Raw genomic sequence first — 144,179 nt, forward strand, 5'->3', positions numbered from 1 at the left:
TTGATAAAGATGAGGTTTAAGCATTATTAAACTGTTTACAAAGTATAGGCAATTGTCTCAGATACTGATTGGAGTGTGTCCACTTTTGGTTAACTTACCCTAACGATGTCGCTATGAAACGCTTCTTGGATTTTCTCCACCCGGCTACAAAATTTGAAATAAAAACTGTCCTTAAAGGCCTGAAAATTCATTTGTTTCTTCTTCTCAGTATGAGAGAAGTTGCTATATTTATTGAATAAAACTTTTTCCATAAAGTCAGAGCGGATTAAGATGGAATCTCGACATAATTTATAACGTCGTACATCAAAATAATTATCATTGCGGGATTAATGTGATGTAGTAAAGTAATTGAAAAATATAATCTGCTTTAATTAAAAAGCTCAAGATCTGTTTCCTAGTGTCGTGTCTTTGGCTATGCAGGATTAAGTGATATGACATGCTGTTCTATAAAATAATTTCTCCGTAATTAATATTACCTGATTGAGCTAATCATGTAAATGTAATTAACTAGAGAGTCGGGCACCACAAAATACATTTATAGAGCTGTTATCTTCCGAATAAACTCTTAAAGACCTAGTAATATTTTACATCAATAGCAGTCAATATTAATCGTCATCTTAATTCAGTCTCATCTGAAAGTTGTAAATTCTTGATTATCTGCACGAACAATGGCTAACAAGTTGACAGGCGGCTCTGGCAGCTCCTGGCTGGCTGACGGCTCTGGCAGCTCCTGGCTGGCTGACGGCTCTGGCAGCTCCTGGCTGGCTGACGGCTCTGCCAGGTCCTGGCTGGCTGATGGCTCTGCCAGGTCCTGGCAGACTGACGGCTCTGGCACCTCCTGGCTGACTGACGGCTCTGGCACCTCCTGGCTGACTGACGGCTCAGGACAGACTGGCGGCTCTGACGGCTCAGGACAGACTTGCGGCTCTAGCAGCTCAGGACAGACGGGAGACTCTAGCAGCTCAGGACAGACGGGAGACTCTAGCAGCTCAGGACAGGAGGAAGGCTCTGGCAGCGCTGGACAGGCGGGAGCACCTGTAGGCAGAAGACGGAGAGACAGCCTGGTGCGGGGGGCTGCCACCGGAGGGCTGGTGCGTGGAGGTGGCCCTGGATAGACCGGACCATGCAGGCGCACTGGAGCTCTTGAGCACCGAGCCTGCCCAACCTTACCTGGTTGAATGCTCCCGGTAGCCAGGCCAGTGTGGCGAGGTGGAATAGCCCGCACTGGGCTGTGCTGGCGAACCGGGGACATCATGCGTAAGGCTGGTACCATGTACGCCAGCCCGAGGAGACGCACTGGAGACCAGATGCGTAAAGCCGGCTTCATGGCACCTGGCTCGATGCTCACTCTAGCCCGGCCGATACGAGGAGCTGGAATGTACCGCACCGGGCTATGCACACGCACTGGGGAGACTGTGTGCTCCACCGCATAACACGGTGCCTGCCCGGTCCCTCTCTCCCTCCGGTAAGCATGGGAAGTTGGCGCAGGCCTCCTACCTGGCTTCACCACACTCCCCGTGTGCCCCCCCCAAAATTTGGGGCTGCCTCTCGGGCTTCCAGCCACGCTGCCATGCTGCCTCCAGCTCTGACTTGGGATGGCGACATTCCCCTGGCTGTGCCCAGGGTCCTTTACTGTCCATAATCTCCTCCCAAGTCCAGGAGTCTTGTGTTCGCTGCTGCTGCTGCTGCCCGTTACCACGCCGCTTGGTCCTTTTGTGGTGGGTGTTTCTGTAACGGCAGATTTCCTCTTCGTCTGAAGAGGAGTAAGGATCGGACCAAGATGCATCGTGGTAAGTGTTCATGACGATTTATTAAAAAAGAGCTGAACACTGAAATACAAAACAATAAACGATGTGATGAAAACGAAAACCGAAACAGTACCGTGTGGCGACAAACAGTCACACAGAAACAAACACCCACCAACTAACAGTGAAACCCAGGCTACCTAAGTATGATTCTCAATCAGAGACAACTAACGACACCTGCCTCTGATTGAGAACCATACCAGGCTGAACACAAAAACCAACATAGAAAAACAAACAGACTGCCCACCCCAACTCACGCCCTGACCATACCAAATAAAGACAAAACAAAGGAAATAAAGGTCAGAATGTGACAATATGACAGCTTGTTACACAAAAGAAAAGGGGCTGGGTTTGAGTGAAAGAGCGGGAAGATTGAGGAACAAAGGGCGAAGCTGTACTATCGTAAATACAGTATCTTATGCATTCTAAATTACCGCCCATTTGGAAAAGGAAAATGCAATAAATATTTACTCTGAGCTGCGCTTCGGTAGGTTGGTGGTAGATGGATGGAAGGCCGTGTTGCCCAACCGAGTCCTTTGTCCCTTGAAGAATGTCTCTGAATGGTAAATTGAATACGTTGTAGTAACGTCGTTGTGTGGTTGGAAAGGATACTCTGTCTGTTCCTTCCTAACCCTCATTTGCAGTGGCTGTTGCTAACTAAACGGCTAAGAGGTATCACTTCTGTAATGAGTAAGAGTTCAAAGTTCATACCATTCGCAACCAAAGCTCACGATGATGTTGGCTTCATTCTGTAGTTATTATCTGAACCATTCTGACATCGGACCGTCGTCCTCACGTCCTCGGAACAGGAGGTTATATTGTCGTCAAGGGCTTATATAGGAAGGGAGAGGAGGGCGTGTTTGAAAAGTTTTATAGCCCATGTCCCTTCACAGGGGCGGGCCACTGATTGAGCAGAGCCCTATCTTATGAAAACCCAAAATCACATTTCATCCCATCACGAATAATTTCATATTCAAACATTTATATTGAACAACAATTCCATGTGAATCCGATAACTCTGATGTGTAGAATTTCCACTGTGGAGTTTGTCATCTTATCATTGATGAGAATGTCTCAGATGACAACCGAACTGACATCATATTCATTAAGTACCACCGCATATGTTTTATTGGTCAGATTACCAGAATACAGTTCATTTCCCCCCACCTTCTGATGTTCCCAGAATCTCTATGTTAACCAAGGGTTTTGCAAATGTAACATCAGTAGGGTAGAGAGGGGAAAAAGGGGGAAAGAGGTATTTATGACTGTCATAAACCTACCCCCAGGCCAATGTCATGGCACTAGTCAATGAATGTCAATTTAACTCATTGCCTGCTAATATATTCCTTTTGCGCATGTGAGAATTTCTGTGGAGAAATGCTTGGACCTTTAATTAAGGCTATTTTCAGGGAATTGTGTCATTATTATGTGCCAGATGTAAGACTACAAACCATTGTAATTGGGTTATTTGTGGGATTTCTTCATTTCAATAGCATTGGGTCTGTGATATTGACAAAAATATGGGTTTCCGATTGTAATTCAAGTATTGGTATGTTTTGCCTGGATAGATACTGCCGCCAGTGTTTGTTTAAGATATAAATAGAATGCTTGAACGACTTACTTAGTTCAAATTGAAAGGCTTATTTATTCAACATAAATAGCGAGGCGATTTCGATGTAATACGTTGTCTGTTGCCTAAATGTTCTGCTGGAAAAACATATTGAGAATGGAGTCGTATTTACATAACTGAATCAAATAATCGACAGTTACCTATATCTAATGAATTATAATAATAGCGGATAGGTAATTGCGATAGAGCTGTGACCATGATCATAATTGACATCTAAACATGGCTAGGTAACACCAGTGAATTTGAGCAGAAAGTTAATGTATTCTAACATTATAATATGTTTCCATTACGTGGAACAATGTCCGGTCATTAATAAAGTGGATTGCAGTTTGAGTTTGAGTTTATTTATATTTTTACAGGGATAGTGCACATTAATCAATGTTTCAGTAAAAGAGCTGGTTTTAGCCAGCCAGCTAATTTTTAACAGCAGTCCCTGGGCAGGTTATTAAAAACAAGTACAATAACAATACAGACAATCAATGAGCAGTGAGCACACGCAGAGCAGCATAGAACAAACAAAGCGTAGCACGCAAAAAACAACAATACAGATTTCACCAGCTACAGACAACATGGGAAGTGGCAATACACAGCTAGGGATTATTTTCACTAGTCTGATTGGCCTCTAGCCATGTCTTTTTTTAAGCTGTGATATGTGGTACAGTTGTGTGTGTCTGATGGCAGGGTATTCCAGACATGGGAAACTCTCACATAGAAAGCAGATTGACTGAAGGTGCTTTTCCTGTAGGGAACTATACAGTCACCTCTCATGGCAGAACTTGTGGATCTGCTGCCATAGGTTTGGGTTTTCTGTTTAATGTTGTACAGCAAGCTTGGGCACAACTAGTCAAGCAGTATGTTAAGTGGGGGAGTACCATAGATTTGAAGTACAGTTTTGCGACATCTGTAGTCAAACAATTTCGTATATATTGGAAATTAGCTAGGTTGAATTTGGTTATTTGAGTTACCTTTTTCATATGCTTTGAGAGGTTGGAATCAAGTATGATGCCAAGGTACTTAAAATCAGATACCACCTGACACTTCTCCCCTGACACATAGACATCTGGCTCAGTGGCATCAGTTGCTCTCTTTGTGAAGAACATGCAGAGAGTTTTTTTCACATTGAGATGCAAACATGAGTCACTGAGCTACTTTGTAACCTGGACCATTTCGGTTGTGAGTTCTTGTGCAGCTTGTTGTTTGCTCTTTGCATGCACATATATCACTGTATCATCTGTATACATTTGAACTTCAGACCCATTACAGACAGAAGGCAGATCATTAATGTACAGGCTGAACAGTATTGACCCTTGGGGCTCGCCCACATCATAGCGGGAGACAGTTAGAGTTCTAGATTTGTTAAGCAACAGGTTTATATTCTTAATAAATTAATGCAACAATCTATGAGAGATATAGCCTTGAATCGTAAAAACTGTATGCATCTTTTATTTTTCTTAATGGGTTCGTGCAGGTGACTGTGCATCATGACCTCCCCAGACAAATTTGAAGAATGCTTAGAATAAGTGTTGGAGGATGAAATGGGAGACAGTGGTAAGTTTCTTGGGAGGAGGTTGAGCCAGTGCTATAGCAGCTGGTCACATGCAGGAACCAATGCAATTAATTATTGCTTTTATGCTTCCTGTTTTATGAAGAATGTATGCATTTTTCATGTGTATTAATGTTTTTAAATCTTGTAATTGTCTTTTAAGGTGAGAGAACTCTCAAAACGTGGGAATGTGAGAGCAAAATTGCATGATTATGTTATAATACTGTACTTGCATCAAATGGTTGTTTTATGCAACGGAATAGAGTGTTAGTATAACTCTATTGTGTCTGTGTGAACTGAAAGTGGGCCTCTGGGAGATTTTACACTGACAGGAGATTTACATTGTCTTTGAGTGATACCGCATTCCAGAGCATGAGTTAATGTTTCTGTTCTATAAGGTACCAGGGAGAGATGGCTCAGAGCCAGACCCTGGTTTCCAAACAACGAGAACAGTTTTTACAGCAGATACTGGCTGCTGTGAATTATAAGTACCTCTCATACACATTTTAACCTTGTGACCCATTCCATACATCTGTTGTTTGTCATGTAGACTGAAGGGGGTGTATCTTGGCTATAAAATACCTTTATACCTTTGTCTCAGGGTTCTCATCATCTGAGGGTGATTCGTTGACCAGCAATCATTAATTAATGTTCACTTTATATGTGTGTGTTGTATTGACCTGCTCCCTTATTAGTAAGTGAATAAAGATTTAGTTTCAGTATAACTCTGACTTGTGTGATAAATTTGTCCTTCCTTATTTGATAGTAAAGAAATTAACCACCACAAGCATTTATTTGGGCTGCAATTTCTGAGGCTGGTAACTCTAATGAACTTATCCTCTGCAGCGAAATTAACTCTGGGTATTCCTTTCCTTTGGCATTCCTCCCGAGAGAAAGTTTCATCATAGCACTTCATGGTTTTTGCGACTGCACTTGAAGAAACATTGAAAGTCATTGACATTTTCCGGATTGACTGGCCTTCATGTCTTAAAGTAATGATGTACTGTCATTTCTCTTTGCTTATTTGAGCTGTTCTATTTTCCATAATCATGGTAGCTTTCACATTAATGTAGAAGTGTTTAGAAACATATTGTATTCTTATTCACAATAAAAGTGACACAATACATTATTTACCATTAATTTCTATTGGGCACAAAATGATCTGAAACACAACCATAACAAACTGTTATGACTTCTTTGAATGGTGAGTGGAGGAGTCAAGCGCAGAGAGCAGGTAATTCCGTACGTGGATCTTTTATTCCAAAGACAGTGGAGACACGGACATGCAAAACACAAGGGCGCATGAAACAACCCGTCCAAAATAAACAGGACTAAAACTGTCCGGAAAAATAGAGATCACACTAATCAACCAACACCAATAAACAGAGAACAAGCCCGCACAATACCCAGCGGGCCTAGGGCCCTTAAATAGCCTACAAACAAAACTAACTCAAAACAGGTGTAACCAATTAGACCCAACTAACAGAAACAAAAGGAAAGTGAATCGATGGCAGCTAATAGGCCGGCGACGACGACCGCCGAGCGCCGCCCGAACAGGAAGAGGCACCCTCTTCGGCGGGATTCGTGACACAAACAGCAAATGCATCCAACAAATTTATAGTCAGAAGCTTGATATAGTCATTGAGGGCTATGAATATGGGACCAAATAATTAACTTTTTACTACTTTAATACACATATAAGCTAATTTGTCCCAATACATTTGGTCCCCTAAAATGGTGGGACTATGAACAAAATGTGGTGTAATTTCTAAACGGTTCACCCGATATGGATGAATATACCCTCTACAATTTAACTTCTTAGTCATTGTATCATTTCAAATCCACAGTGCTGGAGTACAGAGCCAAAACAATACAAAACGTGTCACTGTCCCAATACTTTGGGAGCTCACTGTATTATAAGGACATTTTCTGAAATGGCAATGCACATTTTTTTCTCCCCTTTTTAAGAAACGCTTCTAACATTTTAGTAACGAGAAGTGTATTCCCTTGTTTTCTTTACTAGTAAAACATTGTAATTTGTTACAGATAAGGACAGTCTTCAAGTATTCCAGAAAAAGTATACATGAGTTCAAATAGTTTCACTTCATGAAAGGTGACATGTGTCTAATAAGTTACTCTACCAGATGTTTTACTAACACATATTTGGATTCACCAAAGTGAGGGTGTTATCAACCTTTGAAATAAATTACAATTTTTGGGGTAGTATCCTGAACTGCAATCGGTGTGCATAACTCCTAGTTTTTATGGATAGCTCCCATTGACATCAATCAACCATTGAAGGAAAGTTAATTTGGAGCAGAGAACAAAGTTACTTCGAGGGATAGAGCAATCCATCCTTATGTGCTGTGCACTTTGCCAAAAACTCTTTAAAGAATGGAAAGATGGGTAAGATTAGGAATTAGTATTTCTTTCCCCGAATTTACATTAAATACCCCCTTGAGCAGTTTTATTTCTCAAATGGAGACAAGTGACTATTTCATATTTGCATAGTTTCTGTGTATCCGGCAGCATTTTTTTAATACTTAGAAAATATAGTGCTTTTGAATAATAATATCATTTTTCAATTCATGGATAACTCCCCAAAGCCTCTTTTCCTTATGTATGAATGAATTTACTCAATGCGAAAGTCACTAAACAGCACTTATTAAGTGTCTCAGTTTAAATGTGTCAATAGAACACTACCTTGTCACATTCAGACCAACAAGCAGAATGTTTTCAAAAGTATTAAATGACCTTTTTATTAAAAAAAAAAAATGTACCCCCTTTTTCACACAATTTTGTGATTACGATCTTGTCACATTTCTGGAACTCCCAAACGGGCTCGGGAGAGGCAAAAGGTCGAGTCATGCGTCCTCTGAAACATGACCCGCCAAACCGCGCTTCTTCACACCCAATCGCTTAACCTGGAAGCCACCTGCACCAATTTATCGGTGATAATCCAAGTTAAGCCCCCCCGGCCAAACCCTCCCCTAACCCGGACGACGCTGGGCCAATTGTGCGCCGCCCTATGGGACTCCAGGTCACGGTCGTTAATGACACAGTCTGGGATTCAACCCCAGGCTGTAGTGACACCGCAACACTGCGATGCAGTGCCTTAGACCGCTGTGCCGCTCGGGAGGCAGCAAATGACTTTTTTGCTGAATGTCATTCATGTTGGCATGTACACAAAAACATGCACGCACGTGTGCACACACACACTTGTATAAATCGATGTTGAACAGATCCCAGCTGCTTTTCCCTGAGAGTGTGAGATGGCTGATGAGCAACATCTTGCGGCTACTTGCCTGCTCTCCTCAGCACAGACATAACTCCAAACACCTGACTATGGATGAGACAAGTCCACTCAGAGGAGGGTATACCAGCCCTCCAGCGCTGGAGTACAAAGACTGCATTCTCTCTCATTTTCTCTCTGCTTCTCTTTCTCGCTCGCTCACTCTCTCCTTTTCTCTACTCTCTCACTCAACCCCCTCTCATTCTTCTTCCAATTTATTTATCCTCACTCTATCCCCCTCTCACCCATCCTCCTCGACTTCCTACCTGTCTGTCATTCCCAGGGGGAGCCAGTCAGCTAAATGAAAGCATATCAAAGCCAACAGCTCTGTCAGGAGGTATAGGAGCGATACATCCACCAAGGACACTATAATTGGGACTAATTGGCTTCTTCCAAAGGCCACTAAATTGTGCAGCTCACTAATCTTCATTATACCGAGCACAGGTGCTAAGTGATCAACACTTAAGACATGAGGTGTCTAAATGAAGTGAGTGATGTTATGTATAGTGTCCATATTAGGACAGCCTGAGACTGATGCTGTTTCTAATATGTTCACTGTAGTTAAGTATTGAATTTAGGCCTACCTGGTTCCGGTTCTGATTTAAATTCGTCAAATCAGAAAGGTTCCAGTGTGTCCAACAACGTGGACTGAAACCAAATGAAATGGCTCTTATCAACTGCAATTGTACCGAGAGGAAGTAGCCCAGACAATCTTTTTAGGGGTCATTTTTGTATTGGTACAGTACATGCTAGATAATATTTAATCAAAGCAATTTATTTATAAAGCCCTTTTTGATAATATTAAGAGATACAACAACAGAGACAAAGCACACAGAACAAAAACAAGAAAAACAGCACCCACTTACACATATCTACGTGCATATATATACACATACATACATACATACATACACACACATACCCATGCATATACACACACATACGCATACATACACGCACGCACACACACACATATACACACCCATACATACGTACACCATTTTCCTCTTCCCGCTCTGTGCTTCTCTCACCCCATCACCATCATTGCGTCTCTCAATACATACATTTTAAACAAACTTACAAACAGAAATTAAACAAAAAAGCTCAGTTTAAACCAAGAGGTTAGGTTCCACACATGGAACGTACAGTGTAGTTCTGAAATACATAGATCCCCGCCATTCTAAGAGAATCCTTGCAGCATAATAGCTGATACCTCAGGTTCTAGGTAATTTAGATAAGGTTCCCATACTTTGTAGAACTGGTCTGTTTTAGAATGCAATGTACATGACAGATATTCCAGAGGCACCCATTCAAATAGTATCTTATGCCAATCTTTAATAGAAGGAACCTTATCACTAATCCACTGTAAAAGGATGTTTTTCCTCGCTGCGAAGGTAAGGATGTTGTAAAGCCTCCTTTTACCGACAGAAGTAACATGTCTACTAGGGAGACCTAACAGTAAAGAAACTGGGTCCAATTCTAGATCATCCCCTAGGATCTTTTCAATTTCTTGCAGAACACCAGACCAGTATCTTTGTATTTTGGTACATGACCATAAACAATGTGTTAGGGTGCCTGTATCAGTTTTGCATTTAAGACACTGAGGGGAAGAGGAAGTGGGGCTGAAAGCATGTCTGCGATTTGGGGATATATGCAATCTGTGTATTATTCTTAATTGGATTGCTCTAGTACGGTTACATATAGATATTGTTTTTGCATATCTCCAAATGTCCTCCCACATCTCTTCGTCAATAGTAACAGACAATTCTTTCTCCCACACTTGTTTCACCCTCCGTGTGTTGACAGCAGAAAAGGACCTTAAAGTATCATAAAACAGACTTACAGACATTTTCATTTGTGGGAAAAAAAGCATTCTTTCAATGACAGACACATCAGGGTTACCAATTAAGGTGGTGCTCTTCAGAATATAATATCTTACTTGTAGGAAGCGGAAAAAGTCCTGCTTTGGGAGTCGATATTTCTCAACCATCTGCTCAAATGACAACAAAATCTTATCAGCAAATAAGTAATTTAGCCTGCGTATGCCCTTATTAAGCCATAAGTTAAAGCCAGCATCCAGCAATCCTGGACTGAAATCTGGGTTGTTAAGAATTGGGGTAAGAGCAGAGGTTAGTTTGGACCTTCCCAGGAAGCGTTGAACTGACCTCCATACTTTGAGTGTGTTAAGTATAACGGGATTATTGCAGTGGTCTTCTACAGACTTGAAACTTCTGAAAAATAAAAGATCCTGTAAGGGGTATTTTGAAAGAGAAGTCTCAATGTCTAACCAAATAGAGGAGTCATCATTTGTGATCCAGTCAGAAATATAACAAAGGTGGGCACACCATTGATAGAACCTGATATTGGGCAGGTCCAAGCCGCCCATAGAACTTGGCAGCTGCAATATTGCCATCTTAAGTCTTGGCTTGCGTTTACTCCATATAAAGGAACTTAGCCATCCATTTACATCCTTTATTACCTTATTGGAGAGTAATACTGGGATCATTTGGATTGGGTAAAGTAGTCTAGGTAAAATGTTCATTTTCAAGAGGGATATTCTACCCAACCAAGAAATCGGGAGAGAGTTCCAGCGATCCAGATCCTGTCTTATTGTATCAAACAAGGGAACAAAATTGGCTTTGTACATTAGCTGGAATTTAGGAGTTACAAATATACCCAGATACATGAAACCTGAGGGAGACCATTTAAAAGGGAAGGGGGGAAAAGTATTAGGTACAGAGTGTAGGCTACCAAGTGGCATAGCCTCTGACTTAGTAAGGTTAATCTTGTAGCCTGAGAATTCGCTGAATAATTAAATAATATTAATAAGAGATGTAATTGAAGTCTCGGGACTAGAGATGAATATCAGGACATCATCAGCATACAAGCTTATTTTATGGTGAACATCACCAATGAGCAGCCCCTGTATAGCAGGTGTTACCCTGATGGCCTCGGCTAGTGGTTCCATAACGAGTGCAAAGAGGAGGGGGGATAAAGGACAGCCCTGTCTGGTACCTCTGTGTATAGAGAAGCTATTTGACCGTAGCCCATTAGTAAGGACAGCAGCCTGAGGATCATCATATAAAACTTTCACCCATTGTCCCCCAGACCAAATTTATTTAGAGCAAATAATAGGTAAGACCACTCCACACGATCAAATGCTTTCTCAGCATCTAGGGAGAGCACAAGACCATCCACAGCACTTTGTTGGTAGGCTTGAATTACATTAAGAAGCCGCCTGACGTTGTTGCATGACTTACGGCCCCTAATGAAGCCAGTTTGGTCTCCTTTCACAATTAGTGGCAGTGAGTCCTCTAATCTTGTGGCTAGAATTTTAGAAAGCAATTTTCTATCCACATTCAGAAGGGAAATTGGTCTGTATGAGGAACAAGACTCTGGACATTTTCCCTTTTTGAGAATAAGTGAAATGTTGGCTTCTCTCAGCGTTTGAGGGAGTTGGTCATTTGAAAATGAGTGGTTAAACATATCACGCAATGGCTCAAGGATCAGGCCATGGAACTCTTTATAGAACTCACTACAAAACCCATTACAAAACATTTTGCAGATTCTTAATTGCGAACATTATCTCTTCCTTGGTAATAGGGGCATTAAGGAGGGACCTCTGCTCTTCGGAGATAGTAGGGAGCTCAATCTTACAAAAGAAGTTCTCCATTAATTTGGGTGCATCCTTTGGCAGTTCTGAGGCATAAAGGTTTGTATAAAATTTCTTAAATGAGTCACTTATCAATTTATTTTCATATAAATGATTACCATCAGAATCACTAATAGTAGCAATTGACTGAGAGTCAGCCCTCTTTTTAGATAGGTATGCCAAGTACTTTCCTGGCTTATCGCCATGTTCATATAGCTTTTGCCTGACAAATCTCATTTTCTTTTCAGCGTCCTGTGTTAGGAGAGAGTCTAACGTTGATCTAATGACTGATATTTCCTTTAATAGGGCAGGAGTGGGCGTTTTAATGTAGTCCTTCTCTTTAGTTCCTAATTCACCCTCTAACATTTTTTGCTTTTCCCACTTTTTCCGTCTCTTAGTAGCTGTGTATGACATAATCAGACCCCTGGCATACGCTTTACAGGTCTCCCAAAGGAGCGAGGGGTTATCTGTTGATTGAGAGTTAATAGAGAAAAATGCTTTAAACTCTGTTATAAAATATGATGTGAATGTATGGTCTTTAAGAATGGTTGTGTTCAACCTCCAATGTCTTGACCGATTGAATGCCCCGTTGAGTTTTATGTCCAGGATCACCTCAGCATGATCAGATATGACTATGCTTCCTATCCTAGCGGATAAAACAGACTGCAAAGACATCTTGGGCATAAAAAAATAATCTATTCTAGTCTGACATCCATGAGGTGCAGAGAAAAAAGTGAACTCTCTGTTGGAGGGATGGAAAGCTCTCCAGACATCCGCATACCCCAGATCATCACAAATAACTTTAAGTGACTTAGCTTGAGGAGAGAGTGAAGCTATAACACTGGGAAACTTATCAATAAGGGGGTTCAACAAGCAGTTAAAATCTCCTCCAACCACTGCAGTGTCTGAGTTTAATTCTGAAAAGTCTAGAAATGCCTTAGTGAGGAAATCAGGGGGGTGAGCAGGGGGGAAGTAACTATTCATTATGGAAATGTTCTGCCCTTGTAAAGTACCATTAATTATAACAAAGTGACCAAATTTATCTTTCACACAATTCAAGACCTTAAGTGGTAAGTTCTTTTTCACCAGAATTGCTACACCTCTACTTCTGGATGTAAATGATGAGAAAAACACTTGACCAAACCCTCCTTGTTGTAATTTCAGGTGCTCCTTATCATCCAAATGAGTTTCTTGCAACAGGGCAATATCAATATTTTCTTTTTTTAAAAAGACAGTACTTTCTTCCTTTTAATGGGGTTATGGCTCCCTCTAATGTTCCACGTACATACACGCAGTCTGTTATCTGCCATTGTATCTTGACCATTCAATATCCAGAATGGATCCTACTGTAAAAGTGGGGTGGTACCTTTTTCCATGTGTTGAACTCTCCTCTATCTCACTGAGCATAAACAAAAAATATGAACCCTGAACTCGAACTATACTAAACCCAAAAATTAAACATGTAAAAATCCAAAAGGGGTTTTCCCACTAGCTAACATGCAGGGGATTTCAACTCTCCAATGTAGACTCTTAAGTCCGCATTGCCGCTCAATAGCCTCATCCTTTATATATATGGAAAAGAAAATCAATAGAAGATTGAGGCTCTTCCACCTAAAACCAAGCCTGGGCACCAATATGGATTCACACATATCTCAGCCTGAGCTATAGCGGCTATTACTTTAGCAAGAAAAATAATAAAGATACGAATATTACTGAGCCGGAGTACGTGAGGACTCACACCACTGTTTCATGATCAGATTCAACCAAAAATAAACAAAGTTATTCAATGCTGTTGAGGTGCAGCTTAAAGTTATTTACCCGAGAGAGTCAATAAACGCAGCAGCCTCTTCAGGTGTGTAGAGCTTTTTAGGTGATCCGTTGACCATAATCTTCAATGTGGCCGGGTACAACAGTGCGTAGTCCAGCTTCATTCTCCCGAGTTGAGCCTTCGCCTCATCAAACGCTTTGCGTCTTCGTACAACCGCTGTGGAATAATCATTGAAGAATGAGACCTTTGGACCTTTATGTTGACTATCATCAGAGCCGATGTTTCTAGCCGCATCCATGACGCGCTGCTTGTCGGTTAAGTTGTGGAACTTTATAACCACCGGCCGTGGGCGCTGATTGGGACCGGGTATCGGTGCTTGAGAGCGATGGGCTCTGTCCAGCTTCACACGACCAGCCTTAGTGTCCATTTGTAGGTAGCCAGGGATCCATTCCTCAAAGAATTTTACTGAACGTGTCCCTTCAGAATTTTCCGGGAGTCCCACAACACGAATATTGCATCTGCGTCCTCGATTATCCAAGTCGTCAATGTGCTCCGCCATTTCGCACACCTGTTTCTCAAGTGCTTTTATCTTAGCGTCCATAGATGTAGTTGAAGTTTCCACTGCAGCAATTCTTCCTTCCGCCTCAACAACACGTTTCACAACGCTCTGTATTTCAGCTGAATGGCCTGCTATTGCTTCCAAGACCGTTCTTATCTTAGCATCGATCACTTTAGTAATGTTATCAGTCATCTTTTGAATCATCAGGTCCATTGTGCCTGGATCCGCAATGGTGTTAGCTTCGCTAACGTTAGCTAGCTCCTCATGCACATCCACAGGGGTGGTGGTTTTGGTCGACTTCTTAGTAGTTCTATTGGGCATGTTGTCTGAGATTTTTGCGAAATAGTCGTCAAGACTCAATATATGGTAACTTATTTAGCCAATTCTACCACTTTTTCAAGCTAGGAGATTAATGTAAGAATATAAATTTACGAATGCCACGAGAGCTCGCTGAAACACTGTGTTCTCTCTACGGCGCCATTTTGTCCCCCGATAAAGCCCTTTTTACATCAGCAGATGTCACAAAGTAATATACAGAAACCCAGTCTAAGATCCCAAACAGCAAGTAATGCAGATGTAGAAGCGCGGTGGATAGGAAAAACTCCCTAGAAAGGCAGGGACCTATAAAGAAACCTAGAGACGAACCAGGCTCTGAGGGGTGGCCAGTCCTCTTCTAGCTGTGCCGGGTGGAGATAAGAAAGGTTTCTTATGCCATTCACCGCATGCCATGTTTGCCCTAATGCTTTTGTTGTGACAGAGAACTTTGAAGCCCAAATGCATGGATCAATGGCACTCACACTGAACCCAATTTTATTTTCTCAGTAACAAAGAACAACCCAGGGCCGTAACTACATATCAGGACATCGACGTCCAGACCTCAGTCTATGCTATATATTTGTACACAATAATGAAAACCAATTACGAGTCAACATCTAAATATTGCTCCCAATGTTGACAAAGCTCAGAATGCTTATATTCTTGATCTGACTGAAATCTATTTTCACCTGCCTCTTTACAAACGAGTGGAATCATGAACCGTGAGATTGTTCGTTATGTTCGCATGCGTTCCCCGGAGTTGGCTCCCGGATATGCCTTTTTAGCAGCACATTCACCACTTTCTCAAATGGCTAACTTGTGGGCCTGAGAAGTGAAACAAACTACCCTATCTCACAGTCGGCTCAAGTTGACACCACACTCCAAAAAGCAAGTTGTGCAGGCTCTAGTTTTGTCTAATCTTGATTATTGTCCAGTTGTTTGGTCCAGTGCTGCAACCAAATCCTAGTTAAGCTGCAGCTGGCCCAGATCAGAGCTGCACGTCTTGCTCTTCATTGTAATCAGAGGACTGATATAAATACTACGCATGCCAGTCTCTCTGGAGAGGTGAGAAGAGACTGACTGCATCACTTCTTCTCTTCATAAGAAACATTGTGTTGAAAATCCCAAATGGTTTGCATAGTCAACTTACACACAGCTCTGACACACACACTTACCCCACCAGACATGCCACCAGGGGTCTTTTCACAGTCCCCAAATCTAGAGCAAATTCAAGAAAGCGTACAGTATTATATAGAGCCATTGTTGCATGGAACTCAGTTCCATCTCATATTCTTCAAATAAACAGCAAACCTGGTTGAAAAAACAGATAAATCAACACCTCACGGCACAACGCCTCTCCCCTATTTGACCTAGATAGTTTGTGTGTATGCAGTGATATGTAGGCTACGTGTGCCTTTTAAAAAAATGCACTTGAGCTGTTCTTGTTTATTAATGTTCTGTTTTATGTCATGTTTCATGTTTTGTGTGGACCCCAGGAAGAGGAGCTGCTGCTTTTGCAACAGCTAATGGGGATCCCCTAATAAAATACAAAATATCAAACTGACTTAACAGTTGCTGTTGCTATGTATCAGTATGAATTGTTTCTCATATTTCCCCCCGTTCAAAGGTATAACATTACAATTGTAGAGCTAAGGCTATGTGTTTGTAGATTGACTGAGGTAAGTGAACATACATCAGCCAAGGCAATAATGTCTGGGTCATTTTTGCTTGTTTTTGCTGTTCTTCAATTAGCATTTATATGTTTATTTTATTCTATAGAAATGCAGTAATTTAGCCCCTTCCAGACCTCAAAAAAACTCAAACCCTGGTTACGTCCTCAGAACCACCTCCGAGAGCTTAGAAGAAATCAAATTAAAATATTAAAGAGATTAACAGTAGCCAGGGTGGTCTATTGTATCCTGGCTTTAATCGCAACCAACAAAATGAAGAGGCAACCTTATAATGTACATATTGAAAAGTATTAAGTCAAATAAAGCTAGTCAGATCATCAATGACTGAAAATGTTTCTTAGGGATAGCCTGATTTTCTTTCAATTTTCACCTAAATGACATACCCAAATCTAACTGCCTGTAGCTCAGGCCCTGAAGCAAGCATATGCATATTTCTGGTACCATTTGAAAGGAAACACTTTGACGTTTGTGGAAATGTGAATTGAATGTAGGAGATTATAACACAATAGATCTGGTAGAAGAAAATACAAATAAAAACCAACCAGTCTTTTCCTACTACCAACTTTGAAATGCAAGAGAAAGGTCACAGTTCTTTGATATGCTTTCATCACTCTTGTTGTAATTCAGATAGTGTCCTTCTAGATGGCAGCAGAGCATGTGCAAAGTTTCAGATGGATAACTTGAAGTATGAGTGAACTACAATACTTTTAGTGTGAAGTCCCCAGGTATATTTGAGCAAACTGTGAAGGAGACATTCACAATCATATAACATTTTTCTGCAAGTATATCGTCAAATCCGTATACTTGGACTTTGATTTAGCTTTCCAAGAATTAGTAGCCATATTATAAGTTCAACATTTGCAAAACAACCACTTTTCATAACTTTGAATGCCCTTATAATTTTTGTCCAAAATGAAAAGGCATGCTGTCATACAAGGTTAGTAGCTACATTTTACGACAGGAACATGGTTTCCGGATACTCCCGTAAAGCCCAACTCATTGGCTATCTAGCTAGCTTTGTTTGACCCCGAGTGGTGCTTATTTGACAAAGATACAGTTGTTCATGTGATGACCGCCGGCGTCATCGGCGTGCCATGATCGCTCTCTGAACAAATATGGTGTCCTATAGGATATACTACACCCCTAATGATATAGTGAAGTCTTGTTACCTTCTAGGATCTCTGAGGAATACATGTGAATGTGATTTGACTCGTTGAAACAACTTTTAGGGTGAGATTTTCACAGATTCCTTTCTTTGCAAATTGAACAAGTGGAAATACAAAATCAATCGGGCATGCTATATGGACCTTTTTAGGATATTATTTTATCTAACAAAATGACACTTCATGTTACCTCTGGGACCCTTTGGATTATAAATCAGAGCAAGATTTCAGAATGTAAGTACACATTTTACCTTCAGAGGTGAATTTATCAAACCTATCGCGGTGAAAAAAATGTTTTGTTGTTAGGAGCTCTCCTCAAACAATAGCATGGCATTTTTTCGCAGTAGTAGCTACAGTAAATTGGACAGTGCAGTTATATTAACAAGAATTTAAGCTTTCAGCCGATATAAGACACACTTATATGTCCCAACATTTGATGTTTCTCTAAAATCTGCAATCTTGACATAACGCGCTGCATGATTTACAACTGTCCTGTGACGGGACGCCAATCCTTAAAAAGTTGGCCCCAGAGCTTACACTATTTACATTTACATTTTAGGAGGCATTTTTATCCAGAGTGACATACAGGAGCAATTAGAGTTAAGTGCCTTGCTCACAGGCACATTGACCGATTTTTCACCTCGGGGATTCTTAACCGCTAGGCTACCAGCCCTCCATAACTATTCCTAAGACTATTCAGAGTTGTCTACGGACCAAAACACATAGCGTTTCTGCAGTTTGTTGTGCAATTTGAAGGGACAATAAAAACACATTGCCAACTGGTGAACATTACTTCACCCTCATATAGTCCTGGGCAACGGAGACATGATGTTGCTAGGCCAGCTCTCCCCTCAGTATCAGAATAACTTAATTTAGAGAGAGAGAGAGATGCCTTGCAGGGATGCCAGAGCGGAGGAGGGCTACTATCAGGACTACCAGGTTCCACCTCACCAGACTGGCTCTCATTACACAGCTAGCCCACGCAGAGAATGGGTTTCAATTAGCATGTCAGTCAGGCAGAGAGGCCCGAGACTGGGCCACCACGGGGACCTGGCACTCCCAACACCACAGGCAAACAAACTCCCAGCATTAATAAAAGGGAGAAAACACAGACGGCAGAAAGGTCGAGCCACTGTGAGGGAAATTGGAAAGTGGCCGAGCTACCTCTGCTACGACGGCACAGCGTGCACTTGAGTGATGGGCAATAGTATACACCACCTCTCAACAGCTGTGCCGCTGCTTTCGACCGTGGGTCCTCAGGCCAGTTATTCGACTGGTTTTAATGAAGGGGGAAAAGGTGAGATGAGTGTTAACATTTGGAAGTTTGGCTCCAGGGGAGTGACTGTCTCTTCCCTGTGGTGGCTGGATGTGATACTTGTATAATGGTGGGAAGTGTGCCAACTTGATCTCACAACAAACTCTCACATTGTCCAAATTGTAACAGCCTGATAAATGCTCACATACTCTGAATAATAACAATGAGTAATTATTGGATGGATTTCCAAATGACCAAGATTTACATGAAATAGCGAGTGGTTAAGGTTAGGGTTTGGTTAGATTTAGGCAAAGGCTTAGAAAACCTGTATTAACACTTGTGGATTATGGGTCCTGCATGTTATGTCCCCAGCCAACCAGCCTACAAGCAATGAGAGGGATGATGTTTGTATTAACACGCTGGTGAGAGATGCTGACTCCACAATGGGTCTGCTCTTGAGGTCATTGTGGAATGGAAGAGGGTGCAGAAAATGAAGGCCATAATTAGACTTTCTGTCTCTTGCATTGTGTGTTCATGTAACAGCAAAGCACCGTCAGTGGTCAATTTATTTGACCAATGTGCTCCACTGAGCCGTTTGGTACTTTATACCAGCAGAGTGGCATTTTAATGTATGAAGAAGACCATTACTCTCAGCTTACATTGTTCTTTGACCCAGTGTATGATGCTTTTTTGTTTGTGTAGAGATTTGGGAAATGTATCATGGCACTGTTGCACATAAGCAGTTTTTGGCTTGAATTGTTTGTTGTTATATCTTCTCTGTATGCGTTACAATGACTGTGCTCAGATGATACAGCAAAATCGTCTTACTTCAGGAAGGTAACAACAAAGGAAGATAACTGTACTGTACTCTGTACTCTTATTTCAATGCAATATTTATTTTCTTTGTTTCCACAAAGTAGATATTCAAAGGAACAAAAGCTGGAGTGTTCTTCGACAACAGATATATGGTCAAGGACAATTGTAGGGGCCCAGACTTGTTCACCATACATTATAGTTTGCTTGCTTCAGGAAGGTAAGAATAAGGTATCTATTCGTCACTGAGTCTCAAAGTAGCAAACATAAAAGTGAGAGGTCATGATGGAGCACGAGAAAGATGAGTAGGGAAATATATACAGTGCCTTCAGAAAGTACTCAGACCCCTTGACTTTTTCCATATTTTGTTACATTATAGCCTTATTCTAAAATGTATTAAATAAATACAAATCCTTAGAAATATACACACAATATCCCATAATGACAAAGCAAACAAAGTTTTTTTACATTTTTTTTTAGCAAATGTATATTTAAAAAAATCTGAAATACCTTATTTACATACGTATTCAGACCCTTTGCAATGAGGCACAACATTGAGCTGAAGTGCATCCAGTTTCCATTGATCATCCTTGAGATGTTTCTACAACTTGATTGGAGTCCATCTGTGGTAAATTCAATTGATTGGACATGATTTGGAAATGCACACATCTGTCTATATAACCATGAGGTCGAAGAAATTGTCCATAGAGCTCTGAGACAGGATTGTGTCGAGGCACAGATCTGGGGAAGGGTACCAAAACCTTTCTGCAGCATTGAAGGTCCCCAAGAACACAGCGCAGCTGCGGTCCCCATCCAACCTGACAGACCTTGAGAGGATCTGCAGAGAAGAATGGGAGAAACTCCCCAAATACAGATGTGCCAGGCTTGTAGCGTCATACCCAACAACACTTGAGGCTGGAATCGCTGCCAAAGGTGCTTCAACAAAGTGCTGAGTAAGGGGTCTGAAAACGTATGTAAATGTAATTTTTTTAAATTATACATTTGCAAACGTTTCTGTAAACCTTGTTTTGCTTTGTCATGATGGGGTATTGTGTGTAGATTGATGAGGGGGAAAAAACGATTTAATCAATTTTAGAATAAGGCTGTAACGTAACAAAATGTGGAAAAAGTCAAGGGGTCTGAATACTTTCCGAAGGCACTATATCACTATATATGCCAAATCCTATTGCTTGTAATGTACTGCAATGCTTACTCCTTCACATAGCTGAGTGTGGTGTTGTGTGCATGAATTAGAACATAATCATCTAAACACTATTGGGTTCTTCTCTTGAAAAATTAAGTCCAGGCACCATAGGCTTAAATTACATTCTTGCGTGTACTGGGTATTTTTGTCATCATAATGTCATGAAGTGTAAATACTTATAAATGGACATACAGTATATCCATAATTTCATAGCTCACTAACACTGAATCACACATCAAGTAAAAGCCCATTTCATAAATAATCTTACAAACTGGACTATATGTAGTAATTTATACTGAACAAAAAATATAAAACATAACATGAAACATTAGACCAACACTTTACATGAGCTGAAATAAAAGATCCCAGAAATTTTCCATATGCACAAAAGGCTTATTATTTCTCGCAGATTTTGTGCACAAATTTGTTTTGCATCCCTGTTAGTGAGCATTTATTATTTGCCAAGATAATCCATCCTTCTGACAGGTGTGGGACATCAAGAAGCTCATTAAACAGTATGATCATTTCACAGGTGCACTTTGTGCTAGGGATAACTGGCAGTCCGACGGACTAATCTCGGTTTGGCGGATGCCAGGAGAACGCTACCTGCCCGAATGCATAATGCCAGCAGTAAGGTTTGGTGGAATAATGGTCTGGAGGCTGTTTATCATGGTTTGGGCTAGGCCCTTTAGTTCAATTGAAGGGAAATCTTAACGCTACAGCATACAGTGACATTATAGACGATTCTGTGCTTCCAACTTTGTGGCAACAATTTGGGGAAGGCCCTTTCCGGTTTCAGCATGACAATTGAACTGATTGCAGAAAGAATTAGTGTCACGCCCTGACCTTAGAGCTTTTTATGTCTCTATTTTGGTTTGGTCAGGGAGTGATGTTTTTGTATTTCTTTGTTTTGGCAGGGTATGGTTCTCAATCAGGGACAGCTGTCTATCGTTGTCTCTGATTGGGATCCATACTTAGGTAGCTTTTTCCCACATGGTTTTTGTGGGTAGTTATTTTCTGTTTAGTGTTTTGCACCTTACAGGACTGTTTCGGTTATTCTCTTTGTTATTTTTGTTTAGTGTTCAGTGGAAATAAAAAGTCATGAACACTTACCACGCTGTGCTTTGGTCCGATTCCTCTTCAGACGACGAAAACCGTGACAATTAGACAGTTCCCAAACGTAACAGGTGCAGATGATCTTCTGATATACCTGACCAATATTGAAAACTCAATGCCCCCTTTGCTAAAAATATTTTCAGAATACTCAGAAATCGTGGGATAAAACGAAATAATGGCATTAGGAAAAATAAAAATAATAACACAAAATCTACAACAATTTTTGAAATACTTAAGTCTGAGGGTGGTTTAACATTCAAAACTTGGACATGTATCAACTCTTTAACCAAGGATGTTACTTCTGACATATAGATAAATGCTCATCCCCAGAATATTTTTACATGTCTATTTTCAAAGGAAAAATCTAAGAACATGAACAACTTCATAGTTAATTAAGAACACTATAACAATATGGAAGCAAATTAAACATGTTCTACAAGAACCAATATCAATCCCTAAAAACACAACCTTATAGAACAACCCTTGGATAGCTTTCCAGAATTCACCGATAAATTAGTCCACATGGAAAACTAAAGGCATAGAAACTGTAAATGACTTGGTAAAAGGGAAGTACTTTTCAATTACAACTTTAAAAAGCCATTTTGGATTGACTAATGTTGATATTTTCAAATACATGCAATTTAAAAGTTTATTACCAAAATGTTTTGGACATCAGATCAATCTTTAGGGAATCCTATTTGAGTCAGAAAAGGTTATTCATATGATTGGTAAACTATACAAAACCTTGCAGAGAGCCTATCCAACTGACAATCTCTAAACTATTGGATCCAAATCTTAAAAATAACTGATATTGGCACAAGATGGAGTGAATGTTGTAACATAACTAATGAGATTACAGTTAATTAATCTTTTTGCTTAATCCAATATATATTAACATATAGAATGTATTATACAATAGCCATGTCTGCAGTGTAAAATTAATAATGACTCAATAATCCATGCTTTCTGGGAATGTTTTATAAAGTCCAAAAGTTACGGGCAATGTTAGAAAAGTTCTGTCAGAAGTATTACAATGTAAATATACTTTTAATCCATCTGTCTGCATTTTTGAAGACATGTAATATGAGGGTGCAGTGAGATACCCAATGGGTTGGACAACACATTTCTTGTCAATCATCTTAAAAAAACGTATACTGGAAATCAGCCAATCATCCATTGTTAAAGCAATGGAAAGGTCAAATATAGACTTCCGAACTTGATCCGTAATGTTATATTTTATTTTGTTGTGACTTGAGCGATATCTCTCCCTCCATTTTACAGGTAAGTTCCAAAATAAAGGAAACACTTGAGTAAATGAGGGATACAAAGTATATTGAAAGCACTTCCGGCATGGCGGCCTTAAGCTAGGTCGCTACCATGCTTCCACTTACAGTGGTTCCTCCTTTAAAAGTTGCGAGCTTACACCACGGGACTTAGAGGTACCCAGCGCGTCATGGCTTCACTGCTCCACACCACCACAAGAGGGAGTTAGAGCACTCATTATGCATTTGGGTCCCAAGATTTATATATGACCAATAATATTGAGTAGTTCCAATGACAAATTTGACGTGAGCCGCCCATCCCTGGGTGAAGATGGCTGACAAAACATTACTGTGGAACCAAATGTAAGTAGTTATAACGTCATAACGAGTCAAGCAAAAAATGAATTTGTAATTTGTGTTGTTTAATGTTTTAGGGACTCCTGAGAACTGGCAACTGGCCGTCGTCTTGTGAAACAGTGGATGTAAAGAATCTAGCTAGCTAAAGCATTTACTGCAAATTGAATGTATAATTTTGTAAGCTTGCCTTGCAATGCAGCTGAAGTAACATAGCTAGCTAACTATTTACTTGCTTATTGTGTAGTGGAGGATAAAAATAACTGTCTATAGATGTCTAGCTAGCTACAGTAGCCGATCTGTGTATGAACCCTAAAATTTTAGATTCTGAACTAATATTCATACCAATCTATGAACCTCAGCTATCATAGTTGTTGTATCAACTTCAAGTCTGAATGGCATTAATCAAGCCTATGGATAGAGTAGAATATAATAACTTTATTGTGCCAAGGATGTAAGTCCTATATACATGTACTGTAATTATTACCACGCATGAGATTCCCACATTGTAGCCTGTACATTGAATACGCTGGGAGTCAGGAAGCAGGTGCAGAAAGTGAGTTTAATGAAAAGAATAAGGCAGATAAACAAAACAGGAGAAGCGTACTGAACGTGAGTAAAACAAATATTGCTTGATGACTGAGGCTATTGAGGGCTAAATATAGGGAGAATAATCAAGGTGAGGATGAGGTCCAGGTCTGCGTAACGATGGGGAGCAGTTGTGCGTAATTATGGTTGCCAGGATTGTTGGTTAGTAGACCGGTGATGTCATGCGCTGGAGCGGGGGAGTGGGAGTAGGTGTGACAGCACACGCCAATGACACACGGATACAGTAACAGGATGAGGACACCCCCGAGGGCAAGGCACTCCTCTGGCTATGCCCCTCCCACTCATCAGGTACTGGAGCCGACCGCCATGACGTCAGGAGTCCAGGAGAGACCTGAAGGCATAAGCGGGGGTCCCATCGATGTCCAGGGAGAGGTGGAGGTTTGTCGTGGGGGATGGCATCAGCCAGGGGACCAGGAACCCCTGGCCTGAGGAGGGAAACATGAAAACAGGGTAAGATCCGGTAGTTGTTGGGGAGTTGTAATCAGTATGCAACCTTGTTGACCCTCTGGAGGACCTTGAAGGGCCCCATAAACCGGGGCTCAGAGTCCGGCAGGGCAGGCAGAGCGGGAGGTTCCTGGTGGAGAGCATCACGTGGGAAGCCTTCCAAACCTCCTCTGTGCACCGGAACCACTCGTCCACCACTCGGGGTCCGTGCGGCCAGGGCCGGCTGATATCCCAGGACGCAGTTGAAGGGAATCAGCCCAGTGGAGGTGTGAAGAAGTGAGTTCTGGGCGTACTCTGCCCAGGGAAAAAACTGGGCCCACTCCCCCTACCGGTCCTGGCAGTGACTCCTAAGGAACCTCCCAGCTCCTGGTTGATCCAGGACATTACATAGAGGGTGACATCATGAGCCAAGGTGGGCCACCAGTACTTTGCGGAGATGGATTGAATAGTGCAGGTGATACCTGGGTGTCCAGCAGCGGGGGATGTGTGCGCCCAGGTCAACAGCCAATTCTTTACCCACATGGGGATGCAAGTGCTCTCCGGAGGGTAGGTAGCAGGTGCAGGTTCCCTCTCCAGAGCCTGGCAGATGTACATGGCTACATCCCAAAGCACGGGGGCAATGATTCAGGAGGATGTAATGATAGGCTCACTCAGGACAGGAACATCTCCCGAATCGTGGAGACTGGACAGGGCATCGGCTTTGAAATTCTTTGAACCTGGGTGATATGAAGAAAAAGACCCACCCTGCTTGACATGGGTTCAGCCACCTCCCTGTCCGTATGTATTACAGGTTACGATGGTTGATAAGGATGAGAAATGGGTCCTTGGCACCCTCCAGCCTGTGTCTCCACTACTCTAATGCCAACTTCACAGCCAGGAGCTCCCAGTCACCAACGTCATAGTTCCTCTCTGCAGTAGACCATTTCTTTGAGTAGTATGCACATGGATATAAGTTCTTTGGTTACCTTAGATCTGAGTGTTTCAGCAACGGGCGGAGATGAACCCTGCAGAGGGTGCAACGGGAGAGGGTAGCGGTTCTTGGTGGTGATCGAATTGAGGCTATCGAGGGCTAAATAAAGGGAGAGTATTCAAGGTGATGATGAGGTCCAGGTATGCGTAACGATGGGGAGCAGGGTTGCGAATGATAGTTGCCATGAGTGGTGGTTAGTACACAGGCGACGTCGCGCATAGGAGCGGGGGTCGGCGTGAAAGGTTCTACCTTTATTGTGTTCCATTGTCTTGTCATTGTTCAGCATCGCTCTTCCTTTCTGGAGTACAATAGTACAATGTGTAGGTGCCTTATTTTGCAAAGCGGGAGGGAACTCCTGTCTCACTTTTTTCATGGTGCCGGCCAGATTTGTTTTCTTTGCAAGCAACTTGTTCGCCAATGACAGTGAGCTGAAGGAATTGTCCATGGTGACATTTCTCCTCTTGCCAAGGTAAGGTTCCACAAGCCTTATCACCACATTCTCTGACACTAGCTCACCTGCTGGCAAATGTGGATACGTTCCCAGATATTGGCAGTTCAGCATGTACAATTACACAGGTTCTCACTGTGTAGCCTACTCCAAGTAGGCCAGAGTAGACTGATAACATACCATTTTTAGATTATAATCAGAATAGATCAGTTCAATAAAATGGTCCGCCTTGTTCTTCCTTCACAACTGGTGATTATATAATTAAGCAATAAGGTCAGAGGGGGTGTGGTATATGGCCAATATACCATGGATAAGGGCTGTTCTTATGAAAGTCAAATTTTATTGGTCATATACACATGGTTATCAGATGTTACTGCGAGTGTAGTGAAATGCTTGTGCGAGTCTAGCGAAGTGCTTGTGCACGCAGGCTGTGGTATTTTGGCCATATTCCACAAACCTTCGAGGTGCCTTTTTGCTATTATAAATTGGTTACCAACATAATTAGAGCAGTAAAAATACATGTTTTGTCATACCCGTGGTATACTGTCTGATATACCACAGCTGTCAGCCAATCAGTATTCGGGGCTCGAACCACCCAGTTTATAATTATGCATCCTTTGCTTCCCCTCGCTCATCGCCTCACCCATTCACCCCCTTTCTCTCCATCAAACTTTACTTAATTAATTTAATCTGTTGTTATAGTATGTGTGAAATTAGTTTTGGTATAATTTATGTAAAGTTTTGAGGCAATTATCCGGGTGATTATCAGCTGGGTACTGCACTTTTAACTACCGGGAGAAGGAGGGGGAACGGGGGAAAACCATTAAAAAAATGACATGCCCTCCTAAAACTGGTTATTACTCCAGTTCTGTTTGCGATATTAAGATTCTAACACTGACAATGTGTTAATATAGACTTACTTAGGATAAGTAAAGAATGGAGGGGGGCATGAGTAATATATTTTTTAAATTCATGAGCAGTCAAAATGACTACTTAAGTGCTTCTAGTGTTAAAATAAATTGCTAAGAATGTGAGATTAGGGTTAGAGACTTCCCTAGCGGGTCTCGAACCCAGGCCACCAGCACCAATGACGACCACCCTAACCACTGTCAAATGAAGGGATATCTCTAGGGGATGTGCTTATTGGGCCAGTATATTTTGGCCAAAACCCTAAATCCTAACCCCCCCTCCCTAGTAGGGTGACTACCCTAGCGGGTCTTGAACCCAGGCAACTTGCACCTAGGCACTTGTGTAGATCTGAAACAACTTGATATGTGTAAGCAATACGGTAAATGCCATTTGAAGTAAATCTCAGCTCTGTTAAAAGTACACTCAATATTTTTTTTTTATTGATCATAGTCATTCATAAGTATCATTAAGTGTCTCCTGACCCCTCCTGTCTCAGCCTCCAGTTAGGGTCAGTTTGTTATATCTGGAGTACTTCTCCTGTCCTATTCGGTGTCCTGTGTGAATTTAAGTGTGCTCTCTCTAATTCTCTCTTTCTCTCTTTCTTTCTCTCGGAGGACCTGAGCCCTAGGACCATGCCTCATGACTACCTGACATGATGACTCCTTGCTGTCCCCAGTCCACCTGGCCGTGCTGCTGCTCCAGTTTCAACTGTTCTGCCTTATTATTATTGGACCATGCTGGTCATTTATGAACATTTGAACATCTTGGCCATGTTCTGTTATAATCTCCACCCGGCACAGCCAGAAGAGGACTGGCCACCCCACATAGCCTGGTTCCTCTCTAGGTTTTTTCCTAGCTTTTGGCCTTTCTAGGGAGTTTTTCCTAGCCACCGTGCTTCTACACCTGCATTGCTTGCTGTTTGGGGTTTTAGGCTGGGTTTCTGTACAGCACTTTGAGATATCAGCTGATGTACGAAGGGCTACATAAATAAATTTGATTTGATTTTGATTTGATTAAAACAGGTTACATTTGCCCCACCAACATTAGACAACTTTACAGAAAGCCCTTAAATTTACATCAACTTACAGTTTTGATTGCATACATCCTCAGTTTGGAAAATACATGGGCAAGTCTTTCCGTTGGCATATGGAGAACACCCTGTACCTCACCAAGCAGGTGAAACAGGAGGAGGTGATGGGGCAGTTCAACCCATTGGGCGACAAAACAAAATTGAACTGGATGATCCTGTCCTGGGTGATGTCTGGACGACCAGAGAGGCTATAGTGGTAGAGGTCACATCTGGGAACTTGGCAAACAACTGTGCCTCATGGAGCAAGTTCAACAAGGACATCAATGTCAAACTGGACTTGTTCCAACGCATGCAATGGTTCACCAGGGAAGGTGCCTCAGAGAGACATCCACTATACAGCTCCTTCTGCATGTTCCTGTACACAGCCTTCACTGTGGAAGACCAGGCTGACCTAAAGAAGCTGAAGGAGGTCTACATCTGTGGCATTTTCCCTGCTAACCCCACCAAGCAGCACATCCGGGAGCACTGTAGGACTAAGGTATCACATCCAAGAGAGCTGATAAAGAGAGTGGAAGATGTCCTAAAACACTTCTACCTAACCAAGGACCCCAACGATGTACTGCTCTTCAAGCTGTCGATGCTGAAGATGTGGAGAATCCAGCATGTACACATCCTGAGAGGCTGCCTGAGTGACCCTGCAACTCAATCACGTCAAGGGTGAGGGGGCGACTGTGCCCATCTGGAACCCTGTCAGGGAGGGCTAACATTTTCATCAGGCTCGGTGAGTGACAGGTAACCGTGTCTCCACCGAACTGTTCCAGGCCCAGGGTATGACTGGAGTGGCACGTTGGAATTTCCAGAGGTTGGTTGACCTGAAGCGCCTAATGTGGTTCTACCTGTTGTTTTTGACTCGTTGCTGACGGTGAAGCTGAACATGGCCTCTGTGAAGGTGACAGGGCAGGCCAAGTATTCAGCGATGCACATCTCCAACAGGGACACAGGAGAGAGGTTTGGACTCCAATATGTGGAGCCAGGATGTCAACCTGTTCAGCTCTGCTGGGACAAGCACAAGGTGCAGAAGACGAATCCTTACTCCTGTGGCTGTAGAGCCAGACCAACCTCCAGCAGCTCAGCCACTGTCATGCATGGATTACTCTGCCCGAGTTGTGGTGTTCAGTGGCCCTGCAACTCCTGCTCCTTCCACAGTGGCCATGGAGGGAGACATCGCTCAGGTAATCCAGAATGATTTCACTCACTCAATTTACTCACTCACATAGTTTCATGATTAGTTTCCCTAAAGTTAATTGGGCTTCTATTTCAGGAAAGGACATATATCCATAACCTTCTGGCTCTGGCGGCTCTACTCTCTACTGATACTTATCCAAGCCCAGCAGCGCAGGCCCAGCCCTTACTGGTTGCCCTTTCCCGCTCCTCTTTGGCACCAGCAACTACAACAACAAAAGAGGATTGCTCTGAAGAGTTCCTGCTTGATATAAGTAATTCATATTATATCACCAACATAGTTATGTGTGCTGGCAGTAACTAATTCTGTCTCATGCACACACACACACATAATGTAGATTAGTGTATAGTGAAGGCATTGTCATATAAAATAATATTGTGTGATGGACAGAGCCCATGAAAACTGCAATTGATGGGCTCCTGTCCAAGCACCATGGGGAGAAAGACAACCTGATGTGGGTGGATGAGGATTATGATGCCCTGGTTCAGAGTACATGCATTGACCCAAACAGCCTTTTGCACCCTACCACAATGCAACATATCTCCAGGTATATAAAACATCTGGCCAAGCGAAAGAACACCAGCTCAGCACTTAACACCAGACAAAATAACCTACTGGAGACACAGCAGCTGTGGCAGTGTCTTACTACAGAGAGTGAAACGGTCAGTGTCCCAGTCACACCCATCCCACCTTCTCCAGTATACCCACCAGCGGTGGGTCATCCCCAGGATGCAACTCTGATGGTGGGTCCTCCTCAGGATATCCCTATGACCCAGGCCTCAGTTGACAGGATGGTGAAAGAAATCTTGGATAATCAGCAGTAGCAGCAAAAAAAGTAACATAAGGAACTGTTTAGCATGTGGCCAGCCAAAGTTCCGCTACCTCGGTGATGGCTCCATCATTCATTTATTTCATCAGACTGGAGAGGTGAACAACTTCTACTGCTCTTTAATCTTCTTGAGTGTAGAGGGCAGTATTTTGATGTTTGGATGAAAAACGTACCCAAATGAAACTGCCTATGTCTCAGGCCCAAAATCTAGAATATGTATGTAATTGTCAGATTAGGATAGAAAACACTCTAAAGTTTCCAAAACTGTCAAAATATTGTCTGTGACTATAACAGAACTGATATTGCAGGCGAAAACCTGAGGAAAATCTGGAAGTGCTGTTTTTCCTGAAAGCTCTCTGTTCCATTGCATGCCTTGCCTCCATTTAAAGGGATATCAACCAGATTCCTTTTGCTATGGCTTCCACATGGTGTGAACAGTCTTTAGACATAGTTTCAGGCTTTTATTTAGAAAAAATGAGAGAGAAAGATCACATCGCGTCATTGGATGGCTGGATGCCAGCAGCGTTTTGCATGCACCAACAGAGTGGAGCAGACATTTTCTCTATCGTCCGGTTGAAATATTATCGATTATATATTGTAAAAATAACCTGAGGATTGATTATAAAAAACGTTTGACATGTTTCTACAAACTTTACGGATACTATTTGCAATTTTCGTCTGCCCCGTCGTGACCGCTCGAGCCTGTGGATTTCTGAACATAAGGTGCCAACCAAATGGAGGTATTTTGCATATAAAAATAATCTTTATGGAACAAAATGAACATTTATTGTTACTGGGAGTCTCGTGAGTGCAAACACCCGAAGATCAAAGGTAAGCGATTCATTTTATTGCTTTTCTGACCTTCGTGATCAATCTACTTGGCTGCTTGCTGTTTGTAATGTTTTGTCTGCTGAGAGAGATGTCCTTACATAAACGCTTGGTATGCTTTCGCCGAAAAGCTTTTTTAAAATCTGACACACCAGGTGGATTAAAGGTATCCCAGACATAAGCAGCAGATGGCCTCACAAATTCAAGAATGCCATTTGAGGAGTTTGCTGCTACTACCTTTCAACGAGAGCTGAAGGCCTCAAAGTAGAGGGGGACAGTGAGGAAGGGAAAAAAATGAGGAAAGAAAAATGAGAAAATTCTCAGAGAAGCATCCCTCCGGCCGTCTGTGCAGGTTCTGCCACCAGCCGCTGAAGCATGGCCCCAACAGTCCTCACATCCACACTGGCTTACCTGGAGTGGCAGGAAAATATATCTACTGCCCTGGCAAAGAGTTTTCCCTGATGTTCCATCAGTTTGCCTTTTATTTCGACATAAATATAACGTGAATATGTACTAAATTTGGAAAATAATCGCTATAGTTAGTGTGAAAAGGTTTGTTGTCCTGTTCTCAGTGTATATATTATTGTTCATTGTTATTTTGTGTAAATGCTGTACAAAGACCTCCATTTTATTCTAGTTACTGTAAATATGCCCTAAATTATAAACAAATTGCTATAGTTAGTGTTTGAAAAGTTTGTTGTTGACATGGTTGCATTTGACATTGTAATGCATATCTTGTTTATGAAGACAATATCAAGAAAACAGTCATTGCTTTACTTTGAGGTGGAAAACAATTTATTTGTACAAATAAAAAGCAATACATTAAACAGAGCTTGGAATATAACTGCCAAGGCAGAATATTAACTTCAGATTTAGCTTTTATTGACCTACGCAGAAGATAATCAGAGTGAGTCCGCTCCTGTCCTCTACAATTATTTACCCTGAGGGAATAAACTCAATTATAATAAAGAATCAAAGACCAAACGTTTTTATAGGCTGATTAACATTCAAAACTATCATTAGTAAGTTGTATAGTAAGTGTACCAACTTCCGAGGGAATAAACTCTCGTGTTTATTTTCATAAACTTATCAAGTATTGTAAATACTCAACAAGTAGTGTCCTTGGAGGGGATCAAATCATGTCTCAAAAGCAGGCAGAAAGGGTCAAATAAGGTCGCATAAATTGTACTACAGCCATACATGACCAGCCTTTTCATACTGATACCCCATGGAAATCAAAACCACAGCCCTGGCTGTGGAGAGAATAGTCAAAATAACTGATACATGCCGTGAACCAAAATAATGGCGTGAACTAAGAGGTTGAGTTAAAATCGCAGGTGAGGACATTTTGAATAATAATTACTGAATAAATGAACATGCACACATTGTCAAATCAAATGTAATTTGTCACATACACATGCTTGTGAATAAATACTATGGCGAGTCAGCCAGGAGTCGAACCTAGAACCTTCTGATCCGTGGTCAGACGCGGTATCCTGTGAGGATCCGAATGGATCAGATCAGCTTGGCAATGGATGACAGTAACCAGACCCTCTCTCACCCACAAAGGGGAGGAAGGAGCTACTGGCGGGTTGACAGCTCACACCCTGTCGTAAATTAAAGGAGAGGAGAGAGAACATCCCTCTCCAAAATCCACACAGGAATGTTATTTTGTCTACACAGTCTTCCCGCCGAAACTCGAATAGTTTAAAAGTGAATACTGGAATAATAACTCTAACATAAGAACGTGGGGAGTGGTCAGAGATGATCTTTAGAAAACTAATGTCATATTGGTTTTAATTTTGTGATGTCATTAAAAGTGTTATAAAGGAAATACTGTAACTTAAAGTATAAAAACTACATGTACTAAGTCTCCATCCTTAACGTTGTATATGAAATATGAAAGTATGAAAGTATTTTTGCTAAGATAGGAATGTGATTTTAGGAGCCATAAGAGAATTTGTCTTCTATAAACTTGATACAGTATGTAGCCACGCCCCGAGTGAGGTCAGAGAGCGCATCAGCCTGATGGAACCGCCCATGTTGACCAGAGTGTATAAAAGGATTGGTGAAGAATTTAACATTAGACCAGAAAAAAGTGTGAAGAGGTAGCTACATGTTTGAAATGGTTGGAACTTTGAACCTCAACATGAGGTGAAGAAAATAAACTCACCTCCCAGACCAGGATAAACGGGGAGCTGCAGCCCATGTCTAAAGTGGTTTGAACTCTAAATATCAACACGAGGAAGAGGCGAGAAACTCCCCTCTCACACAATCACTGGTACAGCTGATTAGCTATACTAAGAAGAGTATATAATAAAATGAATTTAACCTGTTGTGACTAGGGGGCAGTATTTTCATTTTTGGAAGAAAAAAACGTTGCCGTAGTAAACGGGATATTTTGTCAGGACAAGATGGTAGAATATGCATATAATTGACAGCTTAGGATAGAAAACACTCTAACGTTTCCAAAACTGAAAAAATATTGTCTGAGAAAAATCCAATCCGGAAGTGCATCCTGTTTTGAAAGCGCTGCGTTCCAATGAGTCCCTATTGAGCAGTGAATGAGCCATCAACCAGATTACTCATTCTCCGCATTCCCGAAGGGGTCTACAGCATTGTGATGTAGTTTTACGCATTTATGTTGAAGAATACCCGTAAGCGGCGACATTGCGCAAGTGGTCCTGATGCTTCCAAAGAGATTCTTGCGTAAAATACAGAGGTAGCCATTACTCCAATCGGTCCTACTTAAAAACTAATTGTCCCGATGGATATATTATCGAATAGATATTTGAAAAACACCTTGAGGATTGATTATAAACAACGTTTGCCATGTTTCTGTCGATGTTATGGAGCTAATTTGGAATATTTTTAGCCGTTTTCGTGACTGCAATTTCCGGGCAATTTCTCAGCCAAACGTGAAGAACAAACGGAGCTATTTTGCCTACAAAAAAATAAAAAAGGAACATTTGCTATCTAATTGGGAGACTTGTGAATGAAAACATCCGAAGCTCAAAGGTAAACAATTTAATTTGATTGCTTTTCTGATTTCCGTGACCAAGTTACCTGCTGCTAGTTGGACAAAATGCTATGCTAGGCTATCGATAAACTTACACAAATGCTTGTCTAGCTTTGGCTGTAAAGCATATTTTGAAAATCTGAGATGACAGGGTGATTAACAAAAGGCTAAGCTGTGTCTCAATATATTTAATTTGTGATTTTCAAGAATAGGAATATTTTCTAGGAATATTTATGTTCGTTGCGTTATGCTAATTAGTGTCAGGTGATGATTACGCTCCCTCATGCGGGATGGGGAGTCATTAGAGGTTAAGTGGGACAACTGTATTATTCTCATCACCCAATGGCAACCATCGACACGGCTTGCTAGCCTATCTTCAAAGGAGCATTGTCCAGAGTGAACAACAGTAGAAGAGATGGGTCCGGACCCTTTCGGGACAATCAGAGCCTTACAAGCGTGCTGCTGAAAGGCCCATCATCCTTCCTAAGGAGGGCTGGTCCAACAGCGATAAACGGTAGGGACCTTTTCCTGATGTATTAAGAGTGTATGTTTATTCTGTGGTATCATTTAGTTAGCTAGTAAATAAATAATTAAACCAATTTGTGTAGTACTGAATCATAAGTAAGGCTGAGGTTTTGCAGATGCAGGAGGTAATGACTGTTCAGAATGATGATATGAGACGAGGTTATGATTAATACATTGACTGTTTTATTGATGTGATAATAAATAACTTTAGAGTTTAATTGGGTCACAATTAAACACAGTTAGTTGATTAGATAAATAACAGTCATAAGAATAATGAAAGTAAAGTCACGACAATGTAATCATGTGCAGTATGTCAAAGTGTGTGAAATGTGTACACCACCATTCAAAGGTTTGGGGTCACTTAGAAATGTCCTTGTTTTCGAAAGAAAAGCTTTTTTTGTTGTTAATTAAAATAGCATCAAATTGATCTGAAATACAGTGTATACATTGTTAACAGTGTGCTCCTAATCTCAGCTTGTTACCTGTATAAAAGACACCTGGGAGCCAGAAATCTTTCTGATTCAGAGGGGATCAAATGTTATTTCCCTCATTAAAATGCAAATCAATTTATAACATTTTGACATGCGTTTTTCTGGACTTTTTTGTTGTTCTTCTGTCTCTCACTGTTCAAAAATACCTACCATTAAAATTATAGACTGATCATTTCTTTGTCTGTGGGCAAACGTACAAAATCAGCAGGGGATCAAATACATTTTCCCTCACTGTATATATATATATATATATATATATATAACACAAATGCTTGTCTAGCTTTTGCTGTATATATATACATATACACACACACACACACACACACACAGTGGGGAGAACAAGTATTTGATAAACCTGCCGATTTTGCAGGTTTTCCTACTTACAAAGCATGTAGAGGTCTGTAATTTTTTCATAGGTACACTTCAACTGTGAGAGACGGAAACTAAAACAAAAATCCGAAAAATCACATTGTATGATTTTTAAGTAATTAATGAGCAATTTATTGCATGACATAAGTGTTTGATACATCAGAAAAGCAGAACTTAATATTTAGTACAGAAACCTTTGTTTGCAATTACAGAGATCATACGTTTCCTGTAGTTCTTGACCATGTTTGCACACACTGCAGCAGGGATTTTGGCCCACTCCTCCATACAGACCTTCTCCAGATCCTTCAGGTTTCGTGGTTGTCGCTGGGCAATACGGACTTTCAGCTCCCTCCAAAGATTTTCTATTGGGTTCAGGTCTGGAGACTGGCTAGGCCACTCCAGGACCTTGAGATGCTTCTTACAGAGCCACTCCTTAGTTGCCCTGGCTGTGTGTTTCGGGTCATTGTCATGCTGGAAGACCCAGCCACAACCCATCTTCAATGCTCTTACTGAGGGAAGGAGGTTGTTGGCCAAGATCTCGCGATACATTGCCCCATCCATCCTCCCCTCAATACGGGGCAGTCGTCCTGTCCCCTTTGCAGAAAAGCATCCCCAAAGAATGATGTTTCCACCTCCATGCTTCACGGTTGGGATGGTGTTCTTGGAGTTGTACTCATCCTTCTTCCTCCAAACACGGTGAGTGGAGTTTAGACCAAAAAGCTCTATTTTTGTCTCATCAGACCACATGACCTTCTCCCATTCCTCCTCTGGATCATCCAGATGGTCATTGGCAAACTTCAGCCGGGCCCTGGACATGCACTGGCTTGAGCAGGGGGACCTTGCGTGCGCTGCAGGATTTTAATCCATGACGGCATAGTGTGTTACTAATGGTTTTCTTTGAGACTGTGGTACCAGCTCTCTTCGGGTCATTGACCAGGTCCTGCCGTGTAGTTCTGGGCTGATCCCTCACCTTCCTCATGATCCTTGATGCCTCACGAGGTGAGATCTTGCATGGAGCCCCAGACTGAGGGTGATTGAACGCCATCTTGAACTTCTTCCATTTTCTAATAATTGCACCAACAGTTGTTGCCTTCTCACCAAGCTGCTTGCCTATTGTCCTGTAGCCCCTCCCAGCCTTGTGCAGGTCTACAATTTAGCCCTGATGTCCTTACACAGCTCTCTGGTCTTGGCCATTGTGGAGAGGTTGGAGTCTGATTGAGTGTGTGGACAGGTGTCTTTTATACAGGTAACGAGTTCAAACGGCTGCAGTTAATACAGGTAATGAGTGGAGAACAGGAGGGCTTCTTAAAGAAAAACTAACAGGTCTGTGAGAGCCGGAATTTTTACTGGTTGGTAGGTGATCAAATACTTATGTCATGCAATAAAATGCAAATTAATTACTTAAAAATCATACAATGTGATTTTCTGAATTTTTGTTTTAGATTCCGTCTCTCACAGTTGAAGTGTACCTATGATAAAAATTACAGACCTCTACATGCTTTGTAAGTAGGAAAACCTGCAAAATTGGCAGTGTATCAAATACTTGTTCTCCCCACTGTGTGTGTGTGTATATATATATATATATATATATATATTTATTAGGACTGGAATCTGCCATTTATCCCCTGTTTGATAACAACAAAGAGAATTAAATCAACCAATATGTCTGTTTTGTGATTGAGAACCTCAATGTCAGACTTTCCTTGCTGAAGGAACTGACCAGAGACCCCAATAGCCTATTATTCTCTGATGAATTACACTGGTGACAGCCTAAAGTAAACAAACGTTTGAATCTCCCCACTGGCCATTGCCCTCTGGGCCACACCACAGATTGACTGACACTTTCTTGTGATGAAGGGTTCCCTTTGAATTCAAGTTCCAAGCCTTGGAAATTGGCACAGAGTAAATTATATTTCACCTTCAGACACTGGTAAATATTATCAAACCATCCCTCTGACTCAGAAAAGGGCAAAGAGGACTTAAGCAAATAAATGCATAAAGACAAATGAAAAACAACAGCCGCTCCAAATGAAGACTTTTATTGAATTTCCAATTTTCTTGTGGGTCGTCTCTTGCAGTACTCATGATAAAAACAACCAGAAACCATTTATTATTTGACAATGTATCATGATTTTCACTGCCTAGAACATAGGTTGATCAAATTTCACGCCGTTCTGTGATTTGGTTGCATGTGTCATGACATGGCCCTTTCTTGGTATAGATGGCTTCCCCCTCTCTCACTCTCTCCTACACCCAGGGTCTGTTATATCAGGTAGTCAATTCCTGACGGAGACTCTCTCCCCCTGGCCATGCAGAAAGAGAGTCCACAGAGTGAACAAAGGATTTCACGTGGCCAGACTCCTAAATCCTCACTATGGGAAAATGAAACTATATGTCCACTTGTGAGAATGTGGGAAGGGTCCGTGGACACTTAACCTTTCTGCGCACGGAACCCGCTAGCGGGCTGAAATTCCACAACATACGGTGATCGCTACATAAATAGTCATATTAAACATTCATGAAAATACAAGTGTCTCACATGTATCGAAAGCCTAGAATCTTGCTAATCCAACTGCGTTGTCAGATTTAAAAAAGGATTTACTGCGAAAGAATACGATGCGATTATCTGAGCATAGAGCCCCATAAAAAAAACAATTTTAACCAGCACAGGCGTAACAATCACAAACCGCATTAAAATAAATTGTTTACCTTGGACGATCTTCGTATGTTTGCAATTCCAATGCTCATTGTTACACAATGAATGATCTTTTGTTTGATAAAATCTGAGACTATCGATCCCTACAGAATAAGTGCAAATCTTAGACACTAATTACTGGTCTGCAGCTAGAAATTATGTTAACCTGGGACGAGAATACCAAAATTTGCCGAAACATTTATTCTATGAGAACATTTCTGAATGGTTCTCTGAAGTATCCAACGAACCACGACTTTGATCTTCAGGGAAACAGAAAGCGAGAGAGACTCAGAACTCTCCAGCAGATGGACCGGATTCCAACAGAGAAGATCACAACGACACATGGGCGTCAATATATATTAATTGCAATTATTCACGAATGAGTTAGCGTTGATGTGCAAAGGATTAGCATTTCAATTAATATAATTATTAACTGTCTTTAGTGATACCTTTTGTCTTTCCCGCTTCTTCCTCAGTCCACACCCACTTCCCTTTGTCCACCAAGCCATCATATTGGCTTAGCCCACTAGGGAATCTTCCATATTCTTGTTAGTAACCAATATCTGCTTATAGCTGTGTAATCCATCACACACAGGTCATTTCACAGTTCCTAAACCGGGCAGCTTCAGCCATATATTACTTTGACCACCAAGCATGCCCTCTGTATTATAGAGGAGCACAAGCAAGATGGAGTCTATTTCCTCAAGCCACACAGTGTCCCAGCTAGTCATATTTCTACTTTAGGTACCACAATCCTGTTGAAAATACATCAATATACCACAGAAGCCAGTGTACCATAATAATAGTTTTTTTTTTGCTGAACTAAAAATAAATGTTTATTTTTCCGTATGTGGACATAAGTATTCATTTGGATTGAATTATTATTAATTTCTCAAACTAACACTAAAACGTATGTATATTAGAGAAGACGATGGTAAACACCTGAGTACGTTCACTGAAGCAATGCATGTGGACAGGGGCGGAATTATGAGCGGGCACTAAGGGGCTTGGCCCGCCCTACAGTACCTCCTTGCCCGTCTAAATAAAATATTGATAATTTATTTTACCAAGACTTGCACCGATGGGGAGCTTTGCTGCACATCTATTTTCTGGTCTCTCCAGATATTTTATATTGGGTTCAAGTCTGGGCTCTGGCTTGGCCAGTCAAGGACATTGTCCCAAAGCCACTCCTGTGTTGTCTTGGCTGTGTGCTTAAGGTCATTGTCCTGTTTTAAGGTGAACCTTCATCCCAGTCTGAGGTCCTGAGCGCTCTGGAGCAGGTTTTCATCAAGGATCTTTCCGCACTTTGCTCGGTTCATCTTTCCCTCAATCCTACCTAGTCTCCCAGTCCCTGATGCTGTAAAACATCCCCTCAGTAAGATGCTGCCACCACTGTGCTTTCACCAAAGAGATGGTGCCAGGTTTCATCAAGATGTGACGCTTGGCATTCAAGCCAAAGAGTTCAATCTCGGTTTCATCAGACCAGAGAATCTTATTTCTCATGGTCTGAGAGTCATTAGGTGCCTTTTGGCAATCTCCAAGTGGGCTGTCATGTGACTTTTACTGAGAAATGGCTCCCGTCTGGCCACTTTACTGTAAAGGCTGATTGGTGGAGTGCTGCAGAGATGGTTGTGTTTCTGGAAGGTTCTCCCATCTCCACAGAAGAATTCTGGAGCTCTGCCAGAGTGACCATTGGTTCTTGGTCACCTCTCTGACCAAGGCCCTTCTCCCCTGTTTGCTCAATTTGGCCAGGCGGCCAGCTCTGGGAAGAGTATTGGTGGTTCCAAACTTCTTCCATTTAGGAATGACGGAGGCCACTGTGTTCTTGGGAACCTTAAATAATGCAGAAATGTTTTGTTACCCTTCCCCAGATCTGTGCCTCGACACAAACCTACGGATAATTCCTACAACCTCATGGCTTGGTTTACGACAGGTGTGTGCATTTCCATATCATGTCCATTCAATTGAATTTACCACAGGCGGATTCCAATCAAGTTGTAGAAACATCTCAACGATGATAAATGGAAACAGGATTCACCTGAGCAAATGTTTGAGTCTCATAGTAAAGGGTCTTTGTAAAGGGTCTGAATATTTATGTGAATAAGGTATTTTTGTTTTTTTAAATTATACATTTGTGAAAATGTAAAAAAAACAGTTTCACTTTCATTATGGTGTATTGTGTGTAGATTGATGAGATTTTGTATTTATTTAATATATTTTAGAATAAGGCTGTAATATAACAAAATGTGGAAAATGTCAAAGGGTCTGAATACTTCCGAAGGTATTGTATTTCCTGAGGTTTTGAAAGACAGACACGTTATTCCCTCTGGTTTTTTTGCCATGTAGGAATGTGTAATTCATGGGATATAGTAGTAAAAGCCTAATTCAATATTTTATCAAATAATTTAAACATATATTTACTACCTAAATGTGTCCTAAAATGGTAAATCAAATAGCTAAATGATCCATGGAACAACCTTCTTAAAACATTTCCATATGTCAGCTTAGAACCCCACCTCCCTTTAATAATTATTTGTCCTGTCGCAAATCTTAGATATGTAAATATCTAGCGTTCTTCACCTGAGATGGAAACAGACAAAAAAATATTGCCGCAAATGCTATCATAAACTCTGAGATGGAAACGTTACACTGTAGCTTGTGATCCAAGGTTTTAAAGAGAGCTGTTACACTCGGGGGAGTGCAGCAGGAATCTGACGAAGTTGACGTCTTTCCCTTGGAGGATGGTGGTCCTTAGGTGGGGAGACACATTGGCTGCAGAAGACACGTAGGGCTCACAATTGGGACAGTGGGGGCTGCTGAGGGGAGGACGGCTCATAATAATGGCCAGAATGGAGTGAATGGAATGGTATCAAACAGATGGTTTTCATTCCAAGATGGCTTAGCAGTCAGACGTCTTTCCCCTTGTCTATGTCATGTCCCATGTATATATCTTTTATATCTTTTTTCTTCGCATATCTTTTTTATATTTTTCTAAACCTCAACTTAAAAATACTCTCCTGCCAGATCCACACCACCAAATGTGGTGTGGATCTGCTTTTTTTCTAAAGTATTTTTCTTTACTTCAGAATCGGGATACCCAACAGAAGCTAGCCAGCTAGCGTTCATCAGCTAACCTTTAGCTCGGAAAACTCTCGCCAGTTTGCACAATGTGGTTCAAACCAGAGCATACCGGACCTATTTTCTCTCCATATCCCCGGACTCCCACCACAAGCTCTGAACCTTTTCACCTGGATCATCGAAGCTGGCTAGCTGCAATCCGAGTGTCTACTACTGGCTAACGTCTCTGTTCCGAAGCAAGCACCAATTAGCCTGGAGCTAGCCCATGCTCCCGGCTAGCTGAAGAGTTCCATCAGCCACTCCTGGGCTACAATACCTATTTTGCCAATTGCCCTGGACCCATTCTACTGCCAGTTCGGAGCCCCACTGGTCCTTCAAGACTGGACTACCAACGTATTCCGCCCGAGGGGTTATTCAACTGGCTCCTCCGATGCGACGTCCCCTGAATGCCCACCTGCTAGCCTGCTAGATGTGGCCCGCTAGCTGTCTAGAGCATATCGGCTGTTAGCTGAATAGGTCCATTGAACAATTTCCACTATACCTATTTTTGCCAATTGGACTGGTCCCCCTTACCACACGGAACCCTACTAATCCATCGCGACTGGTCTACCGAAGTAAACACATGAGGAGGCTCTGCACGAGGAGGCTATAAATAGACTTCCTCCATCACGACATCCCTCTGCTAGCCACGGGACGCTAGCTGTCTGATTCGCCGTGTATCCAACCAGTCAAATTTTCAAATCAAATCAAATTTATTTATATAGCCCTTCATACATCAGCTGATATCTCAAAGTGCTGTACAGAAACCCAGTCTAAAACCCCAGACAGCAAGCAATGCAGGTGTAGAAGCACGGTGGCTAGGAAAAACTCCCTAGAAAGGCCAAAACCTAGGAAGAAACCTAGAGAGGAACCAGGCTATGTGGGGTGGCCAGTCCTCTTCTGGCTGTGCCGGGTGGAGATTATAACAGAACATGGCCAAGATGTTCAAATGTTCATAAATGACCAGCATGGTCGAATAATAATAAGGCAGAACAGTTGAAACTGGAGCAGCAGCACGGCCAGGTGGACTGGGGACAGCAAGGAGTCATCATGTCAGGTTGTCCTGGGGCATGGTCCTAGGGCTCAGGTCCTCCGAGAGAGAGAGAGAGAAAGAGAGAATTAGAGAACGCACACTTAGATTCACACAGGACAGCGAATAGGACAGGAGAGGTACTCCAGATATAACAAACTGACCCTAGCCCCCCGACACATTAACTACTGCAGCATAAATACTGGAGGCTGAGACAGGAGGGGTCAGGAGACACTGTGGCCCCATCCGAGGACACCCCCAGACAGGGCCAAACAGGAAGGATATAACCCCACCCACTTTGCCAAAGCACAGCCCCCACACCACTAGAGGGATAACCAGTCTCACTACTCACTGGACCCTTATGATCACTCTGCTATGCATGTCTCACCTTAATGTCAATATGCCTTGTCCATTGCTGTGCTGGTTAGTGGTTATTGTCTTATTTCACTGTAGAGCCTCTAGCCCTGCTCATTATACCTTAAGTTCCATCTCCCACAAATGCAATAACATCAACTGGTTTAAATTATGTTTCTAGAGACAATATTTCTCTCATCATCACTCAATGCCTAGGTTTACCTCCACTGTATCCACATCCTACCATACATTTGTCGATACATTATGCATTGAATCTATTCTATCGCGCCCAGAAACCTGCTCCATTTACTCTCTGTCCCAGACGTACTAGACGACCAGTTCTTATAGCCTTTAGCCATACCCTTATCCTACTCCTCCTCTGTTCCTCGGGCGATGTAGAGGTTAATCCAGGCCCTGCAGTGCCGAGCTCCACTCCTATTCCCCAGGTTCTCTCATTTCTTGACTTCTGTAACCGTAAAAGCCTTGGTTTCATGCATGTTAAAGATACAATTATCGTTAGTCCAGCCACAGTGTCTGATTTCAAAAATGCTTTACAGCGAAAGCACCACAAACGATTATGTTAGGTCACCACCAACTCACAGAAAAACAGTCATTTTTCCAGACAAAGAGAAGAGTCACAAAAAGCACAAATAGAGATTAAATGAATCACTAACCTTTGATGATCTTCATCAGATGACACTCATAGGACTTAATGTTACACAATACATGCATGTTTTGTTTGATAAAGTACATATTTATATCAAAAAATCTCATTTTACATTGGCTCGTTATGTTGAGTAGTTGCGGTGATTGTGCAGAGAGCCACATCTATTTACAGAAATACTCATACTCAGAAATACTCATCATAAATGTTGATGAGAATACAAGTGTTATACATGGAATTAGTGATATACTTCTTCTTAATGCAACCTCTGTCAGATTTTTAAAAAACTTTACGTAAAAAGCAAACCAGTACAGCGTTCAGACAACAAAGCAGCAAAAAAGATATCCGCCATATTGGGTGGTCAACATTAGTCGGAAATAGCATTTTTAATATTCACTTACCTTAGATGATCTTCATCAGAATGCACTCCCAGGAATCGCAGTTCCACAATAAATGTTTGTTTTGTTTTTGACATGTAATTTATGTCCAAATAGCTTCTTTTGTTACGGCATTTGGTAAACAAATCCAAAAGCGCGTTCAGGTCCAGCCGAACGTTGGACGAAAAGTTCAAAAAGTTCCTTTACAGCCCATAGAAACTTGTCAGGATGTGTTTATCAAAAATCTTCAATAATATTCGAACCGGAGAATTTTTATGTCTGTAGAAAAGCAATGGAACGAGAGCTAACTCTCGTGACCGCGCCTCAGAGCCTGTGGCACTCTGCCAGACACCTGGCTCATTCCTCTCTTGTTCAGTCCCACCTCACAGTAGAAGCCTGAAACAACTGTCTAAAGACTGTTGACATCTAGTGGAAGCCTTAGGAAGTGCAACATAACCAAAATCCCACTGTATCAACAATAGGGGCTCAGTTAGAAAACAACAAGCCTCAGATTTCTCACTTCCTGGTTGGATTTTTGTCAGGTTCTCTCCTGCCATATGAGTTATGTTATACTCACAGACATCATTCAAACAGTTTTAGAAACTTCAGAGTGTTTTCTATCCAATACTGCTAATAATATGCATATATTAGCACCTGGGACAGAGTAGCAGGCAGTTTACTCTGGGTACCTTATTCATCCAAGCTACTCAATACTGCCCCCAAGAAGTTAATGATATTCACATCACAACAGATTTTTTTCCCTCTTTATTTTACCAGGTAATTTAACTGAGAACACATTCTCATTTACAGCAATGCCCTGGGAATAGTTACAGGGGAGAGGGATGAATGAGACAATTGTAAACAGTGGATTATTAGGTGACCATGATGGTTTGATGGCCAGATTGGGAATTTAGCCAGGACACTGGGGTTAACACCCCTACTCTTACAACAAGTGCCATAGGATCTTTAATGACCTCAGAGAGAGTCTGGACATCAATTTAACATCCCATCTGAAAGACAGCACCCTACACAGACCAGAGGAAAGAGTGCCTCCTACCATCCAACAACACTTCCAGCAGCATCTGGTCTCCCATCCAGGGACTGACAGGACCAATCCTGCTTAGCTTCAGAAGCAAGCCAGCAGTGCTATGCAGGTGGTATGCTGCTGGATACTCACAGACTCAGAGACTGCATGAGCAGAGCACATGTAGAGCAAGCTGAGAGTGACAGACAAAGAGGACAAGTCAATAGATTTACTAATGGAGTAAGTTATTTCTGATTTTGGGTTTCAGGCAGGGCAGGGCCAGGCCTTAAACTTTGAATCCTATCCTGTGGGCAAACTACCTCTACCAAACCCAAATTCCCCCATATGACATCAGGGTTGTGTTCAGTATGGAGAAAACATTTTTTAAACGGTGTGAAACTGAGGTACTAACTTGCCCAATGAGAACACAGATATTAGTTTTCCATTACAAAGCATTTTGCTATCGTGTTCCCTACTGAACACAACCCAGATCTGAGTAATGCAAGATGAAACAATAAATCAACCCTGGATTGAGTCCTAGACACGGAAAGGCCTTTGTTCACACAAAAAACATGCTTTGGCAACTAGAGATTCAGTGCTAGATAGGCATGCAGGTTAATTTCTTTAATATGCTTAAATAATATTTCTTCATTACAGAAGTCTTTGAATGATTTTCAAAGCTTTTGTGAAACTATCAACATGCTCCAGTGAAGGCCAAAATGAGGATAAATCTGCTGTAATATAGCCTAATTTATTCTATCTTCCCAATTAGCCAGGACGACTATTGACAGATAATGATCCAACCTGGATAATTAACCGTCTTTCTAAATTGTATTAAAAAGTCTACTCTCCATGGTGGGCCCAGTCTGGCACTAATATGATAGATGAAACAGCGATAAACAACAGCAGTCAATTACAGCAGTTATAAATAACCTCAACTAATTAAGGCCTTCAGGTAGGTTTGCGAATGGAACTGCGGTCCCTCAGTTGACAACATTAATCCCTCTGCAGCTTTCCAATAGTTTCACTGTGTTCCTTTGACTTTGTCTCCTTCCCAAATGGCATCTTATTCACTATATTAAGGCCATAGGGCACTGGTCAAAAGTAGTGCACAATGTAGGTAATATGGCATTTGGGACTTAACTTTCTTCTCCTTGTCCTATCTCGTAACTATTTCCAACCAATCCTATACTGTAAATTTCCACTTGGCACACAAAGTCATTTCAATGTGGATAATTGGGTAATATTTGGTTGAGACATTGCTCAATGGGACTACAGCATTGGCCAAATGTTTTGAGAATGAACAAATATACATTTTCGCAAATTCTGCTGCCTCAGTTTGTATGATGGCAATTTACATATACTCCAGAATGTTATGAAGTGTGATCAGGTGAATTGTAATTAATTACAATGTCCCTATTTTCCATGCAAATTAACTGAATCCCCAAAAAACATTTCCACTGCATTTCAGCCCTGCAACAAAAGGACCAGCTGACATCATGTCAGTGATTCTAGCGTTAACACAGGTGTGAGTGATGACGAGGACAAGGCTGGAGATCAACCTGTCATGCTGATTGAGTTCGAATTACAGACTGGAAGCTTCAAAGGGAGGGTGGTGCTTGGAATCATTGTTCTTCCTCTGTCAATCATGGTTACCTGCAAGGAAACACGTGCCATCATCATTGCTTTGCACAAAAAGGGCTTCACATGCAAGGACATTGCTGCCAGTAAGATTGCACCCAAATCAACCATTTATCGCATCATCAAGAACTTCAAGGAGAGCGGTTCAATTGTTGTGAAGAAGGCTTCAGGGCACCCAAGAAAGTCCAGCAAGCGCCAGGACCGTCTCCTAAAGTTGATTCAGCTGCGAGACCGGGGTGCCACCAGTACAGAGCTTGCTCAGGAATGGCAGCAGGCAGGTGTGAGTTCATCTGCACGCACAGTGAGGCGAAGACTTTGAGGACGGCCTGGTGTCAAGAAGGGCAGCAAAGAAGCCACTTCTCTCCAGGAAAAACATCAGGGACAGACTTATATTCTGCAAAAGGTATAGGGATTGGACTGCTGAGGACTGGGGTAAAGTAATTTTCTCGGATTAATCCCCTTTCCGATTGTTTGGGGCATCCGGAGAAAAGCTTGTCCGGAGAAGACAAGGTGAGTGCTACCATCAGTCCTGTGTCATGCCAACAGTAAAGCAACCTGAGACCATTCATGTGTGGGGTTGCTTCTCACCCAAGGGAGTGGGCTCACTCACAATTTTGCCTAAGAACACAGCAATGAATAAAGAATGGTACCAACACATCCTACGAGAGCAACTTCTCCCAACCATCCATACAATGCCCTTTCCAGCATGATGGAGCACGTTGCCATAAGGCAAAAGTGATAACTAAGTGGCTCGGGGAAGAAAACATGGATATTTTGGGTCCATGGCCAGGAAACTCTCCAGACCTTAATCCCATTGAGAACTTGTGATCAATCCTCAAGAGGCGGGTGGACAAACAAAAACCCACAAATTCTGATAAACTCTAAGCATTGATTATGCAAGAATAGGCTGCCAACAGTCAGGATGTGGCCCAGAAGTTAATTGACAGCATGCCAGGGCAGATTGCAGAGATCTTGAAAAAGAAGGGTCAACACTGCAAATATTGACTATTTGCATCAACTTCATGTAATTATCAATAAAAGCCTTTGACACTTATGAAATACTTGTATGCTAGTTATACTTCAGTATTCCATTGTAACATAGTATCTGACAAAAATATCTAAAGACAGTGAAGCAGCAAACTTTGTGAAAAGTAATATTTGTGTCATTCTCAAAACTTTTGACCACAACTGTACAGTTTAATGCACCCTCTCAAAACACAAACAAAAGTTGAATTTCCAAAGTATTATCACTATGCTTTCAACCATTTAAAAGTACAGCACAGTTCAAATAGTAATCCAATGTCTGATTGTTTATTTATTATCATCGTGCATCTGAAAGTAGAATTAAATGACCTGGATTGCAGTTTAGATTACATTAAAGACATGGTGCAAGTGATCAAAGCCACCAGATGTAAACATTTAAAAGACGTCCAAGCAGATCTCCTGCTTGGATAGCACCATCTGAGTCATTGGCTTAATCCCATTCTTTCACTTTTATTTTTGAATCCAACATATAATTTGTTAACTTGTAGACAAGTTAATAGGCTAAATTGATTGTATTTCAAAAGTGAACCACATACAACATTTGAAGAAGATTTATTTTCTGCTTGGATAGTTCCAGTTTGTCTGCAAATTAATAATTGATATGGTGGATTCATGTCTCGATCTTAAACAAAATCAAAGTTAAAGAATAGCACTAAATCAAATCAAAGTTCAAATCCACTTTAAAGAAAGTTTGGTTTGATTTAGTCCTATTCTTTAATCCTTAACTGGCACACTAAGAAATAAATATTGAAATAAGTATTGAGAATACTGTGTATTTAATATTTAGTATTTTAGTATTTAGTATTTAAGCCTTAATATGGGCCATGAATGAGTAAAGTTGATTTGCATTACTTAAAATGTGATATATAACACATCGCAAACATCTCAACCAGCCGGGTGAGTTGCCCAATTAGGGTAAACTCATTTCGTATTGAAATTTCCATAGATTTTTTAAATCTAATAAAATTATACATTAACTAGCATTATGTCTGCTAAATGACTCATAACAGAAGACAGGCCTAGCATTATGTCTGCTAAATGACTCATAACAGAAGACAGGCCTAGCATTATTTTAATGGAAAAATCAAACGCCTGGTAAAACATTTTTCAAGAGTTCCTAAAATTATAAAACAGCATTTTAATAATTTCATCATTCTGAAATTATGTTTTAGAGGCCAACAACATTTTACAGTCTTGTAATATCCTGATTAGTACTGAAAATGTGTGATTAATGATGTTCACTTCCTGGTTTTCAACCATATTTGAATGTGTGTAAAAATACAGGACTCCAATAATGAAAACCACTTGATCATTTTACCAAATGGCATTGGTTGAGATGATAAAATGCCAAACAAAATGAATGTGTTTAATTTAACTTAAAATTGGTTGTCAAAATGAGCTCATCTGTCTGTGGCACAGATGAAACCATCCAAGCAGAAAATACAACTCCTTCAAATGTTGATATTTGGTTGCGTTGACAACCAAACACAATTCCATATCACAAAATATCATAACATTACATTTGAAATTAACCAGAGCTTGCAAATTGCATTACTTACCAACAACACTACAAATATAAATTAAACTACATCACATTTTGAAGTTTTACTTTCCTTGATATGTCTAAGGAAAGTCTAAATAAGTTGTGTGGTTCAGAGGTGCAGTATGTATTTAGTTTCACAGTGCGAATGTTTTCTAGCTAGTTTCTCTCACTGGCTTTAGCCACGGTGGGAGCAGGCCTGTCAAGGCAAGTCCAGGAGGGTTGCCTAGCAGTACGTGCCTCGCAAATTCACAAATTTCTATGATGCTACATGACCAAAACTATGTGGACACCTTCTCATCAAACATCTCATTCCAAATTCATAGGCATTAATATGTACTTTGTCCCCCCTTTTCTGCAATAACAGCCTCCAATCTTCTGGGAAGGCTTTCCACTAGATGTTGTAACATTGCTGCGGGGACTTGGTTCCATTAAGCTACAAACGCATTAGTGAGATTGGGAACTGATGTTGGGCGATTAGGCCTGGCTCGCAGTCGGCGTTCCAATTCATCCCAAAGGTGTTCGATGGGGTTGAGGTCAGGACTCTGTGCAGGCTAGTCAAGTTCTTCCACACCGATCTCGACAAACCATTTCTGTATGGACCTCGCTTTGTGCACAAGGGCATTGTCCTGCCAAAACAGGAAAGCACCTATCCCAAACTGTTGCCAAAAAGTTGGATGCACAGAATTGTCGAGAATGTCATTGTATGCTGTGGTGTTAAGATTGCCCTTCGCTGGAACTAAGCGGCCTAGCCTGAACCATGAAAAACAGCCCCAGACCATTATTCCTCCTCCACCAAACTATACGGTTGGCACTATGCATTCTGGCAGGTAGCGTTCTCCTGGCATCCGACCAAAGCCGTATTCGTCCATCAGATTGCCAGATAGCTTCAGCGTGATTCATCACAATTCATCACTCTAGAAAACGTATTTCCAGTGCTCCAGAGTCTAATAGCGGCACTCTATATACCATTCTAGACTACGCTTGGCATTGTTTATGGTGATCTTAGGTTTGTGTGCGGCTGCTCAGCCATGGAAACCCATTTCATGAAGCTCCTGATGAACAGTTATTGTGCTGACGTTGCTTCCAGAGGCTGTTTGGAACTCAGTAGTGAGTGTTGCAGCCAATTCTTACGAGCTACACGCTTCAGCACTCGGCAGTCCTATTCTGTGAACTTGTGTGACCTACCACTTCTTGGCTGAGCCGTTGTTGCTCCTAGATATTTCCACTTCACAATAACAGCACTTACAGTTGACCTGGGCAGCTCTAACAGTGCATACATTTGACCAATGTGGCATGCAATGGTGGCATCCAAACGGTGCCACGCGATTCTACTCCCAATGTTTGTCTATGGAGATTGGATGGCTGTGTGCCCAATTTTATACGCCTGTCAGCAACGGGTGTGGCTAAAATAGCCAAATCCACTTATATGAATGGGTGTCTTTTGTATATACAGTGTATGCTAGATTTGGACAGAACAATTAGCTTGTAAGCATTATGGCATTCACTAATTCTAAACTATTTGCATATAATAGAATTTCGGTACATTTGTGGACGAAGATCCTATTTATTCTATCTTTAAATCACTGACAACGATGAGATCGCCTATAGGGAGGAGGTCATAGACATGGCAGTGTGGTGCCAGGATAAAACTCTCTCTCAATGTAACCAAAACTAAGGAGATGATTGTGGACTACGGGAAAAGGAGGACCGAGCACGCCCCCACTCTCATCGACGGGGCTGTAGCGGAGCAGGTTGAGAGCACCAAGTTCCTTGGTGTCCACATCAAAAACAAACTAGAATGGTCCAAAACACACCAAGACAGTCGTGAAGAGGGCACGACAAAGCCTATTCCCCCTCAGGAAACTAGAAAGATAACCATATCTACATATACAGACACCGGTTAGTCAGGCTGATTGAGGTAGTATGTACATAGCCTCACTACATTTAGTACATTTACTGTTTTATTTCTTTACTTGCCTATTGTTCACCTAATACCTTTTTTTTCACTGTTGGTTAGAGCCTGCAAGTAAGCATTTCACTGTTGTATTCGGCACACGTAACAAAAAAAAGAACTTTGATTTGATTTGCATACCGCCCCAACAGATCCAAAGATGACCCAATCTCAACCGCACTACACACTTCCCTTTCCCACCTGGACAAAAATGCTGTTCATTGACTACAGCTCAGCTTTCAACACCCTCAATGTAACCAAGACAAAGGAGATGATTGTGGACTACAGAAAAAGGACGACATAGCACGCCCCCATTCTCATCGAATGGGCTGAAGTGGAGCAAGTTGAGAGCTTCAGGTTCCTTGGTGTCCACATCACTATCAAACTATCATTGTCCAAACACACCAATAGAGTCGTGAAGAGGGCACAACAACGCCTAATCCCTCTCAGGCGGCTGAAAAGACTGCATGCTTTCCCGAATCATCATAGTGGGATGACCACACAACATATCATCACGTGACTCCAAGTTTACTTCGATATGATGGTTATTATATCAATATTTTTTCGCATAATACATTAAACAACACTAAAAGATCCCACCATGTCGAACGAAAAAAATCTTCTTCAGGCATTTATTAAATTGTACTGGCATTTCATATACACTACCGTTCAAAAGTTTAGGGTCACATAGAAATGTCCTTGTTTTCCATGAAAACAGACATGAAATGTCCATTTGCAGCTCCAATTTGGCTCCAATTAAGCATCCGTCCAAAGGGTATGGCATTGCATTGCAAAATGGAGTGAAAGCCTTCCTTCAAGATCCCTTTTACCCTGTACAAATTTCCCACAACCAAAGAACCCTCAAACCGTTCAAATGCATTCACCACTCCAAGTATCTTTTCATTTTTTCTGCATCTCACAAATGTTCTTCTTTGTGATCCGAACACCTCAAACTTAGATTTGTCTGTCCATAACACTTGTTTCCTATCTTTCTCTGTCCAGTGGCTGTGTTCTTTTGCCCATCTTAATCTTTATTTTTAATTGGCCAGTCTGAGATATGCCTTTTTTTGCATCTGGTGTTTGGCAGGTACTATTTAATGAAGCTGTTTCTCAAACTAGACACTAATGTACTTGTCCTCTTGCTAAGTTGTGCACCGGGGCCTCCCACTCTTTCTATTCTGGTTAGAGACAGTTTGCTCTGTTCTGTGAAGGTGTAACGGTTTTCTAGTGGTGATGAAGGAGAGTCGGACCAAACTGCAGCGTGTCGATTGCGATCCATGTTTAATACAACAAAGAAACACGAACTTACAAAAAAACAATAAACAAAACCGAAACAGCCTATCTGGTGCAAACTAACAGAGAGTACACATAGGACACTAAGGACAATCACCCACGACAAACTCAAAGAATATGGCTGCCTAAATATGGTTCCCAATCAGAGACAACGATAAGCATCTGCCTCTGATTGAGAACCACTCCAGACAGCCATAGACTTTGCTAGACAACCCACTAAGCTACAATCCCAATACCACCACCAAAACCCCAAGACAAACACACCACAATTACAAAAACCCCATGCCACACCCTGGCCTGACCAAATACATAAAGATGAACACAAAATACTTTGACCAGGGCGTGACAGAACCCCCTAAGGTGCGGACTCCCGAACGCACCTCAAAACAATAGGGAGGGTCCGGGTGGGCGTCTGTCCATGGTGGCGGCTCGGGCGCGGGACGTGGACCCCACTCATTTAATGTCTTAGTCCCCTCTCCCTTCGTCCCTGGATAGTCCACCCTCGCCGCCGACCATGGCCTAGTAGTCCTCACCCAGAACCCCACTGGACTGAGGAGCAGATCGGGACTGAAGGACAGCTCGGGACTGAGGCAGCTCGGGACTGAGGGGAAGCTCGGGAGTGAGAGAAAGCTCAGGAGTGAGAGGAAGCTCAGGAGTGAGAGGAAGCTCAGGAGTGAGAGGAAGCTCAGGAGTGAGAGGAAGCTCAGGAGTGAGAGGAAGCTCAGGCAGGTTGATGGATCTACCAGATCCTGGCTGGCTGGTGGTTCCGGCAGATCCTGGCTGACTGGCACTTCTGGCGGATCCTGGCTGACTGGTGGGTCCTGGGAGACTGGCGGATCCTGGCTGACTGGCGGATCCTGGCTGACTGGCGGATCCTGGCAGACTGGCGGATCCTGGCAGACTGGCGGATCCTGGCAGACTGGCGGATCCTGGCAGACTGGCGGATCTAACTGATCCTGGCAGACTGGCGGATCCTGGCAGACTGGCAGATCCTGGCCGACTGGCAGATCCTGGCCGACTGGCAGATCCTGGCCGACTGGCAGATCCTGGCCGACTGGCAGATCCTGGCTGACTGGCAGATCCTGGCCGACTGGCAGATCCTGGCCGACTGGCAGTTCTGGCGGATCCTGGCAGACTGGCGGATCCTGGCAGACTGGCAGTTCTGGCGGATCCTGGCAGACTGGCGGATCCTGGCAGACTGGCGGATCCTGGCAGACTAGCGGATCCTGGCTGACTGGCGGATCCTGGTTGACTGGCACTTCTGGCGGATCCTGAAAGACTGGCGGATCCTGGCTGACTGGCGGATCATGGACTGGCGGATCCTGGCTGACTGGCGGATCCTGGCTGACTGGCGGATCCTGGCTGACTGGCGGATCCTGGCAGACTGGCGGATCCTGGCTGAATGGCGGATCTAACTGATCCTGGCAGACTGGCGGATCCTGGCTGACTGGCGGATCCTGGCCGACTGGCAGTTCTGGCAGATCCCGGCTGACTGGCGGATCTGGAAGAGTCTGGTTGACTGGCAGATCTGGAAGAGTCTGGTTGACTGGCAGATCTGGAAGAGTCTGGTTGACTGGCAGATCTGGAAGGGTCTGGTTGACTGGCAGATCTGGAAGAGTCTGGTTGACTGGCAGATCTGGAAGAGTCTGGTTGACTGGCAGATCTGGAAGAGTCTGGTTGACTGGCAGATCTGGAAGAGTCTGGCTGACTGGCAGATCTGGAAGAGTCTGGCAGACTGGCGATGCTGGGCAGACCGGCGGCGCCGGGCAGACTGGCGGATCCTGGCAGACTGGCGGATCCTGGCAGACTAACTGATCCTGGCAGACTGGCGGATCCTGGCTGACTGGCGGATCCTGGCCGACTGGCAGTTCTGGCAGATCCCGGCTGACTGGCGGATCTGGAAGAGTCTGGTTGACTGGCAGATCTGGAAGAGTCTGGTTGACTGGCAGATCTGGAAGAGTCTGGTTGACTGGCAGATCTGGAAGAGTCTGGTTGACTGGCAGATCTGGAAGAGTCTGGTTGACTGGCAGATCTGGAAGAGTCTGGCTGACTGGCAGATCTGGAAGAGTCTGGCTGACTGGCAGATCTGGAAGAGTCTGGCTGACTGGCAGATCTGACGACGCTGGGCAGACTGACGACGCTGGGCAGACTGGCGGTGCTGGGCAGACTGGCGATGCTGGGCAGACTGGCGATGCTGGGCAGACTGGCGATGCTGGGCAGACTGGCGATGCTGGGCAGACTGATGGCGCTGGGCAGACTGGCGATGCTGGGCAGACTGGCGGCACTAGCTGCTCCATATAGGCTGACAGCTCTGGCGGCTTCTTACAGACTGACCGCTCTGGCGGCTCCGTGCTGACTGGCAGCTCCTTGCAGACTGGCAGCTCCTTGCAGACTGGCAGCTCCTTACAGACTGACAGCTCCGTGCAGACTGACAGCTCCGTGCAGACTGACAGCTCCGTGCAGACTGGCTGCTCCATGCAGACTGGCTGCTCCATGCAGACTGACAGCTCTGGCTGCTTCATGCAGACTGACAGCTCTGGCTGCTCCATGTAGACTGGCTGCTTCATGCAGACTGGCAGCTCGGGCTGCTTCATGTAGACTGACAGCTCTGGCTGCTCCATGCGGACTGACAGCTCTGGCTGCTCCATGTAGACTGACTGCTTCATGCAGACTGGCAGCTCGGGCTGCTTCATGTAGACTGACAGCTCTGGCTCCTCCATGCAGACTGACAGCTCTGACTGCTCCATGCAGACTGACAGCTCTGGCTGCTTCATGCAGACTGGCAGCTCTGGCTGCTCTATGTAGACTGGCTGCTTCATGCAGACTGGCAGCTCGGGCTGCTTCATGTAGACTGACAGCTCTGGCTGCTCCATGCGGACTGACAGCTCTGGCTGCTCCATGCAGACTGACAGCTCTGGCTGCTCCATGCGGACTGACAGCTCTGGCTGCTCCATGCGGACTGACAGCTCTGGCTGCTCCATGTAGACTGGCTGCTTCCTGCAGACTGGCAGCTCGGGCTGCTTCATGTAGACTGACAGCTCTGGCTGCTCCATGTAGACTGGCTGCTTCATGCAGACTGGCAGCTCGGGCTGCTTCATGTAGACTGACAGCTCTGACTGCTCCATGCAGACTGACAGCTCTGACTGCTCCATACAGGCGGAAGACTCCGGCAGCGCTGGAGATGAGGAAAACTCTAACAGCGCTAGATAGGCGTGAGACTCCGGCAGCGCAGGAGAGGAGAAAGGCTCTGGCTGCGCTAAACAGGCGGGAGGCTCCGGCAGCGCTGTAGAGGAGGAAGGCTCTGGCTGCGCTGAACAGGCGGGAGGCTCCGGCAGCGCTGTAGAGGAGAAAGGCTCTGGCTGCGCTGAACAGGCGGGAGGCTCCGGCAGCGCTGTAGAGGAGGAAGGCTCTGGCTGCGTTAAACAGGCGGGAGACTCCAGCAGCGCAGGAGAGGAGAAAAGCGCTGGCTGCGCTGAACAGGCGAGAGACTCCGGCCGCGCAGGAGAGGAGAAAGGCTCTGGCTGCGCTGAACAGGCGGAAGACTCCAGCAGCGCTGTAGAGGAGAAAGGCTCCGGCAGCGCTGAACAGGTGGGACGCACTGTAGGCCTGATGCGTGGTGCTGGCACTGGTATGCCGTGCATGCTATGCCAAGCCCACACCTTTCTTTCTACTCTGTCCAATACATCCTCCACACTCTCAGACTCAGCACTCTGCTTCGCCGACAGCTCCAATTCCATCCATGGCTCTGCCCAGGGTCCTTGTCCGTCAAGGATCTCCTCCCAAGTCCATTTATCCAAAGAGTGCAGCCTCTCCCAATGCTGCTGCTGCCTCTGTTGCTTCTCCTGCTGCTGCCTTTGCTCCTGCTGCTGCCTTTGCTGCTGCTGCTGTTGCTCCTGCTGCACCTGTCGCTTCTCCTGCTGCTGCTGTTGCTGCTGCCTCTGTTTACCACGCCGCTTGGTCCTTGGTTGGTGGGTGATTCTGTAACGGTTTTCTAGTGGTGATGAAGGAGAGTCGGACCAAACTGCAGCGTGTCGATTGCGATCCATGTTTAATACAACAAAGAAACACGAACTTACAAAAAAACAATAAACAAAACCGAAACAGCCTATCTGGTGCAAACTAACAGAGAGTACACATAGGACACTAAGGACAATCACCCACGACAAACTCAAAGAATATGGCTGCCTAAATATGGTTCCCAATCAGAGACAACGATAAGCATCTGCCTCTGATTGAGAACCACTCCAGACAGCCATAGACTTTGCTAGACAACCCACTAAGCTACAATCCCAATACCACCACCAAAACCCCAAGACAAACACACCACAATTACAAAAACCCCATGCCACACCCTGGCCTGACCAAATACATAAAGATGAACACAAAATACTTTGACCAGGGCGTGACAGAAGGGAGTAGTACACAGCGTTGTATGTGATCTTCAGTTTCTTGGCAATTTTTCGCATGGAATAGCCTTAATTTCTCAGAACAAGTATAGACTGACGAGTTTCAGAAGTTCATTGTTTCTGGCCTTTTTGAGCATGTAATCGAACCCACAAATGCTGATGCGCCAGATACGAATTTTATTTTATTGCTTCTTTAATCAGAACAGTTTTCAGCTGTGCTAACATAATTGTAAAGGGTTTTCTAATTATTAATTAGCCTTTTAAAATTATGAACTTGGATTAGCTAACACAACGTGCCATTGGAACACAGGAGTGATGGTTGCTGATAAAGGGCCTCTGTACGCCCATGTAGATGTTCCATTAAAAAAATCAGCTACAATAGTAATTTACAACATTAACAATTTCTGATCAATTTGGTGTTATTTAAATGAACAAAAAATATGCATTTCTTTCAGAAACAAGGTAATTTCTAAGTGACCCCAAAACTTTGAGCAGTAGTGTAGGTGCTGGGCTAATAAAGAATACTAGTAAAGGAAAAGAAGGCCTGATACACTGTTAAAGCTCCCAATTCACAGCTTTGTTGACAATATTTCAATCCATAACGGATGTTCCTCAGGTCAAGCAAACAACTTGAGTGCTCACATTCCAAAATATACACATGTCACCTGACATGAGCATTATGGACATGACGCATGGTGGGTGCAAAAACAATTTTGTATCTCTAATAATGTAATATCAATGAGATGGGCACATGTAGTAGTTAAATAAAATAATATACATTTACAAAATGACCAAGTAGGTCATAAGACAAATCAAAGTGACATATTTATGTAAGAAATGGTCTGATATCAAACTCTTGGTTCAGAACTCTAGGAGACATGGCCACACAAAAAATGAATCCAATAAAATTCCCTTCTCAATAATAGAATATCAATATTTCCCCCCTCCTAGGATTCTAAACATGTTCAATACCAATGTATATCATAGAGTTAATGTTGTGATGAGCCTCCATGAAATACGCAGCCGCAGGGTTTCTCTGGTCAAGAGTCCTGATATTACTCCTGTGTTCTGCTATCCTTGTTTTCAGAGATCGTTTCATTTTTCCTACATAGCATAGACCACAAATACACTTGATCAGGTCTATTGATCAGGTATTAAAAAAATTGTAATGATGCTCTTAATCTTAATGCCCTTGCTCGCAATAGGGTGATTGAACATTGTGCATTGTTTGTTAAGTTACACCGGGTACATCCGGTGCATCTATAATTACAGTCTGGCACATTGTATAGGAAGGTACTATGTGGCACTGGTGGAAGATTAGACCTCACCACTATTTGAATGATGTTGGGGGCGAGTCTGAAGACTACCCGTGAAGGTCTTTGAATGGCTTTTCCAGTTGTGGATCAGTGCTCAAGATGTGCCAGCGTTTAATGATGCGGTTGAAATGTTTACCAAGTGGAGAGTACTGAAGGAAGCATTGAACGCGTTGGTCAGGATGGTGGGGTGGTTTAGTTGTGAGGCTGTCATCCTGGGTCATATGTTTATAATGATGCCTTGCGTCATGCAGCCATTACTCTGGGTAACCCCGCTGCCTGAAACAGTCATCCAGATAGTCAGCTTTTTTGTCATAGTCACTCTGTGTACTACAAATCCTGCATTTGCGACTGTATTGGCTGATGGGGAGGCTCTTTTTTAGAAAACTGTCAAAAAAACGCATCAAAGGTGATCAAAATAATGCGCATCAAAGGTGATCAAAATGTTCACTGCTTGTATTGATGAAGGATTGGAATCAATAAAGCTCCTCTGCTGTGCCCTGGAATAGAAGGAATACATCAATGAAGCGAGCCTGATACGGCGCAAGAATGGATTGTTAGGGATTTAAAAAATAATAATAATCAAACAACCCCACATACAGATTGGCATAATTCAGTGTCATTTTACTACCCATAGCAGTTCCCTTCTGTTGAATGAACATGTAATATTCAAATATGAAAAAGTTAATCTCAACCAGTTCAACAATACAGTTAGTGCTAGGGAGTGTGCCAGTGGGTCGTTGACTAAGACAGCGTGTCATGGCTTCTAGACCTCCCTGATGGGGGATATTAGTATACAGGGTTTCAACATCAAAGCAAGCCATAAGCATATCCCCATTCATATTGGCATTGGCTTGAGGGTGTCAATCATGTCCAAAGAATATTGTACATATGCAGAGAGTGACACCACACTGGGTTTTAGAAAGAAATCTACAAAAGCAGAAATATTTTCAGTCAATGAGCCAATGGAAATGGACCAACTAAAGGGTGTGCAATGTGTAGGCCCACTGACTGTACATTCTGAACCTTGTTTTAAGTCAGTAGGTCATATGACCAAAGAGCTATTGAAATTCAAAAATGTAAATAAATATTCTAAAATAGTGCAAGATGTAAATCGACAAAAAAAGTCTGTGCAATGTGTGTCTATGCCATTGGGTTAGCTACAACCAGTTTTGAAAGTATTAGGAGTAATGGTTAAAGAGCTATTGAAATTTGAAAAATTATATTTGTCACTGTGTTGACGGTCCCTACCTGCTAATGAAGGACGTAAGAAAAACTACTGGAGAGTATCCATTGAAAATCCAACCAGAAACGGACTTTGCCTCGGTGTGCATGAAGGAGTCTTTCAGTTTGGAGTGCCATAAGGAAATACCATCTATAGAAAGGTTTGTGGTCATATGCACATCCTTAAAAACATACAGTTGAAGTCGGAAGTTTACATACACCTTAGCCAAATACATTTAAACTCAGTTTATCATTCCTGACATTTAATCCAAGTAAAAATTCCCTGTCTTAGGTCACTTAGGATCACCACTTATTTTAAGAATGTGAAATTTCAGAATAATAGGAGAGAATAATCTATTTCAGCTTTTATTTATTTCATCACATTCCCAGTGGGTCAGAAGTTTACATACACTCAATTAGTATTTGGTAGCATTGCCTTTAACTACTTTGGGATAGGGGGCAGCATTTTCACTTTTGGATGAAAAGCATGCCTCCTACTCAGTCCCAGATGCTAATATATGCATTAATCGATAGAAAACACTCTGAAGTTTCTAAAACTGTTTGAATGATGTCTGAGTATAACAGAACTCATATGACAGACAAAAACCTGAGAAAAAAATCCAAACAGAAAGTGGGAAATCTGAGGTTTGTCGTGTTTGAACTCAGACCCTTTCGAATACACAGTGGGATTGGGGTCGTTTTGCACTTCTTAAGGCTTCCACTAGATGTCAACCGTCTTTAGAACATTGTTTCAGGCTTCTACTGTGAAGGGGGGCCGAATGAGAGGGGATTGAGTCAGAGGTCTGGCAGCAGCCTCGATCTCAGTCATGTGCATTCACATGAGAGGTAGCTCTCGTTCCATTGCTTTTCTTTTCAGACAATGGAATTCTCCGGTTGGAACATTATTGAACATTTATGATAAAAACATCATAAAGATTGATTATATACTTAGTTTGACAAGTGGATTTATTTACCAAACGCCCTAACAAAATAAGCTATTTGGACATAAATGATTAACTTAGTCGAACAAATCAAACATTTATTGTGGAACTGGGATTCCTGGGAGTGCATTCTGATGAAGATCATCAAAGTTACGTGAATATTTATAATGCTATTTCTGACTAATGTTGACTGTGAAACATTGCGGATATTTCTTTTGGCTGGTTTGGGCTCTTTTGAAATCTGACAGCTGCATTAATAAGAAGTGTATCTAAAGTTTCACTTGAATTTTCATAAACATTTATTATGAGTATTTCTGTGAATTGATGTGGCTCTCTGGAAAATCACTGCATGTTTTGGAACTAATGAACATAAAATGCCAATGTAAAATGAGAATTTTGGATATAAATATGCACTTTATTGAACAAAACATACATGTATTGTGTAACATGAAGTCCTATGAGTGTCATCTGATGAAGATCAAAGGTTAGGGATTAATTCTCTCTCTATGTGCTTTTTGTGACTCCTCTTTGGCTGGAAAAATGGCTGGGTTTTTCTGTGACTTGGTGGTGACCTAACATACGCATTTGTGGAGCTTTCGCTGTAAAGCATTTTTGAAATCAGACACTGTGGCTGGATTAACGAGAATTTTATCTTTAAAATTGTGCCTAATACTTGTATGTTTGAGAAATTTGATTTATGAGATTTGTTATTTGGCGCCCTTCAATTTCATTGGCTGTTGGCGAGGAGTTCCGCTAGCGGAACAGGGAACCCCAGTCCTAGACAGGTTAAATTGTTTAATTTGGGTCAAACGTTTTGGGTAGCCTTCCACAAGGTTCCCACAATAAGTTGGGCCACTCCAATACCTTGACTTTGTTGACCTTAAGCCATTTTGCCACCACTTTGGATGTATAATTAGTGTCATTGTCCATTTGGAAGACCCATTCGCGACCAAGCTTTAACTTCCTGACTGATGCCTTGAGATGTTGCTTCTAAATATCCACATATCTTTCCTACCTCACGATGCTATCTATTTTGTGACGTGCACCAGTCCCTCCTGCAGCAAAGCACCCCCAAAACATGATGCTGCCACCCCCGTGCTTCACGGTTGGGATGGTGTTCTTCGGCTTGCAAGCCTCCCCCTTTTCCCTCCAAAATAACGATGGTCATTATGGCCAAACAGTTCTATTTTTGTTTCATCAGACCAGATGACATTTCTCCAAAAGGTACGATCTTTCTCCCCATGTGCAGTTGCAAACCGTAGTCTGTTTTTTTATGGCAGTTTTGGAGCAATGGCTTCTTCCTTGCTGAGCGGCCTTTCAGGTCATGTTGACATAGGACTCGTTTTACTGTGTATATAAATACTTTTGTACGTGTTTACTCCAGCATCTTCACAAGGTCCTTTGCTGTTGTTCTGGGATTGATTGTTTGTACAGATGAACATGGTACCTTCAGGCTTTTGGAAATTGCTCCCCAGGATGAATCAGACTTGTGGTCTGCAATTTTTTTCTGAGGTCTTGGCTGATTTCTTCTTTCCCGTGATGTCCAGCAAAGAGGCACAGAGTTTAAAGTTAGGCCTTGAAATACATCCACAGGTACACCTCCAATTGACTCAAATGATGTCAATTAGCCTATCAGAAGCTTCTAAAGCCATGACATCATTTTCTGGAATTTCCCAAGCTGTTTAAAGGCACAGTCAACTTAGTGTATGTAAACTTCTGACCAACTAGAATTGTGATAGAGTGAATTATAAGTGAAATAAATTGTCTGTAAACAATTCCTTGTGTCATGCACAAAGTTGATGTACTATCCAACTTGCCAAAACTATAGTTTGTTTGCAAGAAATTTGTGGAGTGGTTGAAAAACAAGTTAATGCCTCCAACCTAAGTGTATGTAAACTTCCAACTTCAACTGTAGGTGCTGGGCTGATAAAGAATACTTGTAAAGAACAAGACCAAGAACAAGTTTTTCTTAGATTGCAATCTGAGTGTGCACATCAAGTTCAGCGAAGGCTTTAGTCTGATGTTTGGACTGTTGGGTTCATGAAATAATATAAATCAATTCTAATAATCAATCCTATCTTGTGAAGTCTTATCTTGTGAAATAGTACATATTTAGAGAATAGGGCTTTGTTTCAATGTGCTATTTGAAAAATGGATATACTGTATTATTGTACATTCTCTGACGTGATTTGTGTTCTGAAATACATTATTTGAAATTCAACATCGTATCTTGATCGTGTGTGTCGAAAAGGAAGGGTATGGGATGGTAGAGAAGGCAGAATTTAAATTAGGATGACACTGAAATTAACTCAAGGATTACATCAATTACCCAGATTCTGGGTCAATCCCCCAACCTAATGTGCTGGGTTTATGTTACACCCCAACACACTGGGTTGTTTTAACCAATAAAATAGTCTAATTTACCCAGCAGTTGTGTAGTGGTTCATTTCTTTACTATCAAATGAGGAGAGACAAACTTATCACACAAATCAGAGTTATACTTAAACTAAATCATTAATAGTGAGAGCTTTGCAATAGCAATGGCTTGTCGACGAATCACTGTCTCTTTGATGATTCGTTGACAGTGGCAACACAAAGGCTACTGAGATCTTTCATAGCAAAGATCCACCCCCTAGTCAACATAACAAACCAGAGTTGTTTTGAACGTGTCACAAGGTGAGACTTTTTAAATGAGAAAGGAGTATCCCATAGCCAGATAACATTCGCTATAAATTATCATTCAGTTTGGCCCCTAGGACGAGGTTCCAATCTCGTTCCTGGTACTTCATAGCACAAAAACATCAAATCATCCAATGGCATAAATCAATTGTCAACTCCAGATACTCATGCTATTTCTTATACAGGTGACCAAACTATTGTTAATACAGGGCTACGACTCAAAGTAAAGCCTGTGGGGTCCCCTACAGGATAGCTCCCGCATTACACTAATTGCCAAAACCAGCGCACACACACATAATCTCCTTTATAGCTGAACATTGTGTGCCCGAAGAGGATTCTACGATGACGGACAGACAACTGAGCCAATGGCGGAAGACTACAGACTACACCCCAGCTGAACCAATCCAAAGATCCGATCTTCCAGAATCAACCTACTTTCTGTTCTATATATAAGTGATGTATTGATTGTAACGGTCTCTTTGCCTGCAGTTCCGTACGAACCAGCGGAGGAGCCGTAATTACGCTGTTCTAGATATCTTCACTCTGAATAAACTGTCGCTTGTCATACAATTTACCACCTTGTCTGAATCGATCCTTGACCGACTCGCCCGTCTACATATCTAATTTCTAACAGAACTTGGTAGGCAGAGGATAGTTTACTAACGATCCAGTCGAAGTGAGTTGATTTGGGTGTGAGAGGGCGAGTTGGTGAAAGGACGGTTCACGGAGGACGGGTGAAGACTTTCGGGGAGGACAACAATTCTGCTCAACTCGGAAAACTGATCTCAAGGTGCACCATAAAAAAGGTAGGCAAAGCCTGTTAAATCAAACTTTGCATATTGTCGTATAGTCTGTCCAAATTTTGATCAGTTTTTTTTCCGAGTAAGTATGAATTCTTGTGTAAATTTATAATTTGCTGACGAGTCGAAAGAACAGTGTATGTGAACATATGTAGTAACGAACCGGCGACGGCCGGTGTGATTTAAATCATTGATGAGATATCAGTAAGGGGATAGCTAATTACTATTCATTAAATCTGGCGCCGAGGGGACAAATTGTAATTTTGGGACCCGTGACCCGGTCAGCACAGTCTGCTAGCTTTCAATGATGAGTGATCACTTTTTGGCCTGGATAGTTCCGATAGGGGTCGGGAATAGAGATCAGTAGGGGATAGCTAATTACTATTCATTAAATCTGGCGCCAAAGGGGATAAATTGTAATTTTATCCCGTGTCCCGGTACGGCCAGTCTGATAGAGATTCACCGATAGGGGTCGGACATGTGTGATAGTTCCGATAGGGGTCGGGAATAGAGATCAGTAGGGGATAGCTAATTACTATTCATTAAATCTGGCGCCGAAGGGGATAAATTGTAATTTTATCCCGTGTCCCGGTACGGCCAGTCTGATAGAGATTCACCGATAGGGGTCGGACATGTGTGATAGTTCCGATAGGGGTCGGGAATAGAGATCAGTAGGGGATAGCTAATTACTATTCATTAAATCTGGCGCCGAAGGGGATAAATTGTAATTTTATCCCGTGTCCCGGTACGGCCAGTCTGATAGAGATTCACCGATAGGGGTCGGACATGTGTGAGTTCCGATAGGGGTCGGGAATAGAGATCAGTAAGGGGATAGCTAATTACTATTCATTAAATCTGGCGCCGAAGGGGATAAATTGTAATTTTATCCCGTGTCCCGGTGTCTGATAGAGATTCACCGATAGGGGTCGGACATGTGTAACGTGTTGTTTTGTCTTGTTTTGTCTTGTTTTGTCTATTTGTAACTGTTTGTTAAAATGCAATGTGGTTGTAATTGTTTCCATTAAGATTGTTGGTGGTGAGATAGAAGGAGAGAATTTCGATTAAAACTACGATTAAATTCCGATTGAATTAAATTAAATTACGTTTAAAGCAAATTCACAATGGCGACCCCCAATACTCCAAAGCTGAGGTTTAATGAGTTCCTAGAACAAAAAATAGAATATAGATCAGGGGGAAAGGAACGATGGAAGCCTATAAAGAAAGTTTGGGAGGGATTGAAGTTAAGATGGACACAAGCAGGTTATCTAGGAGGGGGGCCGCCAACAGGGGCCCAGCTGAAAACGATGGAATGTGAGTTGAGAGGGACGTTGCAGGAGGCCAGAGACAAGGAAGTAGAAAAGAACAAAAATCACGTATATAAGAAAAAGGGACTAAACAGAGAGAAAGGGCAGAAGTGGAACTGAAGATAGGAACTTGGGCCATCGAAGAGGCGCTAAGAGCACAACTGAATAAAAAACCGGAAACGGGAAAAGGGCCGGGCCCGCGTCAACACAGGCCCCTGTGTTCCTTGTAAAAGAAGGAGTACTCCAAGGGGATACGTTGATCAAAGGGGGCCACCTGGAGTGTGAAGAATTAAAGCCTGGCCCACAGGGTTACTCCACACCAGGGGGTGCACACCAGGGCCATCTGACATGCATGCCCCTCGATCTATGCGAGAACAGCTCCGCCCCAGTGGCCACACGAGGAATCCATTCATAGATGGAGCAGGGGGCAACGGGAGCAGCTTGAAGTCAGAGGGGAGGGGAACCCCCACCTCCTGCACATCCAGTGTGTACAGAGAACATAGAGGGGAACCAAGGAGCGATATTAGTCTCTGAAGGCTAAGATAGCCAAGGTGTGTGCAGGTACAAAACTGACATGGGTGGAGGCCCTGCCACTGGCGTTGATGGCCATGAGGTCATCACCTGGGGCAGGGACTCATCTCTCACCCCACGAAATAATGACAGGAAGAGTAATGCCAGGTCCACCAAGAGAGGGAGGTCATATGCCCCCTCTTGATGTACACCAGATAGGTATGACTGACTATGTAAGAAAATTGACGGAACTGTCCGCAGCTCTTTCCAAACAGATACACAAAGTCCATGGGGGGGAGCTGACGGGAGATCCAGAGCAACCAAGGGTAAAGGTCGGAGACTGGGTAAGGATCAAGGTCCACAAGAGAAAGTGGCAGGATCCCAGGTGGACTGGACCGTACGAAGTGAAGGAGGTTACTTCACACTCGGTCCAGGTCAAAGGTAAATCAGGGGCGCCTTGGCACCACTTGACTCATTGTGCACCAGCTTCGATTCCCAATAGAACACTGACAGAGGTCAGGGTCGACTTGAGCGACTTGAATTCGGCTCCAATACAACCCGATTAGCAGGTGACGATGTGGACCAGACTCCCATCAGCATCGGCTAATAGGCCTCCTAGAGACAGGGGTTATCCCTGGACTAGACTGGGCATATCTGGCCCCGGTTTATTCGTGTGTTTGTAAATGCATATGTCTACTGAATGATAAATTGAACGAATGTTTAGACAATGTTTTAGATGTGTTGACTATATTGAGTGAATGTTCAAACGATGTTTTAGATGTGATCTGGCGTAAATGAAGATTTGTGAGACTCAAATCGTGTGCATGAAATATGCTTGATATTCAGTCGGGGACTAATATCGGTATGAATGAGGTCGGGGACCAAGCGAGTGTGGTACATTAGGTATTTCAGTTGGAGCTGGTACCGGTGAGAATGTTGAAAAAGTCGCAGGCTTGCTGATGAGAGTTATATCATAGAATATTGAGGGGGTGTGCATGACTGTTGGAAAAAAAAAAAGTGTTCAACTCTATTAACGTGAAATTCTTTTTGTAGATTTGGGGAGACAATTTGGAGAAACACGAATAAGACATGAAACATCGAGACAAATTATTTGAGTTTGAGGGGATTATCATAATTATTAGGTTTTGTTTATGTAGTACATGTTTGGGTTAAGGGGATTTCCATGTTCCCAGAGACATGATATTTTAAAGAGGCACGCTCACAAATGGAACCTTTATGAGTTTTTTATTTTTATGAGTTTTAATTACACACGTGATTTTTATTTTAAGGATAAAGGGTTCTTTAATATGTCTAATATGGTATGGAACACGAATGTAGGGGGATGGTGTAACCTGTGACCTGCTTTCATGGCTCTCTCGGGTGGTCTGATCAGCCACAAGGGGGTGCCATTTGAATAATGAATTTGTGGTCATGGGTAATACTGTCTAAAAAATAAATGAAAAGATTAAAAAAGTTTTTTGAAATTTAATTTTTTTTTTTAAGGTAACTTAATTATAGTGGAGTTTACTTAACCTATATAAAGACTTTAGAAATTGCCACAATAGACATGTTTTTCTAAAAAATAAAAAATCCATGAGTTTAGATAAAGCCAGACAGTGAGACATTTAGTTAAAATGTGGAAAACATGGGAAAAGGCAGACAGAAGAGCCCTCCCCCGCACTGCAGAGACCTTGAAGGTTGGAGAGCAGAGAGGAGAAGTTTTAGAAGGGAGCCAGGACGAGCAAAGATAACAGAATGTGTAGATAACAGTCACTGAGTGGAGACAAAAGGGAGAATTGGACATGTGGAAAATTAAAGGGGTGCTCATACATGATAATGTCAGAACAGAAGGATAATATACTAATCTTACCTAAGTCATTATTTAGAGTAGGTAAGGTTGTTACCTGGGCAGAGCCAGGTATCAAAAGGGGATAGGTAAATTGTGGTCTAGGATAGGATGGGGCCTATTGGATAAGAAACTAATCATTTAAAAAAAATGTAGCTAAACAAATGGGCATAGAAGGTAAAGATATAATCAGATAAAACATATGAGAAACTGTTTGTTAACCAAGCCTGTATGTCCAGCATTTTATGCATTATAGGTGAACTACAGGTGAAGTCACTCAATCCAGTCCCAGAGGCTTGTTGGGGGGGACCATACCAAGGTCTCCTGGTGACAGCTAGCTGAAAGAGCTACCCGGATTCATATCGCACGGCGGGAGGATAAGACGCATTTACACTATCGAACAATAAACAGTGTTCGAGAGGAGAACTGGAATTAACAGAATTCCGGGGGGCCATCTCTCGAATGAAGTAACCCTCCCTGTCCTGTCACCCCTGTTTTTGTTCATAGAAGTGAAGATGTGTCTGGCTCTTGCTAAGTGATGTGTTCTCGGGGAAAGGGTGGGGCTTCACATGGAAGCTGTTTGTCTGAGCTGTCTTATCGTGGGTGACATCCCAAATAACACAGCTCTGGACGAATCAGTGCCCGAAGCCTCAGCTGGTTTGACCACCCTGGCTCACGGGTTGACAGAAAACTCTGGGGTGGATACTTCTCTGATTAATTGGGTTTGATAGTATGTTCAGAAAATGGGGAAAATATTATGATCACTGTATTATGGGCTACATTCACCTGTGTGACTGTTTTAGTTTTATGGGGCTGTTGTCTAATTCCCTGTGTATGAGGCCTTATTTCCAGGACTCTGGAGAAATCGATGGAAATAGATGGTGATGTACCAGCGGATTCCAGGTTCTGACCCGTGGAGTGCTGAATGTATGTCTACAGAACAAGTGGACGAAAATTATAAATGAAATTATATTAAATTGGGAGGGTGTCCGTATGGGGATTACATGATAACCGACTTGGGACAGTTCTGGGATTGGAGAAGAGGGTATCCTTATAGCATAGGGGAAAACCTGGGAGCACTGTTGAACTTTGTAAAGGTGATGAAATCCTACTAACCATCAAAACTATTAAGCTCTCTGATGCAGACACTTACACCCTCGGACTACAAAGGACCGGGACAGACACGATGGGTGGGTTTTCTATTAAGGTGCTGCCAAAACCAGAGGTCCCAGACGAACCAGGGCCAGACACACTCCTCTACCACCCCTGGACCGAACCTGCCACCACTGTGTTAAAAATCCCATTCAGGTAATTAATGTTAGAGACTATTCAGCTATTGATCAATTAGACACTGAGACTGGTTTTGATGGTAGGGACAATTTGTGGCTGTCTTATATGAGGTATACAGCTAAGACCCTGAAAAGAAAGGACTGCATGAGTTACATGAAACATTGGTCATGCTAGACCTGTTCTGGCTACACACCCATTTGCTATAGGAGAAGGAGAGGGGTGGTTGTGTATTCTGAGAGGTTTTTACCAGGTTTAGCCCAATTCAACTCTCTGTTCCTCTTTGAGCCTTGTGTCTCCTACAGTACCTCCTCATCGGGCCCCTTGGGGTGTTGAGGCATATGGGGGCAATTACAGTTGCATCACGGGTACAGGTAATGGCATTGATTATGAGAGATTGCCTGAAGCTGATTGCAGTAGTAACATAGCCATTAATTCCACTTGGCCAGTTACAGGCCTAAACCAAACTAGTGGTCTGGCTGATGTGTGGTGGATCTGTGGACCCAAAAGAGTGCTGAGACCCATTCTTAGAGGAGACTGGCAAGGTACGTGTGCTCTGACCAGTTTGATAATTCCACTGACCATTGTTGATGTTACTGCTGAACAGCTGTTGGGTTCTGTATCCAGGGGACCTGAAAACATTCCATTCCATGGGAGACATAGACGTAGTGCTCCATGGACAGAGGATGTAGTTGACATACACACTAACCTGTTGGGAGTGCCAGTGGGGGTTCCTCATGAGTTTCAGGTCTTGGGTAGGAATGATGGATTATAGGTCCAGCCATAGTGGATGCAAGGCAGACTGCATGGATTCATTACATCTACTATGATCAACAGCGTTTTGTTAATTACCCCCGTGATGCACTCACTGGTATGTCTGAACAGTTTGAGGCCACATCTAGGGTTGCCAGACAGAATAGACTTGCTTTGGATATGCTTCTTGCCAAAAGGGGGCGTCTGCAAGATGTTCGGTGAACAATGTTGCACGTAACACCAGTCCAGATGGTAGTATATCTAAGGCCCTTAGTGGGCTTGATGCACTTGATGCATTATCTGCTGAGATGAGGACCATGGCGGGGGTGGAGGAGTCTGGCCTGTTCTCTTGGGTGGGAGCCTGTTTTGGTAAGTACACTAGTATGGTGGTTACTGGATTTCTGACCCTAATTCTTGTATTTTTGTTATTGATGTGTTGTGATGCTTGCATCATACCGTGTTTCAAGAAGTCTGTTACAGATGTGGTGAAGGCTTCAGGCATGATGATGCCTTTGCTTGATGCTCCAGTTGGAGATGCTGATACTGAAGCATGCTTTCAGGGGAGGATGAGACTGACTGAGGATGACCCATGGTATGCTGTGGGTGAGGTAGTAGAATAAATCTTACACCACCACAGTTCCTTGTTATACATTTTTATGATAGGTTTTCTTTCCAGTATGTTTGTTCTCCCTGTTGTGAAGGTTTCGAGTCCCTGGGTGGCATGAAGCCCAACTGGTGCAGGATAGGAGTAGATGAGGACCAGATGGTTTATAATAATGCTTTGCTCTGCTTTACTCTGTTTTCCATGACCAAAGTTTTATCCTGTATCTTACATGTCAATAAACAAAGTGTTATCCTGTTTTTGCTAAGTGACACCCTTGTGGGTGTCAAAAGGGGGACTTAAATTTCACACCATTTTCTTTTGTTCTGTTTTTGAATGAGCTGTTGTTCTCTTTTGACATGAAGGTATTTTAAACTTTGTGACTGTTATATGATTCATTGCTGAATTTTTGTTCACACCCTTGGGGGTGTGAAAAAGAGGGATTATTGGATCCTGTGTTTTACATTATAGCCATTACCATATATATGATTGAATATTATCTGCTGTTGGCTTGTGTTGATGTATGTAAGTGGTATGCAACATAGCTGACTTGAAACATTGTTAAAAGTGTCAGGGCCAGGGGACTTTCTCATGCTGAAAAAAAAAAAAATACAGAAGGGAGGGCACATTCAGAGCGTGGGGTTGCGAGAACAAGCGGTCTTTTGTTAGATAACAGGAGCCAGGTGCGAGATAACGGTATGGAGCATGAGAGCCTGGCTGCAACTTCTCTTATGACATTCCAGAATCGTATTGCCATTGATATGTTACTCTCTGAGAAGGGCGGAGTTTGCTCTATGTTTGGTGACCAGTGTTGTACTTTCATCCCTAATAACACAGCCTCGGATGGTAGCTTGACCATAGCCTTGGAGGGCCTTCGGACTCTTAATGGTAAAATGAAATCTCATTCTGGGATGGATACCTCGATGTGGGACTCCTGGATGAGTGCGTTTGGTAAATATAAAACCCTGGTGTCCTCCATTTTGGTATCCATTTCGGTGTTCGCTGCCATTTTAGTTCTCTGTGGATGCTGTTACATTCCATGCATCCGTTCCCTTACCACTAGGGTTATCTCTAGAGCCATTGACCCTTCCTCCCCTTCCCAGATGTTTCCTCTGCTGGATAAAGACCTACTTGAATTCGAGGATGAGGAGGAGAGTGCCTATTAGGTTTACATATATCTGCTGTTGCCTGATGGGGATGTATGTATGTGTTATGCAAGTGGATCATTCCGCCTGACTTGCCTAGTTTAATTCACATCTCTTTGGAGATGTGAAGAGAGGGAATCACAACTTTTTCCTGCGGGAAAAAGTTGGCTTATGTAGACAAGCATTTTACTTTTATTTTGAGCTGTTGTTCTCCGCTCTGTTAAATGAGGGTTGTAAGTTCCTAGGTGGCTGGTAGCCAACTTAGTACATAGTGGGATGTAATGGAGAACATGATGGTAATACATATCTATTTCTGTTTAATACCGTGCCTTATTTCATAGTCCCCTTGGGAGAAGTTTCTCTTTGTGTCTGAATCTAGTTAAGTTGTGTCACGTCTCTGGTGAGACGTGAAGAGAGGGTTTTGTAGAGAAATGCTATTTCTTATACAGGTGACCAAACTATTGTTAATACAGGGCTACGACTCAAAGTAAAGCCTGTGGGGTCCCCTACAGGATAGCTCCCGCATTACACTAATTGCCAAAACCAGCGCACACACACATAATCTCCTTTGTAGCTGAACATTGTGTGCCCGAAGAGGATTCTACGATGACGGACAGACAACTGAGCCAATGGCGGAAGACTACAGACTACACCCCAGCTGAACCAATCCAAAGATCCGATCTTCCAGAATCAACCTACTTTCTGTTCTATATATAAGTGATGTATTGATTGTAACGGTCTCTTTGCCTGCAGTTCCGTACGAACCAGCGGAGGAGCCGTAATTACGCTGTTCTAGATATCTTCACTCTGAATAAACTGTCGCTTGTCATACAATTTACCACCTTGTCTGAATCGATCCTTGACCGACTCGCCCGTCTACATATCTAATTTCTAACAAATTATCTATGTTACACAACTAATTCTGATTCTCCCGCCACAGGTTGAATTAACCCAATGCTGTCCAATATTGACCGCTGGGTTGTTGAAAGTCATTTTAACCCAGCATTGTTTTGAGAAACAATAATAATAATAAATTGCCGTATTAGGTATAACTCAATTTCTACCTCTGCTGTCACGTTCGTCATAATGATTGGACTAAAATGCAGCGGGGTATGTTTCCATCCCTTTTATTTGGAAGAGAAACTTAAAGAACAAAAACAATAAAGCAAACAAACGAAACGTGAAGCTAATATAATGCTCACTGGCAACTATACCTAGACAAAATCCCACAAAGCACAATGGGAAAACGGCACTCACCTCAGGGCGAGTGCAGGGAGGAGGCACAGGACGTACTGGACTGTGGAGGCGCACTGGAGGCCTGATGCGTGGGACCAGTACAGGTGGCAGCGGGCTGATGACACGCACCTCAGGGCGAGTGCAGGGAGGAGGCACAGGACATACTGGACTGTGGAGGCGCACCGGAGACACAGTGCTTATGGCTGGCGCAGGATATACTGGGCCGTGGAGGCGCACTGGAGGTCTGGAGCGTAGAGCTGGCACAACGCGTCCTGGCTGGATGCTCACTTTAGCCCGGCAAGTGCGGGGCACTGGCACAGGACACACTGGGCTGTGAAGGCGCACTGGTGACACAGTGCGTATCTCTGCAAAACATGTTGCCAGACTGGTCCCATGCTCCTCACGGCGACTGTCTTGCTCCAGACACCAAAACATCCACTCTACCTCATCACTCCCCTAAACTATCTCACAATACTCCTCGCTCAGTCTATCCCAATATTCCTCTTTGCTCTCAGACTCGCCCCTCAGCTTCGCCAACCAACCCGTGTGCCCTGCTGCCTCTCGGGCTTCCGTCGTGGTGGAATCTTCTGTCACGTTCGTTGAACCAAGATGCAGCATGCTATGTTTCCATCCCTTTTATTTGGAAGAGAAACTTAAAGAACAATAACGCAAACAAACGAACCGTGACGCTAATATAATGCTCACTGGCAACTATACCTAGACAAGGTCCCACAAAGCACAATGGAAAAATGGCTACCTAAATATGATCCCCAATCAGAGACAACGATAAACAGCTGCCTCTGATTGGGAACCACACTAGGCCAACATAGAAATATAATTCACCTAGATAACACACCCTTAAATCACACCCCAACCTAACCAACATAGAGAATAAAAGCTCTCTATGGTCAGCGTGTGACAGATGCCATAATGTAATGCAATTTTTTTATCGTTTCAGTACATGCCTTCAACAAGCTTTCGATGAAGGACTTCCACAGGCCCGCCATCTCAGAAAGTTCACTCAAAAAGGCAATAGTTATGAACTGGGTTTCATTTTTCATTTTTTAAAATTACATTGTTTGTATTGTCTTTTAATCTTCGATTGGTTAATATATTGCTCAGTTGTCACTTGGCACATCTAAATAATAATGTAGTTATCCCTTTAAACATTCTAAGGTCCACATCCCCATAGTGTTAACATTTCTCTAGCGTAAATGTTGTAGCTACATAAAAATATTGAAGAAACAATTTATTTGAAAAATATCCGGTCTTTGCTGTTTTCTTCATTACCATGCTGATGATTTCAAGTTGTATTGGATTTATTTTTATCTGTTAAAGACATTGCATACATGTTGTTTAGTATATTTAAGCATTTAGTATGTTTAGTTTTTTTCTCTGAAGTAAGTTCATTTAAAGTTATGTGAATGGGTGTATTTAGAGACATTTCAATGTTGTTCAACACACAGTAACCAAAAACCTGATATAATTTGTATATTCATACTGAGTTTGCAGCAAACAGAATTTTCACCACAAGTTTCCTAGAATTGTTTGCCAGAAGTTCACAAGTTGTTGCACATTTACCGCAACAGTTTGCCACAAAACTAATTTGCATGTGAAAATATGAGCTTGACATAATTTTTCTGCAAATTAGCCAAAGACAGTTTGTCAGAAACCTGTTTTTTTTTCGGTAAATGAGCGATTACAGCTGTGAGTCTTCTTGGGTAAGTCTCAAAGAGCTTTGCACACCTGTATTGTACAATATTTGACCATTATTCTATCAAAATTCTTCAAGCTCTGTCAATGTGTTGGGGATCATGGCTGGACAGCAATTTTCAAGTCTTGCCATAGATTTTCAAGCCATAAATTTTAAGTCAAAACTGTAACTTGGCCACTCAGGAACATTCACTATCTTCTTAGTAAGCATCTGCTGTGTAGATTTGGCTTTGTGTTGTAGGTTATTGTCCCACTGAAAGGTGAAGTCCTCTCCTAGTGTCTGGTGTAAAGCAGACTGAAGCAGGTTTCCGTCTAGGATTTTGCCTGTGCTTAACTACATCCCATTTCTTTTCATCCTGAAAAACTCCCCAGTCTTTGCCGATTTCAAGCATACCCATACCATGATGCAGTCACCACCATGCTTGAAAAATATGGAAGCAGTTACTCAGTGATATCTTGTGTTGCATTTGCCCCTAACATAAAGCTTTGCATTTAGTCCAAAAAGTGTATTCCTTTGCCATGTTTTTTTGCAGTACTTACTTTAGTGCCTTGTTGCATACGTGGACATGTTTTGGAATATTTTTATTCTGCATATTTGTATTCTTCTTTTCACTCTGTCATTTATGTCATTATTGTGGAGTCACTTCAATGTTTTCTATCTATCCTCAGTTTTCTCCCATCATAGCCACATAACTATGTAGCTGTTTTAAAATCACTAATGGCCTCATGGTGACATTCCTAAGCAGTTTCCTTCTTGTCCTGCATCTCAGTTCAGAAGAATGTCTGTGTCTTTGATGTGTGTGGGTTGTTTAATTTATAATCCACAGCATAATTATTAACTTGAAGATGCTTAAAGATATATTCAATGTCTGATTTGTTATTGTTACCTATATACCAATCACTACCCTTCTATATGAGGCTTTTGAAAATCTCCTTGGTCTTTGTAGTTGAATCTGTGATTGAAATTGAATACTTGATTGGGGGACCTTACAGAGGATGTATGTATGGGGGACAGATGAAGGGATAGTCATTCAAAAGAACCATATTATTTCACAAAGAATGAGTCCATATAACTTATGTGATTTGTTAAGCCAAATTCTACTTCTGAAATAATTTAGGCTTGCCTATACAAAGGGGGTGAATACTTATGCAACAACTATGTTTCAGTTATTTCATAGTTCATAGACGATGGAGTATGGAGTATTTTATTTTATGGAGTATTTTATGTAGATCAATGACAAAAAATACAATTCAATCTATTTTAATGCCACTTTGTAACATCACAAAAAGTGAAAAGTTAAAGGGGTGTAGACTTTCTATAGGCATTCATTATTCGTTTGTAGCTCAAACCAGTCAGACGGGACAGACTTTTTTCTGAGAAGACCTCTTTGAAATTATGATGCCGGCGACAGAGAAGTCAAACGACTGCTGTACAGCTTATGTCGTATAGCTCTGCTCCCCGACCCGATCCAGACAGGTCCTGACATTATTCATTGGGTTAGGGCTAGGTAGGGCCTGTTTTTCATCAATAACTAAGGTATGGGTAGGGCTTGGTTATCACTAAATTGATCACTAACATTTTGAAGCTGAGCCATTTGCTTGTGCTCTGATGCCCAGTAGAGTCATATCTAACAAAGATCATAACATGATCTCTGAAGTGCTTCAACCTCATCAAATATGGAGTGATCAAAAGTAGCTAGCAGCTAACTGCTCTGTCATGTCTCTTCTTTGAGCAGAGCAGCCTAAGCAGAGGCATTGCTATGGATACACAGACTCAGAGCTGCCATGAGCAGAGCACATGCAGAGGAGGGGCAGCTAATGAATTTACTAAGAAGTAAGTTATTTCTGATTTCGGTCACTCGCTTCCTTAACTTTGACAGAAGCAATTGGGCCTGGCTACGGTAGGGCCTAAACAACGTGGGCATGGGTAGGGCTTAAAATGCATGCCCGTGTAGAGCTCTATGCTGTTGTGTTCGTATGAGTCTCCTCTTTTGATGATGTGGTCTATAAGTTGCTAGTTCAAACGGTTTGCGTTTTAGACTATTTTGTGATGAATTCCTTTTCCGGGTTCCGCTCAAATGGAGAAAACACCTGCTTTCACAAGCCCCATACTATGGAATAGGCAAGCTTTATATCTGCGGAAAGAGGGGATTGAGGGGAACGATAAATCTCTCACATAAACACACAAGGAGCTATTCAAAAATCTAAATGACATCATGTGTGCTGTGCTTCAATCGACTCCAGGGAGACAGAAATGTTTCTGACATCTCAGGAAGATTTGGACTCTGCAAACCAAACTGTTGGATATCAACACAGACAAAACAGAAACATTTCAGATAAACAAAAAGGACATAGAAATGAAAAACATGTTCGCCTACCTAGGCAGCATCATGGCATTCTGGAAACCCTAGTCATTACAATGAATGTGATCTCCACGTAACACCGTGGAAATTAAAAGGTGCATTGTAGTTAGTGTAGTGTGCAGTTCTGCAATGCGCCTTTCAATGAATCCGGGTCCAACTCTCTCTGCTGGAGGGGCTGCCTCAGTACTTAAGGCTGCTGCTCAGCACACCCCAGCCTGACGAATGCTGGAATGAGTATTTCAGATGTGGTCATTACCTTTTATGTGTCTTAAAATTTGCCTCAAAACCATTAAAATCTCTCCAATAATGGGCCCCTCCTATTCCCTGTTTACATCTCATTTAAAAGATAATAAGACAAGCACATGTGATCAGTATCAATACATTGAATGGTAAACCCATCCTGAGAATGGCAACTAAGAATAGTCAGATAAGCCCACGTATTGTAACTTAGGCAATCGGTTTCCATAATTTTTTAAGAAAACAATTTTTCAAATTTGATTGCCCTCAACTGATAAAACTCATCATTCCCATTATGGGATTTAAGATTTATAACCTATATTGTGTCCCCACAAATATGCATATTTCCACAGTCTACATTGTCCAACTTTGTTACTGAAACATGCTTACCATCTGTGAAAAGACAATGGAGGTGTGTGGAAGGTGTGCCTACCATCCAACTGTCCATATTAGGATAACTGCTAAGACTGAAGTTGTCCTACTATGGACACTGTACCCATACTTTACTCAGTGCTGTTAAAGTTTAACCCTCCTGTTGTGTTCGTTTCATGTTAATTCATTCTGTGTTCCCGGTCCAAAATGACCATCCCATTATTGCTGATTATAAATCCATAATAATACATATATTATCACATAATGTTGTTTTAGATCTTTTTATCAACTTAAGTTCTTATGAACATTACAAGGTTTGAACTTCTATTTGCTATTTATGGCCTGTAGGCCTTATTGACCTGAGCTGATACAACTCATTTTTGATTAAAAAAATTATGTATGGATTATTTTGACTATAACAAATACACAGATGAAAATATTGTGCTATTTATCACAGACTACTTTGTGTCAAAGTTTAACAAGGACTCTCTCCTCCTCACCAGTGTCATGATCAACGATATGATCAAGAGCCTCACATACAGTATATTGTTTGGTCATTGTGCTGCCACAGAATGAATTGTGAGCAAGGCCTCAAAAATATTCATATACCAGAGCTGCGAGAAAGGTTCTATATATTATTGAAACAATGTTGCGATTGTTTGTGAGAATGCCAAAAGGTGTGGTTTCCGTGGGGGAAAGATTCTATTGGGGAAAGTCCTCAACTGGCAGCTTCATTAAATAGTATCCGCAAAAAAACAGTCTCAACGTCAACAGTGAAGAGGCGACTCCGGGATGCTGGCCTTCTGGGCAGAGGTGCAAAACAAAGTAATATCTCAGACTGGCCAATAAAAAGAAAAGATTAACTTGGACAAAAGAACACAGACACTGTACAGAGGAACTCTGCCTAGAAGGCCAGCATTCCAGAGTGTTACTGATAATGGGCCTCTGTACACCTATGTAGATATTCCATAAAAAATGTGCAGTTCCAGCTAGAAAAGTAATTTACAACATTATAAAAATCTGCACTGTATTTCTGATCAATTTGATGTTATTTTAACCTCTTTATTCTAGCCATCCCGGATCCGGGATCGTGAATACAGCCTCAAGCTCATTACCATAACGCAACGTCAACTATTCATGAAAATCGCAAATGAAATGAAATTAATATGCTAGCTCTCAAGCTTAGCCTTTTGTTAACAACACTGTCATCTTAGATGTTCAAAATATGTTTCTCAACCATAGCAAAACAAGCATTTGTGTAACAGCTAGTGCAGCTAGCGTAGCATTTAGCGTTAGCATCAGCAGGCAACATTTTCACAAAAAACAGAAAATCATTCAAATAAAATAATTTGCAACCACCAAGACTCTTCCTAGAACTGGCCGCCCGGCAAAACTGTGCAATCGGGGGAGAAAGGCCTTGGTCAGGGAGGTGACCAAGAACCCAATGGTAACTCTGACAGAGCTCCAGAGTTCCTCTGAGGAGATGGGAGAAACTTCCAGAAGGACAGCCATCTCTGCAGCACTCCACCAATCAGATCTTTATGGTAGATTGGCCAGACGGAAGCCACTTCTCAATAAAAAGGCACATCACAGCTAGCTTTGCGTTTGCAAAAAGGCACCTAATGACTCTCAGACCATGAGTAATATGATTCTCTGTTCTGATGAAACCAAGATTGAACTCTTTAGCCTGAATGCCAAGCCTCACGTCTGGAGGAAACCTGGCACCATCCCTATGGTAAAGCATTGTGGTGGTGTAGCGTGGTTCATTCTGCATTGTGTACTTTTAATTAGGATGCTGCCACAACTGGTCTGATAGTTTAATTATTTTTATTTGCCCTGCACACGAAGAGACAACACACATTATGTTAACCCTTGGCGCAGTCCTAGCTCTCAGGCACCTGTGCAAGCACATGGACACTAACTCAAACACTGTCCCAAGTACTCACAAGTTACAATAGATACCCTAATTAGCAAGCTTTATGAAACTTGTTAACATAAATCTTTATATTATCCACATTGTAACAAACATATGGTAGCATAACAGTACATTGTGTAACATTACCATGGTTTTATATTGAACAATTTCGGAGCCAAGGACAACATACAGTGGGGAGAACAAGTATTTGATACATTGCTGATTTTGCAGGTTTTCCTACTTACAAAGCAATTTTTATCATCAATGACCCGAAGAGAGCTGGGACCACAGTCTCAAAGAAAACCATTAGTAACACACTACGCCGTCATGGATTAAAATCCTGCAGCGCACACAATGTTCCCCTTGCTCAAGCCAGCGTATGTCTAGTTCCGTCTGAAGTTTGCCAATGAGCATCTGGATGATCCAGAGGAGGAATGGGAGAAGGTCATGTGGTCTGATGAGACAAAAATAGAGCTTTTTGGTCTAAACTCCACTCGCCGTGTTTGGAGGAAGAAGAAGGATGAGTACAACCCCAAGAACAACATCCCAACCGTGAAGCATGGAGGTGGAAACATCATTCTTTGGGGATGCTTTTCTGCAAAGGGGACAGGATGACTGCACCGTATTGAGGGGAGGATGGATGGGGCCATGTATCGCGAGGCCAACAATCTCCTTCCCTCAGTAAGAGCATTGAAGATCGGTCGTGGCTGGGTCTTCCAGCATGACACACACAGCCAGGGCAACTAAGGAGTGGCTCCGTAAGAATCATCTCAAGGTCCTGGAGTGGCCTAGCCAGTCTCCAGACCTGAACCCAATATAAAATCTTTGGAGGGAGTTGAAAGTCCGTATTGCCCAGCGAAAGCCCCGAAACCTGAAGGATCTGGAGAAGGTCTGTATGGAGGAGTGGGCCAAAATCCCTGCTGCAGTGTGTGCAAACCTGGTCAAGAACTACAGGAAACATATGATCTCTGTAATTGCAAACAAAGGTTTCTGTACCAAATATTAAGCTCTGCTTTTCTGATGTATCAAATACTTATGTCATGCAATAAAATGCTAATTAATTACTTAAAAATCATACAATGTGATTTTCTGGATTTTTCTTTTAGATTCCGTCTCTCACAGTTGAAGTGTACCTATGATAAAAATTACAGACCTCTACATGCTTTGTAAGTAGGAAAACCTGCAAAATCGGCAGTGTATCAAATACTTGTTCTCCCCACTGTACCTTGCTAGCCGAAGGTCAGGTAAAAGAGATCAATAAGGGGGTACGGAAATACAGATAACCCACGATGGGCCAAACCAAAATATACAGAACTTTTACAATCACATGTATGTACAATATTGATATGAAAAAGTGTTTGTACACCAAAGAAAAACATTAGCTGTGCAGCTGTAATTAAATAAAAAAATACACTGAATTATTATTATTAATATGAAATTATTAACATCCCCTCTTGACCTGGACTATTTGAATTGTTCCTTGTGTGCAATTTAATGCATAATCTAAGGGAACGACATCACACTGCTACATTCACCCCCACTGCTTTACACTAGATCATGGGCACAAAACAAAACACATTACCTAGAAGGTAACAAAGCAAAGAAAGGAAAAAACATTTCACACCCACAGGTGGAGTAACCCAGTGTAATCCCTAATTCTAGACCCTGAATTGGTCGATCAGCTGAAAAGCTATCCCGTGAAGGATTAGGAAAAATAAGGGGTAGCTAATCCCTCATTCAACCGTATGCGAAAAATGCCATATACATTTTATGCCGATGGACTACACACAAAGTTACATGAATTGTGAAGTATATTAGACAAACCCACAAATCATTCTAATACACGCTTAGATTACTACATATATATGAAAATATATGTAGGACCATCCTCAAGGCCTGCTACCCAGTGGACAGTCCTGGTGTCACTCCCATCCATTTGTCTGGACTCTGCAGACATCTCAGAGATCACGTCACCACTCGATAGAGATCCGTGACCCTCAGGTTCCTCCCACGAAGGCAAAGGCAGAAGTTGACTGGCATAATCAGGTTCCTATGCACAGTTTTGATGCGTCCAGTGGTAGGGTGTTGGATACAATATGTGTTGAGTGAGCTGTTCTTCGCAACCACTATGTGCACCACACTCTCCCAGCGATCAGCCAGTTTCTTCTTGCCCCTCTCCCCCTTGTTAGCAAGTAGTACTCTGCCTCCCTTCTGCACAGAGGGACCCTTAGACCGTTTGTTGAAAACCTCAGCTTGTCTCTTTTGTTGCTTACTGGCATGCTGCTGGGCCAATATCATGGCCTCTCTCAGATCCTCACCCAGAGACTGGACATACTTATCCACATCTACTGTGTCCCTATCCAACAGCACACTTTCAAACATAACATCTACCGGAAACCTAGGGGTGCGTCCAAACATCAAGAAGAAGGGTGGAAACCCAGTAGTCTCGTGAACAGCGCAGTTATAGGAGAATGTCAATGTGATCAACATCTGAGGCCATTTAGCCTTGGACCTAGCTGGCAGAGCTCTAATCATCCCACCCAGTGTGTGATTCAGACGTTCTGCTTGACCGTTATCCATGGGATGATAAGGTGTGGTGTGGGACTTTTCAACACCAGATAACTGAAGTAATTCTGCAATAAGTAAACTCTCAAATTTAGCACCCCTGTCAGAATGGATACAATCAGCAAACCCATGAATGCAGAAGAAATTATTCCAGAGAACAAGAGCAACAGTCTTAGCAGACTGGTTTGGACATGGTTACACACAGGCCAGCTTAGTAAAGTGATCAGTAACTACTAACACATCAATAGACTTGTTGTTTGAATCTTCTGCAGTCCAGAAATCAATACACACAAGTTCTAAAGGCGCCGTTGTCACAATGGAGACAAGTGGAGCTCTTGCTTCAGGCTCAGGTGCTTTACTCAACACATATCTCTTACAGTGGGCCACGTATTTCTTGACATCCTTCTCCATAGATTCCCAGTAAAGCCGCTGTCCCGTGAGCCACAATGTGCGCTGCTGACCCTGATGACCAGCATCATCATGAACTCCCTTCAACACAAGGCCTCTCAAAGACACAGGTACGACATATTGGAATATTTTCTTCTTACACACTGGGTGTTTTGAGACACGATACAGAATCCCTAACCGCGTGGTGAGTTTTCCTTACTGTCTTAGAGTATAAACTGTTTCTTTAGCTTCAAGGACTCGCTCTCTCCTAGATGGGCGCCGGCCTCTATCTACAAAGAACATGACTCTGCTGATGATAGGATCCAGTGACTGGTTATTATACAGCTCCTTGTGTGTAAGGACAGGTAAAGGGCTCTGACCCATGGACATCAATTTCTCAAGATGCTGCACATATGAAAAGGACCTCACTGTGGCACCGTCTTCCCATCGGCGGTGAGCATGGAGGACAGCAGACACCTCTTCACAGGAAAGCAACCCACTGGCATCGTCTCCAGCTCTACTCAACTCACTCCCAGGAGCCATAGACGTTCTACAGCCAGCCTCAGGTTTTTCACAGGAAAGACGGAACATGTCATGTACATTATCCACTCGAAGACCTTTGGCTTCCTCCAGCAGGACATCATATGGAATTCTTGTCAGTCGGTACAGAACTTTGGAGCGGACAAATGGCTCTCTGCTCAAAGCATCAGTAACGACATTATTGGGCCCTGGTATGTAATGGATATCAAAGGGTGCAAGCTTTACAACCCATCTCCACTCGCATACATCAAGTCTCGGCTTTGTAAGAATATGTTTGAGTGGATTGTTGTCAGTCCACACAGTAAACGAATGCCCTCGCAGCCAATGGCTGAATTTATCATGAATGGCCCATTTCATGGCTAGAAATTCCAGCCGGTGAGCAGGATACTTGGATTGTGCATGATTAAGAGACTTACTAGCAAAAACTATTGGCCTGGCTATGGTCTTCCCATCTTGCACTTGGGATAGTATAGCTCCCAAACCACTAGTAGATGCATCAACAGAAAGTAAAAATGGCTAAGAACAATTTGGATGAGCCAGCAGCGCCTGGTCAACTAGTGCTGCTTTCAAAGCTTCAAAAGCGAGTTGACATTCGGCAGTCCAGTCTGCAGCAGTGAGCCTGCGAGAGGGACCAGGCCTCTTTCTGCCCTTGGCAGTCCAGTCTGCAGCAGTGAGCCTGCGAGAGGGACCAGGCCTCTTTCTGCCCTTGCCTCTCCTAGGCTTCTTTTGACCTGTAGTCAGAAGCTGAAACAATGGCCTAGCAAGCATGGAACAATTCTCAATGTAGTGTTGATAGTATCCTACCATACCAAGGAAAGAACGGATTTTGCTAGGGGACGGAGTGACCCCATCAGCTTCCATCATCTCACTCTCAGTCATATTTAAAATCGTTTGAACCTTAGCAGGGTCAGTGGCTACGCCCTCCTGAGAAATGATGTGGCCCAAAAACTTAACAGACCTCTTCAAAAACGTGCACTTAAGACGGACACAGTTTAAGATTGTGCTCCTGCAACTGCTGAAACACCATCTCAAGTCTCTGCAGACTCTCTTCCTCCGTCTTAGCAAAAACCATCAGGTCATCCAAATAGCAAAGGAGACTTCTCATAAAAGTAGCTGGGCTGTTGCAAAGGCCTTGAGGTAAACGATTCTCCTAAAGGAGAGGAAAAGGCAGTGTATTTCTTATCCTCTTCATGCAGTGGCACATTGTAGTACCCTGAGGTCAAGTCCATTGTGCTGAAGAAGGCAGCCAGTACATCAGCCTGATGAGGCTGTGGATGAGCATCCTTTACTGTGCGGGCGTATAACCACCTAAAGTCAGTACATTGACGCAAGTCCCCATTCTTTTTCCATACCAACACCAATGGTGAGGCATACTCGCTGCTGGATTTTCTGACGATTTCCTTTTCCTCCATATCGTCCAGTGTTTCCCTGAGTTTTTGGTAATGAGCTGGAGAATGCCTACGATAGGGGAATCGAAATGGGCGGTCATCAGTCAGCCTTATGCGATGGCAGAACTCTTTTGCCTCCACAATCCAGGCTATGTCTAGAGAACACTGTGTCATATTTCTCAATTAAACCGACGTTTGTCTTTCCAGAACTGTGAAACTGGACACTCCTCAACAGACACGCCTTGAAGTCCAAGATTGCTCAGTGTACTGTTGCCATTAACTACACTGCCACCAACTGAACTCTTAGCTGTAAGACTGCCATATGAGCTGTCACATTGTACTTTTGCCACGTTCTGGTAAGCTGCTTGCTGCTTGACATCATCAAAATCCTCCATTGCAATGCAAGGGTACACATCTGCCACTTTAGCATTTCGTCTCAGGGTAACTGGCGAAGTTATTGGATTCACAATCTTCACAGGGAGCCATCCATCCCCCCACAGAGGCGTAACTACTCTCACTACTAGTATGTGTCGATTCACACAACGAGACGTGCTGGGCTCGACAACAACAGTACTGCCCCCAGAGGGTTTTGTCTTTGGGGGTAGGCGGCTCCACACCAGATGCTCACTCATGGGTTGGAGCGTTACTGCTCTCTTCAACTTAATGGTGCCCACTTTACCTGGGATGGAGTCTCCTCTCCATCTCTCCAGATTTGATAGGAGACGCAGGAACTGGCTGTCATCACACTGGCCAGAAGGACCTGGGGTACCCACCACCCGCCAGTAGCTGTCATCAACCTGGCCAGAAGGACCTGACGTACCCACCACCCGCCCCTAGCTGTCATCACACTGGCCAGAAGGACCTGGCGTACCCACCACCCGCCAGTAGCTGTCATCACACTGGCCAGAAGGACCTGGGGTACCCACCACCCGCCAGTAGCTGTCATCACACTGGCCAGAAGGACCTGGCGTACCCACCCCCTGCCAGTAGCTGTCATTTGATTTGAACTGTCTAATCAGAGACTTCAACACATTAGTGCCCACAATGAGTTCATCAACCTGCCCATCTACAATAAGCACTGGGACTACATAACTGAAGCCATAAAGCTGTATTTTTAAGTCACACACGCCCACTGGGGTAGTTTGCGTCCCACCACAACCCACCAGGATGATGTCTGAAGGAGCTAGAAAGTTCACCTCTACCACTCCTGCCTCCTTCAACCGAGGTACAATATCTGCGTGCAGAGTAGTAGCCATGGACCCACTATCTATCAACCCCTTCAGCTCAACTTTATCCTGTACCAGCATGGGTGTAAAACAAACTGTCATTCTGAGTAATTCTCATTGTGTTCTGAAAAATTACTGTGTTGTTCTTGGGTACTGACTCACAAAAATAAGAATAAACAGATTGGATATCATCATCAGTGGAGGAAAAATTAGACTGCCCCACATTATTGCCCTCCTCAGAATGGAGGCTTTCTAGTTTTCCAGACCTGCCAGTCTGTCCACATCCAGGGCTCTTTCGCTTCCCAGTCTCACTACAGTCAAAGGTCATGTTGCCAGGAGAGAAGCACTTGAAACACAGCTGGTGCATCTGACAGTGAGCTTTGGTCCAGTGATTAATGCTTCCACAGACAGCGCACTCACACTCACGTTTGGGGGAACTGTTTACGGGCCCAAAACTGAGTATTGCTGAGAAGAGCCTTCTCTAACATACTCAAAATCTAAAATCTTTCTCTAATGTCCCACCCTCAGATACAGATGGGGCCTGTTCTGGTTCACGGCCACATTGAGAAAAAAGATGACACATTAGGTCTGCTCTCAGGATCTACTTCCTCGTGAGGGGAGTCAAAGACAGCAGCCACCTGCTGTGAAAGTTGTGTTCTACATGCTTTATGCTCCCTTAACAGTACCTCACTGGCTGTCCAGTCACGAAGGGGGTTGCATTTCAACACTTGGGCCAAATCTTTATCAGGTCAGTTGCGTACAAACATGACTGCCAACTCTGAGCGCTGATTGGGCAAGGTTCTACCCTCACTTACAAGGTACTGTTCAGCTGCCTCTGCAGCTTTGTTAAGCTTAATCTAGAAATCTAGTGGACCTTCATTAGCATATGGTTTCATTGAATAGAAATCCGCTAATGGCATACCTGAGCAGTCAGTATCCCCAAAGTTTTGCTTGAGAACACTGAACACTGCCTTAACATCTTAACACGGGTCACATCCCGTGCCCTCCCCATGAGCCTAGACATCACCTCCCCAACATTCTCAGACCCAGTGTAACCCCTCTTCTCTAGGTAGACTCCCATTAGCTCCTTCACTCCAGGACAGAGTACTTATCTGAGCCATCACCCCTAAAGAATGGTGGAGCACTAACCTCTGACTTCACAACCAGATTCAGCTTGGACGCATCAATAAAAGTTGACCCACATTCTTCAGGCAGGGGGAACTGCTGGGATTGGTGAGGGGAATGGGCAGGAGAAAGACTTGAAGCCCCAGGCTGCAGTAAACTCGCTCTGATAGATTCTCCTATCTCTGAACCAATCTGTTTAATAAGGTCACTAAGCTGACTCAGAGGTGTCCCATTATTATTGAGGACTAGGGATGATGGTAGATCAAAAGACAGAGGTGGGATACCCTGGTCAGGTGGAGTAAACAGCCTACCCCTCCCAGTGCTTGTAAACTCAGGACTAGCAAACACTCTACTCCCAGGAGCTGACTGTACAAATGGTGTAAATGCAAGGACACCCCTCCCTCTACCCACACTAAAATCCCCAGCATAACTCATCTTATGGACTTGAGAGTCTTCCATGGCTCAATAGAGCACTAAAATACAATGTAATTTACTGCATACAAATACAGAAAAATGCTAATAACAAATTCCCTAAAAACATGCAAATAAACACCAATACCCTTATCTAGTGAATATGCTACATTCACCTTCACTATTTACAGTATACATTCACTTATAACAAACCATCAACAAGTGGTCATGCGCAGATCGCGCATCTCATCCACATGCACAGCTCCGGTGGTCGGCTTGAGCTGACCAGTCGGCTGGTCGTGGTGTGGTTCATTCTGCGGTGTACTTTTAATTAGGACGCTGCCACAACTGAAGGTCTGCTAGTTTAATAATTTTATTTGCCCTGCACACGAAGAGACAACACACATTATGTTAACCCTTGGCACAGTCCTATCTCTCATGCACCTTGCTAGCCGAAGGTCAGGCAAAAGAGAACAATAAGGGGGTACGGAAATACAGATAACCCGCGATGGGCCAACTTTTACAATCACATGAATGTACAATATTGATATAAAAAAGTGTTTGTACACCAAAGAAAAACATTAGCTATGCAGCTGTAATTAAATAAAAAAATACACTGAATTATTATTATTATCAAATTATTAACATCCCCTCTTGACCTGGCCTATTTGAACTGATCCTTGTGTGCAACTTGGTGCATAATCTAGGGGAACAACATCACACTGCTACAGTGGCAGCAGTGGGGATGTTTTTCAGCGGCAGGGACTGGGAGACTAGTCAGGACTGAGGGAAAGATGAACCGAGCAAAGTACAGAGAATCTTTGATGAAATCCTACTCCACAGCGCTCAGGACCTCGGACTGGAGCAAAGGTACACCTTCCAACAGGACAACAACCCTAAGCACATAGTCACGATAGTGCATGAGTGGCTTCATGACAAGTATCAATGTCCTTGAGTGGCCCAGCCAGAGCCCGGACTTGAACCAGATCGAACATCTCTGGAGAGACCTAAAAATACCTTTGCAGCAACGCTCCCCATCCAACCTGATAGACTTGAGAAGATCCTCACACCTAAAGCTTGTAACGTTCCAAGAAGACGCGAGGCTGTAATCCCTGCCAAAGGTGCTTCAACAAAAGGGTCTGAATAATCATGTAAATGTTTCATTTCTTTATCACGACAACGCAGACAAAAATTCAAAATTATATCCATAATGTCCACAGAAAAATTTCAAATGTTTTTTATAATCAATCCCCAGGGTGTTTTTCAAATATCTATTCGATAATATATCAACCGGGACAGTTGGCTTTTCACTAGGACTGGGAGTAACAATGGCCGCCTTTCTCTATTGCGCACAAATCACTCTGAGAGCCCCCACCTATCCACTTACGCAGTGTTTTATATGCATATTCTAGCATCTGGTCCTAAGAAATAGGCCGTTTACTTTGGGAACGTTATTTTTCCAAATATAAAAATAGTGCCCCCTAGCTTCAAGAGGTTAAAAGGCTAATTGATCATTAGAAAACCATTTTGCAATTATGTTAGAGCAGCTGAAAACTGCTGTGGTGATTAAAGAAACAATTAAACTGGCCTTTAAAGTAGTTGAATATCTGGAGCATCAGCATTTGTGGGTTTGATTACAGGCTCAAAACGGCCAGAATCAACTTTCTTCTGAAACTCGTCAGTCTATTCTTGTTCTGAGAAATAAAAAAAAATGCTTTTCTTTCAAAAACAAGGACATTTCTAAGTGACCCCAAACTTTTGAACGGTAGTGTAAATATTTATTTTAAATCTATATTTTAAATCTATTTTTTTGTGCCTGTTTTGCATGTTCTTTTGCATTCATCCATGTCACTCATCCGTTTGCAAAAAAGTTAATAATGCTGCCTACAAACATGGTCTCTTTTTTGCTTTTTTGAGTAAGGCATCTCCGAAGGTGTTTCAGCCTAGCTCATTGCATTCTGTGGTGGTCGGGCAGCCAGTGGAAAATACAGAGCGTAGGTGTTGGTAATGCTCTCTAGTTGAGCTGTGATTGGCTCAGTGTTCTGTCACTCATGGCGACACTATGTCACCGCAAAATCTATGGGTAGAGTTTGAAAATTCAAGCCCCTTCTGTGCTACCATAGAGTTACATTAGAAGTGCCCATCCTAGAAGGCTCAAGGTTTATTGGGCACAGATAAACTCAAATCACTTTATATCTACCGTAGCTTTGACCCTAATCATGTCAACATAATACTTTCAATCCTTGTCATAAATTATAGATAAACCGTATTGGTGCTAATTGGCCATTGGACATAAACATTACACAGCAAATTCAACAATGAGTGCTGATGCACAAGTGCAGCCCCACGTTCGATCCCAGGCTGTGTCACAGCCGGCTGTGACCCGGGAGACCCATGAGGCAGCACATAATTGGCCCAGCGTTGTCCAAGCTAGGGGAGGGATTGGCCGGCTGGGATGTCCTTGTCTCATCGTGCTCTAGCAGCTCCTTGTGGTGGTCCGGGTGCCTGCAAGCCGACTTGGTCGTCAGTTCGACAGCGTTTCCTCTGACATATCTTTGCCGCTGTCTTCCGTGTTAAGCGAGCAGCGTGTCAAGAATCAGTGCTGCTTGGCACTCGAGCTTCGCCGAGTCCATAGGGGAGTTGTAGCAATGAGACAAGATCATAACTACCAATTTGATATGTCAAAAAAAGGGGTAATGCCATGGGCCAGAAAAGTTTGAATACATTGGCCATGCTGTCAATCCAGCATGACTTCTGCCAGGTTAAAAACAATTGGAAATTCGGAACTGAGAAATCACAGACTTCAGTGAGTTCAAGACAACTGGGAACTCAGATAAAACTAGCTCTGACTGGGAAAATAAGCAAAATAGTTTTGAATGGTCATCCAACTTGGAATTGCAAGTAGGGAACTCAGGCCTCTTTCTAGAGCTCCGACCTGAAGATCAGTGACGTCATGATTCAACCTTGTTTTTTTCCGAGTTCCCAGTTGTCGTGAAAGCATCATAAATCCAGTGAATACCAGGCTTTGATGACAAAGTTCAATGACAGAATTTGCCCACGAAGGACCGCTGCGCCACTTTCCTGTTCAAGTGAGCACAGCACATCAAGGTGAGTCCAAACATGTATTGTATGCTGCTACATAAAATATGCAATATGACAGGGATATATGAATACTGTAGCTAAGAAAGTAATACTAGGTGTATGTTGTGTAGCAAGCTGTTAGTAGCCCATGTGCCTCATGGGGGGCGTTGATGGAATATTCCAGACCCTCCGAAAACTGGATGGATGAATGTTCTTGCAATGCCTAGAACATTAATGTTGTACATTCTCAGAACATTGTAATCATGTTTTAGATAAGTTCTGTTTAACAGTAAGGTAATGTTTTTCTAACCTAACTTCCTAACATTACAGTTAACATTACAAAAATGTTCTCTCTCCGTAGAATTGCTAGCTGGGTTTTCCGTGGTTAAATGCAATGGTTTGCGCTTTCAGTTTTGCATGAATGCCGCCATTTATCCACGGCTTCTGGTTCGGATAAATTCTAATCGTCACAGTAACAACAACGTCCCTAATGCAGTTCCTGATGAACCCAGTCACCTAGACAGAGTATACGTTGACATTATTCCCAGAGGCGACCCGGAACATATCCCAGTCCGCGTGATCTTAACAATGTTCAAGCATCGATTCCGATTGTTCAGATCAACGTTGAGCAGTCCATACCACGGATTCTTCCTGATTATGTTTCTGTCTATATGCAAGGAAAATCAGGATGAAGGCTTGTTTAGATTTCCTGAAGGGAGGGCGGGGCAGGCCCTTGTAGCCGTCCTGGAAGGACAGTAAAAATGGTCAAGAATGTGTGCACTGCAAGGAACCAAGATGATGAAACCTGAAGATGGAACAAAGTGCATGATAAGGTGGCCCACTGAGATTGAAAGAAGACCTTTAGTGAGGTAATTACACACACACACACATGGGTGAGAAGAGCTGACATTTCAGAACTGAGGAGGAATGTTACAGAACCCCATGAGAAGCACCTGATGTTGCGCTGACTTATCTCTCCTAGATGCTCTCCTGCCCAACTATCCAATTGTGTGTTTCACCACCTCTGAACCTCCTTACCCCAAATAGAGTTGATCAGGCTATTGATTGTGGCCTATGGAATGCTGTCTCACTCCACTTCAATGGCTGTGCAAAGCTGCTGGATATTGGTGGGAACTGGAACATGCTGTCGTACAAGTCAATCCAGAGCATCCCAAACATGCTCAGTGGGTGACATGTCTGGTGAGAATACAGCCCATGGAAGAACTGCGACATTTCAGCTTCAAGGAATTGTGTACAGATCCTTGCAACATGGGGCCATGCATTATCATGCTGAAACATGAGGTTATGGCAGTAGATGAATGGCACGACAATGGGCCTCTCGATCTCGTCACAGTATCTCTGTGCATTAAAATTTCCAATGATAAAATGCAATTGTGTTCATTGTCCATAGCTAATTCCTGCCCATACCATAAGCCCACCACCACCATGGGGCACTCACAGTTGACATCACCAAGTTGACATCAGAAAACCGCTCGACCACACAACACCATACACACTGTCTGCCATCTGCCCGGTACAGTTGAAACTGGGATTAATCTGCAAAGAGCACACTTCTCCAAAGTGCTAGTGGCCATCGAAGGGTGAGCATTTTCCCACTGATGTCGGTTATGATGCCCGAACTGCAGTCAGGTCAAGACCTTGGTGAGGACAATGAGCATACAAAGGTGTGCTTCCCTGTGATGGCTTCTGACAGTTTGTGAAGAAATTCTTAGTTTGTGCAAACCCACAGTTTTATCATCTGTCCGGATGGCTGGTCTCAGACAATGCCGCAGGTGAAGAAGCCAGATGTGGAGCTCCTGGGCTGGCGTGGTTACGCATACTGCCAAATTCTCTTAAATGACATTGGAGGCTTATGGTAGAGAAATTAACTTTCCAATTCTTCAGCAACAATTCTTAGTGGACATTCCTGCTGTCAGCAATGCAAATTGCACGCTCCCTCAAAACTTGAGAAATATGTTGCATTATGTTGTGTGACAAACTACACATTTTAAAGTGGCCTTTAATCATCCCCAGCAAAAGACGCACCCGTGTAATGATCATGCTGTTTAATCAAGTTTTTGATATGTCACACCTATCAAGTAGATGGATTATCTTGGCATAGGAGAAATGCTCACTAACAGCGATGTAAACATGTAACATTTTAGAGAAATGAGCTTTTTGTTCATAAGGAACATTTCTGGGAGCAACATTTTACATGTTGCGTTTATATTTTTGTTCAGTATAGTTTGTAAATTAGTGTTGTAATGATGCTCTTATTTGGTTACATATGTGTTAACTGTTACTACTTCTATTGTCAATTTTGTTGTTCATTTGATGTTAATGTTTGAATAAATGTATTTTATGTAGAAATGTATTTGTTTTTCTTACATTTAGATTTCAGAGAGAATTTCCACGTACATTTACAGGGAAAAGTTATAAATCAAATCACCCTTTATGTGTCACATGTGCCAAATACAACAAGTGTAACGTGCTTCTACACCTGCATTACTTGCTGTTTGGGGTTTAAGGCTGGGTTTCTGTACAGCACTTCGAGATATCAGCTGATGTAAGAAGGGCTATATAAATACGTTTGATTTGATTTGTAACCTTTACCATGATATGCTTACTTACAAGCCCTTAACCAACAGTGCAGTTCAAAAAGAAGAAAATATTTACCAAGTAGACTAAAATAAAAAGTAATAATAAAAGTTACACAATAAGAATAACGAGGCTATATACAGGGGGCACCGGTACCGAGTCAGTGTGCGGGGTTAAAGGCTAGATGAGGTAATCTGTACATGTAGGTGGGGGCGAAGTGATTACGCATAGGTAACAAAAAAAACAACGAGTAGCAGCAGTGTACAAAAGGGAGGGGGGTCAATGTAAATTGTCTGGTGGCGATTTTATGAATAGTTCAGTCTTATGGCTTGGGGGTAGAAGCTGTTGACGAGCATTTTGGTTCTTGACTTGGCTCTCCGTTACTGCTTGCCGTGCGGCAGCAGAGAAAACAGTATAAAACTTGGGTGACTGGACTCTCTGACAATTGTATGGGATTTCCTCTGACACCGCCTATTATAAAGGTCCTGGATGGCAGGCAGCTTAGCCACAATGATGCACTGGGCTGTTCGCACTACCCTCTGTAGCGCCTTTCGGTCAGATGCCGAGCAGTTGCCACACCAAGCAGTGATGCAACCGGTCAGGATGCTCTCAATGGTGCAGCTGTAGAACCTTTTGAGGATCTGGGGACTGTTATATAAATATTCATACACATAACTCATATATTATACAGCGCTAAGCTAAACCACCTGACTCAAGTCATCTTACGTACCCTTGCTAAAGCAGGAACTAGCTCACACAGCCAGCAATAAAACTACCCCCTAAAACCATCCCCTCAGCTTGGTTGTCTCCCGACCCCAGGAAACAAAGACATTCCATCGCATGAACACATACACCCAGCCATAAAAACTGCCCCTCTACCTCACGAACCCCTGACACAAACATCTCCTAGTATAAACACATCTCCCCCTCTACTGGTCGGGGCTCAGAGAACAAGACTCTGTTCTGTACCAATGGGGCTCATGCTCTGGATTAGAGCAGGTCCGCCTCCAACTTTTTGGGACCAATCAGAAGACAAAAACGACAAGACTCTACCTACTTTATTCTATGTATAAAAATGAATGTAACTTTTGTATAAGGCCTCTTTTTCACCTGACTCCTTGCCGAGTTGTATGAACTAGATCCGTGCACGTAAAACTGCAGGACAAGATATCTTTGACTCATTAAAACTGCCTTTTGTTACAACTGAAATCCACTCTGTCCAGCGTCCGTGATTTGGTCTCAACTCTCCAATATATAAACACCAACCATAACAGGACCCATGCCAAATCTTTTCAGTCTCCTGAGGGGGAAAAGGTTTTGTAGTGCCCTCTTCACAACTGTCTTGGTATGTTTGGACCATGATAGTTCGATGGTGATGTGGACACCAAAGAACTTGAAACTCTCGACCCGCTCCACTACAGCCCCGTTGGTGTTAATGGGGGCCTGTTTGCCCGCATTTTCCTGTCGTCCGCGATCAGATATTTTATCTTGCTCACATAAGCTCCGCCTTATCTCATTTCACTGGTCACGATGGCAACACCCATCCGTAGCACGCGCTCCAGCAGGTGTATCTCACTGATCATCCCTAAAGCCAACACCTCATTTGGCCGCCTTTCGTTCCAGTTCTCTGCTGCCTGTGACTGGAACGAATTGCAAAAATCGCTGAAGTTGGAGACTTTTATCTCCCTCACCAACTTCAAACATCTGCTATCTGAGCAGCTAACCGATCGCTGCAGCTGTACATAGTCTATCGGTAAATAGCCCACCCATTTTTACCTACCTCATCCCCATACTGTTTTTATTTATTTACTTTTCTGCTCTTTTGCACACCAATATCTCTGCCTGTACATGACCATCTGATCATTTATCACTCCAGTGTTAATCTGCAAAATTGTAATTATTCGCCTACCTCCTCATGCCTTTTGCACACAATGTATATAGACTCCCCCTTTTTTCTACTGTGTTATTGACTTGTTAATTGTTTACTCCATGTGTAACTCTGTGTTGTCTGTTCACACTGCTATGCTTTATCTTGGCCAGGTCGCAGTTGCAAATGAGAACTTGTTCTCAACTAGCCTACCTGGTTAAATAAAGGTGAAATAAAAAAATAAAAAAATAATACAAAAATTGAGGGAGAGGTTGTTGTCCTGGCACCACACTGCCAGTTCTGACCTCCCCCCTATAGGCCGTCTCATCATTGTCGGTGATCAGGCCTATCACAGTTGTGTCGTCAGCAAACTTAATGATGGTGTTGGAGTCATGTTTGGCCACGTAGACGTGGGTGAACAGGGAGTACAGGAGGGGACTAAGTACACACCCCTGAGGGACCCAGTGTTGAGGATCAGCGTAGTAGACATGTTGTTGCCTACCCTTACCACCTGGGGGCGGCCCGTCAGGAAGTCCAGGATCCAGTTGCAGAGGGAGGTGTTTAGTCCCAGTCTCCTTAGCTTATTGATGAGCTTCGTGGGCACTATGGTGTTGAACGCTGAGCTGTAGTTAATGAACAGTATTCTCACATCGGTGTTCATTTTTTCCAGGTGGGAAAGGGCAGTGTGGAGTGTGATTGAGATTGTGGCATATTTTTTTCCAGGTGGGAAAGGGCAGTGTGGAGTGTGATTGAGATTGTGTCATCTGTGGCTCTGTTGGGGCAGTATGCGAATTGGTGTGGGTCTATGGTATACGGGAGGATGCTGTTGATGTGAGCCATGACCAGTCTTTCAAAACACTTCATGGCTACCTACATGAGTGCTACGGGGCAGTAATCATTTAGGCAGGTTACCTTCGATTCCTTGGACACAGGGACTATGGTGGTCTGCTTGAAACATGTAGGTATTACAGACTCGGTCAGGGAGAGGTTGAAAATCTCAGTGAGGACACTTGACAGTTGGTCCACACATGCTTTGAGTAAATGTCCTCGTAATCCGTCTGGTCCCGAAGCTTTGTAAAAGTTGACCTAAAAGGTTAAAAGGTCTTGCTCACATCGGCTACCGAGAGCGTTATCTCATTAGTCGGGCTATGTTAACCAGTAAGTCGCCTGCTCTTTGTGCGGGATTGTTTGTGTGACTAGTGTGCACTTTTGAGGTTAACGTGTTTCCTGTTCGTGAGTTTTTGCATGACTGTTGTAGTCCCCGTGTTTGGGGCATTTGTTTTGTGTGCGCCCTGTGTTTCGTGGGGTGGCTTATGTTCGCCATTTGTGCATTAAATAGCACTACCCTGAACTCTCTGCTTCCTGCTCCCACTACACCCAGATCGTTACAGGAGGTCAGAGACCTGGCCGGGTGGTGCCAGAATAACAACCTATCCCTCAACGTAACCAAGACTAAGGAGATGATTGTGGACTATAGGAAAAGCAATGAGCACGCCCCCATTATCATCGGTGGGACTGTAGTGGAGCAGGTTGAGAGCTTCAAGTTCCTTGGTGTCCACATCAACAACAAACTAGAATGGTCCAAACACACCAAGACAGTCGTGAAGAGGGCACGACAAAGCCTATTCCCCCTCAGGAAACTAAAAAGTTTTGGCATGGGTCCTGAGATCCTCAAAAGGTTCTACAGCTGCAACATCGAGGGCATCCTGACCGGTTGCATCACTGCCTGGTAGGCAATTGCTCGGCATCCGACCGCAAGGCACTTCAGAGGGTAGTGCGTATGGCCCAGTACATCACTGGGGCAAAGCTGCCTGCCATCCAGGACCTCTACACCAGGCGGAGTCAGAGGAAGGCCCTAAAAATTGTCAAAGACCCCAGCCACCCTAGTCATAGACTGTTCCCTCTACTACCGCATGGCATGCGGTACCGCAGTGCCAAGTCTAGGACAAAAAGGCTTCTCAACAGTTTTTACCCCCCAGCCATAAGACTCCTGAACAGGTAACCAAATGGTTACCCAGACTATTTGCATTGTTTGCCCCCCCCAACCCCTCTTTTACCCTGTTGCTACTCTCTGTTTATCTCATATGCATAGTCACTTTAACTATACATTCATGTACATACTACCTCAATTGGCCCGACCAACCAGTGCTCCCACACATTGGCTAACCAGGCTATCTGCATTGTGTCCCTCCACTCGTCAACCCCTCTTTATATGCTACTGCTACTCTCTGTTCATCATATTTGCATAGTCACTTTAACCATACCTACATGTACATACTACCTCAATAATTCTGACTAAAAGGTGTCTGTATATAGCCTTGCTCCTGTTATTTTTCAAATGTCTTTTTACTGTTGTTTTATTTCTTTACTTACCTACACACACACACCTTTTTTCACACTTTTAGTCAGAGCCTGTTGTATTTGGCGCACGTGACAAATAAGCTTTGAATTGATTTGAGTAAAGGTGGTCGAGAGTTTTTTTCCCCTCTGGTTGCACATGTGACATGCTGGTTAAAAATGTGTAAAAACTGATTTAAGTTTGCCTTCATTAAAGTCCTGCAACTCTAGTTGCAAGGCTTCTGGATGAGAATTTTCTTGTTTGCTTATGGCCTTATAGAGTTGGTTGAGTGTGGTCCTAGTGACAGCATCGGTCTGTGGTGGTAAATAGACAGCTACGAATAATGTAGTTGAGAACTCTCTTGGTAGATAGTGTGGTCTACAGCTTATCATAAAGTAATATACCTCAGGCGAGCAATACAATAGTGAGGGATGTGTCATAATTGCCTGGAGTAAATTTACCACCGAAACTGTTCAAATACAATAGCTATTGGCAATACATTAGTATCAACATACATTATTGTTTAATTTATTTTCACTTATATATGTAGATATCTCTAATTTCATTTCCACAAAATGTTGCATGTAATCTTTTGGTTCAACCATACTGCATTATAAGCATCATCAAAAGGGGTAACATATTGGGTGTATGCTGATAAGTTGTAGAAGAATACATTCATTCACAAGACCTGTTCACCGAAAATATAATTGTTCATAAGAAGGGCCTGATATCTAAGTCAATATTCAGACCACATGTTTGAAAATGAAAAATGTTGGAAATATACTGCATCTTGTTATGTTTACAACCCATATCTGTCTCGGCGCATATAAGCGTATCTTAGATCCTTTGAATGTATAGCTACTAGTTGTTTTCAGACAACTAATGACAGCCATACTGCAAAGGCATACATCGTCAATCTCTGACAAGCAAAGATGCACATACATAAGACAACAGTTTTCTCAAGGCAATCATGATATTGGGCTGCAGGTAGCCTAGTGATTTGCGCGTTGGGCCAGTAACCAAAGCAGACAAGGTAAAAATCTGTTGTTCTGCCCCTGAACAAGGCAGTTAACCCGAGGCCATCATTGCAAATAATAATTTGTTCTTAACTGACTTGCCTAGTTAAATAAAGGTTTAAAAATTATATAAATAAATAGTCCTTGTTAAGTATGACTGCCACTCCCTTTCTCTCTCGGTACTGTAAATTCACATTAATTCCAATCCATACCTACTTCCAGCTACCACTGTAGGCGCAGTGCCTGTCCATCGGTCTCCTGCCCATGCACAAATTTCTCTTTGGCACCGAGTTTCTCCTTGTCTCTCCTTCCCCTCTTCCAGAGGACCCTCCACTCTGCTCCCTACTGATCTCATTAGAAGGTGTCCTGCAGCCTCTGACACATATTGAGTGTGTGATGTCCACAGCTTTCTAATGCATTTCCTTCCCTCTCTTTGGGGTTCACCAGGCAGTTCACCCTGACTGACTGAAAGATGGATGGACAGACTGGCTAACTGAAAGACAGACAGACTGACTAACGGGGAAAGGATGTTCAGTATCTCCTACAAAAATGAATATTTGATTTGATATATTTGTTTAGACCGACAGAGACAAGACAGACCGAGAGATAAAAACAAGCAAGATTCCAACCTTTCTCTCTCTTTCCATGGAAATCAGCAGAACATTCACTGAGTTTAATGTAATTTGAAGAATTACATGAAGCATGGCGATTTAGTATAGAAATCTTGCTAAGGCAAAAAAATGCTTTAGATTCATGCCAGCAAACCCACTGCACAAAAAAACTAAATATATAATACATTATTTGCACTAAAACGGTGACAAACAGTTCACACACACACACTGTCGGAAGTTTACATGCACCTTAGCAAACTCAGTTTTTCACAATACCTGACATTTAATCCTTGTAAAATTCCCTGTCTTAGGTCAGTTAGGATCACCACTTTATTTTAAGAATGTGAAATATCAGAATAATAGTAGAGAGAATTATTTTTTTCAGCTTTTATTTCTTTCATCACATTCCCAGTGGGTCAGAAGTTTATATACACTCAATTAGTATTTGGTAGCATTGCCTTTAAATTGTTTAACTTGTGTCAAACGTTTCAGGTAGCCTTCCACAAGCTTCCCACAATAAATTGAGTGAACGTTGTCCCATTCCTCCTGACAGAGCTGGTGTAACTGAGTCAGATGTGTAGGCCTCCTTGCTCGCACACGCTTTTTCAGTTCTGCCCACAAATGTTCTATAGGATTGAGGTCAGGGCTTTGTGATGGCCACTCCAAGACCTTGACTTTGTTGTTCTTTAAGCCATTTTGCCACAACTTTGGAAGTATGCTTGGGGTCATTGTCCATTTGAAAGATCCATTTGCGACCAAGCTTTAACTTCCTGACTGATGTCTTGAGATGTTGCTTCAATGTATCCACATATTTTTCCTACCTCATGATGCCATCTATTTTGTGAAGTGCACCAGTCCCTCCTGCAGCAAAGCACCCCCACAACATGATGCTGCCACTCCCATGCTTCACGGTTGGGATGGTGTTCTTCGGCTTGCAAGCCTCCCCCTTTTTCCTCCAAACATAACGATGGTCATTATGACCAAACAGTTCTATTTTTGTTTCATCAGACCAGAGGACATTTCTCCAAAGAGTACGATCTTTGTCACCATGTGCGGTTGCAAACCATAGTCTGGCTTTTTTAATGGCGGTTTTGGAGCAGTGGCTTCTTCCTTGCTGAGCGGCCTTTCAAGTTATGCCGATATAGGACTCGTTTTTACGGTGGATATGGATACGTTTCTACTTGTTTCCTCCAGCATCTTCACAAGGTCCTTTGCTGTATTCTGGGATTGATTTACACTTTTCGCATCAAAGTACATTCATTTCTAGGAAACAAAACGTGTCTCCTTCCTGAGCGGTATGACGGCTACATGGTCCCATGGTGTTTATACTTGTGTACTATTGTTTGTACAGATGAACGTGGTTACTTCAGGCATTTGTAAATTGCTCCCAAGGATGAACCAGACTTGTGGAGGTCCACTTTTTTTTCTGAGGTCTTGGCTGATTTCTTTAGATTTTCCCATTACGTCAATCAAAGAGGCACAGAGTTTGAAGGTAGGCCTTGAAATAAATCCACAGGTACACCTCCAATTGACTCAAATTCTGTCAATTCGCTTATCAGACGCTTCTAATGCCATGACATCATTTTCTGAATTTTTCCAAGCTGTTTAAAGGCACAGTCTCTTTAGTGCCTGTAAACTTCTGACCCACTGGAATTGTGATACAGTGAATTATAAGTTAAATAATCTGTCTGTAAACAATTGTTGGAAAAATACTTGTGTCATGCACAAAGTAGATGTCCTAACCGACTTGCCAAAACTATAGTTTGTTAACAAGAAATTTGTGGAGTGGTTGAAAAACGAATTTTAATGACTCCAACCTAAGTGTATGTAAACTTCCGACTTCAACTGTACATATAGTTGTCCCAACAGCAGAGTCCAAACAGCAGTCCCAACAACTTACCACTGCTACACCTGACTATCAGCTGACTATCAGCTCATTTACTGCCTTTTAAAAAGCCATAGCTGATATGGCTGACTTGCTTAAATAAATGTTGTTTCTACTGACAATTGAGATGTACAAACTATGGCATAAGGAGAAGACGAGCGGATAAGAGACAATCCGTCATTGCGATTAAGACATTAATTAGCACGCTAGGATGGATGTAATCAATGTAACTATTTGTTCAGCACTTTTGAAATGTACAGCGACAGAATTCAGAACATGTGCTTTCTTACAGTTTTCTCCCTGTACACCAAGTCAGAACTGTAGGATAAATAAAGGGGGCATATGTGACCGACGCTGAAATCGGTCTTATGTAGAAACAAACATTGTTTTTTAACATTGGATAAAAGTAAAAACTCAGAGGTACAAAATGGTATATCATACACTACAGCTGAGGAACAATGGGAAAGTAATTTTGCTTTGAAAGTTGATAAACTTGTAAACTCACTTTTGAGAAAATGGCCTTTGAATGTTTTGGTACTACTATTGGATAGCTTTTCTTTGTCTACACCCATTCAACAGCATTCACACCCTGTTAAGCTTAAGCAGCGCCCATCTCTTTAAGGGTTGATCCGAATGTACTAACAACAGCAGTCAAGCACCCAAGCTAACTTGCTAGCTACTTCCAGACATCTAGCAGAACTGGTTAGGCTGTTATGTTATCCAGATTGTCCTTTGGAAATTCATAGCGTTTTGCGTTCAAAGCGCACAGCAGACGCTCTGGCCAATGAGTTTACTGAAATTTACTCACACCGGCCATATTCAACAAGTGTTGAGCATTTGTAAATTCATCAGTTATTCTGCGCTCTCTGGCACACTCAGGCGAGAGTGATCTGAAATCGGTGTTGATGGCCAGACTGAATTTACGAACGCACCTGAAATGGTTACTTGCATAGTGGAGTCTTTTGTTAAGACATGTAGCTAGCTAGGTAAAAAAATAACCATAATCACAGCTGATGACATTACTACCCTGCATGAATCTGCAGGTAGCTAAGCAAACAGGTTCAATGTTAGCTAGCTAAAATTAGGCTATAGATAGTCAAGTAAATGTCTCTTTCTGTCAAAATTAGAAACAGGTAATATATGATAATGTAGCTAGCCAGACTATCTTACCCGTATACAACATCCATGGTTGGATGCGTCTCCTGTCGGATGCCATGGTTGCCCTTAGTTTGAAGATGTAAATGGAAGCTATCAAACTCGAAGTCCACTGATGTCAAAACTCAGTCCTCCAGAAAGTGGAGAGCAACACTTATGCAGTTTTAATTACATGATATATAAAAAAGCAGCGTTAGGCAAGATTACCTAGACATACTGACCAGCTCAAAAAGACAGAATCGTGCTACATGGCAGGCCAATCGAACTCATCTCTCAGCATGTCCAGCCCACTCATTATCTCAGCCAATCACGGCTAGTGGGAAGGTTGCTGACGTTTTCTTTGGATAAACCAACTAGGCTCGTAATTTAACAATTGTATTAGTATTTTACACATTTGTTATTAAGGCACATGAAAGTTCACATGTTCAAGAAGGGAACATGTGAAGTACACATTTAGATTAAAAAAATGTTTATGTTCAAACTGCTGTCCTGCGAAGTAGTGACCTATGACATACGCATTGTTTCCTGAAACTGGTCACATATAAGCAGACAATGAAAGCTCTTACAATAGTCGATGATTACATTTCTCTAAAACAGGCTATAGGCTACATGTGCACCACCAAGTCAGAACAGTAGGTGAAATTAGGAGGGGAAACAGGACCAAATTATCAGGGTGAGCCATATGGGCTACTAACAGCTTATTACACAACATACACTTAGTATTACTTTCTTTGCTACAGTATACATATCTCCCTGGTATACTACATAATGCAGCAGCATACAAGACATTTTTGGACTCACTTGAACAAGGTGGCGCAGTGTTTCCTACGTGGGCAAATTTTGTCATCAAAATCTGTCGTTCTCTGGATTTATGGTGCTTTCAAGACAACTGGGAACTCTGAAAAAAACAAGGTTGAATCATGATGACATCAATGATCTTCAGGTTGGAGCTCTGAGTTCCCAACTTGTAATTCCCAGTTAGATGACCGTTACAAAACATATTTTCCCAGTCGTTTTTTTTTTTTTACAGAATTCCCAGTTGTCTTCATCTCATTGCAATCAGATTTCCCAGTTGTGAGTTACCAGTTGTTTTGAGCATGGCAGAAGTCATGCTGGATTGACACCATTGTCGATGTTGAATGTTTATAATTTTAAGCTTGGAAAAGAGACCCTTAAATCCAGACTTGGGACCACACACCCACTCTACTGAATAGCAGGGTAGTGATTGCTTTGCAATGCTCACAGTTAGCCACTGATTCCTTCCAAACCACTCATTGTTGAATTTGCAATTTCCAACTTGTTGTGTAGTGTTTACGTCTAATGGCTGATGAGCACCGATACGTTTTCTCTTCATAATTTCTCTTCATATGACAAGGATTAAAAAGGATTTGCCAGTGTTGACTTGATTCATGATGATGACTGCTAGCTTGCTAGCTAAGATTTTGAAAGTATGATGTTGACATGATCAGTCCAATCAAAGCTGTTGTAGATATAACGTGATTTGACGTTGTTTTTTCTGTTGCCAATGACCTTCTTGAGTTTTCTTGGATGGGCACTTCTAATGTAAATCTATGGCAGCACCAAAGGGGCTTGAATTTTCTAGCTTTACCCTTAGATTTGGCGGTGACGTAGTGTCCTCATGAGTGACGGAACACTGGCCAATAACGGTGCAACGAGAGAACATTACCAACCCCTATGCTCCGTATTTTCCTCTGGCTGCCCCACCACCACAGAAAGCACTACAGTAGGCTGAAACACCTGAATTTTGGAGCTGCCTTCCTCAAGAAAGCAAACTGTTTGCAAACTGATATGTGACATGTATTAATGCCAAAATAACACCCTTTGCTAGAAGGGTGGGACTCAAAACAGGTTCTGCCCCACCTGCCCTGAATGACGGGTCGCCACTGCTTGTCAAAGTTATCTTGTAAAGAGTAGGAGAGTAAGTGAGAGAAGAAGAAGCAAGACAAGCACAATGTACTAGGACAAGAAGGTAGAGAGGGATTTTTTTTAAACAAAAGACATTCAGGGAACTGTTGCCATGGTGTCTATCTATTCACCTGGTTCTGTAAGTCTCCAGACAACTGCATAATGATTTAGACCTACCATGCTGACTTGGAATTCAATATATAAATCATTGCATGAAAATATCAATCAATCAATCAAATGTATTTATAAAGCCCTTCTTACATCAGCTGATGTCACAAAGTCCTGTACAGAAACTCAGCCTAAAACCCCAAACAGCAAGCAATGCAGGTGTAGAAGCACGGAGGCTAGAAAAAACTCCTTAGAAATACCAGAACCTAGGAACAAACCTAGAGAGGAACCAGGCTATGAGGGGTGGCCAGTCCTCTTCTGGCTGTGCTGGGTGGAGATTATAACAGAACATGGCCAAGATGTTCAAATGTTCATAGATGACCAGCAGGGTCAAATTATAATGATCACAGTGGTTGTCAAGGGTGCAACAGGTCAGCACCTCAGGAGTAAATGTCAGTTGGCTTTCATAGCCGGTCATTCAGAGCATCTCTACCGCTCCTGCTGTCTCTAGATAGTTGAAAACAGCAGGTCTGGGACAGGTAGCACGTCCGGTGAACAGGTCAGTACTGGAGCAGCAGCACGACGAGCTGGACTGGGGACAGCAAGGAGTCATCAGGCCAGGTATTCCTGAGGCATGGTCCTAGGGCTCAGGACCTCCGAGAGAGAGAATGAAAGAGAGAAAGAAAGAGAGAAAAAGAGAGACAGAATTAGAGCGAGCATGCTTAAATTCACACAGGACACCGGATAAGACAGGAGAAGTACTCCAGATATAACAGACTGACCCTAGCCCCCTGACACAAACTATTGCAGCATAAATACTGGAGGCAGAGACAGGAGGGATCGGGAGACACTGTGGCCCCGTCCGACGATACCCCCGGACAGGACCAAACAAGAAGGATATAACCCCACCCACTTTTCCAAAGTACAACCCCCACACCACTAGAGGGATATCTTCAACCACCAACCTATCATCCTGAGATAAGGCCGAGTATAGCCCACAAAGATCTTCCCCACGGCACAACCCAAGGAGGGGGACGCCAACCCGGACAGTAAGATCACGTCAGTGACTCAACCCACTCAAGTGACACACCCCTCCTAGGGATGGCGTGGAAGAGCACCAGTAAGCCAGTGACACAGCCCCTGTAATAGGGTTTGAGGCAGAGAATCCCAGTGGAGAGAAGGGAACCGGCCAGGCAGAGACAGCAAGGGTGATTCATTGCTCCAGTGCCTTTCTGTTCACCGAATGCACTGCATATCATGACTTCTCTTACATTTCCCATTGTAGCTTAATGTAGCATAATTCTAGACTATAGAATCATGGTCAGTCAATTCAAATGCACGCCCGAGAGAAAAGAACACCTGAATGTTTTAAAAAGAGTAGCGAGAAAGCAGGAGAGGAAAATGGGGAGCTTTTTCTATTCAGGCTCCAAAAGACAGGAAGAGGAGAAGAGAGAAAAACAGAGGAAGTGAGTGAGGGAGATAGAGAGAGACAGGGATGAATAGTGAACAAGTGAGAGAGAGGGAGTATTTTCTATTCGGGCTCCATGGGACATGGAGGGAAGGAGAGAGAGAGGAAGGCTTCGTTTACACAGGCAGCCCAATTCTGATATTTTTTCCTCTAATTGGTCTTGACAAATCACATCAGATCTTTTCACATCAGAACTTTTTCAGAGCTGATCCAAAGAGAAGGAGGAAGATGGAGAGAGGCAGAGAGGAAGAGTTATCAAGAGAGAGAGAAGGGGATATTTGTATGTTCGGGCTCCATTCTCTCTCATTTTTAAAGACAGTGCGCTAATTTCTTGGCTAAGCTGCACCTGCCCCGAGGAACAACTGGATCATTCAATATGCATTCAACCCATTAGGAATGGAACTGCTTACGTTTGCGCCACCAGAGAGGAGTTTCCATTTCTATGGAGCTGAGGAGGGAAAGGCTGAAGACTCCCAGCGAATACAATAACAACATTAATAATAAAGACAGAGAGGCCGAGGGGACTGCAAAGAAAAGTCAATACAATGAATAAAAACTATAACCCTGGCTCTGTTTGAGAATGGAGCCCTCAGTGTAGTTTCCCCTTTACCCCTAACATGCACGCACATACACAAACACACACACACACACACACACACAACCAATCTACCCCCTCCCTACCACAGAGAAAACATTTTTATTTATCCATTTTGTGGCGAGTGGCTGTTCTATTTATTAAACTTTTATCATAAACCAGGTCAATATTGTATGTTGTGTTGGTGGTTGGTTGGAGTGTAATTCTGTTAGCATTTATTCAGATGTTATGCAGATGTCAAGCACCCCTGAAGTGGACTGAGCCTCACACATTTTTCAAATTAGATTTAAAGGAGCAACATGTCATGTTTTAGCCATACATTTTATTTCTTTATAGGTATTTGAAGGATAAAAACACCTAAAATGCATCAGTAATGTTTCCCTCTTATCATCATCCCCAAATCATATGTTGCACGTCTTGCTGATGTTTTTGCTATTGTTGTCAAACTAGCGAATGAGAACCATCATCATTCAGGAAGATTTCGTAAAATGATGGAAATTAGCGGTAAATTAGTAGCGTTATATGGTGTTTTACAAAATAATGTTTTACTCTTGTGGATTTAAATTCTGTTGCTATGCAAGATGTAATTGACATTTGTTGCTAGTTGCAGGTGGGAATGTTACATGCAACTGTTACATGCAACTCCTTTAAGAATTGTGTCATATGTGACCGACTGGCTCGATCGGACTTATGTAGCAAAATTTGAAATTGTGTTTTTTACATTGGATAATGGTAGAGACTCGACATGGTATACCATACACTACAGTTGAGGAACAATGGGAAAGTAATTCTGCTTTAAAAATGGATAAACTTCTAACCTCACTTTTGAGAAAATGGCCTTTGAATTGGTTGGTACACCTACTGGAGAGCTCTTCTTTGTCTACACCCATTCAGCATCATTCACACCCTCTTAAGCTTTAGCCCCACCCATCCCTTCAAGGGTTGATCAGAGTGTTCTGACCCTAACAACAACAGTCATGCACCCAAGCTAACTTGATAATGTTGGCTAGCTTGCTAGCTACTTCCACACACAAATGAGAGGACAGCTCACTCTGACCATTTTAGTCACCCTAGCAGAGCTGGTTAGGCTGTTTTTATGTTACCCAGAGCGTTGTTGACTGCAACTGTACTGCTGGAAACAATTTAATTACGCTTTTTTGCCCACATTTACTTATACCGGCCATATTCAACGGGTGTTGAGCGTTCATAAATTAGTTAGTTATTCTCCGGTCTGGCACACTCAGACGAGCGTGCTCTGAAATCAGAGTAGATAGCCAGAGTGAATTTACCAACTACGTCTATCAACAGCTGTCGCAGTGACATCATGAAAATGCTATTGAAATGGATACCTGCACTGTCTTTTGTCAAGACATGTAGCTAGCTAGCTAAACAATGAACCTTAATCCCAATTCATGATGTTACTACCCTGCATTAATCTGCAGGTAGCTAACCAACCAGGTTCAATGTTAGCCAGCTAACATTAGGCAATAAATAACAAAGCAAATGGCTCTAAGATATGAATAATATTACTACACAGATCATACATATAATGCTAGCTAGCGAGCCAGCCAGCCAATGTTAGCAAGCTAGCCAACATTAGAAATGTGTAATGTCTGAAAATGTATCGAGCTAGACTATCTTACCTGTATACATGGATGGACACTTCTCCCTCTGTCACAGATGCCATGGTTGCCCTTAGTTTGAAGATGTAATCTGGAGACAGCTGTTTTCTCCATCTCCTTACCTATCAAACTCTCACTCCACTCACTTCAAAATGTATGCAGTTCTTATATGCAATACATTTTTTTAAAGCCGAGTTAGACAGGATTACCTGCACATATTGACCAGCTCAAATAGACAGAAGCACGCTACATGGCAAGCCAATCCGAATTCATCTCTCGACATGTCCAGCCCACTCATTATCTCAGCCAATCATGGCTATTGGGAAGGTTGCTGACTTTTTCTGTGGATAAACCAACTAGGCTCGTAATTTAATAATTGTATTTGTATTTACAGATAGCATACAAGTTTGTTTTTAAGGGACATGAAAGTTCACATGTTCCAGAATGCATTTTGATTTAAAAAAAAGTTCAAATGGCTCCCTGTGAAGTAGTGACGTGCAACATATGCCTAGCTTACTGAAACGATGCATATATGTCAATAAACTGGTGGTACTCAAAGAACGACAAAAAAATATGACATTATTAATCCAGAGGCGATTAGTGGTTGCTTCATTTTATCCCATTTATTTTTCTAGCATGAAATTTACACAATGCAATGAGCATGAACAGATTGATTGGGGAGAATTCTCAGGCCAGGAGAAATATGCTAAAAGGATGTTTTCCTCGAATGGAACATAAAAGCAGAAGAACAATGCAGTACCAATCCTGATACAATGGCTTGTACTGTAGACTGGGGCTTCTCAGTTGTAGGGCCAAGCAACATAATCTGGCTGGCTCACCTAAAATGGGATTTACGTTGCCCAGACAATGAGAAACACGTGCACACACACACACAGACACACAGACACACACACACACACACACACACACACACACACACACCCTTTAAACCCCCTATGATCCTTTGAGACCCCTCTTTCAAAAAGACCCTAAGCATGATATGATGTTAATTGCTTACTTAACTCGTGAATCACACCTCTGTGGAAGCACCTGCTTTCAATAAACTTTGAATCCCTCATTTAATCAAGGGTTTCCTACAAAATTGTGAACCACTATAAAGAAATGGTGTAGAAAATTATTTTGTATTTTTAAAATACAAATTGCAGCTTTCGAAAGTATCTTGTTACAAAATACATTGGAGTGTAGTTCGGCCCAGTGTAATACAAAATACTCAGAAGATATTAAAATAGAAATATCAAATACATACTGCCCATGTCCACACACACACAAACACACACACACACACACACACACACACACACACACACACACACACACACACACACACACACACACACACACACACACACACACACACACACACACACAGCTGAGGTATGAGAGCACCTGGTAGGAAGACGAGAAAAGGGATCGCTGGCGTGGGAAAACAGAGCCAATTAAAGTCAACAATAGAACAATAGAGGGGAAGGTGGGAACGGCTCCAGCCCAGCAATGAGGCTCAGCACCCACTACTAACCCCACAGGAGGCAGGGCATTGTCAAACACTTTGGCATTTACCTATACTCAGAGCTTCCGAGAGCTTCCTTAGCTATCTGGTTAGAGTAGAGCATTGGCACTGGTACAAAACCAAGATGCAGGGAGGCACAGTCCCTCCAACATCCTCGGCTGCTTGGCTCTCCCTCAATTTCCCTAATAGTCTTGAGATTCATTAGTAACTGTTTGCAATCAGGGAATGTCTGCCTGCTGGAAACATAATTATACAAGTGTGGAAGGTTAAGTTTAGCTGCGGGGAGGAAATTAGCGCCCTATGGGTTGTAGTAGACCGCGATAGTAAGCAGAATTTGCATTGAAGCTGACATATTTTTTTAGAAGTGGTGAGAATAACAACTCAGGCAGTGTGCACCCTACCAAAGGCGGCTCCATAATCTGCCTATAAAACCTTGAGCCTGACCTGATACTGTTGACGCTTTGTCCCGGGAGGGGCTATCTCATGAGAAATTCCTCAAAGTGTGTCAGAGAGGGAATTAGAGGGGAGGAGATTTCTGCGTTGATAAAAATTGGTATCTGGAGCTTTGAGAGCGCTCAAAAGGGGAGAAAGCAGGCCACAAACAGTAAAGCCCTATTTTCTATCTCTGTAAGCATCCAAAAATCAGGGCCTCACTAAGCGTCTGGCGTGATGCTAGCCAGGCTACCTGTCTGAGTCATGGAATACAGGCTGTGTTTCCGTTCCAGATTGCGTATCAAAATAAATAGGATCGCATGCTGTTTGCACCTGGCTATCCCCATCAGAGGCCTGTTGACTGGGGAAGATCGTGTTGAGGATGAGGATACTACTTCAGATCTCCACACTGATGAACTGAGGACTGGGCTGGACTCGAAGAGGAGCCTTGTCTGACACTACAGGACTGTGAGTTCCTCCCTGCCTCAGCTTCCTGTCAAGGTTGTTTTGTGTGTGTACCCTACACTTTTCACACTAACGCGCTGACCCGAACCATAGTGTGTTGGCCCAGATATTTTCTGTTCACATTGTCCTCACCAGCACTGTTCCAGCAACTATGGAGGACACGTAACGAGGCCAGTGCAGTACCAGTATAGCTAGTAGAACGGCTAAGCTCAGGAGTTTGGAAAGGGTATAGCGCACTAAAGTCAACAAACATCCGTCAAAAGAGTAGCTGAAACTCATGCCCACCCTGTGTCAATCCAAAACCAAAGCCTGGTGGTGTTGTGAATTCAGCCCACATCCCTCTTTCCAACAACATAGTCTCTTCAGCATCTGCAAGTGATGAAATAATAACACGACTGGAGCCAGAGAAATCTCCTGTCTTGACTTTATTGATGCCGGTGAAGAAACACGATCGTTTTGAAGTAAATACGAGGTGTACTGAGTCAGGTAAATTATGTAGATTAGGTTTTGAAAGGAAATGAACACTTTCCTCACCTGGGTGCGTTTTGATGTAAACACTGAACAGGAGGAAAATATTTTAATGCAAGGATGAATGTTTCCATCAGTGGTATTGCATTTCATTAGATTACTGATATCACTAGCCATTTTAAAGGGGAAAAGGTTGCATTAGCGTACAGATGGAGTGGTAGATGCAGAAGTGAGTATCAAATGTTATCTGTTATTCAAATGGGACCTCAGTGCCAGTGCAATTAATTGCATTTAGATTTAGGCAGGATTACAATCTCAATCAAAGACAGTTGAGTTATGGCTCAAATATGTTGTCACTTCATCATGACCTCCCGAAAAAGAAACACAGTGGAGGGAATGAAATGTCAAAAAGGGAACAGGCCTACGTTTGGACATTTAGATTTAGAGGCATCTTCACATTCAACATTTCTGTCATTAAAATATGCCTCTGGAGTGCTTAAGATTTGTTGTTGTTGCAACGAACGTGTGTTCTTTCTTTCAGGAGTCATGAAGATTATGTCCTCTTTGCTAATGAATAATATCTCACTGTTACACCAAGCCCATTTCTAATAAAATCATCAACATTCAAAAAATCTTTGTTTTTTGTTTGACAATACAGAATAGCTTGAAACAGAATACCTTGATTTCCTAATAATACTAACACCAGACCTAGGCTCAAATACCATTTAAAATGATTTAAAATAGATCCGACCCAACTTTGCTATTTTGTGGCAATTTTGGCATTTATCATTACTATATTTTCACAAAATCTATCCTCTATCATTTCTTATAACCATCAACAACTTTTGAACAACGGATCGGCAGTTACTTAGCCCAACTGCAGCTTCACTTCGACTTTGACTCATCTCAGCCCTGAGCTCTTTTTGTAATTCCGACCAAATTTCCGAGATATCCAAGAAGAAACGGTAGCGTTATAGAGGTAGGAGAAGGGGAGTCCTGGCGAGATTAAGGCAAAGGAAAAACCGGACACCTCTTCCCACCATTCTACTGGCCAATGTACAGTCACTTGGTAATAAGATCAATGACCATGCCCCAGGACTACCTGACATGATGACTCCTTGCTGTCCCCAGTCCACCTGACCGTGCTGCTGCTCCAGTTTCAACTGTTCTGCCTTATTATTATTCAACCATGCTGGTCATTTATGAACATTTGAACATCTTGGCCATGTTCTGTTATAATCTCCACCCGGCACAGCCAGAAGAGGACTGGCCACCCCACATAGCCTGGTTCCTCTCTAGGTTTCTTCCTAGGTTTTGGCCTTTCTAGGGAGTTTTTCCTAGCCACCGTGCTTCTACACCTGCATTGCTTGCTGTTTGGGGTTTTAGGCTGGGTTTCTGTACAGCACTTTGAGATATCAGCTGATGTACTAAGGGCTATATAAATAAATTTGATTTGATTTGATCTCTGATCGCGGATTTGCTACCAATGGGACTCTCGTAACTGCAAGATAACCCCCATGGCTATCCAACTCGATGGATTCTCCATTCCCCGAGTGGACAGGACAGTAGAGTCAGGGAAATTGAGAGGGTGCGGGGTTTGCCTCCTCATCAATAACAAATGGTGTGCTGACCCGAGCGCAGTGAAAGTCTTGACCCATTGTTCACCCATTTTGGAATATTTGATGGTCAAATGCAGACCTTTCTACCTCCTGAGGGAGTTTTCAGCTGTTGTCATGACTGTTGTATGCGTTCTACCTCAGGAGAAAATAAATGGGCACTTAATGAACTATACAATGCTATAAACAAGCAGGAAAACATAAATCTGGAGGCTGCCTTTCTTGTCACTGGCAGTTTTAATTCAGCGTCATTAAGACACGTGATGCCCAACTTCCATTACACATCTCCTTTGCCACTAGAGGTGATACAGTTCTAGATCACCATTACTCTACCCACAAGCAAGCATATAAGGCACTCCCTTGTCCGCCATTCGGCAAATTAGATCATGACTCCGTACTCCTGCTTCCTGTTTTCAAGCAGAAGCTCAAAAAGTAAGTACCCATGACTCGCTCCATTGAGAAATGGCCATCTGAGTCACAATCATCAAAAGCCCTGGATTAACACAGATGTTGGCGCTAAACTAAAGGACAAGGCTATCACAGACAACCCTGAGGCTAAGGATGAGGACAGGAACGAGTACAAGAAGTCCCACTACGAACTCCGCAGTGTCATCAAACGAGCAAAAGGACAATATATGAATAAGGCGGAATCATATTACACAGGCTCCGACGCCAGTCGCATGTGGCAGGGGTTACAGTCCATTATGGATTACAAAGGTAGACCCAGCCATGATTTGCCCAACGATGCCTCTCTTTCAGACGAACTCAATGCATTTTATGCACACTTCGACAATAACAACACTGTACCATGCGGGAGGGCCCCCACTAACCCAGAAGACAGGGTAATCTCGCTCTCCGAGGCCGACATGAGTAAGGTCTTTAATCATGTTAACCCTTGCAAGACCACGGGCCGGACAGTATTCCAAGGCGCGTTTTCAGAACCTGCTAATATCACCTTGAGGTATATTCACTGTACACTTCAACCTCTACTGGTCCCAGTCTGTAATCCCCACATTAAGATGACTACCATCATTCCTGATACCAAGAACTCTAAGGCTTCAAGTCACAATGAATACGAGAGCCACAGACGACGCCATCTCAATAGCACTCCACACTGCCCTCACACACCATGATAAGAGGAATACCTACGTGAGAATGCTGTTCATTGCCTTCAGCTCCCTCAATGTCAGTAAGACAGAGGAGCTGATTGTGGACTACAGGAAACAGGGGGGGGTGGGGGGGGGCAAGCACAACCCACCCCCATCCACATCAACGGAGCTGCCATCGAGCGGGTCGGAGGCTTCAAATTCCTCGGTGTCCAAATCACTAAGGACTTAAAAGGGACAATGATATTGAACGCTGAGCTGTCGTCAATGAACAGCATTGTCACATAGGTTTTCCTCTTATCTAGGTGGGTGAGGGCAGTGTGAAGGGCAATTAAGATTGCACCGTCTGTGGATCTGTTGGGGTGGGATGGAAATTGGAGTGGGTCTAGGATGTCTGGGATGATGGAGTTGTGTGCCATAACCAGCCTTTCAAAGCACTTCATAATACAGTTGTGAGTGCTACAGGGTGGTATTCATTGTGGCATGGGATCAGGAATGATAGTAGTCATAATGTGGGGTTTACAGAATGGTCTCTAAAACTAACAGCATTGTATTTGGTACAAATCATTCCTTAAGCTCTAGATCTCAGCTGAATGGGTTGGCTGTTGAACAAGTTGAGGAGACTAAATTACTTGTAAACTGTCATGGTCAAAACATATAGATTGAATAGATTGAATAGCTATAAAGATGGGGAGAGATCTGTCCATAATAAAGTGATGCTCTGATTTCTTGAGACCACACCCCAAAAAGCAAGTCCTGCAGGCTCTAGTTTTGTCTTGATTATTGTCCAGTCATGTGGTCAAGTACTGCAAAGAAATACCTAGTATTGCTGCAGCTGGTCCAGAAAAGAGCGGCATGTCTTGTTCTTCATTTTAGTCAGAGGGCTAACAAAAATATTATGCATGCCAGTCTCTCTTTGCTAAGAGTTGAGGAGAGACTGACTTCATAACTTTGTCTTTTTATAAGAAACATGAATGTGTTGAAAATTTCAAAATGTTTGCATAGTAAACTTACACACAGCTCTGACACGCACACAAATTCAAGAAAGAGTACAGTCTTATAAAGAGCCATTATTGCATGACACTTCCTTCCATCTCATATGGCTCAAATGAACAGCAAACCTGGTAAAAAAAAAAAAAAAAAAAAAAAAAACAGAAAGCAATACCTCACAGCACAACGACTTTCTCCTATTTTACCTAGATATATTGACACATGTATTTGTCTGTATGTATTGATACTGTATGGAGGCTATGTATGCCGTTTTGAAATGTATGTCGTAATGTCCTTGAGCTGTTTTTGTCTATTAATGTTCAGTATTATGTCATGTTTCATGTTTTGTGTGGATCCCAGGAAGAGTAGCTGCTGCTTTCGCAACAGCTAATGGGGATCCTAATAAAATATCAAAAATACCAAAATGGTCCACAAAAAGTTCTACAGCTGCACTATTGAGAGCATCTTGACTGGCTGCTTGGTATGGCAACAAGAACCGCCCTCGATCGCATGGCACTACAGAGGGTGGTGCGGACAGCCCGGTACATCACTGGAGCCGGGCTCCCAGCCACCAAGGACCTATATATCAGGCAGTTTGAAAGGAAGGCCCAGAAAATTGTTAAAGACTACAGCCATCCAAGCCATAGACTGTCCTCCCTGCTTCCGCAAGGTAAGCGGCAACAGTGCATCAAGTCAAACTGACACAGGCTCCTGAACACCTTCTATCCCTAAGCCATAAGACTGCAAAATAGCTAACAGAATGGCTACACGGATTATCCGAGTTGACCCTTATTACATTTTTTGCACTGCCTCTATGCACATTCACAGGACTCCCTCAACATACTCATGCACACGGACACTCCAACACACACATAACATGCACACACATTTACACTGACTCCACACACACACACACACACACACACACACACACACACACACACACAGCACATTCAGAATTTATGCTGTTGCTACTCTGTTCATCATATATCCTGGTCACCTTACCCCTCCCTCTATAGTGCCTTCAGAAAGTATTCATACATCTTATTCCAGGTTTAGTTGTGTAACAGCCTGAATTCAAAATTGATTAAATGTAGTTTGTTTCGCACCAATCTGCAAAAAATACCCCATGACAAAGTGGAAACATGTTTTTAGAAATTATAGCACATTTTGGGAAGATGAAATACAGTATTACATTTACATAAGTATTCAATAGGTGTTACCATTACCTTTGGCAGAGATTATAGCAGTAAGTCTTTCTGAGTAAGTCTTTAATAGCTTTGAACACCTGGATTGTACAATATTTGCACATTATTATTTTTTTAATTCTTCAAGCTGTGTTGATCATTGTTGACAGCCATTTTCAAGACTTGCCATAGATTTCCAAGCCGTTTCAAGTCAAACCTGTAACTAGGCCACTCAGGAACATTCAATGTTATCTTGGTAAGCACCTCCAGTGTATATTTGACCTTGTGTTTTAGGTTATTGTACTACTGAAAGTTGAATTTGTCTCCCAGTGTCTATTGGAAAGCAGACCGAACCAGGTTTCCCTCTAGGATTTTGCCTGTGCTTAGCTCTATTCCGTTTCTTTTTATCCTAAAATACTCCCTAGTCCTTGCCGATGACAAGCATACCCATAACACGATGTTATGCTTGAAAATATGAATCCAAATCAAATCCAATTTTATTTGTCACATACACATGGTTAGCAGATGCTGTGCGAGTGTAGCAGAATGCTTGTGCTTCTAGTTCTGACAGTGCAGTAATATCTAACAAGTAATCTAACAAATTCACAACAACTACCTTATACACACAAATGTAGAGGGATGGAATAACAATATATACATATAAATATATGGATGAGTGATGACCGTGTGGCATAGGCAGGATACAATAGATGGTATAGAATACATTATATGCATATGAGATGAGTAATGTAGGACATGTAAACATTATTAAAGTGGCATTATTTAAAGTGACTAATGATACCTTTATTAAATCCATTTATTAAAGTGGCCAGTGATTTGGGTCTGTATGTTGGCAACAGCATCTCTATGTTAGTGATGGCTGTTTAGAAGTCTGATGGCTTTGAGATAGAAGCTGTTTTTCAGTTTCTCGGACCCAGCGGGGTGAACAGGCAGTGGCTCGGGTGGTTGTTGTCCTTGATGATCTTTTTGCCTTCCTGTGACATCGTGTGCTGTAAGTGTCATGGAGGGCAGGTAGTTTGCCCCCGGTGATGCGTTATGCAGACTGCACTACCCTCTGGAGAGCCTTGAGGTTGATAGCGGTGTAGTTTCCGTACCAGGCAGTGATACTGCCCGACAGGATGCTCTCGATTGTGCATCTTCAGCCTCCTGAGGTTGAAGAGGTGCTGTTGCGCCTTCTTCACCACGCTGTCTATGTGGGAGGACCATTTCAGTTTGTCCGTGATGAGTATGCAGAGAAACTTAAAACTTTCCACCTTCTCCAATACTGTCCCGCCGATGTGGATAAGGGGGTGCTCCCTCTGCTGTTTCCTGAAGTCCACGATCATCTCCTTTGTTTTTTGACATTGAGTGAGAGGTTGTTTTCCTGACACCACACTACAGGGAAGAGGTGCCCTCACCTCCTCCCTGTAGGCTGTCTCATCGTTGTTGGTAATCAAGCCCACTACTGTTGTGTCATCTGCAAACTTGAGGATTGAGTTGGAGGGGTGCATGACCACACAGTCATGGGTGAACAGGGAGTGCAGGAGGGGGCTGTGCAGGCCCCAGTGTTGAGGATCAAAGTATTCACTCCCCTTGACTCTTTCCACATTTTGCTGTTACAGTCTGAATTTATGTTACAGCCTGAAATGTCTTGAGTCAATAGGTATTCAATCCCTTTGTTATGGCAAGCCTAAATAAGTTATAAAAATGTGCTTAACAAGTCACATAATAAGTTGAATGGACTTACTATGTGCAATAGCCCTCTATGGTCGATGTTTTCTCCGTTTTGCTCTACGACCCCCACAAGCGTCTTGGGACTCGTCTAAAGTCGGTACAGCCGATATGCCAACATATGTTTGTAGAGTCAGAACAGTTTGGGCTACACACTAATATGACCCCTCTGAGGAAAGGTGATACTCTCATGAACGTGTATATGTCAATTGTTTTGCTCGTCTGGAGGTCCCTCAATACCAGTTGAAAAAAGGATTGGAAGTACGGTATATATAGAAACTGTTTAGTGTCAAAAATAAGGAGTTAAATGCATGTCCAAAAAAATAACAAATGTTTCCGGATCTTTCTTCTGTTTCTCAGATATAGGATAGACATTTCTGAACAAATTCCCTTTTGATTTTGTGGGGGAGCTATGTTGTTCTATGTAGTGAATATGTTATTCAATGCATTTGTATGGGCGAATAGCAGTAAGGCCAAATACAATTTTTCATCAAATAATTTTTTCATGTGCATTTTTTTGTACATCAAGTAAAATCAAATAACAAAATTATCATTTAAACATGGATTGGGAATGTGTGCCATTCAGAGGGTGAATCGGGAAGGCAAATTGACATGCCTTTGAATGGGGTATGGTAGTAGGTGCTAGGCATGCCGGTTTGTGTCAAGAACTGCAGCGCTGCTGGTGTTCACGCTCAACAGTTTCCCGTGTGAATCAATGGTCCACCACCCAAAAGGATATCCAGCCAACTTAACATAACTGTGGGAAGCATTGTCAACATGGGCTAGCATCCCTTCTGAACTTTTTCGACACGTTGTAGAGTCCATGCCCAAACGAATTGAGGTTGTTCTGAGGGCAAAAGTGGAGGGGCAACTCAATACTAGGAAGGTGTTCTTAATGTTTTGTACACTCAGTGCATGTTAATGCCATTATTTGGCAACAGTTACAACACACCTGTCTGGTCTAATAAAAATGTGTTCCTCATTGAAAGATGGGAATCGATAGAATTATAGGTAGCTCAGCATCTCAAATAGAACTCCCTATTGTCTTTTTGAAATCCACACCACATATACCGTCTTCTAGAACAAACAAACGCATCTCTCTGATTAGGAATCACATCAGCTCTCATCATTGCATTTCTATTTATAACATGCCTAATTTATTGCCAAAACATGTCCCAGGTGGTAGTGTTTCTGGTCTGATAGTTTTAAGCAATGATGATGCCAGATATAGCAAAACTTTACACAACACAGAGTTCCATCTCTAAGTTTTAACGTGGAAACATAGACAAATTGCAACAAAATCACTTGGGCAAATCACAGGAATCACAATATGTTAAAGGGGCAATCTTTAGTTGCTACATCCATTTTTGAACTTTTAAATTAATGATATACATGTATGTGGTGTGGATTTCATGCAGATTTATATGTAAAATAGTCTAGGAAACTCGATCGAAGAAGAGAAAATAACATTTCCCTATCGAATGACTGAAATGCTTCTCTGAAAGATCCATTCTATAGAACATTTCCCTATCCAACTATCATTGGTATGTCTGGAGGGACCGTTCAAACCGACACAACCAGAGACTTTCTGTCGAATTACTCCCCAGATGGACCGGCGATTTCAACAGAGAGACAACAAAGGCATACAATCGTAAATATATACATTGCAATCATTTTCTAATGAGCTGCTGTTCATGTGCAAAGTATTAGCATTTCCATGATCATAGTCAGTGGCAGATTTAGGTATAGGCGACATGGGCAGCTGCTCAGGGCGGCATCTTGCCGGGGCGGCACAGGGCGCCCGCACAAAAAACATTGGAATGGTAACATTTGCACGATCGGTTTCCTATCGCTCATTTGCACGTCACGTCAATGATATCATGTCACCTTGTGGGACTGTGGGTCAACTAACCTTGTCAGAGTGGGCGCCCTGATTCTAGTTTGTGAGCTGGGCAGGCTACTGCCTGGGAAGAGCTGAAGCAGGGGTTCGTCCAGGGAGCCATACAAGCTAGAACCACCACTGATCATAGTTACCAGCTGTGTGTACGATAGTGAAGTCCTTTGTCTTTTCTCCAACTCTTTCTTACATGCCCCTCCCTTTTCATTTTGTGTAACAAGCCGTCATGTCAGTTTAGTCCACTAGGGACTTTTCATTGCAGTATGTATGTGACATTTGCACGATCGGTTTTCTATCGCTCATTTGCACGTCACGTCAATGATATCATGTCACTGTGTGGGACTGTGGGTCAACTAACCTTGTCAGAGTGGGCGCCCTGATTCTAGTTTGTGAGCTGGGCAGGCTACTGCCTGGGAAGAGCTGAAGCAGGGGTTCGTCCAGGGAGCCATACAAGCTAGAACCACCACTGATCATAGTTACCAGCTGTGTGTACGATAGTGAAGTCCTTTGTCTTTTCTCCCACTCTTTCTTACATGCCCCTCCCTTTTCATTTTGTGTAACAAGCCGTCATGTCAGTTTAGTCCACTAGGGACTTTTCATTGCAGTATGTATGTGTAACCTATTCTGTTTGTGTTTATGTAATTCTGTGTGATTATTTAGTTAGTTAGTAAATGAATAATTAAGCCAATTCGTATATCTTTGATTCATCATTTATGCTAGGGTTCGTGCATATATCCAAAGATTTTGTGACATTCAGAATGATACTGATAGAAGGTAAATAACAATTAATTGATGACTGATTGATGACTGAAATGTAAGAGATATTTATATCTTTGAGTTCATTCGGAAAACAGTAACTCATTAAATACATTTTTTCCGTGGTGCCCCAAGATTGCTGATGAGTTAATTGTTACATGAGGAATTTAATAGTTAATCGATTTGATAAAATAATCGTCATCACATTAATGATAGATAAGACTTGACTATAGTGATTCAGGGGTATCATTGTAACAAGTTAATATGCCACACCAACATCAGAAAACTATACAGAAAGCCCTTAAATTGCTGAAATAAATGATGAGAAAATAGATTAACTGACGTGGAAATGGTGGTGTACCCAGAAGTATTATCACAGTACCGTGAAGGTTGTAAGTTCAAATCCCAGGTGAGGACATGAATAATTACTGTTTAAATGAACATGCACAATGGAATCTTGTGTGTAAAATATGTTAAAAGCACTATGTGTGTGAGTATCCTTTGCCCACAGACAAAGAGCTATGAATGGATCAGTGGTTCACCAATCAGGGCCTTCATTGGCTTTGTTACATATAGTGATTTCTTGGGGGGACATATACATGTTCTTTCAAACATCCCATGGAACTTGTCAAGAACATTAATATCTTATGTAGTTTACAAAGTTCAATTAGGAAGTCCGTTCTGAATGGCTGTCACTTTTATTTACATCTAGTAAGCATAATATATTTATCTTGTTTCCTATCTCACGGGCATAGCGGGTAAACATATAGTAGTGTTTATGATGTTACCGCATCAGCATAGCATAATGTCTCTCCGCCTCATTTACTATTAGCAAGTGTGAGGAATGTTATTCAGCTATTAACAGCCTATGACCACGGTACACTAAGGCAATGTCACCACGCTTGCTGATTAAACTGTGGGTTCACTCGTGCAATAAACCCTTTTGTCTCTCACAAGCTTTTTTACAGAAACAGCCTTCCAATGGCGGTATTTTCCGTATTGGTAAGTTATGTCAGATGGCAATATCTCCCTTCAGGTAGAGGATACATCCTTTGTTCAAGCAATCAATCTACACCCACGCCATCCCTCCACGACTAGGATTTCCCCAAGAAGAAATGGAAGAATACCAATTCCAACGCTAAACTTCTGGGAATTCTTGCTGAAAAGAGCATCAAAGTGGTTGCAGGCATGTCCAGCCACTGGCTGCAAATATGCTTGGCTCATCTTGGCTACTCCCAGATGACAACATCCCTTTCTCAGGAAGAAAATGTTGTTTCACCCAGAGGGAAGAAAAGGCTGCAGAAAGGCATGAGCATCTCCGACCAGGTTGGTCCTTCTTGCATCGCTCCCTACACCGCCACTGCAGCCACCTCCACCTGGTACCCTCTAGCTGCGTCCGCAACCAATGACAGGTACTGGTGGTTATCCAGACCATCCTTGGCACCATGGGCTCTATCAAGGCACGACTCCAAGTGATCGAAGGAGGCACCTCTGCTTCTGGTATCGTTTACAGCCTCGCTGCACTGACCTCAGTGGTAGTGGGGGATCGTGCAACCAATTCCGAGATGTCCTTCCTTGGAGTACCCATGTTGTTCCTGGCCTCGGCTATGCCGGTGGCTCCCAATGCAGTGGAGGCTGCTGAGGGGAGGACGGCTCATAATAATGGCTGGAATTGAGTAAAATGGCTAGAATTGTTTTATTTATTTTTTATTTCACCTTTATTTAACCAGGTAGGCTAGTTGAGAACAACTTCTCATTTACAACTGCCACCTGGCCAAGATAAAGCAAAGCAGTTCGACACAAACAACAACACAGAGTTACACATGGAATAAACAAACATACAGTCAATATTACAGTAGGAAAAGAAGTCTATATACATTGTGTGCAAATGAGGTAAGATAAGGGAGGTAAGCCAATAAATAGGCCATGGTGGCGAAGTAATTGCAATATAGCAATTAAACACTGGAATGGTAGATGTGCAGAAGATTAATGTGAAAGTTGAGATACTGGGGTGCAAAGGAGCAAGATAAATAAATACAGTATGGGGATGAGGTTGTTGGATGGGCTATTTACAGATGGGCTATGTACAGGTGCAGTGATCTGTGAGCTGCTCTGAGAGATGGTGCTTAAAGCTAGTGATGGAGATATGTGTCTCCAGCTTCAATGATTTTTGCAGTTTGTTCCAGTCATTGGCAGCAGAGAACTGGAAGGAAAGGAGGCCAAAGATGGAATTGGCTTTGGGGGTGACCAGTGAGATATACTGTACCTGCTGGAGCGCGTGCTACGGGTGGGTACTGCTATGGTGGCCAGTGAGCTGAGATAAGGTGGGGCTTTACCTAGCAAAGACTTATAGATGACCTGGAGCCAGTGGGTTTGGTGACGAGTATGAAGCGAGGTCCAGCCAATGAGAGCATACAGGTCACAGTGGTGGGTAGTATATGGAGCTTTGGTGACAAAACGGATGGCACTGTGATAGACTGCATCCAATTTGTTGAGTAGAGTGTTGGAGGCTATTTTGTAAATGACATCGACGAAGTTGAGGATCGGTAGGACAGTCAGTTTTATTTTATTTTACCTTTATTTAACTAGCCAAGTCAGTTAAGAACAAATTCTTGTTTTCAATGACGGCCTAGGAACAGTGGGTTAACTGCCTGTTCAGGGGCAGAACGACAGATTTGTACCTTGTCAGCTAGGGGGTTTGAACTTGCAACCTTCCGGTTACTAGTCCAACGCTCTAACCACTAGGCTATGTTTGGCAGCATGAGTGAAGGACGCTTTGTTGTGAAATAGGAAGCCAATTCTATATTTCATTTTGGATTGGAGATTTTTAATGTGAGTCTGAAAGGAGAGTTTACAGTCTAACCAGACACCTAGGTATTTGTAGTTGTCCACATATTCTAAGTCAGAACCGTCCAGAGTAGTGATGCTGGACGGGCGGGCAGGTGTGAGCAGCAATCCGTTGAAGAGCATGCATTTAGTTTTACTTGCATTTAAGAGCAGTTGGAGGCTATGGAAGGAGAATTGTATGTCATTGAAGCTTGTCTGGAGGTTAGTTAAAACATATTTTGTCTTGGGGGCAGTATTTCGATGTCTGGGTGAGAAGCGTGCCCAAAGTAAACTGCCTGTTACTCAGGCCCAGAAGCTAGGATATGCATATAATAGGTAGATTTGGATAGAAAACACTCTAAAGTTTCCAAAACCTTTAAAATGTCTGTTAGTATAACAGAACAGACATGGCAGGCAAAAACTCGAGGAAAATATATCCAGGAAGTTGGATTTGTTTGATGTGGGTATTTTCAGTTGAATGCCTATAGAGTTTCTAATGGGTTAGGACCCAGATTGCAGTTCCTATGGCTTCCACTAGATGACAACAGCCTTTAGACATTGTTTCAGGCTTGTTTTCTGAAAAATGAATAAGAATGAGACCTTTCTCTCAGTGGACTGAGGAAGGATGCAGACCGGTTGCGCACCCTTCATTGTTTTTCCTTTATATTGAATACGCTATTGTCCGGTTGAAATATTATCCATTATTTAGACAATTGACAACCTGGGGATTAATTAAAAACATCGTTTGACATGTTTCAACGAACTTTACCGGTACTATTAGGATGTATTCGTCTGCATGTTTTGACCGCCTTGGAGCCAGTGGATTACTGAACAAAACACGCCAACAAAACATAGTTTTTGGAATATAAAGAGGAACTTTATCGAACATTTATTTATCGACATGTAGTTAATCTTTATGCCAATGTATAACACTTGCATTTTTTTTGAATATTTATTGTGACTATTTCTGTATTTTGAATTTGGCGCTCTGCAATTTCGCAGGATGTTGTCGAGGTGGTTCGCTAACGGAATGCCTGCGCCAGAAAGGTTAACACAGTTTCCAAAGAAGGGCCAGAAGTATACAGAATGGTTTCGCCTGCATAGAGGTGGATCAGAGAATCAGCAGCAGCTGCAAGAGCGACATCATTGATGTATACAGAGAAAAGAGTCGGCCATAGAATTGAACCCTGTGGCACCCCCATAGAGACTGCCAGAGGTCTGGACAACAGGTCCCCCGATTTGACACACTGAACTCTATCTGAGAAGTAGTTGTGAACCAGGCGAGGCAATCATTTGAGAAACCAAGGCTGTTGAGTCTGCCGATAAGAATGTGGTGATTGACACATTGAGTGATTGAGTCGAAAGCCTTGGCCAGGTCGATGAATATGGCTGCACAATATTGTTTCTTATCAATGGCGGTTAAGATATCGTTTAGGACCTTGAGCGTGGCTAAGGTGCACCCATGACCAGCTCTGCAACCAGACTGCATAGCGGAGAAGGTACGGTGGGATTCGAAATGTTCGGTTATCTGTTTGTTAACTTGGCCTTAGAAAGGCAGGGTAGGATAGATATAGGTCTGTAGCAGTTTGGGTCTAGAGTGTCTCCCCCTTTGAAGAGGGAGATGACTGTGGCTGCATTCCAATCTTTGGGAATCTCAGACTATACGAAAGAGAGCTTGAACAGGCTAGTAATAGGGGTTGAAACAATTTTGGCAGATAATGTCAGAAAGAGGAGATCCAGATGTTGCAGCTCTTTCAGAACATCAGCTATCTGGATTTGGGTGAAGGAAAAATGGGGGAGGCTTGGGCGAGTTGCTGTGGGGGGTGCAAGGCTGTTGACCAGGCTTGGGATAGCCAGGTGGAAAGCAAGGCCAGCCGTAGAAAATTCTCAATTATAGTGGATTTATCGGTGGTGACAGTGTTTCCTAGTCTCAGTGCAGTGGGCAGCTGGGAGGAGGTGCTCTTGTTCTCCATGGACTTTACAGTGTCCCAGAACTTTTTTGAGTTTGTGCCACAGGATGCAAATTTCTGCTTGAAAAAGCTAGCCTTAGTGTTCCTAACTGCCTGTGTATATTGATTCCTAACTTCCCTGAAAATCTGCATATCACGGGGGTTATTCGATGATAATGCAGAATGCCATATGATGTTTTTGTGCTGGTCAAGGGCAGTCAGGTCTGGAGAGAACCAAGGTCTATATCTGTTCCTGGTTCTAAATTTTATGAATGGGGCATGCTTATTTAAGATGGTGAGGAAGGCACTTTTAAAGAATAACCAGGTATCCTCCACTGACAGGATGAGGTCAATATCCTTCCAGGATACCCGGGCCAGGTCTATTAGAAAGGCCTGCTCGCTGAAGTGTTTCAAGGAGCGTTTGACAGTGATGAGGAGTTGTCGTTTGACCGCAGACCCATTACGGATGCAGGGAATGAGGCAGAGATCACTGAGATCTTGGTTGAAAACAGCAGAGGTGTATTTGGAGGGCAAGTTGGTTAGGATGATATCTATGATGGTGCCCGTGTTTACAGCTTTGAGGTTGTACTTGATAGGTTCATTGATCATTTGTGTGAGATTGAGGGCATCAAGCTAAGATTGTAGGATGGCTGGGGTGTTAAGCATGTCCCAGTTTATCACCTAACATCACAAGCTCTGAAGATAGATGGGGGGCAATCAGTTAACATATGGGGTCCAGTGCACAGCTGGTGGCAGAGGGTGGTCTATAGCAAGCGGCGATGGTGAGAGACAGGTTACTGGAAAGGTGGATTTTTTAAAGTAGAAGCTCGAATTGTTTGGGTACAGACCTGGATAGTAAGACAGAACTCTGCATGCTATCTCTGTAGTAGATTGCAACACTGCTCCTTTGCAGTTCTCTCTTGTCGGAAAATGTATAGTTAGGGATGGAAATCTCAGTGTTTTTGGTGGTCTTCCTAAGCCAGGATTCAGACACGGCTAGAACAGCTGCGTGGGCAGAGTGTGAATAAAACAAACTTAGGGAGGAGGCTTCTAATGTTAACTTCTTGACGTTACAGTCAAATAACATTACCAACAAATATTAATATTAATGAAATCACAAGTGCAATATTGCGAAACACAGCTTAGCTTTTTGTTAATTAATCACACTGTCGTCTCAGATTTTGAAATTATGATTTACAGCGAAAGCAATCCAAGCGTTTGTGTAAGTTTATCGATAGCCTAGCATAGCAGTATGTACACTTCGCATCAGGAAGCTTGGTCACGAAAATCAGAAAAGCAATCAAATGAACCGTTTACCTTTGATGATCTTCGGATGTTTTCACTCACGAGACTCCCAGTTACACAGCAAATGTTCCTTTTGTTCCATAAAGATTATTTTTATACCCAAAATACCGACGTTTGTTTGTCGCGTTATGTTCAGAAATCCACAGGAAAGAGCGGTCACCACAACGCAGTATATTCCAAATAATATCTATAATGTCCACAGAAAAATGTCAAACGTTTTTTATAATCAATCTTCAGGTAGTTTTTAAAATATATATTCGATAATATATCAACCGAGTGTGTAGCTTTTTCCATAACAGCGGGAGGAACAATGGCGGTTTTACTCAATTGCGCACAAACTCACACTGAGAACCACCACCTCTCCACTTACGCAATGTGATCCTTCACGCTCATTTTTCAAAATAAAAGCCTGAAACTATGTCTAAAGACTGTTGACACCTTAGGGAAGCCACAAAAGAAAGGAATCTGGTTGATATCCCTTTAAATGGAGGCTAGACATGCGTAGGAACAGAAGGGTTTCAAAATAAGAGGCACTTCCTGATTGGATTTTCCTCAGGGTTTCGCCTGCAATATCAGTCCTGTTATACTCACAGACAATATTTTGACAGTTTTGGAAACCTTAGAGTACTTTCTATCATAATCTGTCAATTATATGCATATTCTAGCATCTGGTCCTGAGGAATAGACCGTTTACTTTGGGAACGTTATTTTTCCATACATAAAAATAGTGCCCCCTAGCTTCAAGAGGTTAAAATGGTGTAAAATACTTGTATGCTTGAGGAATTAAAATTATGATATTTTTGTTGTTTTGAATTTGGCGCCCTGCACTTTCACTGGCTGTTGGCAAGGTGGGACGCTACCGTCCCACATATCCTAGAGAGGTTTTTAATGTGATGATATTTTATCAAATCAATTAACTTTTTATGGCTGCAGGGACAGTATTGAGTAGCTTGGATGAAAAGTTGCCCATTGTAAATGGCCAGCTCCTCAGTCGCAGTTGCTTTCAGAAGTTTCTAAAACTGTTTGAATTATGTCTGTGAGTGTAACAGAACTCATATTGCAGGCAAAAAAAGAGAAATTCCACTTCCTGTTTGGATTTTGTCTAGGGGTGGCAGATTTTCAACCTAGCTCTCATTGAAATTACAGCGAGATATGGATGAGTTTTCACTTCCTACACCTTCCACTATATGTCAACAGTCAATAGAACTTTGTCTGATGACTGTAATGTGAAGGGGGGTCGAATAAGACAGGAAATAGTCACCACTGCAACGAGTTGACCATGCTTTCACTATGCGCGTTCACAAGGGAAGGACCTGCGTTCCACAGGTCATTTGAAGTCATTCTAATTCTCCGGTTGGAACGTCATTCAAGATGTATATAAACAACATTCTAAAGATTGATTCAGTACATCGTTTGACATGTTTCTACTGACTGTTACGGAACGTTTTGACATTTCGTCACGTTATAGTGGACGTGCTTTGTGACTTTGGAATTGTTTACCAAACGCGCTAACCAAAGTAGCTAATTGGACATAAATAACGGATATTATTGAACAAATCAAGCATTTATTGTGGACCTGGGATTCCAAGGACTGCATTCATCAAAAGTAAGGAAACATTTATCATGTATTTTCTGGTTTCTGTTGACTCCAACATGGAGGCTAATTTTTCTATTGTTCTGAGCGCCGTCTCAGATTATTGCATGAGTTTCTTTTTTCGTAAAGTTTTTTCGAAATCTGACACAGTGGTTGCATTAAGGAGAGGTATGAGTATCTATAATTCCATGTGTATAACTTGTATTATCATCTACATTTATGATGTGCCTATGCAAAATCACTGGATGTTTTTGGAACTAGTGAATGGAATGCTACAATGTCAACTCAGATTCTCTGATATAATTAGCATGAGGTAAGTAACAAGAACATTTCCCAGGACATAGACATATCTGATTTTGGCAGAAAGCTTAAATTCTTGTCAATCTAACAATCTACCTTTGTTTTGTATTTGTTTTAGTATGGTCTGGGTGTGAGTTGGGGTGGGCAGTCTATGTTCTTTTTCCTATCATTTGGGATTTCTGTGTTTGGCCTGGTATGGTTCTCAATCAGAGGCAGCTGTCAATTGTGGTCCCTGATTGAGAACCAGGTAGCCTGGTTTCACCTTTGAGTTGTGGGTGATTATTTTATGTTCAGTGTTTTTTTTGTATTCACCGTTCAGGACTGTTTCGTTTCGTTCTTGTTGTTTTGTGTTCATGATAATAAATTATCAATATGGACACTTACCACGCGGCGCATTGGTCCTACTCTTCTTCCACCAACAACGGCAGTTACAAACAGTTGTTTTTTTGTATTATCTTTAACCAGATCTATTGTTACATTCTACTACATTACTTTCACATTTCCATAATCTTCAAAGTGTTTCCTTTCAAATGGTATCAAGAATATGCATACCTTGCTTCAGGGCCTGAGCTACAGGAAGGTAGATTTGGGTGTGTCATTTTAGGCGAAAATTGGAAAAAAAATGGGGCTAATCCTTAAGAGCTTTTAATGAATTACCGTTTCCCGAATTAACTCAAGAATATCAGAATATATCGTTATCATTTATCATCCATTAATTATTATTACCTCATAACAGTCTCATTCGGAATGTCGTTGACTTCAAATCTGGACAAACCCCAGTCTAAATGATGATTCAGCAATACACAAATTCGCTTAATTATTTATTTACTAACTAAATAATCACACAGAATTACATAAACACGCACACAGGATAGATTATAAATTGATTACTAACATAATGCAATGAAAAGTCCCTAGTGGACTAACCCGATATGATGGCTGGTTAAACAATGAAAGGGGTGAGGAAAGAAAGCAGGAGAAGGAGAGACAAAGGAATTCAATTATCATACATACAGTTGAATAATATGCTCATCGTAAATATGGATATTTAGCACCCTAACGACTGCTCATTCGGATTTAGAAATGCAATGTACATGTTTACGCTTGTATGACTGTCACCTCTCTCTGTTGAAATCTCCCAATCCGTCTGTGATGAAAAGTTTAACAAAGTCTCTGGTTGTCCACAAGAGGTCACCATGTCCTTAGTAGTTGTAGTAGTAGCTTGCTTTGTTCTGGAAGTGTTCATTAGATTGTGGATACCTTAGATGTTCCAATGATCTTTGATAAGATCTTCCTTGTGTCTTAGACTACTTTACTTGCAGAGCTACAGGCGGTGCATGTCTTAGTCTTCTTCACTTGTTGAGTTTTAGAGGGTCTTGTAGTTTTAGACCATTTGTCACGTATTCCGCTCGTTCTGCACGTATACTGGTTTAGTAGTTTTCACCCATTTTACACTGCAGTAGCAACCCGGCAATGTTCTGGTCTATATTTAAATGCAACCACTTCGACGTGTTTTCACCGGTCCACGTTTTCTGGTCTAATGTACACTTTGTTAGGAAATTTTGTTTTATAAGCACTCTGGAAAATCCATCCTTTTGGCATAAGATATGTGCTCACATGGGTGTGGTTACTGACTGGATAAAACAATTCTCATTCACAAGGCTAAAATCACATTTCATCTTCTCACATAAAGTCTCACAACATTTAGATGTAAATATCACATGTGCATTTTGATAGCTCTTAAAGTTACAATGTTTCCGTTATAACACCTTTAATGATATCACCAAACAATAAATGATCTGACATAATTGTTCTTTAAGTCTCTCCTGGCCATTTCCCACATTCTGTGTGTTAGGTATATTGTTTCTTCATCCACCTTTGGATATTGTAGTTTTGGTGGGAAGAATCTCATTGTAACAAAAGGGTTATTTCCCCTCTACTGCCTGGCTAGGGAGAGACAGTTCCTGAAAGGTATTTACGACCGTCATAAACCTGGCCAACTCCCCCAGGAGAGGGGGGGTCTTAAAACCTTTGGTTAGCCGGCACCTTTGATCTCCATCCAGGATGACAAATCCTGACAATAGCAACGGCTCCTATTGGGCTGCTCTACTCTGTAACGGTTGTTGTCTTCCTCTTCTGAGGAGGAGTAGGAAATATCGGACCAATATGAAGCGTGGTACGTGTTCATAATTACTTTAATAGAACACTGAAAAATACAAAAACAACAACGTGAACGAACGAAACCGCGCCGGAGTGACGGGCGGCTCTGGCAGCGCTGGACAGGCGGGAGAACCTGGAGGGAGGAGACGGAGAGATAGCCTGGTGCGTGGGGCTGCCACGCACCATGCTCATTCATCAGATGGACACACTTTCTCTCCCAGACCCCCACATGCATGTGTGTTTGAGCACACACACATACAGTACCTCACTCCCCTTTTTGGCTTCCATTGCAACCCCCACAGGAACCTTTCTCCAATAGAATCTTTTCCCCACGGGAACCACACCTGTTGGCATTCTCACAAACAATCGCAACATAGTTTCAATAAATATATAGAAATGTTATCGCAGCTCTGGTATATAAAGCTTTTTGAGGCGTTGCTCACAATTCATTCTGTGGCAGCACAATGACCAAACGATATACTGTATGTGAGGGTCTTGATCATATCACTGGTGAGGAGGAGACAGTCATTGTTAAACTTTGGCACAAAGTGGCCTGTGATAAACAGCACAATATGCTTCATTTTATATTTTTGTTATAGTCAAAATAATCCATACATTATGCTTTTTTTACTCAAGCTCAAAGAGTTGTATGAGCTCAGGTCAATGAGAACTACAGGCCATAAATAGCAAATAGAAGTTCAAAACGTAATGTTCACAAGAACTTAGGTTGAAAACAAAAAAGATCGAACAGAACATTAGGTGATAATATATGCATTATTATGAATTTATAACCAGCTATAATGGGGTGATCATTTTGGACCGGTAACACAGAATTAATTAACATGAAACGAACACAACAGGAGAGTTAATAAGCGTATTACCATTCAACAATGTTTTGGTTTGCACCTAGCTAGCACAGACGTCAATGTCACAACTTCTTGTGACTCTCAAACCTGGGTCCGGGAGCGTAATCATCGCCTGACACTAATTAGCATAACGCAACGGACATAAATATTCCTAGAAAATATTCCTATTCATGAAAATCACAAGTTAAATATATTGGAACACAGCTTAGCCTTTTGTTAATCACCTTGTCATCTCAGATTTTCAAAATATGCTTTACAGCCAACGCTAGACAAGTATTTGTGTAAGTTTATCATAGACTAGCAAAGCATTATGCCTTGCTAGCAGCAGGCAACCTTGTCACAAAAATCAGAAAAGCAATCAAATTAAATCGTTTACCTTTGATGAACTTCGGATGTTTTCACTCACTCCCAGGTAGATAGCCAAAGTTCATTTTTCCCAAAATATTATTTTTGTAGGCGACATAGCTCCGTTTGTTCTTCACGTTTGGCTGAGAAATCGCCCGGAAATTGCAGTCACGACAACGGCGAAAAATATTCCAAATTAGCTCCATAATATCATGGCAAACGTTGTTTATAATCAATCCTCAAGGTGTTTTTCTAATATCTATTCGATAATAAATCCTTCGGGACAATTCGGTTTTCAGTAGGACAGATTGGAGTAATGGCTACCAAATGTGAGTTTCTTTTGGACAAATTGTGTATTTAGTTTTGGATTTATTATGTATCCCCACTTATCCCGTTAGCGGGATCATTTTTGTCAACATCCACTGAATTTCAGAGCGCAAAATTCAAATTAAATTACTAAAAATATTTCATTTTCATGAAATCACAAGTGGAATATACCAAAAACTGTTTAGCTTGTTGTTAATCCACATAAAAACAGCTGTCAGATTTCAAAAACGCTTTACAGAGAAAGAAAAAAGTGTTTATGTGATTACATCTCTCTCAGCAGACATTACAAACAGCTAGCAGCAAAGTAGGTTGGTAACGAAAGTCAGAAAAACAATCAAATGAAAATCGCTTACCTTTGATGATCTTCGGATGTTTGCACTAACGAGACTCCCAGTTCCACAATATAAATTTTCCTTTTGTTCGATAAAGATGATTTTTATATCCAAAAACCTCCATTTGGTTAGCGCGTTTTGTTTAGGAATCCACAGGCCCGTGCAGGTCGAAAATTCCAGGACGAAAATTCCAAATAGTATCCGTAATGTTTGTAGAAACATGTCAAATGTTTTTTATAATTACTCCTCAGGTTGTTTTTACAATAAATAATCTATATTTCAACCGGACGGTAGCTTTTTCAATAGGAGAGAGAGAGAGAAAAGGTCTGCTCCATGCTGCTCGCGCATGCAAAACTCTGGGTACACCCAGCTATCCACTGACACAATGTGATCATTCTCGCTCATTTTTCAGAATAAAAGCCTGAAACTATGTCTAAAGACTGTTCACACCTTGTGGAAGCTATAGGGAAAGGAATCTGGTTGATATCCCTTTAAGTGGAAGGAAGGCATGCAATGTAACAGAGGTTTCAGATAAACAACACTTACTGGTTGGATTTTCCTCAGATTTTTGCCTGCAATATCAGTTCTGTTATACTCACAGACAATATGCATATTCTAGCTTCTGGGCCTGAGAAATAGGTATTTTCATTTGGGCATGTGTTTCATCCAAACATCAAAATACTGCCCCCTAGTCTCAAGAAGTTAACAACAGTACCATAAAACTCCAGCCTTCTCCCACAATGGTTAACCACATTATTATTTCTTGTCACATCTTGTAGAAATCTGTATTTTCCGAGACCTTGTCAAAGATTCCTGTCACAAATGGTTTGCAGAACAAGTTGGCTTTACAAACACATCAGTCAGTCTCTGATGATACTGTATATATGGGTCATGCCATGTTTTTTTCCTTCCCCCTTACACACAGTGTACTCCCAGTTTTCCTAATTTGTGAACATGTCCTTATTATGTCACATTTAATTAGCAAAATGCCGAGCACCAAAATAAGGAGCTACGACGGATAAGTGAGGGATGTCTTTAATAAGTGTCGGAGGCTGCATATGGTTCTTGACAGTGATGTGCAATGCTTCTCTTCTTTGTGTGTTCAAGGTAAAAACCGAGATAGAGAAAACAAAGGTTAGACGTTTGACAGAACAATAACTTCAATTATTATCCCTTTGCGCAGACGCTATTGTTATTGATGTGGGGGAAACCATTCAAATATACAGCATCTGTCAATCACAAAGCAGTTGAACAAATGGTCCCCAGCTAACACAATGTTCTGAGAACTATATATATTTTTAGAGCTTGTAGAGAGCGTGGTTGTCCTATGGTTATGTTGCTTACAACCTTCCCACAACTTACTGGGAATGGTGCAGGATTGTTGCTTGACTTTGGAAAATTCTCAGCACATTTAAGGAACTTCATAAAAAAATGGTATTGGTATTATATTACTTTAACAGAATGTTTCCTAAAAGTTCCAACATGGTTACACTGAAAACATATTACTTCGTTCCCACAATGTGAAACCAAAAACATACGTCTCCACAACTTCCAATAATGGACATACACAAAATAGTCCAAATTGGTGAAGGGAAAAAAAAAAAATACTTGAAAAAAAAAAAAAAAAAAATGTAAAGTGATGCATGCATATCTATTCATCCCCTTTGCTATCAAGCCCCTAAATAAGATCTGGTGCAACCAATTACATTCAGAAGTCACATAATTTGTTAAATAAAGTTCACCTGGGTGCAATTTAAGTGTCACATGATCTGTCACATTATCTCAGTATACATACACCAGTTCTGAAAGGCTCAAGCAAGCGGCACCATGAAGACATCTCTAAACGGCACCATGAAGGAGCTCTCTAAACAGGTCAGGGACAAATGTGTTGAAAAGTACAGATCAGGATTGGGTTATAAAAAAATGTCAAACTTTAAACATCCCACGGAGCACCATTTAAATCCATTATAAAAAATGGGAAGAATATGGCACCACAACAAACCTGCCAAGAGAGAGCTGCCCACCAAAACTCATGGACCAGGCAAGGAGGGCATTAATCAGAGAGGCAACAAAGAGACCAAAGCTCCTCAGTGGAGATTGGAGTATTTGTCCGTAGGACAGTGGACACTCCAGAGAGCTGGGCTTTATGGAAGAGTGACCAGAAAAAAGCAATTACTTAAAGAAAAAAATAATCATACACCGTTTGGTGTTCACCAAAAGGCACGTAGAGGACTCCCCAAACATATGGAAGAAGGTACTCAGGTCAGATGAGAGTAAAATTGAACTTTTTGGCCATCAAGGAAAACGCTATGTCTGGCGCAAACCCAACACCTCTCATCACCCAGAGAACACCATTCTCACAGTGAAGCATGGTGGTGGCAGCATCATGCTGTGGGGATGTTTTTCATTGGCAGGGACTGGGAAACTGCCAAATATAGGGACATTCTTGAGGAAAACCTGTTTCAGTTTTCAAGAGATTTGAGACTGGGACGAAGGTTCACCTTCCATGTCCATTACATGAAATTCAAATAAAAATCCATTTAAATTACAGGCTGTAATGCAATAAGGTAGGAAAAACTCCAAGGAGGATGAATACTTTTGCAAAGCACTGTAGCTGTTTCATGGTAAGGGTTATATGCAGTTCAATTATCTACTAAGTCACCACTGGCCTGTCAGCTCCGTCTGTCAGTTACTATGGTGAATGCAGGCCACATCGCATGTTACAGTTGACAGAAGTCTTAAATGGAGGTGTGTCTTCAGCTAATAATCTTCTCTCAACTGTTTTCCACTGAAGCACAACATTTTTACAACTCACATTTTTCCCATCTGGTCCAACCACCCCAGACAGAGACACACATCAAAGTCTGCCGGTTCTTGTATTGTTGGCTCTGATAGGGCATTAAAACTCAAGAAAATATGACAGAATAATTGGTTATTCCAACATTTCAGAGCTCACCACACCCTGTCTATCAATGTTTTACTTAGTTCCATATGGCACAATTACTGTAGCAGTCACTTTTCAATGTAAAAAATGTACATGTGTAAATGACTGGCACAGCTTTAAGTTAATTTCTTGACACTCAAAGCGTAAACACTGTGTAGTATGAACATTGTCTTGCATGCATCGATAAGAAACAATACTGTGCAGCCGTATTCATTGATCTGGCCAAGGCTTTCGACTCTGTCCATCGGCAGACTCGATAGCCTTGGTTTCTCAAATGATTGCCTTGCCTGGTTCACCAACTACTTCACCAACATGCTCTTCAACCGATCGCTGCCTGCACCTGCCCGCCCGTCCAACATCACTACTCTGGACGGTTCTGACTTAGAATATGTGGACAACTACAAATACCTAGGTGTCTGGTTAGACTATAAACCCTCCTTCCAGACTCCCCATCAAACATCTCCAATCCAAAGTTAAATCTAGAATTGGCTTCCTATTTAGCAACAAAGTATTCTTCACTCATGCTGCCAAACATACCCTTGTAAAACTGACCATCCTACCGATCCTCGACTTCGGCGATGTCATTTACAAAATAGCCTCCAATACCCTACTCAATAAATTGGATGCAGTCTATCACAGTGCCATCCATTTTGTCACCAAAGCCCCATATACTACCCACCACTGCGACCTGTACGCTCTCGTTGGCTGGCCCTCGCTTCATACTCGTCGCCAAATCCACTGGCTCCAGGCCATCTACAAGACCCTACTAGATAAAGTCCCCCCTTATCTCAGCTCGCTGGTCACCATAGCAGCACCCACCTGTAGCACGAGCTCCAGCAGGTATATCTCTCTGGTCACCCCCAAAACTAATTCTTCCTTTGGTCGCCTCTCCTTCCAGTTCTCTGCTGCCAATGACTGGAACGAACTACAAAAATCTCTGAAACTGGAAACACTTATCTCCCTCACTAGCTTTAAGCACCAGCTGTCAGAGCAGCTCACAGATTACTGCACTTGTACATAGCCCATCTATAATTTATCCCAAACTACTACCTCTCCCCCTACTGTATTTATTTAGCTCCTTTGCACCCCATTATTTCTATATCTACTTTGCACATTCTTCCCACTGCAAATCTACCATTCCAGTGTTTTACTTGCAATATTGTATTTACTTCGCCACCATGGCCTTTTTTTGCCTTTACCTCCCGTATCTCACCTCATTTGCTCACATTGTATATAGACTTATTTTTCTACTGTATTATTGACTGTGTTTGTTTTACTCCATGTGTAACTCTGTTGTCGTATGTGTCGAACTGCTTTGCTCTCTCGGCCAGGTTGCAATTGTAAATGAAAACTTGTTCTCAACTTGCCTACCTGGTTAAATAAAGGTGAAATAAATAAAATATATATATTTTTAATGCTTGTAGCTGCTAAAGTGCTAGAACAGTCTTAATATGGACACCCTAATGCATCATATTCCACTTAACAAAATAAAGAAAATAGTTTATTCATGACAAATACCACATGATCATTTAATTGAATACATCTGATCCAAATGGCACTTATTCAAGAATTGTAGTCCTTAGATCAAAATAGAGATTTACATGATCTCCATATTGCAGGGGTAGAAAGACATTTTCAAAGTTAAATAATTTTCTGAAAGATGTGTATAAACACGCAGGCAAACTAGACCTCTCTAAGTCAAGGTTAGACACTGTACTATTAACATCAAGTATTTGGTGTGCAGCGCTTCCAATTCTGCTTTTGTTTTCTGAACTTACTCCAACCCATTAACATTAACCAATAAAAATGTTTGCCTACATTTAACTGAACCCCTAACCCTAATCTTAAACAATTGGGATTATTTGCCTGCATTTAACCACTATCACATTTCTTGCCTATATTTAACCAATAAATACATTTCTGCCCTCAGAACATTATTGAATAAGGAAAACGCCAGTCTGCCCTGGATACTGGACTTCCTGACAGGCCGCCCCGGGGTGGTAAGGGTAGGTAACAACACATTTGATTTATTTTGACACCTTTATTTAACCAGGTAAGCCAGTAGAGAACAAGTTCTAATTTACAACTGCGACCTGGCCAAGATAAAGCAAAGCAGTGCAACAAAAACAACACAGAGTTACATATGAACAAACGTACATTTAATAACAGAAAAATCTATGTACAGTGTGTTCAAATGTAGAATACTACGGTGGTAAGGCAATAAATAGGCCATAGAGGCAAAATAATTACAATTTAGCATTAACACTGGAGTGAAAGATGTGCAGTTGATATGCAAGTAGAGAAACTGGGGTGCAAAAGAGCAAGAAGATAAATAACAATATGGGGATGAGGTAGTTGGGTGTGCTATTTAAAGATTGGCCGAGTACAGGTACAGTGTAAGCTGCTCTGACAGCTGATGCTTAAATTTAGAGAGGGAGATAAGTCTCCAGCTTCTGTGATTTTTGCAATTCGTTTCAGTCATTGGCAGCAGAGAACTAGAAGGGAAGGCGGCCAAAGGAAATGTTGGTTTTGGGGATGACCAGTGAAAATATACCTGCTGGAGCACGTGCTACGGGTGGGTGTTCCAATGGTGACCAGTGAGCTGAGATAAGGTGGGGCTTTACCTAGCAAAGATTTATAGATGACCTGGAGCCAGTGGATTTGGTGACGAATATGTAGCGAAGGCCAGCCAACGAGAGCATACAGGTCGCAGTGGTGGGTAGTATATGGGGCTTTGGTGACAAAATGGATGGCACTGTGATACACTACTCACCAAACTGAATGTAGTCTGTTGGAGGCTATTTTGTAAAGGACGTCGCCGTAGTCAAGCATCGGTAGGATAGTCAATTTTACGAGGTTATGTTTGGCAGCATGAGTGAAGGAGCTTTGTTGTGAAATAGGAAGCCGATTCTATATTTAATTTTGGATTGGTGATGCTTAATGTGAGTATGGAAGGAGAGTTTACAGTCTAACCAGACTCCTTGGTATTTGTAGTTGTCCACATATTCTAAGTCAGAACCGTCCAGAGTAGTGATGCTAGTCGGGCGGGCGGGTGCGGGCAGCAATCAGTTGAAGAGCATGCGTTTAGTTTACCTAGCATTTAAAAGCAGTTCGAGGCCATGGAAGGAGTGTTTGGCATTGAAGCTCATTTGGAGGAATGTTAACAGTGTCAAAAGAAGGGCCAGATGTATACAGAATGGTGTCGTTTGCATAGAGATGGATCAGAGACTCACCAGCAGCAAGATCGACATCATTGATGTATACAGAGAAGAGAGTCGCAAATAATTGAACAGTGTTGCACCCCCATAGAGACTGCCAGAGGTACGGACAACCGGCTCTCCGATTTGACACAATGAACTCTATCAGAGTAGTAGTTGGTGAACAAGGCAAGGCAGTCATTTGAGAAACCAAGGCTATTGAGTCTGTTGATAAGAACGCGGTGACTGACATCAGCCACGCTGATCCTCAACACAGGGGCCCCTCAGAGGGGAGCTGGCTCAGTCCCCTCCTGTACTCCCTGTTCACTCATGACTGCGTGTCCAGGCACGACTCCAACATCATTAAGTTTTCCCGATGACACAACAGTGGTAAGCCTGATCTCCGACAACAACGAGACAGCCTATAGGGAGGAGGTCAGAGACATGGCAGTGTGGTGCCAGGATAACAACTTCTCCCTTAATGTGATCAAGACAAAGGGGGTGATTGTGGACTACAAGAAAAGGCAGACAGAGCACGCCCCCATTCTCATCGACGGGCTGTTAAAGACTGCAAAGTATAGGTCCAAGAGGCTTCTTAAACAGCTTCTACCCCCAAGCAATTAGACTCCTGAACAGCTAATCGAATGGCTACCCAGACTATTTACATTTCCCCCCCACCCCCTCTTTTACGCTGCTGCTACTCTGTTTATTATCTATGCATAGTCACTTTAACTCTACCTACTTGTACATATTACCTCAATTACCTCGACTAACCGGTGTCCCTGCACATTGACTCTGTACCAGTAACCCCTGTATATAGCCTCACTATTGTTATTTTACTGCTGCTCTTTAATTATTTGTTACTTTAAAAAAAGTAATTTCTTTTAAAACTGCATTGTTGGATAAGGGCTTGTAAGTAAGCATTTCACTGTAAGGTGACACCTGTTGTATTCGGAGCATGTGACAAATAACATTTGATCAGCTTAGCCTGTACAAGTACTATGGGATAATATTCCAAACTGTTAGATCAGCATCAAGAGAATTTAATTATACACCATCCTACTACAAACCAGCTCTCATTAATAATTTAGTTTACATAGTTATAGATAGTGGATCTTAACTTGATCACTCTTTTGTCATGGAGAATTGTCCTGCTCCATCAAAATTGTTTGGAGTCATTAAATCTCGTTTTTCAACCACTCCACAAATGTCTTGTCAACAAACTACAGTATTGGTAAGTTGGTTAGGACATCTACTTTGTGCATGATACAAGTCATTTTTCCAACAATTCTTTACAGACAGATTATTTAATTTATAATTCACTGTATCACAATTCCAGTGAGTCAGAAGTTTACAAACTCTAAGTTGACTGTGCCTTTGAACAGCTTGGAAAATGCCAGAAAATTATGTCATGGCTTTAGAAGCTTCTGATAGGCTAATTGACATCATTTTAGTCAAATGGAGGTGTACCTGTGGATGTATTGCAAGGCCTACCTTCAAACTCTGTGCCTCTTTGCTTGACATCATGTGAAAATCAAAACAAATCAGCCAAGACCTCAGAAAAACAATTGTAGACCTCCAGAAGTCTGGTTCATCCTTGGGAGCAATTTCCAAAAGCCTGAAGGTACCACGTTCATCTGTACAAACAATAGTATGCAAGTACAAATGCCATGGGACCATGCAGCCATCATACGACTCGGGAAGGAGACGTGCTCTATCTCCTAGAGAATGTACTTTGGTGAAAAAAGTGCAAATCAATCCCAGAACCACAGCAAAGGACCTTGTGAAGATGCTGGAGGAAACAGGTACAAAGGTATCTATATCCACAGTAAAACGAGTCCAATATCGACATAACCTGAACGGCCACTCAATAAGGAAGGAAGCCACTGCTCCAAAACCGCCATAAAAAAAGACTACAGTTTGCAACTGCACAATGGGACAAAGATCTGACTTTTTGGAGAAATGTCCTCTGGTCTGATGAAACAAAAATAACTGTTTGGCCATAATAACCATTGTTATGTTTGGAGGAAAAAGGGGATGCTTGCAAGGCGAAGAACATCATCACAATCGTGAAGTATTGGGGTGGCAGCATCGTGTTGTGGGGGTGCTTTGCTGCATGGGGGACTGGTGCACTTCACAAAATAGATGGCATCATGAGGGTGGAAAATGAAGTGGATATATTGAAGGAACATCAAGTCAAATTTATTTATATAGCCCTTCGTACATCAGCTGATATCTCAAAGTGCTGTACAGAAACCCAGCCTAAAACCCCAAACAGCAAGCAATGCAGGTGTAGAAGCACGGTGGCTAGGAAAAACTCCCTAGAAATGCCAAAACCTAGGAAGAAACCTAGAGGAACCAGGCTATGAGGGGTGGCCAGTCCTCTTCTGGCTGTGCCGGGTGGAGATTATGACAGAACATGGCCAAGATGTTCAAATGATCATAAATGACCAGAATGGTCAAATAATAATCACAGGCAGAACAGTTAACTGGAGCAGCAGCACGGCCAGGTGGATTGGGGACAGCAAGGAGTCATCATGCCAGGTAGTCCTGAGGCATGGTCCTGGGGCTCAGCTCCTGCCAGAGAGAAAGAAAGAGATAATTAGAGAGAGCATACTTAAGTTCACACAGGATACCGGATAAGACAGGAGAAGTACTCCAGATATATCAAACTGACCCTAGCACCCCGACACAAACTACTGCAGCATAAATACTGGAGGCTGAGACAGGAGGTGTCAGGAGACACTGTGGCCCCATCCGATGATACCCCCGGACAGGGCCAAACAAGAAGGATATAATCAAGACATCGGTCAGGAAGTTAAAGCTTGGTCGCAAATGTGTCTTCCAAATGGACAATGACCCCAAGCATACTTCCAATGTTATGGCTTAAGGACAACAATGTCAAGGTATTGAGTGGCCATCACAATGCCCTGACCTCAATCCTTTAAATTTGTGGGCAGAACTGAAAACTACAAACCTGAACCAGCTCTGTCAGGGGAATGGGCCAAAATTCACCAAACTTATTGTGGGAAGCTTGCGGAAGGCTACCCGAAACGTTTGACCCAAGTTAAACAATTTAAAGGCAATGCTACCAAATACCAATTGAGTGTATGTAAACTTCTGACCCACTGGGAATGTGATTAAAGAAATAAAAGCTGAAAGAAATCGCTCTACTATTATTCTGACATTTCTAATTCTTCAAATGAAGTGGTGTTCCTAACTGACCTATGACAGGGAATTGTTACTGGGATTAAATGTCAGGAATTGTGAAAAACTGAGATTAAATTAATTTGGCTAAAGTGTATGTAAACTTCAACTGTATAGGCTATATATATTTTGTGTTAGTAAACTATAATGAAACAATGGTTGTTGATATGTATGGTGGATTTCAGATACATTTGTAGCCTATCAAAATTAATTTCACATGAAGCTCTATAATATCAAATGTAAAGACAAGTTGAAATTGAGATTAGTGACGTAGCCTATAGAATGGCCAACTCAGTAGCCGTATGTTTTGAGTCTCCCCACTGAGATTGGAAAGTTGTGAGTTTAATCTCTTGCTGACTCAATTTTTTTTAAATCTACAGTATATGTTATCAAAAAAGAGAATATTTAAAGTTTTCTAGCAGACCGAAGACTACGAATCAACTGTCAAAATGGAATTCAATCGTGGGGTGGTCTATATGTTGGGGAAGCTGCCTTCAGCATGCACATATGGGCTTGGCGTGGGTTTGATTCTGGCCTACGCATTTCTGGCACAAAAAACTCAATCCCCCATTAACCTGAATAGTTACACATTTCATGTGTATGTTACCCCCAGTCTTGATCAAAAATGACCTTACCAAACACTTAAAGACAGTTGTATTTAATGGGTAACATCAATAGGAAACAAATACAATAGCTTACTGTTATTATTTTAACGGTCGTAGTCGTCTCATGAGGAAGAATCGGACCAAAGCGCAGCGTGGTAAGTGTTCATGATTTTATTAAACTGAGCAATAGAACAAAATAACAAAGTGAATAAACGAAACAGTCCTGTCAGGTACAGAAAACAACTACCCACAAAACATAGGTGGGAAAAAGCTACCTAAGAATGGTTACCAATCAGAGACGACGATAGTCAGCTGTCCCTGATTGAGAACCATACCCACCCAAAACAAAGAAATACAAAACATGGAATTCCCACCCCAAATCACACCCTGACCAAATCAAAATAGAGACATAAAAAGCTCTCTAAGGTCAGGTCGTGACAGCTATACCAACATTAGTTTCCATTCATGTAAAGTGTCAGGTAAATTGCCACAGTAGACTGTGTGGTAAACGAGAAACTGCTTTATTTCAATTCCATGGAATGCTTGTCAAATAGATAAATCACAGTTAGTCTATTAATATGGGATTGGTGTCCCTATACTGGGATGGTTGAGCTAACGTGTGCTAATGTGATTAGCATGACATTGCAAGTAACAACAAACTTTCCAGGACATAGACATGTCTTATATGGGCAGAAAGCTTAAATTCTTTTTCATCTGACTGTGCTGTCCAATTTACAGTAGCTATTACAATGAAAAAATACCTTGCTATTATTTGAGGAGAGTGCATAACAACAACAATAAAATGTATCACAGCAGCTGGTTTGACACATTCACCTCTGAAGGTAAATAATGTACTTACATTCAGTAATCTTGCTCTGATTTGTCATCCTGAGTGTCCCAGAGATAAAATGTAGCATAGTTTTATATTCAAATGTAGGAACTGGGTTCTACAGTTTGAACCCCTGCTGTCTCTGGCTCCACACCCACCCTGCCCGGCCATCTAGATGTGTGAAAGTTAGTGTATAAGCTCATGATCCCATCATGTATGGCATTCCTGGGAGTGTGTAAACTAACATTTTGTATTACCACATCATTTTTGTATGTTCTCTACAGTTATGTACTTGAAAATGTATCAATTGAGAAATTCGGCACATTTGGGCAGACTTGTTAAAAAATATTGTCCAGTATTGCAATGCTTCACAGGATGAATCTGTACTTTGCACACACAATCTAAATTGTGTCTAAACTGCATTATCATATTATGGCCTTTCTCTTGTATTTCAAAGATGGACCCAAACATTTTTTTGAAAACGCATGTTTTTTGGTATGTATTCTCTTTTATGAGATCTAATGTGTTATATGTTTCTACATTAATTTCACATTTCCACAAACTTCAAAGTGTTTCTTTTCAAATGGTATCAAGCATATGCATATCCTTGCTTCAGGTCCTGAGCTACAGACAGTTAGATTTGGGTATGTCATTTTAGACAAAAATTGGGGGAAAAAGGGTCTGTTCCTTTTAAAAAAGGACTAATTGTTCCGAAAATAATACCAACCAGAGGGTGAACATACAGTATCTTAAAATACTTTGGTGGCAAACAGGACTAAGGTAACACTGACATCATCTTTTAGGCAGCGGTAATGAAGTGACCGAAAATGGTTGCAATTGAAGTCAGCTGTGTGGGTGAATTTAGCACATATTGTTGGTGTTTTTTGTGTGTTTTTTTCCACCTTTATTTAACCAGGTAGGCCGATTGAGAACAAGTTCTCAAGTTCTTGGACAAGTTCTCAAGTTCTCGACCTGGCCAAAATAAAGCAAAGCAGTGCGACAAAAACAACACAGAGTTACACATGGGATAAACAAATGTACAGTCAATAACACAATAGAAAAATTGATGTACAATGTGTACAAATGTAGTAAGATTTGGAAGTTAAGGCAATAAATAGGCCATAGTGGCGAAATAATTACAATTTGGCATTAACACTGGAGTGATAGATGTGCAGATGATGTGCAAGTTTAACGAGACATCAGCTGGAGATAATCTAGTGCCATGGATGGTTGCAATAGGCCCCTTGTTATTTTATTATATTCCAAAACATTCTGTAGGCTACCTGTTTGCTACCTGTTGACACATAATGAATGGTGTGAAAACCTTGGATTAGGGATTTCATATTTTTGTGTTTCCTGAGTTGGTGAGCTGATTTGGGCCATAACTGGATTGACAGCTGATTGAACAGCTTTCTGAACAGCTCAAATCAAATCAAATACAATTTTATTGGTCACATACACATGGTTAGCAGATGTTAATGTGAGTGTAGCGAAATGCTTGTGCTTCTAGTTCTGACAATGCGGTAATATCTAACAAGTAATCTAACAAATTCACAACTACTACCTTATACACACACATGTAAAGGGATGAATAAGAATATGTATATATAAATATATGGATGGCCGCTCGGCATAGGCAAGATGCAGTAGATGGTATAGAGTACAGTATATACATATGAGATGAGTAATGTAGGATATGTAAACATTAAAGTGGCATTATATAAAGTGACTAGTGATACCATTATAAAGTCCATTTATTAAAGTGGCCAGAGATTTGAGTCTGTATGTTGTCAGCAGCCTCAGAGAGAATACAGTAGACGGCACGGGTCAAAATGATTGATTGATGACCCTGCATCATGATGACGCGTGCATGTCCGAATATGGGCCTCCGCCCCGTCCCCCCTGTTCCTGTGGTCACGTGTTAGAGGGTGTGTGTTATTTTATATCTATATGGTATGCTTTGAAGTAGTCATGGTGATTGATGTCTAGGGGCCTGGTTGAACTGGGGGGGTTGAGTGTTTGAACTTTTGGAACGTGTATGTCCCCCACCCCCAGCTTTATCGCCCTTATGTTTGTTATCTGATGAAGCAGGAATGTCCTGGGGGTATAGGGCTGTGGCATCTGCATTATAAATGTCCAGAACAAGGCGTGCGAACCCAGAACCGTAAACACTATTTTTAAACATGGATTTTGCGATCAGTGGCAAAGCTGTGATGACTGCAGCAACTGAAGCAGGACCGCGTCTGAAACATAGAGAAAGGGCAAAGTATAAAGCCGCAATATACGATGCTCCAAAAAGCGGAACCCAGAATACCGCCCGCAACTGCGCTGAAAGATGAAGTGCCGATGTCTAACGGACAGCAATGGGGGTATCTGTTTGATTACTTGGCCTGTAGAGTGAAACTCTATACGGTAGCCGAAGGAGAAGAATATACCGACCAGACATTAGGAGTGGCCTATGGGGTTGAAGACTGGACGGTTTTTCGCCAGGTTTTGTGTCCCGAACTGAGACGTATCACCAAGGGTTTCAGCTTGTTCACAGGCTACGAGACCCGTTGGGAAGGTACCCCGGACACCTCCGGAAGAGTATTTCACCGGGTGAAAATACAGAGAAAGAATGGACTTACCTGTGGCTGCGTGGAGTTCTATATCAGCACCGAGGAAATCCGCAACCAAAACATCAGGGATGGCGGTTTGGTCGGTGATTTTAGGCTTCGAATGCTTATCCCCTTTAAAAGTTGGCCTTTAATGGAATTGAAAATGTTGGAGTTCTTGGACGCTCTGTACAGAG

This window comes from Oncorhynchus tshawytscha, linkage group LG09 (genome assembly GCF_018296145.1).
Source record: "Oncorhynchus tshawytscha isolate Ot180627B linkage group LG09, Otsh_v2.0, whole genome shotgun sequence".
In the NCBI taxonomy this organism is placed as follows: Eukaryota; Metazoa; Chordata; class Actinopteri; order Salmoniformes; family Salmonidae; genus Oncorhynchus; species Oncorhynchus tshawytscha.